The sequence below is a fragment of the Lipophrys pholis genome (genome assembly GCF_963383615.2).
Source record: "Lipophrys pholis genome assembly, chromosome: 18".
NCBI classification, from domain to species: Eukaryota; Metazoa; Chordata; class Actinopteri; order Blenniiformes; family Blenniidae; genus Lipophrys; species Lipophrys pholis.
In genome coordinates, this window is record NC_137646.1 from 9,363,011 (window position 1) to 9,507,189 (window position 144,179).

A 144,179-nucleotide genomic window follows, 5' to 3' on the forward strand; every position below is an offset into this window, starting at 1 on the left:
GATAATCAATCAGTCTAATTGCTGGTTAAGCATATAAATATCGCGGTGACAGCCATGAAGCTGCGCTCTACACCGCCTGCTTCTGAAAACCATCTCAAGGCCCAAATCAAGACAGCATGGGGCTGATCTCAGGTAAAGGTCTCATGTAAAGGAGGAACAAGCTGAATGACACGGCTGGACTGTGGACCAACAACCAGGAACAAAAAGCAACCAGCTCTCCAAAACACAGACGTTCATTTTGGATCAGAAGCAGAATGACGGCAGCTTCCCCGTCACACAAGTCATTTCCAGTGTCACTTGATGTTTGTATCCTCTCAGCAGCTCCAGCCTCATTATTCCTGACCTCCTGCAGAGGCTCTATTGTATTTCATTAATTGGATTTGCTGCACATCACTGAGCTGCTGGAACGCCTCCTCCATCCACAGTCTGTTGCGTTAAACCTGGAGCAGGTTTGGGGGGGGGGGGGGGGGGGGGGGGGGGGGTCATGGTTCATGGTCAGCTGGTGCCTGCAGTTTCTCTCTAACACCTCCAGGATGGAACCATCCAGGAAGCAGTGAAACTGGAAACAACCTGCAGCACCTCCTGGTCCAGTCTGGAAGGATCCTGGTCCAGTCTGGAGGGATCCTGGTCCAGTCTGGAGGGATCCTGGTCCAGTCTGGAGAGCTGAGGGAGATCCTGGCTCCCAGCTGGACCCCGGTCCTCCCTCTTCCACCTCCTCCTCCTCCTTCTGCTACTGCTCCAGCCCAGGGCAACTCTCTCTCTCACACACACACACACACACACACACACACACACACACACACACACACACACACACACACACACACACCCTCCCGTCTGCCAATAAATCAGACCCCTCCTCCTCCTCCTCCCCCTCCTCCTCCTCCCACCACATGGCTCTTTGTATTTCCTCTCCTCTCCTCCACAGTCGCTCTAATGTGCCTGTTTCACATCATATCATGTTTATTTTCAGCTCTGAAATGAGACATTTTCTGCTGCTTATCAAACACTTTCTTCCAATACGTGCCACTTCAAGCTTGCATTGTGAGAGCTGAGTGAGTGGAGCTCAAACCAGCGACCCTCTCCTCTGCAGCCGAACCACTGCACACAACAAGAACCTGAAGAACCTGATGGGCTCTGATAGTGACAGAACTAAGAATCATGACACACACAAGAGGCCCAGTGACAAAAACATCTTAAATAGTTCAACACTGAGGCGGGCTGCAGACAAAACAACAACAAAGATAAAACAACAATAAATAAGAATTAAAAGCACAGAGAGAGTAGAGGAGGAACAGAGGAGGAGCAGATGAGGAGCAGAGGAGGAACAGAGGAGGAACAGAGGAGGAACAGAGGAGGAGCAGAGGAGGAGCAGAGGAGGAGCAGAGCATTGTGTGTGGAGCTTACCGCCGCTGCTTCTGTCCTCCATGCTGGTAGAGATGCTCCTGTCCAGTGACAATGGGAGGCAGGGTGGGCCTGAAGACCCCCAGCAGCTTGGAGTGACAGCAGGGCGGGCCAATCAGAGAGCTGCACTCCAGAGGGGGTGGGGCTTAGGGTGGCACACCTCAATGTGAGAGGAGAGGCTGAGTCTGTCTGTCTATCGATCGATCGATCGATCTATCTATCTATCTATCTATCTATCTATCTATCTATCTATCTATCTATCTATCTATCTATCTATCTATCTATCTATCTATCTATCTATCTATCTATCTATCTATCTATCTATCTATCTATCTATCTATCTATCTATCTATCTATCTATCTGTCTGTCTGTCTGTCTGTCTGTCTGTCTGTCTGTCTGTCTGTCTGTCTGTCTGTCTGTCTGTCTGTCTGTCTGTCTGTCTGTCTGTCTGTCTGTCTGTCTGTCTATCTATCTATCTATCTATCTATCTATCTTTTAGAGAACTATATTAATATTCGTGAAAGCTGGATCAGCCTCCAGTTTGTCCAAAACTGCTGCTGAACTGTTAAAAAGAACCAAATTTTGTTGATCAACTTATAAACTAAGATAAGACAGTTGTATAACCCAGAAAATAGAATGTTTGAAATATTATAATCTGCAGTTGGAATGAATAAATGGTGAAATTCCCTTTAACTATATTAATAGTTTCTCTGCCTAAAGCATTCTGAATTCTGAATAATCCCATTAGAAGGGTTTGGTGGATGTTCTTGTCTCGTTACTGCCATAAAGCAGAAAGTGGAACGATGCAGGAGACCTGAACCTAACGCCAAACCAAATTCACAATATTACTGAATATTACTAGACCAGACCAAGATTGCATCAAAAACACATCACAGATTTACAAGTAATTGCCAAAGAAAACTATCCATCCTTCCCTCCGTTTGTCTGTCCATCCGTCTGTCTGTCCATCCATCCATCCATCCATCCATCCACCCATCCACCCATCCATCCATCCATCCATCCATCCATCCATCCATCCATCCATCCATCCATCCATCCACTCTCCTGCTTACATCATATGGGTTCGTTGTGGCAGTAAAGGCAACTAATCGTTCAAAAATGTGAATTTTCTGTGTTCTTAGCAGTAAAAGAGGTTAAATGTTTCTTGAGGAGCACAAAGGTTAAATTAAAGTTAGTTTTCTTTGACTGAAGTCGTGGTACGTTCATGAACTCTGCTGGTTCTTGAAAGTGAACAACTTTGCTGAAAATGAAAGAAAAATCAAAGGATGTTGTTTTTCTCGGTGTGAGGCTCGATGCAGTGTCTTCACCCTCAGAAGTGTTTGTTCGTTCAGTCGGAGGCCTGTTTGTGCAGAGAGATGAAACGCCTCTTTATTTGTTCAGCCCATGTGGCTGAGTAGACTCTCCTCATCCTCGCAGCTCTGAAGCTCTCAGACCTTCACACGTTCACATCACAGATTCATCTTACAGTCATGCTCACAAGTGAAAACGAAAAACTTTCATATTGTTTTGGTGTCTGTTTCCAGGACAGCAGTGATTCGAGCCGCTGAAAACCCAACTTTTTGTAAACACTCCGGCTCCATATAAACAGCAGAAAGTTTTCTGAAGCGCTGCTAGTGTGCATGCGCTCCATTGTCATATTGACTAGTTCTTCTGTCCAAGCATGAGTAGATGGACCATCAGAACAAAGTTTCCTCCCTGGTGTCATGACTCCATGTTCTTCTGGGACTGGGTAGTTTTATTTTGACAGTCTGTGTAATAACAATCCAACTTGGTACTTTTATTTTGACGGTCAGTATAATAACAATCCAACTTGGTCTTTGTCTGTCCACTAGAATGCCTGTGTTCTCCCATTGTTAATGTTTATTGGTCTTTGCTGCGTGTGTGTGATTCCATCCATCCATGCATGCATGCATCCATCATCCATCCATCCATCCATCTTCTATACCGCCTATTCCTGTTCAGTTCTATGGTCGAGGACAGGATACACCCAGTCACCACTCACAGGACAAATAGACGCTCACATTCACATGTAGGGACATTTCAGAGTCACCAACTAAGCTCACATGCATGTTTTTGCACTGTTGGAGGAAACCTCCACACACTTCCAGGGAGAACATACAAACTCCACACAGAGCGTCCCGGCTGGTATTGGAACGAAGACGTTCTCGCTGTGAGGCGCCACCATGTGGCGCTGTGTGTCTGGTTTCATTACAACAACAAACAACAACACCAACTAAAGGCCTGGTATGCTAACTATAATGCTTTCTGCATTTCTGCTGTTTCCATGGAAATGGGCATCGTCTTCAAAAAGTGAACAATGAAGCTTCTCTGAAACTAAAAAGCAAAAACCATGCAGTGAGCTGAGATGGTGTGTGTCCACCTGATCCTTCTAGCAGATGACTGAAGTCAGCCTGAGAGGCAGACGAGGTGACATTAGCCAGAATTCGCCAACGCTATTGTCTTCATGGCTGCTGCATCACTAAACTCCTGTTTACTGAATACTGATGCCTCCGTCCTCCGAGCAACAAGGTGAAAGACGAAGCATTAGCATTAGCATCCAGCATCCAGGTATAGAACTAAGTTTATTATGAGTTGATTTCCTGCTTACATGTTTACATGTTCCTGTTTGGGATCAGTTGAATCCAGAGCATGTCATCATCCAACACTCAGTTCATGTTATCAAAACACTTTTTACATAAACTTTGAGGAGGATGTAGAGCATCTTCCTCCTTCTGCTGTAACGTTTGCTGAATTTATTGAGTAAATCAGAGTAACCAATCACGTGAGGGATGACAATATACAATTTAAAGTGGAAGTAAAAAATGCTCCAGTCTGTACATAAAGGTGTGAAGTAGTCAAAAGTAGATGGGACAGATGTGAATTACACGTGTGCATCTAAAGTGCATATACAGTACAGAAGTTGTGATACTTCAGTGTAAATGAGAGGTATGGGGGGGCATGAATAGTCCATTGTGCACAATTGGTTGTAGCTGTGGAGGTAAACATCCACTAAACTCAAGACTTTTTGACTTTGCAATGTTCAGTAGAGTCTGCCTGTCGTATGTTTAGCAGCGCTTGTGTACTGTGGTGGAAACAAAAAACACACAATAAAGAAGAAAAAGCCGGCATTCGAGAGCAGAGTGAGCAAACACGTCAACCACTGTGGGCGCAATCTTGCTCCCTCCACTAACGATATTCTTCTGGAGCTTTGAGGTAACTTGTACAACACTTTAGGACAGGACAGACTATGAAGCATCATCCTGATGTGTTGAGCTTTTAGCATGCAGTGCTCAACACTAAATTAGCACATTTCGCTATGTCTGCAGGACTTGGATAACTTCTTTCTTTGGAACTTAAATAATCTTTGAGGAAAGACTGACAGACAGACACTCACATGGCTCTGTCTGTCTGTGTTGATCCTGGATATTGGATGTGACTGTCTGCAGTGGTGGTCTGCCGGATCGGCTGCAGCCTCACCAGGAGAGAAGATGACCACCAGCTGGACAGTGGACAGAAAGCCTAATGCACCACGTTGAAAGCAGGGACTCTGGATTCAGTCTGTGTAGAAACAACTGCAAACATCAGGGAAAAACACACAATGACGCAAGTTTTTGTGTTTTTCTGACACAGGATTGAAACCATCTGATCAGTCCAGCCACATGGCGAGGAACCATCTGAATTACGACACTTTCAGCTGTCTCTTGTTATCACCTTAACATGCTGCTAATAAGACGAAACCTTTGTGTGGATGGTGATTAAACCACTGAGTCTGCTGTTGTTAGCAGCTCCATCATAGAAATACGTCTCCTCCAAACGTCTCACATGGTTTCACTGAGAGAACTCATCAAGGCCAAGAGACATCAAAATATTCATGATTTCACAAAACAGATGACAGATAAGATGCAAGATGTCGTCAAATCTAAACATTTAAATGACATAAACCTACTGGGGACTTGTATGTTGTTTGATGGTGATGTGATTAAAAACACACTTTGTGTTCATATTTGATTGTATTGAGTTTTAGTCCGACACTTAATGCTAGTTAGCCTAGCAAATCTTTTAAAATGTAATCTTTCTCATAATACCTTAAATTACAGAACATCTGCTAAACTCAATCTCATTTCACCAAAAGGAATAGTTAGAAAATTTAAATTACAGGCTCATTTCTACAACAATAAAAAAAAAAAGTATTTTAGTTAAACGTTCTTAAACGTACAAACAACCCAGCTAGCCAGCTAGCTTTAGCCAGTCCAGCCTTTATAATCTGGGTATTATTCAGTCCGTAAACCAGATTAGTCCCTTTTGCTTGACAACCAGAACGAGAGAGGTCAAAGAGAAATGAGAAATCAAATACATTTTCTTTTACTCTTCATAGTTTGAGACTGAAGGTTTAGAATTCATGATGTTGGAAGATCACAATATGAATGTTCATCATCAGGCAAAGTGTCGGAGCTCATCGCCCCCATGTCACATTCTAGTTTTTATAGATGTATTGATATTGAGCAGAATAGGGTAGAACTCAGTCCTACTTCAACATGTGGTCGTTTTGACATGATGAACTTTCCCCCTGATCTCAGCTGTACAGTACAGAGTCCAGAAATTTGGTTTAAATCCTGTAGGGCAAGGCTGGAACCGGATCCAAAGAACAGGCAAGGTCCAAAAACACGAGCAACAAGAGAACCGCTAGGAACAAACCCCAGGGCCTACTGGACAATCTGCTGGACAATCTGCCAGTGGAAGAGCAGGAGAAGGTAGAAACACACACACACACACACACACACACACACACACACACACACACACACAGTGATGGGACAGATGAGACCCAAACCCAACATTTCCCATGATGCAGCTGCTCCCTGATAGGAAGCCTGCTTCACACTTTTGAAACTCATGGTCACAAATAAAGCGTTGACACGCTTCCTCTGAAGCTTTCCAGAGACTAAAAACGTTAGTTCTACAAAGTGAAGCAGTCTGTGAGTGTGTAGTTTGGATAAAGCACTTTAATAGCAGATGGATATTAGAAAGAAGACATCATGACAACAGTTAGTTACTTACAGGAGCCACGTTGGTTTTGACACTCGGATTAAACTCATAACTTGATATGTTTCTCTTTAAAATAAAACTCTCCACTAGATGCAGTTGACACGACACCCTCAAGTTTAAAAAAAAAAATCCCTTCCTTAACAATCGCAATTAAATAAATACCTAACAAGCTAATGGAAGCAGCAGACCGAGCAGAAAGTATTCAGTCACTCCAAAAACACATGGATGATAATGTTTTCATACATTTGTAATCTGAGGTCAGTGAACAAAGCCCATCGTTCTCTCTCCTCATGCAGTTATACACCATGGCTTGTATACAGACAGATAAATCCGGTATATGTCCAGTATATGTTCACATACATCTTACAGCATGTTAGTTGGCGGTTTGATCAAATTACGGTCCAGATAGATCAAGCAAAGCCAAATGACTCCAGCTTATAAGTGAGTAGCTCTTTTCACTGTACATGACAATACTCTCAAACAACAAAGATAGAAAGAGTTAAATCTCTCTCTGAGAAGGTAGAACACAGTTAGAGCGTTGAGCTTTTAAATCAAGCAAGACCTCACTTGTTCTGCTGAAGTGCTGCTGCAGGTGGGTGAAGCGTATGAGTCTCCTGGTAACAAAATTCCTCTGGGCTGCGATTGGTGGAACAATCCTTTTCCCCAAGTCAAAAATAGCTTATAAAAATAATTTGTTCTTTTCTTGGCGCGCGTGCATGACACTCTGGCAAATGCAGTATGTTTGACACCTTTGCACACGCTGACACCTTCGGGACTCTTCCTGGATCTACGACACTCGACCATGCGGCGGCTGCTCTCCTCGTTCGGCCCATTTACAGAAAGCTTGTGTATGAGCGAGAACAAGACTTGAAACTGGAACCAAAAACACACGATAAGGTGCTTTCTGACAGGTCCCTCGGTTTTTTAAAGTCCCTGTCTTTGGCCTGCTTGAAGAGAACAAGTCTGCAGTCTCTTGAGTGTAGACGTGACCTGGACCAGGACGATGAGATAACGGCAGCAAATGATTGATAACTGGATTCAGACTGGACGGACAAACCCTTAGACGGACAAAAAGATGACGTTAACAGAAACCTGGAGAAAGGCCGGAGTTAAAAAAGCTGATTCTTCACAACGGGGCGGATGCAGAAACCACATGGGAGGCGAGGAGCATCAACACAGGCCATGCAAAACGCAGCTCCTCGTCCTCCACTGCAAGGTTCGTCAGTCAAAACATTCGGACTGCACTGCATACAAAAAAAAGAAGCTATGGAAGCTGCCTCGAGGTCCTGAAAGTGTCCCCGACACGGAGCGACTCTCCGTGGCTTCACAGGCAGGCGGCATGGCGCAGTACAGGTGGAGATTATCAGGGCTAATACGGCGGTGCATATATAGACATTTCAGATGGGTTCTTCTTTTGTTTGTTTATAGTTCCTTCCAGATGTTTGTTGAGATGTTGATTCTTTAAATACTCGTCTAGAAAAGGCGCGCCTTCTTCTTCATATCGTTCTTCTTCCAGAGAGCCAGGCGGTCGAACTGCTCCAGGGTCATACCGAACACCTGCTGGAAGTCCTCAGGAGACAGGTGTCTCTGCAAGAACGGCACAAAGCAGGAAAACAGGTCAATAAACGAGACACCTATGGTACTAACACTATCACATGACCGAATTACTACAAAACATTCACCATAAAATACAAGTACCAAGTACAAGGCTGCGTAGCAATCATGTAAATTTGTTTCAATTGTGAGTATGAGGAGCTTCTGACTTAGGCACTCGGTTGCCCTGCTTTTCCGTCCTCTACCAACAGGGGGCTGGACAGGCAACATTGCCAAACACTGGTTGGTCCTAAAAGTGCCTGAAATCCTTGATTCATTATCTGCAGAGCACAATCCCAAGAGGAGAAATTCATCAAAAGGCAATGGGTGCAATGTTATTCTGGTAGACATCTTGTACAGGAAGATATCCCATCTAAATATCAATAACATATTGATAATATCAATTCACTGGCTCAACCAATCAGTGAGTGTCTCTGTTTTACATGAGTACTGTGAGTGTCATCAAGTCTTAACCTCGACCGTGTACATTTTAGTTCAAAGTTCTGCACTGTCCACACTCCAGCTCTGACTTGTTTAAACTTTAATCAAAGTCAATCAAGCAGGGAAATAAAAGACATCCCTGTTTTCATGGCAGTCGTCGAAACCTAACCGCTTTACCTAAATTGTTTTGGTGCCTAAATGTGACTGAACACTGAATCCTGCTGTTTTCTATGGGGCGGTGTCACTGTGGGACATCAGGATGTAGGGACCAACTTTCTGTGAGAGCATTCACTGTTTTCTCTGTTCTGACATGACTGCACCTCATTCATTGAAATCTACTGTTCCAGCACCCTCCTTCAAGATTTTTGGAAAGAGGTTATCACAATTGTATCCATATTTATTAAGGAACAGCTTCCAATCTGTCCCAAGCTTTGTATTTTTGGATGTTTCCCAGCAAGCTGTACACTTAGTAGTAGCCGTAAGAAGTTGGTCATATTATGTCATCTTGAAGCTAAACATAAAATTGCACTATCATGGAAGTCTGTTCATAGGCCAAGCAAACCAATTTGGATTGAGGGGCTACTGCAATGCCTTGCATTAGAAAAGCTTACATATGCTATTAAAGGAAAATATAACACATTTGTAAAGATTTGGGGCTCATTTATGGAGTTTCTTGAGGGGGATGATTTCATGACAGCTTTGTAGTCGTTATTCTTGTTTTATTTTGTCACTTTTTGTTTTGTTAACTAATTACAATAAGGGGATACTTGCATGCGGGATACAACTGATGTCCATATGAACACGTGGATGCTTGTAAAATGTGTTATTCTTTACTTTTCTTAGGAAAACATTATGTAACAGTTATCAAACCAGCAATATGCCACTATTATGTGTATTTTTTACTCCTTCAAGTGCCTTTTTATACTTATTGATGTGCCTACTGATGTGTTTTGTTTTGTGATTTTGTATTGTAACTCAAAAAGACAATAAAAACATTTGTCAAAAAAAGAAATCTACTGTTCCAGAAAACTGCAATCTGGTCTTTGAGCAGGTTTCTTTGCTCAATGTCAGCATAATGAAACATATGAGAGTAGCTGTCTCCTCTCAGGTTCTTCAGTTTTGACTAAACTTGGCATCTAATGAAGCCCATGTTCTCCTCACTGCTATAATGCTTCTTTAGTGCAATCATTAAGCATGATTTCTGCCTCAAGGCCAAATCCCCTCCTCCCTTCTACTTGTTGTATAGTGAATCTAAAGCAGCTTTGAACTCAGATATAAGACATCCTGCCTTGTGCTGGTTGTGTTGAACATAGGCAGGTGATACATTGCCTTCTGGATTGAAGTTTAACACACCAAACTCAAGTGTGCTCCTCTGAAGTTGTTCCAAACCAAGCTGCTGTAAAGGAAACCCAGCTCGGCCCACGCTGCCAACACTCACTGACTCGTCAGGAAGAAACCTGAACTATAGCATGCAATAAAAACATTCAGAGTGTTACTTTCAGCCCTGAACAAAAGCACCAGCTGCTTTATTGTAAAATGCTTTCTACAACATGGACAGCAGTTCTTCATTTCTGTGATGCTAAAATTGAAAGAAGACTGTATTCTGTGTGACAGCCAATCACCTGGTTTCTATAGCAACCAACCAGAGGAGGAATGTGGAGCAATCGGCTTTTACCTGAAGAGAAAAGCATCCAGATGGCTTTCATTTTTAACCTGTCACCTTGACAGGACAATAAAATGGTGATCTAATGAGAGCTCAGCTTTTTCTCTGTTTTGAAGACATTTGGTGATTTAATACAATCAGATTTTTATGAGTAGAAGCTGGAAAAGATCAGCGCACACCCTGATGAGTCACGTCAGAAAAGATAGAGAGGAAATAAACATCTTTCAAACTTGTTCATAGCTCGTCCAAACAGAAGGTTATCATATGACAAGAAATGCATATTTTCCCAAGGACTACAGTACTCACACATTATTCTCTCATTTATCCAACAAAAACCAGGGTCAAAGACTGTGGACCTTCAGTTGAGTTATTCTCTGTTGAAGCAGGAAAATCAATATGATCCATTTTACACCTCAGTTATTCAAATGTTCTGAAGATTTCCACCATTGACCAAATAGTATTAAAGCTCAAGAGAGAAAACAAACAAGAGCTGAGTAGAAGTCTGAATGCTCATTGATGCCCAACATTAGATAAACACAAAGTCTTCTCACTCTCCCACTCTGTTCTCACTCTCTTATCACTCTTTCACTCTCGTCTCACTCTCTCACTCTGTTCTCTCTTCTCGCACTTCCCTTCTCACTCTCACTTTCTCACTCTGTTTTCACTCTCACAATTTTTTCACTCTCTCACTCAGTCTATGCGCACTCACCCTGTTCTCACTCTCTCACTTTCTTATCACTCTCACTCAGTCTCTCCTCACCCACTGTTCTCAGTTGAGTTATTGAGTCTCGTGTTCGGGTTACTGATTCTACTGTTCGGGTTATTGAATCTCCTGTTTGGGTTATTGAATCTCCTTTTTGGGTTATTGAATCTACTGTTCGGGTTATTGAATCTCCTTTTCGGGTTATTGAATCTCCTTTTCAGGTTATTGAATCAAATGTTCGGGTTATTGAATCTCCTGTTTGGGTTATTGAATCTCCTTTTCGGGTTATTGAATCTACTGTTTGGGTTATTGAATCTCCTTTTCGGGTTATTGAATCAAATGTTCGGGTTATTGAATCTCCTGTTTGGGTTATTGAATCTCCTTTTCGGGTTATTGAATCTACTGTTTGGGTTATTGAATCTCCTTTTCGGGTTATTGAATCTACTGTTCGGGTTATTGAATCTCGTGTTCGGGTTATTGAATCTACTGTTCGGGTTATTGAATCTCCTTTTCGGGTTATTGAATCTACTGTTCGGGTTATTGAATCTCGTGTTCGGGTTATTGAATCTACTGTTCGGGTTATTGAGTATCCTGGCTTATTGAATCTCCTGTTTGGGTTATTGAATCTCCTGTTTGGGTTATTGAATCTCCTTTTCGGGTTATTGAATCTACTGTTTGGGTTATTGAATCTCCTTTTCGGGTTATTGAATCTACTGTTTGGGTTATTGAATCTCCTTTTCGGGTTATTGAATCTACTGTTCGGGTTATTGAATCTCGTGTTCGGGTTATTGAATCTACTGTTCGGGTTATTGAGTATCCTGGCTTATTGAATCTCCTGTTCGGGTTATTGAATGTAGTGTTCAGGTTATTGAATCTACTGTTGGGGTGATTGAATCTCGTGTTCGGGTTACTGATTCTACTGTTCGGGTTATTGAGTCTCCTGTTCGGGTTATTGAATCCACTGTTCGGGTTATTGAGTCTCCTGTTCGGGTTATTGAATCTACGGTTCGGGTTACTGAAGGTTGAAATATTTCTGAGGGTGTTTCCGGAGAACCTTCAGCACAGCTTGGCAAGACTTAACCAGAAAGTGAAGTTTTCAAAGTGGTTTGTTTAGCGACTAAAACGTTTCCTGTTTTCAGCTGCACAATGCTAATAAAAGTTCTGAATCTGTAAAACGGGGATTGTAAGAATAACAGCTGTAGGAAATTAGTTATTACGGGACATTAAGTCCAATTAGGCCTAATTTATTTTATTGTAGGACGTGTGTGGGTTAAACTTGACACAACCAGAGCAAGAAACACTGCTGCCAATCAGACTCATTCTTCACTAAATAAATCCCACAGTTTATTGAATTTACGGTGCACTTCACTTGCTTTGACTCAAAGCTTCTTCAAGAAGAAAACCAAACCAAACAGCCCAAAGTGTGACGATAATCTGAAGTTACATGACTGAGTGTTGAACACGTCGCTCTGACATTGAGGCCTTTGATCAGCAGATTGTGGGAGGCTGGCTGGAGAAACAGGAGCAGGCTGAGAGCCAGGTTCTATCAGGTTTCATCGCGTTCCATCAGGTTCTATCAGGTCCCATCAAGTTCTATCGGGTTTCATCAGGTTCTATTGGGTTCCATCAGGTTCTATCAGGTTCCATTAGGTTCTACCGGGTTCCATCAGGTTCCAGGTGAGAGTGCTTTTTGAAGCCAAACTGGCAAAAACCTTTATGAAGCGGACTGAAGCTCAGGAGTTAAGTCATGTTCAAACCAAAGAACCACTGAAAAGTACCAGCGTATGCATTCAGAACCTAATTTAGAACCAAAGGCCTCTATATCTTTGTGCACCATTTATCTGAAGGTTTTAGATTGAAATGTGGCTTTTTTTGAAAATCAAAACATGTAACTGCGTGTTTGTGGTGACCTACGGTGGGTTCTGTGTTGTTGTCAATGTGAGAACGCACAGTGGGGATACAGAAGCAAACTGAAACCCAGTGTCCGGGCATTATGAACCGTGTTCTCACTGGAAGATGCCAGACCGTTATGGAAGAGCTGCCGGCAGAACAACTGCTTCTAAGGCTGAGTTGATTTTCTTACAATCTCAAGGCAATTTGCGAAATGATGACAGAAACACACCATTCTATGCTGACAACGTCTTAGTGTATGTGACTGATCTCGCTGATGATGTTTCTGCTGTTCTGATTGGCCGAGAAAAGATAATATTGATAGAATTGAAGTATTCTTCAAATAAATAAATACTACTACCTGTGAATGACTCTGCTTCTTAAAGTTTTAGGGAGTATTTAACTACTCTGTTACATCCTCAGCTTCTGACAAAAATTCTCAGAACAATGGTTGTTTGGAAGAAATGCTCAAACTTTGGTTGTAATTGACAGTAACTCGACAGAAAAAGAAAGAAAACGACCAGACCCTCCCCAGTTCACTCACTTCTGGCCTTACAGGTTTCACGCCCGCAGGTTTTTATTGTTTCTGTACCTATGAATGATTGAAGATGGCATTTCTCTGAGCACTGGCTGACACTTTGATCCTTGCTATTCGAGACAAACCACAAGCTCTTAATGTGAAATTACTCTGGAAGCCACGATTTCCCATTTTCTCAGGCCTGGTATTGACCGGTGTGTGTGTGTGTGTGTGTGTGTGGGGGGGGGCTCACCTCCAGTCTGGTGCGATCTACGTCTCTGGGAAGCTTCACTTTCACTCTATGCGTCACTGCCAGCGTTTCATAAGGGTAGATCTGGCACACACAAAGTAAACATTGTGGGAGATTTACAAGGGAATACTATTATAATCCAATGTCCAATCTAAGCTGCCAAGAATATTAAAGTAGAGACTCTTACCTTGTACTCTGAGGAGGAAAAGAGAGAAAAAGAGAATGAATCTGCTGAAACAATTATTGCAGACCTATTATGAAAAGTAGCATAATGGACCTTGAAAATAAATGAGACCTTATGGACCCAAATCTGCTCAGAACATGTGGGTTTGAGACACACGTGGTTCTGAGGTTGGAATCTCTTCACGCCACCAAGATAGAACCAGGACTGCTCACATGCACAGGAAAACACGAGGCAATAAGTGCAGCCGGAGAAAGGACTTCAGCTCCACACACTCCTACATCTGATCCACAATGAGAGCTTGTGCTTGTATAAAACTATGAGGGCCTCTCAACGCGCCTCACAGACCAGAGCATCTGGATTTCTGGAAACCTCACTGCTCACCATGCAGCCGATGCTGCAGGCTGATAGATAAACATCTGTTCTGGGGAACATGTGAGCTTTTACAAAACTGTAGAATTATCTAGATGGGGGCAAATGTTTATGCAAAAAATTATCATGCAGGTTGGTTGTGCAAGTAAAAATGTGTAAAAAAATTCAGGGAAAAAAATTTACATTTTGGGAGGTTCGAGGCAGTCAGAGGCTTTTAAATGATAATATCCTCACCTGACATCCAGTTTTAAAGCATCTAACTGACATGTTTGGTCAAATCGTTTATGCCCGTTCATCTCAACAGGTTGGATAAATGAAGAATAAGACGTGTGAAGAGAAATATAAAGATAGATGGACTGAGAACCTCCAGGGATCTACAGCACTTCTCAAAAAGCTCCTCATGAGCCGAATACAAACATCTGGGCTTCACACTCACCTCTCATGCCTCCCCAGCTCTGGGAGTCTGGATCCACTTCATCTTCAACCATCTCAGCAGCCTGCACACACACACACACACACACACACACACACACACACACACACACACACACACACACACACACACACACACACACACACACACACACACACACACACACACACACACACACACACACACACACACACACACACACACACACACACACACACACACACACACACACGTGAAAGTTTGATTCTAACTGACTCCGGGCTGAGAACCTGAAAACATGAGAACCTGGAAACATGAGAACCAGAGAACTTGGAAACATGAGAACCTGGAAACATGAGAACCTGAGAACATGAGAACCTGAAAACCACCCGTCTAGTTTACGTCAGGCTTGTTGGTTAATGTTAGCTTAGCTGCTTAGCTTGTTAGGGCTTATAGAATAAGTATATTTGCCATATATTGACAGTTTTTATTAATTATTCATGTTGCACAGCTGTATAGCTATTTAGCTACCTAGCTAACTAGCATTGTATTTAATATTAGTCTTCCTTCTTTTTTACACTGTACATTTAGTAAACTCTACATTTCATTGAGTTTTTGAGCGAACCAAAATGATACAACTCACCAACTAATCAACTGTTGGGCCCGTACTTAATATCAGATGAGCATTTTTAGCATACAAATTAAAAATGTTGGTATTCAGTGACTTTTAAGAAATCCACGTGTGACTAAACGAATTATCTGCCAAAGCTAATATTAGCTTAGCACTGAGAAGATCAAAATTAATCATTACAGCTACAGCTAATTAGCTAATAGAGGGCGCCAAGGCGCCGCCCCACATATATATATAATGTTAATAAAATAGCCTTAATCAGTGCTCTATATTCACTAGCTGTTTCAATCTAAAAAAGGCCAGATTGTTGTAATGTGGTTTATAAATGCACTGTATTTAAATTAAGTTAGCATTGTCTGAAATCAAATAATAATGAAGAGCCAACCTAAGAAATTTATCACCAGCCACCACAGTATCTCACCTCAAAGCTAATGTTGGCATTTTCCCGATCTTGGTGTTTATTCATAGATAATATTTGAGAGAACATTTGTACAAGACAGTATGTGTGCAAAGTTTTGCTTAATATAGAAATTTGAAATAATTTTCTTCAACTAACAACACACTTTTCAACACGACAGACCTGTAACTGTGGTTCAGGAGCTTCTTTTGCTCTTGACTGTGTTTGGTCATCCTGTCCTCCATCCATCACCAGAGGGAGGGAGGGCAGGACGACCAGGCGCCAACGGACAAAACGCCCAAGGAGGCCGGTTTGTGCAGCTAAATGTTTCAGAATGACCCATGGGGAATCTGATACCAAAACTGAGAGAACAGCTGAGGGTTTTGATTTATACGCTGGAGATGGTCAGAAAAAACCCACATTTAAATGGTAATAAATACCATTCTGAGCTTTTCTGAGTTGATTATTAGAGAGGAGAAGGTTATGTGGGACTATAAAGTATGAATTCCATAAATATCAAGGTCCAAATGACCAATGCAACACAAAAGAAAAGTGAGAAGAAAATCTCATGGAAGGTCTTTTACCATGTGGTTTCTGATCGGTGGTCTGTGGCCCCAGATAGCATGTGAAATGAGGGTTTGTCAAATTTGCTCATGTTTCATAAAAACACTTTCTACAATCTAGAGCAGAGGTGCTCATTACGTTGATCGTGATCTACCAGTAGATCGTAGGTCGTGTGGGTAGATTGGATAGCATTAAAAAAATAGACGTCACTGCCAAACACCAGCGAGTTCCCGCCAATGTTAAGCCCTTGGTATATTCTCTTAAACTAAAGAAAAGGTATAAAAACGAGTGGGGGAGCTGGACCAGGTAAGAAGACATAAACCTATCACTTTCATACGGAATGGGAGGAGGACTTTTTATTCACGATGACATTGTCAAAGTGCGTCTGCCTCATCTGCCAACCTTCAATCAAAAATGTACAGTTAATTGTGTTGTGTTGTGCAATATGGGCTCATGCAGTGATGCAAGGTACATCAACATACATTGTACGTATGAAGAATCCTCAATATATTTATAAATAAATATATGTTTTGCATTTTTGAAGTAGGTAGATCTTTTTGACTTGGTCATTTTATAAGTAGCTCGCATGCTGGAAGAGTGTGAGCACCCCTGGTATTTACAACATTCTTTTTGACATAATAAATGAATAATAAAATAAATCCTGGTCTCTGAGGCTTTGAAGGATGTTTTGTGATCACACCTGACTAACTGCTGCAGGGTTCCTCATGTGTTTGATTGGTCAGACGCTGCAAGCTCCGGCCGTGTCATGTGAACGTGCTCACGTAGGTCTGGGTTGAACCAGCAAGTTGAAAACTTACTTGATAGTAACGATGATCAGGATCACGCGTGATCACGCAAGTCAACCAGGAAACAGAGAGATCCTGGATATGTCTATGACAGATCGTAGTACAAGCCTCTGATATGCTAAATACTGTACATTGTTTTCAGCATTTTTGTCGTTTCCGTGTATCGTTTTCAGAATGTTGCAGCGTAAACATGAAACTTTTCTGAAACAAAAACGCTAAAATGATGAAAGTTCAGTAAAAGGTTGTTGTATGGGGCCTTAGTCTGTAGTTTGTCTGGTTGTCAAAGTAGAAGCAACATGGTTTTTGAAAACTTGTGTCACCAGATTGATGTCTGGAATGTTTAAGTTGTCTTAAAATGTCTTAGAAACAAGCTTTAATTTATTTATACATTTTTAATGGGTAAACAATCATCTACAGCAAATGCCCAGTGGTTAAATCTAACTGGTGTACCAACTTAGACAAAATCAGTTGTTCCAGCTGTTGTCAATTATTTCTCCAGTTTCTTCTTTTAGTGACTAACTACATCACCTTGTGGTGTGAACTTGTATTGCGAGCTGACTTTGGTAGTTATATCAACAACACATCACAAAATCTGAAATCACATCACGATTGATGTTTTCTCACATTTTGCTAAATATTTTAGTTTTTATTGATTCACATAGAAAAACACAATTTTACCTTTAACAACTGCTAAAAGTGTGGCAGCTCACCTTATAGATCCCATTTCTTCCATAGCCGGGTAAAGATGCAGACTTATTGTAGGGAAAATCTACAGAAATACAAAGACACTTATTGTGTTGTTATGTTTGCTTGTGGGTTGACTTGAGAGGCTGGTTTCTCACTGGGCTGAGACGTGTCGGTGGGCAGACTGCAGGTTGACTTGCGGGGGTCCAGGTCTTCTGGACCCATTGTCCCATCAATTTCACTCTTTAAGATCATCCAGCTGGTCCTCTGCAGTGAGACAGGGAGCGAGAGAGAGAAAACAAGAGGGACAGAAAGAAGGAAGAGACGGGAAGAAGTGATGGATGATGGCAAACTATGAGTTAGTGAATTAGTAAATGGATGTACAGTATTTGTAAAGTTTTCAGAAAATGACTTGAAGAGAGACGAATAAGGGCTCTCACACACACGCACGCACGCACGCACGCACGCACGCACGCACGCACGCACGCACGCACGCACACACACACACACACACACACACATACACACACACACACACACACACACACACACACACACACACACACACACACACACAGACCCACCTTGCTATCCTCACCATCCTGCCAGGATGTTCTAGAAGCTGTAAAACAGTCAGATGTTAGAGGAAGTCACAGTTAATGTGCTGGATCATCTTCATCTCATCTTCCTCTCAGCTCCACTCTACTGCACTAGGTACTCCCACCACCACCACCACCACCCCAGAGCAGAACCTGATCGGCTGTCAACGGCATCGACACGGAGCTTCACAAAGACACTTTTACCTTCAGAACACAGTAACTGGGGCTTCATGGTAAACCATGGATGTTTAACACATTGACAGTATCACGTGTCTTTTTCTAAGGGTTCCAGGGAATACTTAGAAAAAGATGTGTACCTTCTAACCACCACCAACCACTCACTCACTCTCATACAGATAGGCAGCTTGGGGTTCAGTGTCTTGCCCAAGGACACTTCAGCCTGTAGGGAGGCAGAGATGTGAAATGAACCTTCAACCTTTCGATTGGGAGACGACTGCTCTACCAACCGAGCCATGAGGGACACGATGTGGGTTAAAAGTGGATTTGCGCATGTCTGAAAGAATGCGTTAAGGACAATGTGGAAATAAGTTAATGTAACTAAGTTTTACAACCCCAAATTTCTTCTTAATTATCTAAAAGTAGTGTTCTCAACAGGTTGGTAAAAACTGTATTTCATTAAAATATCTTTTTCATTCATTTGTATGTTAACATTTACAGTATTGATGACAATAATATAAGTATTCATTGTCATGGTTTGAAGTGTTTGGCTGTTGAAATGATTACGATAAGAATAAATACAGAACTAAGTAAAGGTAATGTGGTGTTAGTGATCTCTTTCTGAGGTCCTACCACCAACACCACCTGCTGCAGTTCCTTCCTTCCTCACTAGAGGCATAATTGCCACACAAATGACCTAAAGTGACCTTCCTTTCATTGAAAATAGATTTAGATAAGTTAGTACAATGGTTAACAGGTGGATAAAAACTGTCTCCAGATCTACAGTTAAACTGTTCAGGTCCTGTCAACCTGAAGGCTTGAAGACAAATCCACACTGGAAAAGAAAAGAAAGCAGATCTCTCATTGATCAAGCTTCCTGTCGCATCTGTTGATTTACTAGCTGATCTGGTAAATCAATACTGGACGCCCCTGTAAACATTTCTTTCCTTTGCATCAGTATTTTCTATTTGTCAGGATCGATAGAAGTTATGAGAGAAACATCCAGATATTTCTTCCTCTGTCCATAGAACACCTAAAAAGATGCAAGTTTTCGTTGCATTCGTTGCTTTGGAAGATGTTTTACATTTGTTGATTCATGTGCCATTTGTCAGGTCAGTTTGTTCAGTATTTTGAGTCGAGCTCTGTTCTGTTGACCCAAAGTGCCTCACTGCTTGAATGTTGTCTTGGCTTATCAGCATTAGCATGTGAGGATGTGACTCATATTGCTTTGTTTTTCAGAAACACTGAACAAGATGATAAAATCCTGACCGACATTAAACATTGTGTGAGTTTCAATGCATGAATGTAGAATCTAAAGAAGTTGGATCTGAAACCTTCACCAAATTCCCATCAAGTCGATGTAGCCCATTCAAAAAGGGTTTGAAAGGTTCAGAAAACAATTTTCTTCGAGGAAGAACATGACTTTTATTTGGCAGACATCACACTGTTGATGAGCTAAAGTCTGGTTTAATGTTCATAATGAAGCTCCAGTTATCTGTAGGCCATACGCACAGATCCCCCCCACACTCCCCCCTCCCCGGTGGCGGTGGCAGCAGCTCCTTGTACTCCAGCACTCATGTGAGGTTACATGACCGTACCTCTGCAGGGACTCTAAACTTCAGTGACACGCTACAGGAAACACTCATGGCACGATGAAGGGACAGACAGTGATTTAAACAGTGATCAACACAACACTAATGCCACCAGACAGTGAGTCTCGTTCCCCGACCACACAGCAACACCACAAACCCACCGACTGAGCTGGTAGATGAGAGCAGACGTGCATGAACAGGGTGAGGACAGTGACACCAAACGACAACAATCCCAATCACCTTCGTACCAAGCGCTGCTGTGACAACATTCAGCGTCGCAAAACCCCAATTAATAGGAAGTTTCCTCTGGACCCACATCAGCAGACCTGCTCTCCCTTTCATAGTTTTCATTGTCTTCGGTCATTGTGTCCATGTGGCAAATCAGCCAACCTGCAATATCCCAGGTTCTGATGTGACACAGGCAGCCTGCTTTAGCATTACAGCTGACAGTGAGCATGAGAGCAGCCATTTTACTCCAAGTGATGAGGAGCTGCAACCCTAACCCCACCCTCAAGATGTGAAATGGAACAAATGAAAAGCTGAAAAACACTGATGGAAAGTGTTGTTCTTTTCTTCTGGTGGAATGATAAATAACACAGACGGGTTTTCTTCAAGGTGTCATTTACCTTAATGGTTTTTAAAAAGCTGCTCAGGTGGTTTTCATCACTATCATCTGATTTAGGTTTTATTAAAAGCTGTAACAGACCCACTCAATTATAAAAGCTCCAACCTTCGTTCTGCTCATAATGAATCCAAAGAAGGTGTGAGATGTTTTGTAAGCTTGTTGGACTCTATTATTGTTTCTTAAAGCTGGACCACCGGCGGTGGGCTCAGGGGAATGCTTCTAACCAGCACATTTTCCTTAGCATATTTATGTTTTTGAGGAGAAATCATGATAAAAGGAATATTAAGACTGTAAAACTATTAGTTTGTACAAGAGAGACAAATTATTATTATGAGATTAGGTCACGTGTCGCCGGGTGGTGTGAAACTCTTCAATACCAAAAATGTGTCCAACAAAACACATTTTAAACTCTTCTATGTTTAGTAACCGTTAAGTTTGGAATTCTAAACAAATTGAAAATGCTGAAGCACTGTTCACTGACAGCCTCAATCTCCTCAGCCTTGCTGGGTACTCTGAAGACATGTACTGTACATACTGCTTGCTGAAAATCATCATTCAACGCTGGCCTGATAGTGACAAACACAAGCATGTATCCTTCAATCTAAACTTTTAGGAATGTTCTTCATCATCAAATTGGAGAAAAATAACCACAGACTGTAGCAAAGAGACAATCTGGACTGAATTGGAGAACATGTAGTTTCAGAGGAAAGAAAAGTCCCACAGGTCTCTTCACACAATCAAACCTTCAAGACACTAACTTTAGTTTTGAGTCAAATTGTGGACTCTTCATGTCGTGCTTCAGAGTGAGGTCCAGAATAAATGCAGAACATTATTCATATCCAGGATATGGTGGCAGTCGAGAGGCTACGGGACAGTTGCAGGTGTTGGAATTCAACAGGTGTGAACTGGATAAACAAGGTGACTGACAGGCGACATGCGACACATCGTGCAGAGACCAGACCAGAGACCGAAGGGTTAAAGAGGAAGTGGACTGTACCATGCTGTCTGTAGATGGGGGGTTTTCTATAGATATTATCTTTGACCATAGTCTCTGAAGATGGGAACAATGCAGAGGAAAGAAAATGGAAGAAGCCATCATGGAGGGGGAGAAAAGAAAAGAAAGAGAGAATGGAGAAAAAGAAGCATGAGTTAGCAAGTTATTGAGGGATGAGATTTATTTGAAGAGGCAAACAGGGACGCAGAAAAGCTTGATTCAAAACAAAACATTTGTCATTTTTATCATTGCAGATTAGAAACATTGTCAAGTTTAATAGATTCCATGCAACATATTCAAAATGGATCATTTTATTGATCTTTGTTGGAGGGTGAACGGAGGTTATTTGGTGCAAAAGAAAAATATCACAAAACACATGGCTGGAAACCTCTACAAAGACTCAATAAAGGATTTCCAAATAAAAGGCTCCTAATGAGCAGTGAATTTAATAATACAAACATCAGAACAGATGCCATTCAAGAGGAGTTCCTGGGGGATTTAACCGGGCCAGCCTGGAGACTGGTCTGATCCGGTTTAGTGTCCGGGGACCCGGACAGACCTTTGAGGGGGGTGCTTGGGGACAAATGTCACACATTAAGTCTCAGCTTGTTTCAGTGCTTGCCAGCATCTGAAACAACATCCATAAAAGCGCAATAAGGACGAGGACTTTGAAAGCCATTAAGTGGATAATCGCTGGCTTGTTTTTTCCACTTAACTTGCTTCCAACATGCGAGGGGTTTTCCCCATCTGCATGTCATCGTCAATGGGAACAACATGTTGGATCAAACAGATTTTCTTTGAGAAAATGAAAGTAGTGAAGGATACACTGTTTAGTGTCAACTCCTGTCTAATTTCATTGTGCATTTACTGCTAAGCGGTGGATTCTCACGTCAGATCGTTGTTGTGTCAATCCTAGATTGTTTTGAGTCCAAGAAATGTAGACAATTCAATCTGAATGCTGTAAACAAAACGACCAAACCAAGAGTCTGTACTTTATTGTTACATTAGTTCTCACTCAGTCTCTCTCAGGTAGGCATTGCCAAAAAGCATTTGGAGCATTGATTGAAGGGGTTTGCATGGTGGAGGAGTACCCAGTGCCACCAACTTGACACTCACTTCATCAACCACCTCTTCCTAAGCTGAGGAAAACCTCTGTGACCATGAAAAACACCAAACCCTCTGAATAGAAGCACTATTGAGTCTGGTAATGGGGCTTCTTCTAAGATATTATTGTTTCATTCTGAGGTCAAATCACCAGCTGACTCGGGGAACCTTGGTTTCCTCCAGGGAAGACATGGCCAAATGTGTCGAGACATTCAACTCAATCAAGGACAGAATAGAAACTTTACGTCTGCTGGTTAGTCTAAAACGAACCATACTTTATTACTCTCCTGACGGAAATCCCTTTTTCCGCAATCATGCACATGTGAGGGCGCTCCGGGGAGCTGATGGGGGGTAAAAGGTCATGGTCGACCTTCAGGCCACCACTGCCCCCTAGTGGGCCCCCTGTAGAACCAGTTGGTGAACGTGGTCGGGGATGGAAACGACCAGGCTCCTCTGTCTCTGTATTTCCACCCTCACACTAACCGGATGTAGGAATGGTCAATGAAAGGCCCTCGTCTTTGGAGATACGCAATCCTACACAATATGACTCATGTAACACGTAACATATGACATAACAGATGAGAGTATTTACAATTGGCCATTTTTGTCCATGATCTTACAGATTGCCTTGTCATTCATCTCCACATCAGACATGAAAGCCTCGTTTATAGGAAGTGTGAAGCTGCGAGAAAATAACATGAGCTGAGCTGCGAGCCAAGCGCTGCCGAGGTCTTACCTGGTATGTGGAAATGCCGAGGAGCAGCCACATATGTGGCAGCAGACGAGGGGGATTTCCCGTCGGAGTAGGTGGATAAGCTGGGGGTACTCCGACCACTTTCACTACCTCCAGGTGGGGGCGCAGTGGGAGAACGGTGCATGTGAGAGGCAGAAGGGAAGGGTTTGGAGAAAACAGGGCATTGGGATGGGGGCAGAAAAGCAGCGTTATTGTAGGCAGACTTCCAAAGCTTCAACACAAAGCGCTTGTTTTAGTAGTTGATGACCTGATGACCCAGCCATTTACTGTGTCTGTACAGAGATACAGAATATCCTGGATACTCCGGTCAAGCTTTTGAGAAAATGATTTTAAGTGACAAAATGCGCCTGTATTTTCTCATGTAAGACACTGGAAGTATTTAGGATCCCAAAACAGTAATGAGGTCTAATCACCAGGAACAGCACAAACACACTAACATTCCCACAATCGTCCACTACAACAGGAGTCCACACAATTGTGAAGCCTTCTTTTATTTCAACTAAAAACTGAGGGCAAACAGTTACTTGCTCCTTTGAATGGGTTGCCTTTCCACAGATGAATAAAAGTGTTAAAAAGATCAGTGGTTCTCAAGCTTCTTGTCCAGAAGGTTGCTGGATTGCCTCTGAAAAAGGTTGCAGATTCTCCCACAGCCTCTGATTTGCCTCAACATCACAATGAAGCCCAACAATTCTTGACACATCCTCCGTCACCAACTTACTAAAGCAGTGAAACCTTCCCAATAAAAGCATCTGGGACGGGTCAAGGTCTTTCTAAAAGAGGCTTATTACAGATTCTTCAACCTTGGACCTGTTCTGTAGCGTCTGGTGATCTCACAAGAACCAACTATGTTTATTTAATCAAACCAACCACTGACAGCTCAATTCAAAAGGTTTTAAAAAGTCTATCAACCAAAGACTGTTGTCTTTGTGAAGAACCGTTCTGCTGGAGCTTGCTTCCAGTCATTGAATATCATGTTATTGAGTCAAGCTTTTTCTAATGTGGATCTTTGTGATGAAAACTCTGAAAGGTTCCCTCTTGTTGACCGTGTGACTCTTTAAGCTGTTTATGATGTCCACTGGACTGGAAAATGGTTCAGGCCCTAACAAAGTCTTCAGCGTCTGTTTTACTTTATGTTTAATGTTAAATTGAGACTCAACATATTGATAAAAAAACCTCTGGAGGCCTGGAAGCAAATCCAGGCTTCAGTCTTTGAATAGCAGTCGACAGGATTTCTAGTTTTGAAAAGACATCAGACAGTTTGTGAAGTAAGGTTTTACAAACGGCCCTGTGGCGTCCTGCTGGTCCAGACACTGAACTGCAGCCCAGTAGGAGACTAACCGACACATGGTACCAAACTAGAAAAGCTTATAGCTCACTTCCTCTCCCTTCCAGAGTATCCAGGAAGCACAATACATGTAAAAAGATCTGGGCTCCTGAGGAATCTCCAGCAGGGTTCATCACTGGAGACACTGAGAGTCTGGAGATGACTGACCACTGCAATCTAATGTATTAGATGTATTAGTATGGTTATGAGTAACTGGGAAGTGGGAAATGTCTCACTTTCCAGTGGGAAATGTACATCTGATATACGTCGGTCAAACTGGGAACATTTTAATGGGCTTCACCGGCTTCATGTAATGCGATTCAACGTAAAGGCATTGGAGCCTCTAAATGAAGGTTGGTGTTTTCTGATGAGGAACACGATATTGACCAAACCTCAAGCTCCCAAACTCAGAATAACAATAACAACTAGCGAAAGAAATAAGTATTTCCATCACCGTGAAAGAGACATAAATCCAAATTCTTTCAAGTGGAAGAAAATATTCACAGTGGGTAACGTTCCCAGTTCCCAGTTCCCAGTTCCTAGGTGCATGAACACACCATTCTATACCTATTGGTCTTGCTAACGTCGCCTGGAATTAGAACTTTTTTAAAAACAAATCCTGTTTTGTAAGAGTGTGACATTGCAGCAACGCTTGCTGTGTGTGTGTGTGTGCGTGTGTGTGTGTGTGTGTGTGTGTGTGTGTGTGTGTGTGTGTGTGTGTGTGTGTGTGTGTGTGTGTGTGTGTGTGTGTGTGTGTGTGTGTGTGTGTGTGTGTGTGTGTGTTGGCTGATTGAACACACTCTTCTTCTCTCAGACGATGAGGAATCACCGGCAGTGATCTGGATGTAAGTGGATGAGATCACTAACACAGAGTGATCTCTTACACACGCACACACACTCTCACACACACACACACACACACACACACACACACACACACACACACACACACACACACACACACACACACACACACACACACACACACACACACACACACACACACACACACACACACACACACACACACACACACACACACACACACACACACACACACACACACACAGGGCAGATATAAACATCTGGGAGTGAAGGGAGGGCGTCGGGGAGGAGGTGCATTAAGATTTATCAGAACAGATTACACAGTGCTGAGGCCATTCATTCATCAAAGCATAAGAACAGAATGTAAAAGGTGGTTTGGGGATCATCAACAAGGGAACAGAGGGATCTAAACAAAAACATGCTTTTTCATTTTATCCAAAGTTCAGCCTCAACTCTGCTTCTTTCCACACAAATAGACAAAACTGAGTGTTGCTTGAAGTAAAGATTGCAATCCCACAATAACCTGGTAACATATTAAAACATGTGCTGGTTGCAAACAAAAACCACAACGGCCACAATGTGCAACACGCTGCTGCAACTGACAACCAGACCCCAAATTACAGCTGTGGACGTCGGCTTGGCTTCTCTCCTCTCTTTCATCTTCCTCATCAGTGAAGTCTCAGCTTCTCCGCCCTGCCATGGAAACGCTGCCAGACGACTGGATGGCCGCGTGTTCCTGATCTTCCGGCCTCAATGTCTCTACTGTCTTTCAATCACACTATTTCAAGGCTCCAGAAGGCAGAGGAGAAGAACGTACAGTACTGAAATAAGACTATTCTACAACAGCAACAACAAAAAAAGGTTTGTGAGCTCTGCTACCAATCAAGGAAAAGGAAACCATCAGCTAAACGAAACTATTGAGCCTGTTAGAAGAGATTGTGCCTTTCTTCACATGTAATGCTGCAATATTGGGTGTTCAGACAAGAAAGGAGCAAAATAAAGAATATTCCTTTTCAGGTTACTCCTGTGGTGTAGAGTCCAGATCTAATTACTTTAAATTGTCACATTGGAGCCAATTTGCACAAAACAACATCATCAGTGACTTTGTACGGTCACAAATTTCACCATCGCACCTTCAAAGCAAAGGAGCACGGTGAAGCTGGTGTCAAATTACAAGCTTTTGATACTGCGGAGAAACAATATGTAGACAGAGGCTTCCTGTAAGCATGCCAATGAGGGGATATACTGCATACTTCTGCTAAACGTACATAAACCTGTTTTGTAGGAGCAGTTGACCTGAATTCGCTTCATTTGGTCGCGGAGCAACAGCCAAAAATTTCACAAAACGATTTTTTACAGATCAAGTTGTCTAAATGTCAGTTTGATCAAAGTTGGGACTGTGTTTTAATTCATGAACACAGTGTTGTGACTGTAATGGCACCATGAGGACTGATGTCACAACCTCTGCTGAACTGACTTTTCCTTCAAACGGTGTCATGGTATGTTTTTAAATGGCTCTTTTGTTGTAACACACACTGATGATAACTTTTGCAGATGGCTAAAATACCAGATGTGTGTGGCATGAGTAACTTTTCAGGGTCTCAAAAGACTTATCTGCTTGCTCCCATAAAAAAAACTTCAATATTCAGCAATATCGCAGTGTGGGGAGCCATTCCTGAAAAAGGCTTTTGCTGATAAGCTGGACTTCGACATTATTTACTCACTTGGCTTCAATCTCTGCCAACAACTTGTGATGTACCTTTGTCTAAGCAATCCAAACACAAATATACCACTTTCTATCAGTCTATGATGAAAGCAGAAAACCCTCAACGTCTAACGCATAACAATGAAAGAAAAGATCATTGAGGAAAAGCAATGAGCTTGTTGGAGGTCAAAGGCAGGAACTGGGTCAACAGTCCCAACAAACAGGCACAAAAAAGAAATCAGCTGTAACCTTGCTCAAAGAGGTAAATACATGTTCAGGGAACACTCAGGTCTAAAACAAGCAAAACCATGCACCACAACCACAACAACACAAGTGAACAGGGCAGGCAGCATGAAACAACTGGGGGGTCCTAGGAAGACGCCATGATGCACCCCATGAAACCCAACGGCACCACGATACCAGACAACAACATCACAATACCAGCTGACCATTCCACTAGGAAGGGGAACACAGAGAAGAGAAGGACTACTGTCTTTACCGTTAGGAGGAGGTAAACTGAGATGCAGGGATGTCCTAGGGTTAGAGTCGGGCGGGGGGTCCTGTTTGAACCCTGAGGGGTGAGGAAGATCAGGGAACCACTCAGTGCTACAGCGTGCAGGGGCTTCCTACAGTTCTGGCTTGTGATGTTGTGTTCAAAGACGTGAGATATCGTGAAAAGTGTTTCAGAATTTCAGATCAAGAACTAATGAAAATAAACGTTGATGAGTGACCAAGCAGTGCACACCAGGACAGACGCTCTGTTTCCCATTAAGGCTCAGGAGTCTACGGTGAACCCAGAGACCCAGAGGGAGCGTTTCCAGCACATGATTAATTTGGTGTTCAACCACAGCCCATGCCAAGTCAGTTCAGTGGTTGTATCACAGCACTCCATTCTGCAGGAGCCTTGATCTCAGTCGAACACAGAGTGGACCGGCTGAGCTGGAACCTGGCTGACCAGAGCTTTTCAAATGATTCAATAACACTCAAGGTTTATGAGCCTCCATTCTGCCAGGGGAGCTCAGGAGTTTTACATTTTGGCGTGTCCTATTTCAAACATTCAAATTGTGGTGGTTCTTAAAGAGCTATCTTTGCCTGAAGTCTGACAGCAACAGTCCATCGTCTGCATTGGACCGAGTCTCGGTCTTCAGCGTGCCTTGATACCTCTGAAGTAAGGGATGTAGTTGTGCTGCTGCAGCATGGCCAGGGTGGTGGGGTTCAGATGTAAAGAGAGGCCTGCACTGCCTCCTCCTGGTGTGGGCGAGTACTTCCCGTTCCCACCACTTTCAGCCCCACCAGAATCGTAGAGAGGGAGGGGGGATGAGTCCCTGGCCCAGGTTGATGGGGACTTAATGGCACCCATGAGGTTTGGGACCAATGGGAGAGAACTGGAATCACGGGTCTGGTTGCTGTATCTACCTCCAGGGTTTACCTCGGGTCCTGGTTGTCCAATCACATCACAGGCATGTGAAGTTACTGCATGAAATTAAAGGACCAGGTTCAGTTTCTCTAGAGCCTTCAGATCTGTGGTGCGACTCACGTGTCTGTCTATAAGATCAATCAATCTATCTATTTCAAATAGATCTCTGAAAACAGCTGTCTCTACTGCAGCTCCATCGTTTCCTCCCAGTGGCTGAATGTGAAACCGCAGAGTCATGCTATTTTCCCAGGAGTTTGCTGACAGTGCAGTAAATGTGTTACAAAATATGATGTAGAGGGGAGAAGCGTGTAATTCAAGTTCTGTTTTTTGGTAAAGCTGCCTGTGGGACCTCTCTCCAGCGTACAGGAGAGTGGAGAATGGTGTGTGATGTTTGCAGCAGATGTCTCCACTTCCTCACTGCCCTCTGGTTTCCTATCAGCCAGTGAGATGCCGTGCAGAAGCTCCGAGTCATGGAGCGTCACTTCGGAGTGTTTTAACCCTTCGTGGATTTAAATGTCGCCTGCGTTGCTTCTGCGGTGTGTGTGCTGGTACCTGGTCGGCTGTAGTTTTGGGGGGAACGAGACGGCGTGTATCGTCCGTAGCCCCCCAGCGAGCTGTTGGAGCTGGGGCTGGAGGGTCTTCGCTGGCGGGGCGACTTCTCCCCGTCACCCTGGAGAGGAAACATAATGACCAGAGCAGAGTCACCACTCCGACGCCATCAGACAGGAAAGTGTTACTAATCCCCTTCACTAACATTTAAAACACACACAAGATTATTTCTACTTGGAAGGCAAGTCATGGAACATTACCTTAAATTAAACCTTAACTTTGATGGGTCACAAGGCCAAGTTAAACTAATATGAAACAACTGTTTTGAGGTGGAGTGTTTCTTTTAAAAAATGCTTTCAGAAAGAGAAACTTCAGAGGCATCAACATGGACTGTTTACCAGGACGTCAACAGTGCTGTGACTGACGCCGCTCTCTGAGGGAAATGACTCCGAGCTTTGGACTCCACAGAGGATTAAGATGCAGGAAAACCATTGTTTTTTTCCTGAACACTGTGACACTAAAAGATTACAGTGTCTGAGTTATCTGAAGAGTCCTGTCCAACATTCTGATTTACTTGGATTACACTGAGCAGTTTTACCTCACGTCATTATTTGAGGTGAGATGGATGTTTATCATTCATTGTTGTATAATAATAATAACAACAACAACTATTATTATTATTATTATTATTATTATTATTATTATTATTATTATTATTATTATTATTATTATTATTATTATTATTATTATTATTATTATTATTATTGTTGTTGTTGTTGTTATTATTAATTCAGCTCCTGAATCTGATTGTGTGCTTACGTGACTAAACTGTGAGCTTGTGGTAAATGAAGACTCAGAGTTTCATCAGGATAAGGACATTAATCAGTTTGTGGAGGAAAGCTCCCAGTGTGTAGATGTTTAACAGAATACTGCAGGGTGACAGGCTTCACACACACTGCAGCCAAAACTGCTTCAAATGGGAATTTTTACCAACATCAGACAGTCTGACAGAACAAATGAGATTCTTTCAAACCAGATCAGGACTCGTTCATATGTGGTCCTCACTCTGATACGTACTTTTTTAACGGGACCCCGCTTTCTTTCACTCAATGAGTCTGTTGCTTTTAAGATATAAAATGAACAAACACAAAAACAATAGACCTAAGCAAAAGAAACACACTTGAACATGAGGATGTGAACGGAAGCTTAATTTCCTAAGATGATCAGAAACGTGTCCAGGATGTGTCCCAGCTGGGATCTAGTTCAGCGGGAAAAGCCTGCAGTCCTCTGAACTTTGAGTGGAGTGGGTAAAGAATACGTCACTGCTGTCAGTAATGTCATAATTAGTGCTGTCGAAAATAATGCGTTAATTTAGTTGATTTGAAACATTTAACTCATTAAAATATTTTACATAATTAACAGTTTTATTTACTTCCGTTTTTTGTTTTTTTCCTTCCTGCCTCATGTTCAGCATCTCTGGATGCAGCACTGTGACTACAGAGCAGTATAATACCTAGTGGAGTAACATTAAGGTAGAAAGTTTCACTTTAAAAAGTTCTGGCTGATTGAGAAAGTAAAAGTCATTAGTTTTACTTAAAACTACTACTTACTTTAAACTGCCATGTTGGCTGACCAGGAGCCACCAAACTGCTAAAGCTCGAGGAAATACTGGTAAAATATTAATTTCTCCTCTTTCTCTGGCTCTCCTGTGTACTGTGTCTCTCGTGTGTGTGTGTGTGTGTGTGTGTGTGTGTGTGTGTGTGTGCGTGTGTGTGTGTGTGTGTGTGTGTGTGTGTGTGTGTGTGTGTGTGTGTGTGTGTGTGTGGGTGTTACAGTATATGATTGCCTCTTTGTTCATGGAATAACTTTACAACTTTGTTTCTAGAAATATTCAAATTCTTAAAGTGGTGGACCTGCACTCTAACAGAACCCAGATTTATGCTAGATGTTTATTAAATAATTTATTTATGTTTTTATTATTTTGCTGATCTTCGAGGGAAACAGTTTCATGCAAACCTAAAAGGACGTTACAAAATCTATCTTTGATTTTAAATATAGTCTCTGTGTGTTGAGTCGACATTATTTCTGTGGTTTTCCCTGAATAAATATCCATTACAAGCTTCAGTCTTCAGTAGAAAAACAATGTGATTAATCACAATTAATTACAGAAAATTGTGCAATTAATTAGTTAATTGTTTTAATTGATTGACAGCACTAGTCATAATGTTCCATGAAACTGTTAAAAGTAGAGTTGGTGGGATGTCTAAAAGTTTTTATTGAAACTTTAATGTCGTTTGAATAAAAACTAAAACACACGCACACACACACACACACACACACACACACACACACACACACACACACACACACACACACACACACACACACACACACACACACACACACACACACACACACACACACACACACACACACACACACACACACACACACAGGGTCATATTACCTCAGTGGGAGTAGGAGAAAGCAGCTGAGGCGACTGCAAATGAAGACGGGAGAAGCCAATGAGAAGGCCGAACTCATATGAGAAACATATCAGGCCATGAGAGCGACCAGACACAGGCGGTGAGTAATGATGGCCGGCATGACGGCATTCCTGAGCTGAACGAAGGGCTCTGTGGTGTTCGTTCACAGACAGTGACCATGCCGCACAGGAATGGATGGATGGATGAATGCATTAATGAAGGTATTACTTCACTGTGACCGTGAGGTGGGATGATGGAGGCATGGCGGCGGGAAAAGTGGAAAAAAAGGTGCTTGAAAAAGAAGCCAGACTGTGTTCTGTCACTGATGTGACGCATCGGCCAGAAAACCTGAGACACAACTTTCTACTGGAACATTAATGAGATAAAACGGTTTGATAAACGAGCCAGAAAAGAAACATTTATTTATTCATGGAAAGAGTGAAAAATGGGCATTATTTATTATTTCAATGCTCCTTTGCTCACTTTATGGAGCGATACTGTAGTTGAGGTACTTCTGATGCAGGACTGAAAAGAAATTCACTTTACATCTGAATAAAATATAGCGTCTGAGTTTAGCCAGGCCTTCAGTCTCATGTTGGTGTATTTGAAGTGGATTATAAGTATTAATCACAACACTTCTGCTTGAGATGAAAGATGAGCAAACATCACATCTTGAGTTATTGGACGAGGGTGAGTTCCAGAGAAGCCTCACTCACCTCTCCGTAGTGCCTCTCCTCAGACGGGTAGCTGACGTAGGGTGAGTAGGAGAGCATGTCCGGCCGGTCGATGTTGTAGATGGCCTTAGTCTTTGGCAGAGCCGCCAGGTCCTTGTAGTCCAGCATCTCCTCTCCTAGTTTGGCCTGTTGGAAGACGTGTGAAGTCAAGACAAGGGGACAGGCGCAGAGGCTGAAGCAGCTGCTGCCCCCTGCTGGGGAGCAGAGGAGGTGCATCCTTACGTAGATGACTCTGCTGGGAGAACCCGAGGCGCTGGACGCTGGGACTGAAGTGATGCTCTCAGAGGAAGTGCGGGTCACCTGGAAAACACAAACCCAGCGATGAGCTGTGTTAGAGACACATTCACAGGACCTTTTTCACTCAGCGGTTTCCTCTTCCTCAATTATGAGGTTTTAATATTAATAGAAAACCTCGCCCACAGTTTAACAGAGCCACAAATCAACCCTAATGAAAATCATAAAATAAATGTTGTCCCTTTTTAAATCTAAAACAAAGAAGTTAAAGAACTTCCACAGTTACCATTGACCTTTAAGCATGAAGTCTCACTAAGTCTTCAGCACATTTTAATTCACTGGCTCCACCTGGAAAAACTTCACCTCCACAAATTAACACAAAGCTTTCAGCTCACAGTCAATGGCAATTTAATGCCACATTTTGTAATTTCTATCAATATATTTGGAGAAATGAAGTCAGAGGACCAGAAAAACCTTCTGATTGTCGTTGGATTGTGCAAGTTCAATTTTAATGAAGGTTTTAAATGAGGTTGAATCAACTTAATTGTTCTGTTTAGTTTCTGAACTTAAACTTTTACAGACACTAGTCAAGGACTTACAGTAACATTGTGGTAGAAGATACCTCCTGTACATCTCTTTGAATTATATCCTGGAACACAGGCTTGTCCAGCTTCATCACGGTCCAGAGGAGGTCTTCTGACAAAGACCGCAGACTGAACATCTTAACTTTAATCCTCGTGATAAAACAAACTAATAGCTGAAGATTCATGTGGGTTCATGATCTGAACACAGATGATGAGTTTCACACAGAAACTCTTCATTTACTGCAGACCTTTCTCTCACTGTCACTTTCACTAATACTTATAAAGCTTATTATTTCTTCCTCCAAAGACAACTGAATAGAATACAACATCTGATTCACAGCAGGTGTTTGAGGCGTTTCCTCCGCTGACTCCCCACCACTTCTCTCTGCAGGATACAGGCCACGTCTTCACTCCTCAGGTCCTCTAATTGTCTCTGAATCCTTTGTGTTGCTCCTCTTTTCCCCACAGCTTTGACTTTGTGATTTATTCAGATTTATTTTCTGTAACGCTCCAATAAGTCTAGAAAGCCTCATTGGGATACTATTGCCATGCAATACAGCCCACAACTCAGCAAATGAGTAGATCAGACCAGATTGTGTCTAATTCACTGACTTGCTCAAACACAGAAATATCAACGTTTTATGGATTCACCACAATGAGACCACAAAGCAAACAGTCCTTGTATTAGTGAAGCTGCTGGTTGTTGGCATCAGCACCAAGCAGTTACTGTTAAAACACACAAGTTTAGCGAAAGAGAGAGCGAGAGCAAGAGAGAGAGAGCTTCACCTTCCAGGTAAAATCCCTTTAGTGTGAAGCTCGCTCTGCTCACTCAGTTGTGTGGGTTTTACTCTGAGGATTCAGTGTCCACCTCCGTTCTCCGACTGATCCTCCACACCCAAACCCCACACCCGGCGTGAGACCGGGAAACTGCCAAACCGTTAGCCTCAACCATGCGGGGGTGGGGGGGGGGGGGGGGTCACAGGGTCACCCACCTGCTGCTCAGGGACGTCACTGAGCTGTATCCGAACCTGCTTCTGGAAACGGAGGTGAGGAAGAAGGATGAGGATGGAGATGAAGGAAGGGGATAAGTGATGCTATGCTAACGCTAACGCTAACGGTTTGACCTGTTGGTAGATCGTTGTGGTACAGGAGATATATATAGGTATAAAAGACTGCAAAACCAAACAAGTACTATTGAAAGGACTACATCCTCAACATGAAGTAAATTTTAATGAAACCTTCTGGTGCAGAATCCAGTGACATTTCTCAGAAACGTCTCCTGTACCTACTGCATTCTGGGTGTTTTTAAAACCTCCCCCTGACAGCACGGCTTTGAGGCCAGTTTGACAGCAGTGAGGTCACGAGCTTTCATGAGCAAACCCCCCAACCTCAGCCTGCTTCTCTAACCTCTAGGCCCCAAACTGTTTGAAATCCTTCAGTATTACTGAAACAACTTTTAAGATTGAAATTTTACTGAGAAGACTTCTAAAGTCAAAACTGAACCAAAACTGGTTCCCAACAATTGTTTGTGGTCTGCGGCCCCCCGTTCTGACCTCTGACCTGCTGAAACACCAGAGTGAAGCTAAACACTGATGGACACGCCCACTCTGATGAAGCAAATCAAACCCATGAGTTTTACAGTAATGGACTCCTAAAATCACCCAGAGCAAAGTTCCTGAGACTCACAAAATACGACTCACTACAGAGAAAACCGAACACAAATATGTGTGCAGCTTGAGAGGAGGATCAGCAACACAAACACCTGCAGTATCTTCTCCACCCACCTTACTCTTCTCCTCCTGCTTGGCTGCTTGTCTGCATGGAGGATGCCAGATAGAAGAACCTGAAGACACAGAGATAAAGATATGTGGAACTGAGCTTAGGAAGTCCAATCACACTTTATCAATCTCTTTGTGGATTGATGAGGCAGCAAGTTGAAAACATATGAAACCTCAGGATGTGAGCGCAATAAGAACCAACATGAGCTGGATAGACTTGGTCAAGCAGCTCCTGAAAGGCGTTCCAGGTCTGTAGTGGTCAGTAGTTGAAGGAAAGTGGACCACAGACTCATACCTCACAGGGATCTGCTGCCAACATCTCGGTGGAGGCGGGTGGTTTTAATCTTATGGCTGATTGGTACATTTTCTATGGAATCCCACCTGCTGAAGGAGAAGGCTGGAAGGCTGCTCTCACCTTGAAGGTACATTTCCTCTCCCTCTGCAAACATCTGCTCACAGCGGGCACAGCGGGCGCATGAGGGGTGGTAATGCTTCTCTCCGGCCTGGCAAACAGGAAATCAACACAGAGCATCTCTTTACTTTACTTCTTGTTGTCTGCAGACACTTCCTCTGATCAAACTATCATTCAGGAGGTTTGCAGTCCAGTGGGCCTCTGGATTACATGAGAGCCTTGAAGTAAGCTTCACAAAGGTTCATGACCCCTGACTTGTCAAGGTCAGGCTCTACTCAGAAGTCCTCTTTGGGCCATTATTCACAATACAAAACCTTACATTTAGTATAGGGAAATCAGGCGGCGGTTGGTCCAGGAGCCGCAGTCTGGACCCCTGGGCTAATCTGGGTAATCCAATTCAATTCAATTCAATTCAATTCAATTCAACTTTATTTATATAGCACCAAATACAACACAGGGTAATCCAGGTTCGGCCTTCTCTTTAACTGAGTAGAGAAACTACAGGGTGTTGAAGGTTGAAGAATTTCTAAAACACAGTGGTCAGGCTCAGTGGTGGTGTAGATGAATCAGAGGTTGGTGGGTGCCTGACCATGACCTTTGACCCCCACCAGCTCCCCGGAGCGCCTCAACATGGCTGCCCAACGCTCCTTCCTAATAGGACGGGTCAATGCAAAGGAATTTCCTCAAGGGGATAATAAAGTATGAATAGATCAGTTAATTATGGAAAAATCAGGAAAAACAGGAACAATATCATAGATTTGAGTGACTGCATGTTTACAAACTGCACTGCGACATCATTAAACGCTGTTTGTTCAATGTTCATGGAAAGAAACATCAAAACAAGTGAATTCGTCAATGTTAGCCTGGCAATGCTTGTTTGCAATTATAAGAAGCGTGTTGACTTGAAATCCTGTTTTTCCTCCTGAAGCCCTTTGAACTGAGTTTTATGTATGAAACGCCCAAAATAATGTGTCCATCATCAGTATAATCAAACAGTTTGACCAGGATACCAATTCTACCGGTAACCAGAACTCAACACGGATCCGTGAGCCTTCCAGAAAGACTTTAGAAGAAAATGTATCTCCATCACTCCATCAGGACGAGCTACACCTTCCAACTGGAGCACCAGCTCACACTTTAGTTATAACCAGTGAGAGAGTGAGAGAGTGAGAGAGGGAGAGAGGGGGGATATAGAGAGAGAGGGAGAGAGGGGGGTGAGGAGGGAGAGGGGGAGAGAGAGAGAGAGAGAGAGAGAGAGAGAGAGAGAGAGAGAGAGAGAGAGAGAGAGAGAGAGGAGAGCGAGAGAGCTGTGCTTCACCACTGAGCCACTAGGTGGAGCTGCTGTAACGTGGAAGCTCAGCTGAAGAGTCTCAGTTCCACCAGTTTATTATCACCAGATTTCTGACACAATAGAAATGAAGGCAGATCCAGACTCTACATTTTTATGCCTGAAACTTGGCAGTGACAAATTAAAAACGAGTTTATCATTAAATGATATCTCTGTGTTGTCATAGACGATTGCTTTCTGTGGATGCTACAGCTTTGACTGTAAACAAAGGACCTTTAAAACCTTCTTTTTAGTGATTAGAAATCACTGGATGATATAATAGCAGATTCTTTATGTAAAGACACAGCGGTTGGTGATTATAGTCTTATAAAGTTATGAATTGAGTAGAAATTAAAGAAATAAAAGAAAAACGCTCAAGGCCTGATTTTAACTCTGTTCTGCTTTCAGATTTTTACACTGGGTTTGGGCTATTTCTTAACAATTTTACATCCTTTTTAAAACCTCGCCCCAGTTTATCTAATCATAACACATTCTTAGACCTTTTATATAAAAAGTCTTTTATTCAGACATTTAAAAACCTTCTATAGAGTCACAGGGACCTTGTAAATACTTTCTCCAAGCAATAATCTCTTTCAGTGCTTGAAAATGATCTTTAACTCTTTACATCCTCTTTACATTTTTACAAGCTGTATTTTACATGATATCTTGAAATTTTCTGTACATACAATATATTCTGATCATATATACAGATTTATGACTAAAACAACCCAGAAAATTAAAATTACTTTCTTTTTGTTGGTTTTGTGACCCATAGTCTTTTATTAAAGCAAACAGCATCAACCAAGACTGTAAAGGTCAAAATGTGATTGTGTTTGTTTCTGTTTGAGATGCTTTCATTTTTATAAACTGCAACAACAATTCAAATAAAATGTACAGTTTTGGAAAGAGGCAGCATGTACATCAAAATAACCTTTTTAAAATAGATGTACTTGTAGGCAAACCGATGATTGTGTGATGGACGAGTGTTGCTGGAAGAAGAAATGAAATAGGAGTTGATGCTCAGAATGCTGTGAAGCCTGGAGGCTAATAACTTGTCAGTAAAAGGAGCAGCACTTTGCAATGTGTGGGATTCTTCTGGATTCATGCACAAGAAGAATTGTTTGGTTGAAATTCTTGTGACATTCAAAAACGTGCAGCACTCCCTCCAGTGGAAAATCAAGACCTTTGTTCTACTGTTGTTTTGCTGGACTCACTTGGTCCAGAAGGTATATAAAGTCCAGAGTTCACTAAAACATGGACGTTGTTTTGCAATGAACTTCCTTTTTTCTCGTTGCATAAGAAACTCATGAAGGTCTGATTAAGAACAATCTTCATTTCAAAAGAGAAGAATACGAAATAAACAAGATGTCATCGCCCTCAGGGAGAAAAGCTGAATCCATACGACAGCAGATGTAGAGAAAACAAGCAGGAAATGACCTGCAAGAGAGAAAACACCAGCAAGAAGACTGAAGGCTGATGTGAGGCAGAAGGAGCTGAGAGATAAAAGGCTGGAACCGGATTGAAATTCAAACATGGGAAGTATGAATAGAGCCGGAAAGCAGATAGTACTGCAATCAAATCCTTCCTTTGTCCGTCTGAGGCTGCATGAAGGAGGATTATCATCCCCAACGTCCGGCTGGAAGGAGTCTGAACCTGAAAGCTTTGCTCAGGAATGTGACTCCAGCCCAGGTTCAACTTTATTGCTAATGCTCATAATTTAGGCTGAAATAATCCAGGAGGTGAAAGACAAACAAGAGCTGAGGAGCTTGTTCCTTCATTCTAGTCCAGCTGATCACATCCAGACTGTTTGTTCTCTCTGAACCATCCGACACACACACACACACACACACACACACACACACACACACACACACACACACACACACACACACACACACACACACACACACACACACACACACACACACACACACACACACACACACACACACACACACACACACGGAGTATTTATACTGTGTGGTTCCATCGTGTTTTAAACCAAAAGAAGTTTATTTCTGTCAACAGGCTGAAAATCAAAGGCACAGTCAGAGTCTTTATTTTGATGACTTCCCAATGCGCAGATATCGAGCAAAAGAAAGTGCAAAATTGATTAAAAACAATTTAAAAAAGAAAGAAAATCCATGGATAATGAGGCTCAGACGTTTTCTTCAACAGTTTTTCAAAGAAAAGAAACACTTAAAGTTTGGACTCCATTGAGGATGTTTGTGTACATTGATCACTCTAAAGACGGAGGTTTTCTAAAGCATGTGATGTGTGACAGTGGAAAACAGTGTTGTTATTGATTTGTGAGAGGATTCTGTTGAGTGGTTTAATGAGGAAGCACATGATGGAGAGAACAATGGTTGGCCTTAACGCTGACAGAGGAACACCGAGTCTTAGTCATCAAATGAAAAATGAGGAAATTAATCAAACTATCATAGAGTTGGTTTTCCAATTAGGAGTCTAAATATCAAGAAGAGACACAAGATGTCCTCCAAGTTCAACTTCTGCCAATCGCTTTGGCCTCTCACTCAAAATCCTCCAGCTCGGATGTTTATCTTGTTCATTGGTTCACATGATGGTTTGTTTGTTTTAGTTAGGGTTTGCTACCTTTGTCAGTGAACTCTCGGAATAATAAAGAGTGATCGGCTGGTTCTGAAGTCCCGTCCAGTTGGGGATTCACTTAAGCTGATGAGCACCTTCAGTTTTGCTGTGACATGTGGGATGATCAATACAAGAAATAAAGCGGAGTTACCAACAAATAGTCCACAGTAGAATCTTTTAACCCTTTACCTGGATACTGAAAATGAATCCCATGGTCCTGCTACCTTCAGTGTTACATCTTTCTAGTTTTTCGCGCTTGCTGCAGATCAATGACAATATGTATCTGAGTAATCCTTTAGCATGCAAACAAAGACTTAACGTTATGTCACCAAAGTGAGCATTTGCACTTCTGGCAAGGTCACCGAGCACTGCAGGTGTTTGGGGGTTCATTTAAAAATTTAAACTGGGTTCCTAAACATGCCAATAATAAAACACCTGGTCAGTGTCACTGAAATCATGTGAGAAAATGATCCCTTCAACTAAACTCGTCTTCTGCACTCAAAATCATGGCGCGCAGCTCTTCCAGCTATAAAAAATTGTCTTATGAAACAGAGTCCGGGTTTTCTTAATTCCTTCTCAAATGCATCAGTCAGCGCACCGCACCGTGATCTACCTCAGCATCCGTCACTCTCATTGTCACACAGCTTAACACAAAACCTGCCTGAACAAGAGGATAAGGATGGACAACAATAGAGGAATGATAACAGGGGATGATAAATTAACAGAATTACAGACGTATTAGGTAGAACTATGCTCAATGTAGAAATAAAGTCATGGGAAGTGATGTTGATAATCCTCTGGACAGTATTAACACACTTCACAGCCGCTGCTCCGCTCCATCTGGCAGGTGGGGCTAGTTGAAGCTCCAGTGGCCAGTAAACCAAGGCTCCGGGCCAGAGACTCTTCAGATCCGCCACACGGATCAGGTGTGTTCTTTGGTGGATTAGACCCAGACAGTTGAGAAACAGCTGCCGAGAGCAGCTCAGTAAACTTCCTGCATCAGTAACTCTTTAATGAAACGCCATCAACACACAAACCACGCCTCTTTCTCATCGGTGTGAGGTAGACGACCCGCTACAACATCGTTTCTATCAAAACTAGTTGTCTTTGGAGCAGCAGAAACAACATTGTTCAGCAGGCTGGGACCAGACTGCAGGGACCGTCTACAAAGTACAAAACCAAGACAAATACCAGAGAAATACCTGATAACATGACGGGTATTCACTGTGTCACCAGAATCACTGCAGCTTCACTTCATCACTGCAACACTTGGTTTGGAAGTGATATATGGTTTGTAATATCTGTCTTCACTGTTGTCGTGTTTGGCAATTTGCAGACGGTCCCTGAACATTAGAGTGGCTGGAGGCTGAAATTATTCCTGTTAATATAAATCCACGCCTTGTGACTTGTCTAACTTCAGTAATTCCACATGGAGATGTATCATACATTGTGTATGTATTTCACTTTATGTCATCTCATGACTGAGAGACGGAGTTTATTTATCAGCACAATTAATATGATGTGTTTCTTTGTAGCACCTCCGTCATTTTTCTGGCTCTTCGTCTCTGACTGGTTTCCTCCCCTGGTTTAGTCAGATACAACATGTTACAGCTGAGTACATGAGTGGATGATCACTTGGTTGATCTTCCAGTAAAGACAGTGAGGTCGGTGACAGAAAAACACATTTTGGTTCCATGTCTGGTTTTGTAATATTCTCCTATAAGACTGATATTTAAAGATATTCCTGCTAACAGTGTTTGGGATCTATAGGCAAGACGTGCAGTCATTCTCTGAGTATTTAATAGTTTGAATTGGTCTTCATTCTCAGACTTAGACTGTTGAGCAGTCCTGGATCTGCAGGGCTCCAGTGGCTGACTAATACCATGAAAGAAGAGAAGAAGAAGTGGAATAATGTCAACAAGGTAAAATCCTCCGTTACTACGTTGTTGGGAAAAGAAACTAGAACACACGAGCTCCTGCAGTTCTGCTCATTGACTTGATGTGTCCCGACCATCTTCTCCCTCTGATCTCAATGTTTGGAGGAGGAGATGAGCACAGGTAGAAGCTGGAAATATCCTCCAAATCTAACACACTGAGAAAACTCTCTTCTTGTGATTTCAAGATAAGAAAGCATAGCAAAGAGCTGGTTCGGTCTTTATTAATCATGTCAGAAGCTCTCAGAGGGTCACGCAGAAGAATGTCGGTTTTTATTGATCTGGTCCAATACAATCTTAATATCATGAGTTCTGCAGCTGAGAATAAAGCAGTGACAGACTTGTTATGATCAGCTGTTGTAGGTCTTTTCTTAGTGGAATGCAGCTTTATTAGTTGGTTCATTTTGTTTGTCTTATATTAAAAGAAGTGGTGAACCTGCTTTCACTCATCGTTAGCTGGAACAGATGCCAGTGACACCAAACCCCGAATGGAATCAAACAAGATAGAATTTGGTTTATGGATTAAAAGAGATTATTTTTAAAGGAAACATCACTTGAAATTATGATTTTCTTTAACCCCTTCATGGATTTTGGCCTTGCCAGTGCAGGCAGGTTGGGAATGAAGACCAAGACTGAATAAATGTCATGAATTTGATGCACAGGACCATGTTGACCCTGCTCAGTACAGGTTTAATGGGACCAACACTGGAACCAGTTCTGGGTGTTGCTCCTAAAGGACCACCTGGAGGCTGGCTGCCCGGGTATTCAGCTCCAACATGGAGAACTGGTAAGGTAGAGCGCCCGGGGGCATTGCTGTGGCCTGCAGGTAAAGAGGTGCCCTCAATGTAAAGACAAAGGTCTGTCTGTACCGGTTGTAGGGTCAATGCAGCCTCACATTGATTTTTAATAATTAATACTTGCTTATTTTCAAGTTGTTGCTAAAGCTGCTCCATAATGGTTTAACCTTCATTTCAAAGCTGGTTGACCGAAGTCCTTCTGCGAGTCTTGGACTAAGATCAGGACTAGGTTTTATTGAAACCACCAGCGCAGGTCATGTTTCCTCTATTTTCTTCTTATCAATACCAAGCTGAAGCCGATAGTATTCATGAGGGTGAGCTACACATCGAAACAACCATGCAATACTTCCCCATGTATGTCTGCCGACAAACCTCAGTCAACCGGTAAATGAGCTATTACACAAAGGCTGGGTGTGTCAGCACCGTGTCCAGGAGGAACTGTTGGTCTGGATTCATCCTGGACATGGCTGCAGTACGTCAGACTGCCACCACATGATATGACTATAACCTTGTTCCCACTGCACAGTACGGCACTACAAAGGGCACCAGACCCCAATCTGTCTATGGTATGTGATGTCATTATGCCACCTTAAACACGTGACCAGCGGAACATCATTTGTTGTGTCGCTGCTCCGTAAAGCCGTGAGCCTCGGTTCTCTGTGACACAGCTTGGACATGTAAACGCGTATGTAAACAACAATGGGAAAGTTGATACGGCTGCTGACCTGATGAAATATTGCTGCTTGTCCAGAGTGACGATCGTCACCAACCAATCAGCAGACGGCTGTGTTGTAGCTCCTCCTGATGGAACTGTACCGATGTGCTAGGTACCTCAGAGGAGGGATTACAAAAAATGCTAACGGATGGGTACGGTACTTTCAGTACCATCCACAACGTTTGGCGGTGGAAACACACGAAAACCTGTCCGGTACCGTATCCACATGAGGCTGAACAGAGAGAACCTTAGTGATGTCATAACAATGAAAGTACTCAAAATAGATGGCTGGATGGATTGGTGGATGGATGGGTGGATGGGTTTATGGGTGGATGGGTGGATGGATGGCCAATGAAAGAAATACAGATTATAATCCTGGCCCTTCATTGGACAGTCAATAGCATATCAAGTACATTTATAGCACAAGAAGCGACTTTCTTTATACTTAATCCACCCATTATGCAGAACAAACTCAAACAAATTCTGACTTTGCCTCTGTTTGAAATAATAAGCACAATGGTAACGAAGGCCCTGAGCACAAGTAGCTGTAGATATTTCTGAAACAGGAAGAGGCCGTACGTCGGTTCAATGCTGGTTTTTTTCCGGGAGACTGGGCGACATCCACAATGAGCGCTGGTTCATGAACAGGACCGTTGTTTTGGGGCAGCTGCCCAAAATTATATTAAGGAAGTCTATAAAGAGCGCTTCATTTCATTTCTACCTTAATAAAAGATTCTTTGTTAAGTGACGCACCACACTCATGAAGACAACAAGTCCTTATTGGTCACGACTTTTACAGTAAAAGGAAGCTCCACACATGTTCCAACACTCCTCCCATGTAACTTTACAAATACAATGAACAAGTACACCAAAGGTTTTAGTCCAGCTGATTCTGGCTCAGTCGAGCTGATGTACACACCTGATAGTCCAGCATAATTACAAATGAATGTGGATGATGCCATTTGCTCACAGACAGAAGCACATTGTCATTGTGATGATTCTGCTGCCGTGGTTGGGAACCCGATCGCTGTTTATGAAAGAAGACAACATGAGAGCCGGCCATGCGACGAAAGAAAGGGGAGAAAGTCTTTCCTGTGTGGCGCTGAGGTCTGAACCCTAACCCCATTACCCGAGGAGAGTATCCCATGTCCTCTCTGCCCAGTGCAACACAAAGCCTCACTGTACACACTCCACTGCACCAATTTCTACCTGCCTCCACACTCCACTCATATAAATCTGGTAGAAGTGGGACTCGACTGAACACCAGACGAGGCCATGATAGATCATTTACAGTCACAAGTGAGTTTGTTAATTCCGTTTGATTCAATTGTGTGTCATTCTTCATTTATCTGGCCTGTAGTCAGCTGGTTGAAGTTGGTTTCCCATTGGAAGGTGTGTCTCCCTCTGACTTTAAACTACAGCTTTCTCTGAGTGTGAAGCAGACTTTGACACCACAATGATTTTGTTAAAAGACAGGTGAGTTCATATTTCATACAAATTATTGCCATGAGTTCATTTTCATATTGAATTATTCTGTTTCTGAAATATCGTTTTCAGGGAAATTAATTTAGTCTTGTATCATGTTTGAGGTTTTACAGTTGAGTTTTAGGACTTTGGGAATAGTTGAATTAGGAGCTGTGTATATAATTACAGTAACTGAATTTAATTGTATTCCAATTCAAACTGGATAAGACACAACAAGCAGCACTTTTCCATTCAAACTGATTTTGGTGGATGAATGAACACGTAAATATGTTCACACAAGATCGTGTTCATTTGTTTCTTTGAAAACTTCTAGATCACCTGATATCAGCTTCTTTAACATCGATGTAAATCAAAGCTCATGAATCATAGGGCAGACATAGTTCGGTCGGTTGAGCAGTCGTCTCCCAATCAGAGGGTTGCAGGTTTGATCCCCATATCTACTTGTCCTTGAGCAAGACACTAATCCCCAAATTGCCCTCAATGGATTGACCGCCAATGTATGGCAGCAGGCTCCATTGGTGTGTGAATGTATGTGAGAATGTGATTAACGATGTAAAGCGCTTTGGGTCTCCTCACGCGTGTCGTTACATACATCAGAGCTCCTCACTCCATCGTCCATTTTAGCCAATTTTTTGTTCAAATTTCAGAGTCTTCCCTGTTTAACTTTGGTTGTATTGTTACTTCTTAGGACCCACGTCCTTAAAGCCTGCAGATAATCTCAGTAGTTCAGAACCTAATTCTGGATTAAGACTCATTTTTCACTTTCCAGTTTGAGCATGATGGGTGTAATTTCTTACAGCTTGCTACGATCACCGACACTGATATCTGCATGAAGTTGTACAGACGGTTCAGAGCTCTGAAATGCCAGAACCTTACGCCGAATTTGATGTATCTTCCTTCTGTCGTTTTGCTGATTGGTAAGTAGGTGTAGATGGTAGCAGAAGTTTCTCAAATCTCTCTGACAGGCGAAGGTAAGACCAACCAACTGATTGACCAACCAACCAACCAACCAGCCAACCAATCAACCGACTAACCAACCAACCAACCAACCAACCAACCAATCGACCGACCAACCACCCAACCGACCGACCGACCAATCAATCCACCAACCAAACGAGCTTTGAATTCCCAAGTTTGTTTTCAAATCAACAACAAATCCAGCGCTGCGTGAGAAATCACTGAAGAACGTGTCATAATCTCACCCCTGTGTCAGACTTGAGCCTTCATCTGGTTGGATTTCTTCCTTGCAGTTGAACTTGGTTGTCGACCATCAGCATGACTTTCTATCAGACTCTCTGTTTCTCAGTTCAGAAAGAAGCTAACTGGATCAGGTCACACACACTTACAGTACGATGGGAAACCCATGACTTAATACCAGCGAAGACCTCTGGCATGAAGTGTCTGTTCCAGACAACAACTGCGTATCTTATGACACGTCTGAAACACCGATGATGTTTCTGGGGAGGTGAGGGTGGAGGAATGAAGATGGGGGAGCTGAGGGTGGAGGACTGGGCTGTTTGGTTTTAGGCAGTGGAGGTGGACTGGTATCTGAGGACGGACGGCAGTGACAGAGTGAGCTGAGGAGCACAAGGAGGAAGGCAGAGGAAACAGGACAGAGTGAGGTCAGTGCGGTCAGAGTGAGGTCAGCGTGAGTTCAGACTGAGGTCAGACTAGGGTCAGAGAGGTCAGAGTGGCAGACTGAGCTTATTCTATTAAACATTGAAAGATGTGATGCAGTAAAGCTGAGCAAAGTTTTAAACATCCATGTGTTCGCAGAACTTTAACAACGTTTCTCATTTCAATGTGTGGAGTGAGACAGTGGAACAGACTGTGGGGAGCTCAAGCAGAGTCCAAACATGAAGCAGCTCAAACAGCCAGACAAACAAATGGTGTTCACAAGATGTGGGAAGAAGAAGAATGGAATATGCACTCAGTGTTTTCACTGTGACATGGTTCATTTTGTCTTCCTTACTCGCTGGTTTTCTTTGCTTTCTATTGTATTTGTGAATATGTGATGGGTTAAAAAAATACAAATACACACAGGGTGAAAACAGGTTGACTGGAGAGGAGGTAGGATTTAAGAAGCTTATGCTTCCTCCTCCTCCTTTTCCAACACGTTAGCTTTCCTACTGCAATGTATGTTTGTTTGTTTTTTCCTTTTACTTATTTTCAAAATAAAATAAAAATTAAATGAATTGAAATGAAACAAAAATACTGCAATGTAACTAATTACTTTCAAATGACAGTATAATATATTAAACGTAGGAAGTAACGTGTCCACATATAGAAAGAAATGGGTTTTCTTCAAGGAGGTGTGTGACACCTCAACTGTCTTGTTAGGATCTGGCTAGTTTTCAGGAGAATGTATGTAAAATAAGTCCAAATGTTAAAAATAAGCAGGAATTATCACAGAAACATTAAGATATAATGACTGAATCCACATGAAGGGTAATACTGCATCATTTCTAGGTCCTGACCTTAATATAAAGCAACGCAGTAGGAACTTTCTCTATAACCTCTGTGCAGACACAGAAAAAACTAAGACTCTTAACTTTGAATGCCCTGGTTGTGGTCAATATGTTTTAATAGTATTCTTTGTTCGCAGAAGCCTTTGAAACACTTATTAAACCAGCGGTTTGGAAGCCTGGAGCCTCTGGCCCTTCTCAGGAAGGCTGCCGACCCGCTCCCTTCTCTGATTTACACAGACAATGGAGGACATGTTTCACACCAAGCTGGAGCCTTCAGAATAAGAGCAGGAAACTATTTCCCAGATCTGCTTGAGGCTCCTGTTTTCTTTGATATACACAGAGCTTATAAAAGCACTGCCTTTGTCCTCAACTCTGATTTCACCATCATATTAATGAATGAGACTTCAGTTCATGACGGTTGTGTTTGTACTTCAGCAGCAGAAAAGTGTTTCTCTGATCTATTGCACACATGACTGCCCTGCTGGGCCAGAGCATGAATAATAATAACACTGAAATCATCTGACAGGCAGTGTGTGGACCAGTTTTACTTTTCACATCATAGACTGAACAAACGAGTCAAACACCACGGAATCCAACAGCTGCAATGCAATCAAAACTTTCCACAGCAGTAAAAAGTAGATGACTGTACCATTTGTGACAGATGAGGCCTAATTGCAGACGTTGAGTCAAAAGAGGCATCAGTCAAAACATGGTTGATTTATCCCACCAAGTGAAAATGTAACATCAGTTGACAAACTATAATTTCTCAAAATAATAAAACAAGCACAACCATGAAAGCAACAACGATAACAAGTCCCAAAGAGCAGAGTCTAGTTCGAGAGCCCATAGATTAATACCAGTAAGATGATATAGTAACAGGTTAATCACAATGTGCTTCTTTTATTTGTGACTTTGATGCAGATCCAATCTCAATCCTTAACCAGGTTTTCATGCAGGAAACCAGCTTTTTGAAAAGATGAATAAACTTTCCTCATCACAAAGGTGAGTTTATGAACTCTTACCATCTGCTGTGGAAATAACTGTACAACTGAATTTAAAAGAAATCTGGTTTTCAAATGCATCCTGGATAAAGTAGACAGGAACAACTTGACACACTCATGAGATGAAGAGGGTTGATGTTCAATCAGCTAGACGGAATCACATGTTTCACTGTTGAACTTGTAACTGTACTTTTAGTCCCACAGTCATTTCATGAGAATGAAATATTTAATTTTCCAGTGCATCTATTCAAATGTGTGTCATTATTCTTTATTTCTCCCTTCATGCTTATTTATGTAGAGTCAAGTCAGACAGCGGAGCCACATGCTACATGCTACATGCTACCAGTTCCCCTCGGTATTCCTTGTACATGTCAGCCTTCAGCAGCTCACCTCCAGAACTTTCCCGGTGATGTACTTCTTGCAGCTCTCGCACTGGATGCCGAACATGGCGTGGTAGTCCATCTCGCAGTACGGGATCCCATCCCTGTGAAGACATGTCACAGCTGCACAAACTGACTTCACTGGTTTCATGTGTGGAAATCCTACGATAGTTAAACTCTGTGGAGAGAAACGAGTCTGAGAAGAGGCTTTGCGCCTTCGTCTGGCCTGAGATTCACTCGGTTGGCACAAGAGCGAGAGTGTCCAACTCCCAGAGCGCGAGACCAGGCAGGGCCACGAAAAAGATCCATAATGTCTCATAAAACAATGTCCTCAAGAGATTTGTACATTTTCATGAACTCCTGCAGCGTTCCTGTCGCATGGACAGCCCCACATCAGACGTGTCGGCGATACAACTGAATGTTCCATCTTTATAACAGACAGGTAGCGACAGACGTTTGACCTGCAGGGTTAACTGACCGTATTTATTTGGTGGGAGCAGGTTGGGAAGGCTCAGCCAGAGGGACTTACTTGCTGATGTACTCGGCATTGAGCACCTTGTTGCAGACTTTACACTTGAAGCAGCCCAGGTGCCAGTGCTTGTCCAGCGCTACCAGGGACTGTTCATTCTTAAACTCCTTCCCACAGCCGCAGCAGTCTGCTCACAACACAAACACACCGACACAGGTTCCCAAATCAACACAATAAAGAGACAAACAGTTCCAGAACGTCAACGAGCTTTATCAGACTGAGGTGTTTAAAGCAGCACTGACTGTGGACGGCTTGTATGGGTGCAGGGCTGTTGGCAGGGAGCGGCTGCGTGCACTTCTGACAGATGCACTCCTTCCCGTTAAAGGTCACCCGGTCGCCGGCTGGAAACGGCTGTCTGCAAACAGAGAGAGAGGAGGCAGAACATCAGACTCAAGACTGTCGTGATGCGTCAAAGCTGTGCTGAGCAGCCGCAGGATCCTGTGTGACGTAGATCAGCACGTTCAAGGTAGAGCCAGACACCCACACCTGACGGCAGGAAGCTTTCCTTAACAGGAGACTGTCAGCCGGCACCGAGCAGCACCAGCTCACTATGAGGACGCTTCACGACAGCCACTTCCAGCATCTGCTCCATCCTCACAGTGCTGACTGTTGGCTGTAAATAGTCACCAAGACCTTCAGCCAGAGCTGAGTTTCATCTTCATCAGATCCAAGGGTTGACTGAGGTTGTTGGGAATAGACTTGCCCATATCAAACAAAACACTTTTCGAGAATTGAAGCAACATCAATCCAAAATCCTCACTAAAAACCTCCACTATAAGCTTCCCACTCCAAATGGTTTATGTGGTAGAGGCTGCTTGAAACAAAAGAAAAGCTCACAGCCCTTCGACTCTCATGGTATCTTTTACTTATAGGTGGAAAAAAATCACACATATGTTCCTTATTCTTGGAAAATTCATGGAAAGACTGTCACAGAATATTTAAATGAGATGGCAAACTCTACAAATCTTGAGACTGTACAAGAGTAACAACAAGCTGTGTCATCTGCATAAAAGCTCACACTGGCAGTTTGAACTGGATCAGTGCTGTTGCATGTATATTAGGTTTAATATAGATTTCACTGTGAGCTTCTAAACAAGTTCAAAAGGAGCATCACCCTTTTTATTTGAGACCATTTTTTTCTGCTCCTTTACTGATTCAGCATCACATGCAAATAAATGGTTCTGTTGTTAATATAGAATCAGATTTTAACAACAATGCTGAATCTGAGACGAGGAAATGTAAATAAACATGATACTGTACTTATTATCAGAAACTCACTTAACACAGGTCTGTCCTACAGGAGCAGCCACTTTCTAAACTAATATCATAAATTAATATTGTTCACAACCAGTATCTGTTTTGGCACCACAAAAGAGATATTTGTTATCAGAGCAGTGCAGAAGTTCCATGATCACACTGTAAACCTCAAATCCCACACTGGAACATTCTGATCTCAGGTTCAGCAGAGGGATCTCACACACACATACACACACACACACACACACACACACACACACACACACACACACACACACACACACACACACACACACACACACACACACACACACACACACACACACAGAACACCAGCACTAGGTTCAAAAGACACTCAACACGAGCTGCTGTGGTTTAAGTAGCCACACTGACGGACACTTAAAATTCCTGCCTGCAAGCGGCTCAGATTACCTTTCTAGGTCTGACACAACACACACACACACACACACACACACACACACACACACACACACACACACACACACACACACACACACACACACACACGGCTTGTAACAGGTGAGGATGACTACGTTGCTCCGACATGCGTCGTCAGGTGCTTTTCTATATTTATACATGTGTGTGTTTTGCATGTTGAGGACGAGACGTGAACCACGGGAGCTGTGTTAATGACTGTGTGTGGTAAAGGACACCAACGTTGTGTTTCGAGCTGTTCAGAGCTGATGTAGCTTAAAAAACCATTGAGAAGGTCACGGTTATGCAAACTATGCATTTAAGCTCTGTACTGTTATGGAATACATACATACAGTATCTCTGCTGCTCTCGTCACTGAGGTTGTGATAGATTGAATTTTAGGAAGGAAATAAATTGAATTGAAAAATGAAATACTGTATTTTTTAAATTTGTTTTGGTTGCAAAGAAACTTGTTGACAAATACAGTGACAAGTAAATTCTCATGAGCGAATCACATGGCGGCAGCTCAGGGTATTTGAATGTGGGATGGTGAACCACTGGCAGAGGTAGTTTTGTACGTCGGTACTTCTTGGAGTTCTGGTGCTCTTCAGTCTTGACTGCACTGCATTATAAAACCCATTGATTTGAAACATGTGAAACTTCTCTGTCTAAAATCAAAAGGACTGCATTCCAGTGACATGAGTTACACCTGCAAACATCTGGAAGCAGGTCAGAGCACCGAGGCATGAAGTCCACACTGAACGTCAGTGACTCTACATACAGTAAGCAGTCATCCATGAACTGTGAAAGCCTCACAGTGAGAACATTAATGGTTTGAGTGTGTGGAGTTTGCATGTTCTTCCTGTTCAAGTACTTTGGTTTCCTCCCACACACCACAAATATACATGTCAAGGTTGATTGTTGCATCCAAATGAACTGGTGATCGGTCTTCTCCCTGACTTTAACATAGTTAGCTGGAATTCTCTCCACCATCCTCGAACCTGGACGGATCAGAGGAGACAAAGCAGGAAAGCCTGAAGATGGGCCACAGTGGGTCTCACTGCTGGATCCATCCTGCCGTCGGTCAGTGATTCAGATCAGCAGCAAACATTATTACAAAGAGTTCAACCATCTCAACACTCGCTGTGGACAAAAATTAACCCGATCAACTGGCACCATATAATCTGATCATATTTGCAAAATCCGATTAAAATTCTGATGGACTGGAGGAGGTGGTGTGGTCCGGGGCCGATCACGGTTCATGGGGTTATTTGCTCCAGTCGGAGCTTTGAGTGACATCAGTTCACCTCACGTCATGATGTGAGTGCGTACGCAGTGTGAGGTGGGACATGAAGCAGCAGCATACGAGCCACATCGCACACTAAAGCGTCTCTTCTTCATTCTACTTTGACCACGAGAAGGAAACTTTTATGTTACAGGTTCAAGAATAATGAAAAAGAAGCACCACAAGTGTGATAACTCTGCTTAATTCCAGTTTTGATATTGGTGGACTTCTGGGTAAAGTCGGTTGTGGGATTCTATGCGCATGTCACAGACTGCAAACGCCACGGTGCAAAGCATTATGGGATTGATCCACTGAAATGAAATGAAACATATACACTAGCAAAATAATCTGTTTATTTCATTCAGTGTTCATGTAAAGGGACCAATCCTTTAATCTGAAAGAATTGAATGGGCTTGATAAGAAGGTGACCATGTGAACGCAGCTGATGAGTCCAGACTCCAGCCGCCTCCTCCGTCACCAGATCTCAGTTCACCTGAGCTCCTTTGGGAGGTGGAGGACCTCAACTATCTTATCTGATTGACTTTTTTATCTACCATTGTGTGACGCCGTTATGTTGGGAGAGAAATCTTGCTTGTTAGTTTGCTGCTTGAGGGATTTTGTTTTGTTTTGCTAGTTCAGACATTTAGCTCAGTGTTACAAGTCGTCAGATGAGTCACTTTCTGTTTTGGTTTTGAATGTTTTTGAGCTCCGAGACTGATTCCTACGTCTTCTCACAAGTCATTCCTGTTGAAGGCAAAAGTCATGTCAGACTTGTATTATAGAAACTCTTTGGACTCCACCTCTCCGTCGTCTCTTGTTCTTACTTGCAGGAGGCGCAGACGAAGCAGCGGGGATGGTAGGTCTTTCCCAGGGCGGACACCACCTCCCCTTCGATGAAGTCCTGGCAACTGAAGCAGCGAGTCCCATAAAGTCGCTGGTAATCCAGAGTACAGATGTACTCGCCCTGCCGCACGAAGAAGCCTCCCTGGGCCAGCTCCGAACCGCACACTGAGAGGAGGATGAAGAAGAGAGGAACAAAATCATCCATCATTTAGAACATTTACAATTTCTCATCTTCACTGAGAGACTATTCTAGTTTCTAGTTTGTTATATCAAATCACACACCTCCATCTGTAACAGCAGCAAACTTAGGAGGCCAAAATGATTCTCCTCCACCTCTACAGAAAACTAATAAATGAAAGTAAACATACATTATTTATCTTCTTGGGGAAATTCCTTCTCTGCATTGACCAGTCCTACTTCTATAGTGTAGAGGTGTAGCCACATGACGGCGCTTCAAGGGGCTGATGGGGGCCGAGGGTGTGACCTGCCAGCGAAGGGGATCAAGCCGATCTCAAGTCCACCTCTCTAACCTCTCGGCCGCCACTACCCTTCCCTTCTTAATGTCTTGTTTTATTTCTATGATTTAATATAAGTTAATGTATTTCTTTGCCTTTGTGAAGCACTTTGAATGGCCTAGTGTATGAACGGTGCTCTATAAATACACTTTCCTTGCATTTGGAAGAATCTTAAGAACGGTGAAGCTCGTCCTCCTCATTAGAGTCATGTACTTTAGTTTGGAAAAACAGTACAAACATTTAAGAGACCAAACTGATAAAGCAGCTAAAAGAGTTCAAATTACTACAAAAGTAAAAACGAAGCAAAATCCATGGAAGGCCTTTAATTTAAAGAAAAGTCTTAAAAAATGATGAAGTGGAAAAAATGACCAAACAAAAATGCCTAAAAAGAAAATACTGCTAAAAATACTGAAACATCTTAAATAGATCAGAGGGCAAAAGGAATCAAAATAAAATATACAGATTAAAAAAAATCTTTAATAAAATCTAAAATTGTAGTAACAAAACCTTTTTGTTTTTGTATGTATAGCAACATTTAGAACATTTGGAAAATGGCAGAAACTATGTAGAGAAGCTGGAGGCAGAATGAAGATGGAGGCAGAGAGAAGATGGAGGCAGAGAGAAGAAAGAAGATGGAGGCAGAAAGAAGATGGAGGCAGAGAGAAGAAAGAAGATGGAGGCAGAAAGAAGCTGGAAGCAGAGAGAAGATGGAGGCAGAGAGAATAAAGAAGGTGGAGGCAGAGAGAAGAACAAAGATGGAGGCAGAGAAAAGAAAGAAGATGGAGGCAGAGAGAAGAAAGAAGCTGGAGGCAGAGAGAAGATGGAGGCAGAGAGAAGCTGGAGGCAGAAAGAAGCTGGAGGCAGAGAAAAGATGGGAGGCAGAGAGAAGAAAGAAGATGGAGGCAGAGAAAAGATGGAGGCAGAGAGAAGAAAGAAGCTGGAGGCAGAAAGAAGCTGGAGGCAGAGAGAAGAAAGAAGCTGGAGGCAGAGAGAAGATGGAGGCAGAGAGAAGCTGGAGGCAGAAAGAAGCTGGAGGCAGAGAAAAGATGGGAGGCAGAGAGAAGAAAGAAGATGGAGGCAGAGAAAAGATGGAGGCAGAGAGAAGAAAGAAGCTGGAGGCAGAAAGAAGCTGGAGGCAGAGAGAAGATGGAGGCAGAGAGAAGAAAGAAGATGGAGGCAGAGAGAAGAACGAAGATGGAGGCAGAGAGAAGATGGAGGCAGAGATAAGTTGGAGGTAGAGAGAAGAAAGAAGCTGGAAGCAGAAAGAAGCTGGAGGCAGAGAGAAGAAAGAAGTTGGAGGCAGAGAGAAGTTGGAGGCGGGGGGAGTTTGAGTTGGAGGCAGAGAGAAGCTGGAGGCAGAGAGAAGCTGGAGGCAGGGGGGGAGTTGGAGGCAGAGAGAAGCTGGAGGCAGAGAGAAGCTGGAGGCAGAGAGAAGAAAGAAGATGGAGGCAGAAAGAAGAAAGAAGCTGGAGGCAGAAAGAAGTTGGAGGCAGAGAGAAGAAAGAAGATGGAGGCAGAGAGAAGTTGGAGGCAGAGAGAAGCTGGAGGCAGAGAGAAGCTGGAGGCAGAGAGAAGTTGGTGGCAGAGAGAAGTTGGAGGCAGAGAGAAGCTGGGGGCAGGGGGGGAGTTGGAGGCAGAGAGAAGCTGGAGGCAGAGAGAAGTTGGTGGCAGAGAGAAGCTGGAGGCAGAGAGAAGCAGGGGGCAGGGGGGGAGTTGGAGGCAGAGAGAAGCTGGAGGCAGAGAGAAGCTGGAGGCAGAGAGAAGAAAGAAGATGGAGGCAGAAAGAAGAAAGAAGCTGGAGGCAGAAAGAAGTTGGAGGCAGAGAGAAGAAAGAAGATGGAGGCAGAGAGAAGTTGGAGGCAGAGAGAAGCTGGAGGCAGAGAGAAGCTGGAGGCAGAGAGAAGTTGGAGGCAGAGAGAAGCTGGAGGCAGAGAGAAGCTGGAGGCAGAGAGAAGCTGGAGGCAGAGAGAAGTTGGTGGCAGAGAGAAGTTGGAGGCAGAGAGAAGCTGGGGGCAGGGGGGGAGTTGGAGGCAGAGAGAAGCTGGAGGCAGAGAGAAGCTGGGGGCAGGGGGGGAGTTGGAGGCAGAGAGAAGCTGGAGGCAGAGAGAAGCTGGGGGCAGGGGGGGAGTTGGAGGCAGAGAGAAGCTGGAGGCAGAGAGAAGCTGGGGGCAGGGGGGGAGTTGGACCAGTTTCAGTATGAACCTGCGTTAAGAGCCAATAACATCACATGAGTCTGGGTGTGTTCCTCACATAAGAGCAAATACTGGGTCTGTTTACAGGCGTTTTACAGAACATGACAGAACCCAAAGCGTGGTTAACCAGTAACCATACATGACATCACAGAGTCGCCACACCCTGAAGGGAAACCTGCTTTTTTCCTTCTTTCCACTTCTTTAACAAAAACAAAAGCCCTCTGCCTGTCTCTTCCCCCCATTCTTTCTGGATGGAAAGAACAACAGGGGAGAGGAATGTTTGTGCTGGTTGGTGCCACGCTCCTCCAACTTCAGGCTCCAGGTATCACACGTGTACGTGCACACTGGCCGTGATGGCGTGACGCAGGCAGAGTGGGAGCATGAAACCAAGTCGCTGGGTTTCCCCAGCTCTCATTGAGGTCCCGGTGTGAGCTCATGTCCACTTTGCTGGCAGAGTGCTCAAACCAATAAACAAAAGTTTCCGACCAGCACAGCCCAGCCCGGCTCCTGTGCCTGGATGGAGCCTGTTCCTGCAGGAGTACCGGTGCTGGAAGGTGTGTGGCTGTGTCGATGGAGCAGACCACACTGGACACTCCAACAAACCTCTCACAGTTTTATACCTTTGTGAAAACCTTGACAGGCCACTGAACAACCTTTGTCCACAGTTTGCACAACATTCCTTTCTTTCAAAGCCAATCAGGGTTTACAGGATGGTAATGAAAAAAACACAACACGAGCAGGAGTATGTTCTCAGGAAGTGGACGACATAGTTTCCAGCGGCTGCTGCCGGCTCCTCACTTCCTGTTCACATGCTGGCAGTCTGGTCTGAGATAATGGTCAGAGCTGGAAAAACTCTGGATGGATGGATGGATGGATGGATGGATGGATGGATGGATGGATGGATGGATAAACTGTTCATAGACTTGTCATTCTCCAATAGAAAATCAAACTAAAGAAAGTTTAAAGTTATTTAGTTTTTTTTCTGTTCTAAATAAAGAATCAGTCCGTTTGTACTTTTCTGAACCTGCTGACTCACTGGACACTGACTCACTGGACATTGACTCACTGGAAACTGACTCACTGGACACTGACTCACTGGACATTGACTCACTGGAAACTGACTCACTGGACACTGACTCACTGGACACTAACTCACTGGACACTGACTCACTGGACACTGACCCACTCGACATTGATTCACTCGACACTGACTCACTGGACACTGTGAATGAAGTAGAAAAACTAAAGAGAAAAATCAAAATACATCTTTTTCATTAAATTCATAATTTTTCAAAATAAGAACTAAAGGGTCAGGCACTTCGATGAGATCTGACCTTTATTTGGACTTCAGAGATGGTTGACTTAACACAGCTGATATTTCAGGCTTATAAACAGCGACTATGTTGACTTAGTTATAATCTCTACAACATAATGATGACAAACTCCTCTCATGTATACGGAAGAGTTTTAGGGCCACTGAAGAAAAAAAAAATTTGGAGGCAAAAAAAACCCCCTTCATGCGCTTCATAAAAAGTCAAAAATCAAAGTCGGGATTTTCACGGTGGAAAAAAAAGTCCGTCCATCCACATGCCAGCGGGTGTGACTGCTTCCTCAAAATGTATATCAGGCAGTTTAATAAAGTCATGAAAAGATGCTTCAGGACAGAATGTAGCTCATAAACACGATGCAGTTATCATCAGTATCAGGACTAGAAGAGACAAGAGCAGCCTGCTGCCTTGTTCTGTCGTGGAAGTTCATCGAATACGAAGGACAAAGGCACGGGTCCCGGGCTGCTTATTTAAATGTCTTCTTATTAATCAAGGAAATCCTGTGTAAACGCACATGTCCATAAGCAGTAAGCAACCCGATATAGTCAGAATTACGTGATTTAATGTGATTTCACATCGACGGGCAAATGATGAGGGATGGATAGACGTCTCTCTGTGAAAGAAAATAAATCTTGACTTTGATTTTCGACTTCTTCTGAAGCACACGAAGGTTGTTTTTTTTTGAGTCGCTGAAAAAAAAATCTCAACTTTGATTTTCGACTTTTTCTGAAGCGCATGAAGGGCTTTTTTTTTTCAGCCTCCGATTTTTTTCTTTTCTTCAGTGGCCCTAAAACTCTTCCGTACATGTCGGAGGAAGCTCATGCTGCACAAAAGGTTCTCAGAATAACGCTGCTGAGCAAAAGCTGTGAAACGACAGCAAATTAATGCAAATACCAAAGTCTGTAGTCTGTGTGTGTGTGTGTGTGTGTGTGTGTGTGTGTGTGTGTGTGTGTGTGTGTGTGTGTGTGTGTGTGTGTGTGTGTGTGTGTGTGTGTGTGTGTGTGTGTGTGTGTGTGTGTGTGTGTGTGTGTGTGTGATCACGACTGGGCTAATCACCACTTTGTTCTGAAAGGAACCAGATGTGTGACTCCACTGAGATAAAGTCAAACTGATGACGAGGAGAAGCTTTGAGTTTGACCTTTGACCTCTGGGTGTGCGGCAGCCTGGAGGACACAGCCAGAGTTTTCGGGGTCTTGATGGTTGGTATTCTGTCTGCTTTCTGACGTGCAACAAGGCCGAAGCATAGGTGAGACTGTAAAGTTGGAGGATTTAGGAATCTTCCTGGTTGTTCCCGGGTTTCTGGGCTGAAGCAGTACAAAGTTCACACTGAAGCTGGAACATGATTACACCATTTTCCAAGGCCGAGAGGCAGATTACTTGACAGGAAACAGATTACTTCCATCTCCAAAGGCTTATCTCATGCACTGTGAAGCCACTTACATAACGTGAGTGTTCTCAGGAGGAATGCAGCGTGTTGTTGTCTCTGCTAGGATCTGAGCGCCGGGACGCCTCGCCTTCACTTCCTCCAGTTCAGCACGAGGAAAGACCGAGGCAGTGACTCGCGTGAACGAAGGGATATCTAACAAATTCATCCAGTTATGGGCCATTAATAATTCATGCTGTATCTGTTTGACTTATGTACAAACAACTCGCAGGGTTTCAGAGGATTTGAGGGAAAGAAACGAGAAATCACAAAACGTGATTCTCAAAAAGATAATCTGCAATTAGCTTTAGCATTTAGCTAGTTTTCTGCTACACAGTCCAAAACTTTCACTGCTGTTAGAAAATAAAATGATCATTATCAGTGATGTCAGTTAATAACTGTAATGTGGCTAAAATCCTCTCATCATTTTCAGCCAACAGATTACAACAGATTAGCCTCTGTTAGCTCGACATTTCTGTTCAAAGTTACAAACAGACTTTTCAATAATCAATGGAAATGTAACGAAACTGTAAATGGAACTTTTGGATGAATTCATTTTCAATATAATTTAACCGAAAAATCACTTTTCATAATCATTTACTTAAGGAATCAATTTGAGGTCCTACTTGTTACATTAATTTCTTTTATTCAGGTTTCTGGGCTGTTTGGCTTCTGAATAACAATGTAATGAACTTTAATAAAATGTTTGTAACCTAAACTGATATATGGGGAGCCTCAGGGCCGCAGGGACCATTGAGGTTTTTTAAAAAAGGTTAAAACCTCACCTTTTTAATCAGGCTTTTTAACTGATTTTTATATACTGTATGTGTATATGTACAGTATATGTATATATGAAGATATGTGTATTACCTATTTATTTATCTAATTCTATATACTTGATCTAATATCTATTTATCTACTTTTATCAGGTTGTTAACTGAATGTTTTATCTCCAGTGATTCCTCTCAGGGGTCGCTACACTGGTGGTGGCCACGTTCCCCACTGGTGGGGCGGTCCCGTGGGTTCCCCCGTCCCGGGCACCTGGTTGGCCCCCTACGTATGTTGTGGGACTCGCCGGTCTACCCGGGCTGGGGGGATCTGTGGGGCAGCTGTGTGTGTGTGTGTGTGTGTGTGTGTGTGTGTGTGTGTGTGTGTGTGTGTGTGTGTGTGTGTGTGTGTGTGTGTGTGTGTGTGTGTGTGTGTGTGTGTGTGTACCTTCACTTCTTAAATATCTATTGTATCTTTGCACTGTTTTTAAAGCATGTTAAGCACTTTGTATTACATTAATTGTATAAAAAAGTGCTATATAAATAAAGTTGACTGATTGCTATAAAAAAGGTTTTCACTCAGAGGACTCCATGTTAATACAGTACACTAATGCAGTAGATTATTGTTATGTACAACTGATAAAAAGTCTTCCTCTGGATCCCAACAACTGTTACCTTCTTAAATCTCCTCATCTTTTCTGAACTTCCTGTTTCTTCAGATCATCTCCTATGTTGAGGTTTTCCTTTCTTTGTTTTCTGCCAAATTCAGGTTTTATTTGCTGTAATTTTATGTTTGTAGAATTCACTCCAAGAGAAACGCAAAACATGGCAACGGTTCTGTTTCCTTCTCATGTAAGAAAGCCTGAACGCGCGTCGTCTTCTTCCTCATTGATCACTGAGCAGATTGGATCCACGCTGATGTAGTGGTTAGTCCCCCTGCCCCACAGCAGGAGGGTCCTGGTTCAAATCCACCCGGGGACCTTCTGTGTGGACCATGGTCTGACTTTTGGCACATGGTCGAGTTTCCAGAACAACTTCCGCGTCAACAAAGACACATGTAATTACTGTATTGTACACAATGCTTTAACCTTTTCCCAATAGACACTCAACCCGAGGAGACGTGTCCATAGGCAACTATACGGTATGTTTACTATAAGCTATGGCAGCATATGAAATATATGTGCTGTGTTGTGTAGATGCATGAGGGTGACCTTGATTCTACCTCATGTTTCCCCAGTGTGTGTGTGTGTGTGTGTGTGTGTGTGTGCGTGTGTGTGTGTGTGTGTGTGCTGTGTTAAATATACATGTGCTATGCACTTTCTGCCGCAAATACATGACCTTGACTGCCACTCATGTTTTACGATGATTTGCAGCTCATGCGTATGTGTGTGTGTGTGTGTGTGTGTGTGTGTGTGTGTGTGTGTGTGTGTGTGTGTGTGTGTGTGTGTGTGTGTCTGAGTGGGGGTGGGGGCAGTACAGGCGGTTTGGGGCTTGTGTGGGGCGTTACCGTTCACTCGACCATTTCGTAACCTTGATTCAGCCTGCTGCGATGGATTCCGCTGGCTAATGGGACAAAAACAGCCTTTGGACAAGTTGAATGAATCATATCTGCACTGCAAGGAAGCATCTGCTCTAATGAGGTCTGCTTATTGTCAAATCTCCAAAGACTGGGAGGAAACTGGGGGCCAGGGCAGTCAAAATGGCTGGTTTAATAACACCCTGTATAAAGTGTACTAAATGTCAGTTTGCAGACTGGAGTATTGAAATTCCGGTTTTGGGAAGATTCGGCCTCGTTTACAGAGACCGGTCAGCTGGGAGAAGTTTGTTTTGTTTTTGTGAAAGATGAAAATGAAGCAGCAGCTTTATCAAACTCAAGAATTACAATATGAAATGTCTTCACACAAAGTACAGTGACAGACAGAGAAATCTGGGAAATGTGATCGTTATTATAGGTTCTCCTTCAGCTGGACTTCTTGTGTCGGGTCGGACCAACTGAAAACAGGAAGTGGAGCGAAATTAGAAACAGGAAACTTAAATATCAAGCAGGAAGTAGCTCTTCATTTCTGAGTTGTAATTAATTAATAGATTGTTTCCATCCATAGTTTCACCATGAAGTCAGTGAACCAGAGGGCTCGGCTGCTCAGGAGGGGCTCTTTCACCAGGACCGGTCTGCCGGAGAAGGGGGCCAAAAGGGCCTGGGCCGGACCACCAGGAGCACCTGGAGGGTCTGCAGCCGGTGACAGGCCGCTAATGCCTCCCCGTTCCACAAAGTGACCCAGCCTGTTTTCCCCGGCACCACCTTGACCAAGACCAAGAGCTCCTGGAGGAGGACCAGGCTCAAGAGGAGCTCCAGCGCCTCCTCCATCAGCGGCAGAACCAGCGCTGGTCAGGGCTGCAAGGAAGCCGCTAACAGCTAGCAAAGCACTGAGGGGCTTACCACTAACAAGCGGGGCGGCTGGAGCTCAGTCGGAAGGTTGCAGGTTCAATTCCACATGTCAAAGCGTCCTTGAGAAAGACATTGAACCCCAGCTTCCTCCCAATGGATGGACTGAGCACCTTCCATTAGATTTTGGTTTGGAGAATTTCCCCCTGGGATTAATTAACTATTTCTATTCTATTCTATTCTATTCTATTCTATTCTATTCTAAACTTGGATTAAATCACTTCCACAACAAATGTTGGCTAACATCCAAGACATCAGCAGCACATCTTGACATCATGTCCACTCAGCCTATATACTGCTAACTCGTTACAAACTGGATTTAAGGAAATGTCTTTTCTAAAATAAGATTATAGCTTTTATCTCATCACAACTCCAGCGGATCATCTTCTGCAAGGTAGAAAAATGTTTATCTGACAAACCTTACCAGCCTTTGAAGTGTGACTACGCCCATCACACACACACACACACACACACACACACACACACACACACACACACACACACACACACACACACACACACACACACACACACACACACACACACACACACACACACACACACACACACACACACACACACACACACACACACACACACTCCCCAGGCTCAGCCGTCTTCCAAGAAGTGGATGATACAATAGTCCACACCCTGCTGAGAACATCACAACCATCTGTTATTATCACTCAACTGGACGACGTTCAGTCCTGCTCATGTGCTCAGCAGCGTTTGTTTACCTCCAGAAAGAAGACGGTGTGACTGAACCTCAAAAACAAACGCAATGCAGAAATCTGACAGCAGAATTGTGGAGTTTAAGCTGTAATTTCCCTCAGGAAGCATCCTCCCCTCTACAAACTGTTTATGGCTGGCTGCACACGGTGTGTACGTCTAAATATCTCAAGACACACAGTGGGGATTTTCTGTCCTTTCATTCAGGAAAACAGTTTACTGTTGTTTTAGTTTGTCCATGGAGAGAATTCTCCCAGGTTGTCGCAGACATACAATGTGAATATAACAGTCACAGTGTACATCCCCGCCCCGTAACACTTATTAAGATGACTCTTTTATTAACATACTTGTAAACAGATTTCTGGTTGGAGACTGCTGGTCATTAGAAAAACAAAACATTTCAAGCAGAGTGTCTTTTTTTAATGGATGTTTGACATTTGTTCATCTGTTTCTTGCATTTTTAAAAGCAGAACAGCTTTTACATACAATAATTGGCATTATGGGGATGAAGTGTGTTTGCCTAAAACAACAATGTGAAAAGTTCAGACATTCACTCATCAGTATCAGCAGAGAGCCCAACAAGAAGCTTCAGTGTATGAAAGTCCATCAGGCCGGATGTGAAACATGAGGAAGAGTTTCTGGACATCCTTCCTGCTTTCTGAGCTCAGTAAACATCATGCAGGCTTGCTGACATGAGGTGTGTCTGTTTGTTTTCTGAGTGCTGTCTGGATGACCGGGCGGCCTCTCATGAGCGCGTGAAGCAGATGAGAGGATGATGGTGTGTTTGGTCTGTCCAGCCTCTGTTCCAAGACGTCCGAGGAGCAGACATAACAGGACCATCCCAGACAGCCACCGACGGCCTCTGAAGAAAACACACTTCCTCCCCCACAGAGCTGCCGCTACAAAAACAGTGATTAGCTTGTTTCAACTCAATTTTGCAGAAAACTCCAACGATTTAAGTGGCCAGTTCAGTGTAACTCCTGAACACCTAAAGTTTCCCGGCATATTGTCAGAGGAACATGAAGAAAACACGGAGCCTCCTGCTGGCCGAGGAGTTTCCACAGGGAGTTCAAGGTGGCAGCTTGAAGAGACGGCTGATGATGTTATCGACAATAAGATGGAGCCTCTTCGCTTCAACACTGTCGGCCACAATCAAAACACTTTGGAAAGTCTCTGTCAACACGTGTGAAAGAGTGTCTCCGGAGTGTCTCCAGAGTGTCTCCAGAGTGTCTCCAGAGACATCTGGTCCATCAATGAACCTTCGACTGCAACAGGATTTTGCTTAAAATAAAGTGCTTACTTCAGCACTAACTATTTTTACTTAGAAGGATTCATCCGTCCACCAATCCTCCTCATCTAACGACGTCCATGTGTCTTAGACCTAAAGTGCTACAGCACATCATGTTTCTGTCTCTCTGCTATGACCACATCCGCTAGACGCCACATCACGTATAAACATTGCTCACTTATTCACTTTGTACAATCCAGCCATATGGTCACTTTTCACTTTTCACCAGGGTTGAACAAAAAGGGCCTGCTTACTTAATAAACTTAGAACAGTCAATAAAGAAATGAAATTTAAGTAAAAATGTAATTCATGAAAGTTATTATTTCAATATGAACAACTGTGACTGGCATCTGGTTTTAGAGAATCGTTAGATCATCTGTAATTATGTTCAGGCCTTAAAGTCACTGAAGTCTACATAAAGAACTCCACTGAACAATCCACTGAAGGACTCCGGTGTTGTCCCAATGAAACCTCAGGATCACATTCCTGTTGGTTCATCACAAGCTGGTGAAATCCAGCGAGGCCTGAACTCCACACAGCCTGTGTCGGTGCCCTGTGGCATCTCGCACTGAGACGTGAGCAGGAGATCAATATACTCAGGACTGACCACAGTTCAGCTCATAGTAAAGGAGTGACTTCATCGTCTTCATCAAAGAGTTAGAATATACAGAAAAGCTTGTAAAGTTAAAACAATTAAGAACCAAGTAACTTGATAAAAGAGAAGAGAGACACCAAAACGGTTGACACATTCCTGCTGTGCTGCTAGTCTTATATCCAATAGGGTATCTTTGGTAGATAAATCAAACAATATTACACTTATGCAGCAACATGTATGTTAATCAGATTCACCCTGCTGCTGCAATCCCACCAAAGAACTGCTGATTTAGACGAGGGGAAAACCTTTTCTCATTAGAGTTCAAATTCAGGAGACGTCCACCACACTGCTCAACGCTCCACCAAGTCTATCTACATTTCATGTTTAACGTCCAGTCTGCGTGTTAATGTCTATTCATCTAATCCCACAATGTTATTTATTAGGCTGCTGTAGTGATGAGTGGGTGCATTTATCAGGAAGGGGACATTCTTTGGTCTGATTGGTGGGCGGCTGTAGTACATGCAGTACATTGACGGATCATTAGTTGGTGTAATCCTCAGGTTGGTGTTGATGCTGGTGAGACGGTGCAGATCGGTGACACCGTGTGTGTTTATGACTTGTAAATTGAAAGCCAGCAGGGAGATCTTCCACCTGATATTAATGTTTAGACAGGGCGCGCTAAGAGGAAAACACGAAGCGTTGAACTTGGCTGCCTGCTTGTCTTTGATGTTGGGTTGGAACTGAAGCGATCTGATCCCACTCAGCCTGCTACGTTTGTTTGATTTCTTTTGACGAGTCTCAGACTAAAGGCAGCACACATCTGGAAGTTTTCGAAGCAAACAAGCCAACTAAGGTTTCCACCTGAAATAAAGCCGACATGGGAATATTATGTGCATTTTCCAATCAACTGTAAAACCAATTAATGGGCTCATGATTTGGGTTTGAATATATGAAGAGAAAGGCCAGGAATGTCTGGCTTCATAACTCGGGTGGGGCAAACTTCACACAGCTCCTCTGACTATGGCGCCTCCATGACATTAATAACCTCTTCTGAATGCCAGGCAATACATTAGCGAGTCCTCTTCATTACGCTGCATTGAACCTGAGCCAGATAACTTCACCAGGTTGAGTAAAGACGCTGCCCGTGCCTCCAGTCACTGCCAAAGCATGAAACACAACTATTAACATCTGATTAATGTGTGCGAGGAATTTCATTTGGGAACAATTTTGAAAAGGGAGACCTTAAATGGTGCATTCTAATGTATTCTGGGCTATAAAATACTACATTGTGACATGTGTTGGTATGATCCACATGTTATGGAATAAATATAAAAGCACATAACTGAAGAAATATAAAGTTGTATGAAATATAAATGCACATGTGTATAATATCTAGGTAAGATCTACTGTAGTTCTGTTGCCATGCAGGATGTCTACACACAAACAAGTTGTCAGGATGAAAACTTTAAAATAAATTATATGCTACTACCTTTCAGTAGTCTGGGCTGGACCAGTAAAATACATCCTAAAATATACGTCAGCCGTTCACAAAATCAAGAACTTCTATTGCATTATATAGTATTGTTTTTGAGTAAAATCTGTAATCTGCCTTCATGTGCACTTTTTCTGTTTTCACTTTCTTTCATGACCTTGTGGGCGACATCATCTGATTCTGCAGGCTGCATTTGATCTGTGAGCAGGCTTGACCCTTTGACCCCACAGTCAAAGGGTCTATCTACAGGTCCTGGACCAGGTTCTCACAGTCTATCTCCAGGTCTTGGACCAGGTTTTCACAGTCTATCTCCAGGTCCTGGACCAGGTTCTCAGTCTATCTCCAGGTCCTGGAACAGGTTCTCGCAGTCTATCTCCAGGTCCTGGACCAGGTTCTCAGTCTATCCCCAGGTCCTGGACCAGGCTTTCAATCTATCTCCAGGTCCTGGACCAGGTTCTCACAGTCTATCTCCAGGTCTTGGACCAGGTTTTCACAGTCTATCTCCAGGTCCTGGACCAGGTTCTCAGTCTATCTCCAGGTCCTGGAACAGGTTCTCGCAGTCTATCTCCAGGTCCTGGACCAGGTTCTCAGTCTATCCCCAGGTCCTGGACCAGGCTCTCAATCTATCTCCAGGTCCTGGACCAGGTTCTCACAGTCTATCTCCATGTCCTAAACCAAGTTCTCTCAATATATCTCCAGGTCCTGGAACAGGTTCTCAATCTATCCCCAGGTCCTGGAAAAGGTTCTCAGTCTATCGCCTGGTCCAGGACCAGGTTCTCACAGTCTATCTCCAGGTCCTGGACCAGATTCTCAGTCTATCTCCAGGTCCTGGACCAGTTTCTCACAGTCTATCTCCAGGTCTTGGACCAGGTTCTCACATGCTATCTCCAGGTCCTGGAACAGGTTCTCAGTCTATCTCCCGGTCCTGGACAAGGATTTCACAGTCTATCTCCAGGCCCTGGACCAGGTTCTCAGTCTCTCCCCAGGTCCTGGAACAGGTTCTCAGTCCATACACTCTAATTCGTTGCCGTATAAACGGAGGCTTAGTAAAAAGGAGTTAAATGTAATAGTAATAGTCGGCTCAATGAGGCAGATGGAGTGAGACAGCAGCTGGAAAACCGTTCACAACAAGATAACCAGTAAAGTGCTGATTAAAACCAGAGTAACTGTCGGTAGGCTAAGTTACTACTTTCACAACAGTGATCAGTACTCGGCACATTGCTGCCAAAAGTTGAGGTGCTACTCCAGTGGTATTATGCATCACTGTCCACAGTGCTCATGAGCAAGGCTCGTCTCATTGTCGGTGGGTGAACAGCACTCGAATATTATGAAGCTGAAATTGATTAATGATCAAATACAGGAGGATGAGGAGGAGGTGGAGGAGGAGGAGGAGGAGGAGGAGGAGGAGGAGGAGGAGGAGGAGGAAGAGGAGGTGTGTAACTGCACAGACAGCCAGTCTGCTGGTCAGTGTGAGATTAAAGATGATAAACTCCAGGAAGCTGCTGAAACCGTAGCGACCCGGCGGGTTGCCTGGCAACCAGAGCGCATGTTGACAACAACAGCAAGCGAACATGAGGCTCGTGCTGAGAGTCTGGCCAGGGAGCGGCTACACACACACACACACACACACACACACACACACACACACACACACACACACACACACACACACACACACACACACATTTCGAACCTCTGACACACGCAGCTACCCGCCCTGAAATAAATACACAGATGAAACTCCTTGAATCCGACCACACATGCTTCTCCTGTTGCTCAAACATTGATAACATTACGACAACAAACCAGATAGAAATAATGACAAACAGCCTCTTTCTTCACGCATTCTGCTCGATTGTCACTCGTCTTAACAGGCCGAAGCAGATATAGTTAATAAAAAACCGCTGCTCTCTTAAGCTTCTCTTCGTGGTTCCACTGAGATCTGACTCTCTCTTTCTGTCTCCTAGTATTGAATGGACATAATTATTAATCACTTTAGATTCATCATCCAGTGTTTTAGAAGCCTGGTTGCTGAGTCATGCTTCGGTTCATCCTGAGACTTTCTGACATCATAAAACTAAATATTCCAGTTACTGACAACTTGCTGAATGTTTTCTCTTTGGACTTAAGATTTACATTTCGACATTGTACAAATCCTGGTCTTCTCCAAACAAGGAAAACAGAATTAAGTTTTATATATAGTTGCCTCAGAGAAGCTTCCTGGTTACCAATATCTCTGCCAACTAAATATAGATTTTATTCCAGACTTAAAATAAAAATGAGACAAACACTCAGAAAACGGGCAAAATGTCATTTGGTTACAAGTAGAATTGATGAAACATTTTTTATGAGAGGAACTGTCCAAGAGTTAACCTGAGTGTGGTTAGCTAGCAACTAGCAACTAGCAGCTAGCAACTGGCAACAAGCAAATAATAGCTAGCCACTGGCAACTGGCAACTTGCAGCTAGCAACCAGCAACTAGCAAATAACAGCTAGCAACTGGCAACAAACAAATAATAGCTAGCCACTGGCAACTGGCAACTAGCAGCTAGCAACCAGCGACTAGCAAATAACAGCTAGCAACTGGCAACAAGCAAATAATAGCTAGCCACTGACAACTGGCAACTAGCAGCTAGCAACTAGCAGCTAGCAACAAGGAACTAGCAGCTAGCAACTGGCAACAAGCAAATAATAGCTAGCCACTGGCAACTGGCAACTAGCAGCTAGCAACCAGCGACTAGCAAATAACAGCTAGCAACTGGCAACAAGCAAATAATAGCTAGCCACTGGCAACTGGCAACTAGCAGCTAGCAACCAGCGACTAGCAAATAACAGCTAGCAACTGGCAACAAGCAAATAATAGCTAGCCACTGGCAACTGGCAACTTGCAGCTAGCAACCAGCAACTAGCAAATAACAGCTAGCAACTGGCAACAAGCAAATAATAGCTAGCCACTGGCAAATGGCAACTTGCAGCTAGCAACCCGCAAATAACAACTAGCAACTGGCAACAAACAAATAATAGCTAGCCACTGGCAACTGGCAACTAGCAGCTAGCAACCAGCGACTAGCAAATAACAGCTAGCAACTGGCAACAAGCAAATAATAGCTAGCCACTGGCAACTGGCAAATAATAGCTATCCACTGACAACTGGCAACTAGCAGCTAGCAACTAGCAAATAACAGCTAGCAACTGGCAACAAGCAAATAACAGCTAGCAACTGGCAACAAACAAATAATAGCTAGCCACTGGCAACTGGCAACTAGCAGCTAGCAACCAGCGACTAGCAAATAACAGCAAGCAACTGGCAACAAGCAAATAATAGCTAGCCACTGGCAACTGGCAACTTGCAGCTAGCAACCAGCGACTAGCAAATAACAGCTAGCAACTGGCAACAAGCAAATAATAGCTAGCCACTGGCAACTGGCAACTTGCAGCTAGCAACCCACAAATAACAGCTAGCAACTGGCAACTAGCAAATAATAGCTATCCACTGACAACTGGCAACTAGCAGCTAGCAACTAGCAAATAACAGCTAGCAACTGGCAACAAGCAAATAACAGCTAGCAACTGGCAACAAACAAATAATAGCTAGCCACTGGCAACTGGCAACTAGCAGTTAGCAACCAGCGACTAGCAAATAACAGCAAGCAACTGGCAACAAGCAAATAATAGCTAGCCACTGGCAACTGGCAACTTGCAGCTAGCAACCCGCAAATAACAGCTAGCAACTGGCAACAAGCAAATAATAGCTAGCAACCAGCAACTAGCAGCTAGCAACAGGCAAATAACAGCTCGCCACTGGCAAATAACAGCTCAACACTGGCAACTGGCAACTAGCAGCTAGCAACCAGCACCTAGCAAATAACAGCTAGCAACCAGCAATTAGCAGCTAGCAACTGGCAACTAGCAAATAATAGCTAGCCACTGACAACTGGCAACTAGCAGCTAGCAACTAGCAAATAACAGCTAGCAACTGGCAACAAGCAAATAACAGCTAGCAACTGGCAACAAACAAATAATAGCTAGCCACTGGCAACTGGCAACTAGCAGCTAGCAACCAGCGACTAGCAAATAACAGCAAGCAACTGGCAACAAGCAAATAATAGCTAGCCACTGGCAACTGGCAACTTGCAGCTAGCAACCCACAAATAACAGCTAGCAACTGGCAACAAGCAAATAATAGCTAGCCACTGACAACTGGCAACTAGCAGCTAGCAACTAGCAAATAACAGCTAGCAACTGGCAACTAGCAGCTAGCAACCAGCGACTAGCAAATAACAGCTAGCAACAAGCAAATAATAGCTAGCCACTGGCAACTGGCAACTTGCAGCTAGCAACCCGCAAATAACAGCTAGCAACTGGCAACAAGCAAATAATAGCTAGCCACTGACAACTGGCAACTAGCAGCTAGCAACTAGCAAATAACAGCTAGCAACTGGCAACTAGCAGCTAGCAACCAGCGACTAGCAAATAACAGCTAGCAACTGGCAACAAGCAAATAATAGCTAGCCACTGGCAACTGGCAACTTGCAGCTAGCAACCCGCAAATAACAGCTAGCAACTGGCAACAAGCAAATAATAGCTAGCCACTGACAACTGGCAACTAGCAGCTAGCAACTGGCAACAAGCAAATAATAGCTAGCCACTGGCAACTGGCAACTTGCAGCTAGCAACCAGCAACTAGCAAATAACAGCTAGCAACTGGCAACAAGCAAATAACAGCTAGCCACTGGCAACTGGCAACTAGCAGCTAGCAACTAGCAAATAACAGATAGCAACTGGCAACAAGCAAATAACAGCTAGCAACCAGCAACTAGCAGCTAGCAACAGGCAAATAACAGCTCGCCACTGGCAAATAACAGCTCAACACTGGCAACTGGCAACTAGCAGCTAGCAACCAGCACCTAGCAAATAACAGCTAGCAACCAGCAATTAGCAGCTAGTAACTGGCAACAAGCAAATAACAGCTAGCCACTGGCAACTGGCAACTAGCAGCTAGCAACCAGCACCTAGCAAATAACAGCTAGCAACTGGCAACTAGCAAATAACAGCTCGTAACCAGCAACTAGCAAATAACAGCTAGCAACTGGCAACTAGCAAATAACAGCTCGCCACTGGCAACTGGCAACTAGCAGCTAGCAACCAGCACCTAGCAAATAACAGCTAGCAACTGGCAACTAGCAAATAACAGCTCGAAACTAGCAAATAACAGCTAGCAACTGCCAACTAGCAGCTAGCAACCAGCAACTAGCAAATAACAGCTAGCAACTGGCAACTCGCAAATAACAACTAACAACTGGCAACTAGCAGCTAGCAACCAGCAACTAGCAGCTCACAACCAGCAACTAGCAAATAACAGCTAGAAAAACTGGCAACTAGCAACTAGCAGCTAGCAACTGGCAACTAGCAGCTAGCTGCATGGCACATGGTGGATGGAAAGGGTTGGATGGATAGAAGAGCGACATAACCAACCAACCATCAGACGGATGGATGGATGGATGGATGGATGGCTCTAACTAGCAGGGTGTACATAAAGGTTGTTGGTTGAATAACTGGTACACACCCTTGCAGACGAAGCACTTGAGGTGGAAGTGTTTGTTCTGGACTCGCAGCGCCTCTCCTTTACAGGCCTTCCCACAGTTCTGACAGGGAATCGGTCCTCCGCCCTGCTTCTGCTTCTGCTTCTGCTTCGGCTGCTCCAGGGGGCTGTGGACAGCCTGCTGATGAAACACTGCACACACACACACACACACACAAACACACACACACACACACACACACACACACACACACACACACACACACACACACACACACACACACACACACACACACACACACACACACACACACACACACATCATCATCATCATCATCATCAAGTCATGAAGACGAAGACGAAGACTGTGATGAAATATAACTAACACTTTAGTCAACAAATAAAAACGAGCCAAACCCGTCAGGGCGGGACAAATGGACAAGAGACCATGGTATTTTATTTATTATGAATATTTTATTTATTAAGAATAAATGAAATACATGTTTTGTATTATAACTGTTGAATCTGTGTCTGTACTGCATACTGAAACCTGAATACCTTCTATAGACTGACGGATGTTTCCAATGACTGGATATTCTGGAGAAACATCAGTCGATTAAGTCCACCGTGGATTTAGTCGACTAAAACTAGACCAGGACTAAAAAAGTTTCGGATGACTAAAATAAGACTAAACTAAATGGCGTGTTACTCAAACGACTAAATCAGAAGTTGTTAGAAATTAACATTGCATGTGACAGGACGTGGTTGTTGTTTGGAAATTCATTCCACACTTAAATCCTTGCAACTTATGAATGTTTTTATAAGAGACTAAAATCCCAAAATATGTGCTTAAAGTTAAAATTGTGAACCTCAGTGTTATGTACTGTACTGTTTAGTTCTTCAAAGTCACTTCAGTGGAGCACAGGGATATTTTTGTAAAGTCAGCTTTCATCATCAGTTCACTTTTACTTGAGCTATAAATATCTGACATGTCGCTTAGATTTCTACATCACAAAACACTTTAAAAATAACTTATTTTTCATTTGCTTCTATACTTGGACTCACATGCACATTGCTTTCAGCATTTCCTGAGATGTGGTGTTGTCTTGCTGTTCGTTCCAAATGACACTGATACTCTATTCAGACAATGCAAAGCACTCCGAGGCCCAACTGCCAAGTCCAACCCTCATCCAGGGTTTCCTCATGAGCAATATGTCATATCTTTTTAAAGTTACTGCTGCTGGGTCTGCGTCAGATTGATTAACTATCTGCTGAGGTACAACTACAACAAAACAAAACCTATGAATGAGTGAACCATGACTGGGGCCACTATTCATTCATCTTTCCATCTCAGCCTGAAGAAAGCTGATCTGTTTTCAGAATATCAGCGTCTTACAGTCTAACACGGCCTCCAACATACATTCCACTGTTTCCTCCAGCTCACCTTTGATTCGTCGTACTCCTTCAATGAACGAGTCGACGAACCTGCTGCCAGAACGGCTCAATTAGCTTTTCATCATGTGGAAAACTCACAGGTCTGCTCTGAATTCCTCCCAGGTGGTCAAAGCTCTCACCCTGTCACACTGAGGCCCACCACAGAAAACTCTCTCTACGAGCTGTGACGCTTCTCTTGATCAGACAACCCAGAGTTCCAGAGCAGAAGTGAGGGCAGAGTTTCCTCTTCACCCCAAACACCCCAAAAGATAAAAGACCTCCTGCAGCCAATTTCACAATCTTACAATCTTCTTCTGAAACACTGGAAGGATCTCTGCCCATCGTCAATTGTTGAGGCAGCGAGCGACGAGATCTCAGTCCTCACCGGAACCTTTAAGTGAGATATTTATCTAAATTCAGTGTTTTTCACTCTCAATTGACATTGTGTCTTTTCTGTCCCTTTACTACGGTTGAGTCCACACAGTGTGATCATTCATGATCATAAAACAGACACACAGACGTTTACAAGCAGATGCTTCCACACAGGGAAGCCAAAGAAATCCAGAAGATTTCTAAAGGCGTCTGTGACAATACAAACACAATAAACACAGAATAAGGGAAGAGCTTCATCTTAACAGCGTTATCAGTGCACTTCACCGTTTGGCCTTCCATCGTAATCCTGCCAGAACGCTCACACACTGATCTGCCTTCCAGTCCCAACTGAGGCTTCAGCTGAATAAAAGACTCTTTGTCCTTCGCAGGAAACTTTTGTGTCGTCAGACCGGTTCCATCAGGCCTCCATGGTTACCAATTATTGGGCTTTGGAAGGGGGAACTTCATCAAATGAATTGATTTGAAGACACAAAGAGAAGGAACGAGGGGATAATAGAATGATGCTGCTGCTGCTTTTCTCCAACAAGACCACGAACATGACCATGAACCTGCTCCTGATAATTACTCATCTTTAGGGTTTGCTGAGTTTATTGTGGTTTTATTGGGATTTTATTGGCAAAATGTTTCGACCTGAAAAATAGTTTTAGCCTTGAATTATTCAGTTTTTCTGTTCTACTGAAAACAATCTTTCTGCTCAGTTTTTTAAAGGCAAGATGTATTGTGAACCTGTAAGAAGGAAATATTAAGCCTTTGGCTCACTACGTTTAAATTTTGACTGGGATGACACTTGATACTAGTCTAATGTTTGTGAGCTGGAATCAGAGCTCTGTTAATGGAGCTGAGCATCAAGACTACTGGCTTGGTGCCAACCATTCATGTAATGAACCAAACACTCTGACTGACATGAAAACAAAAAGATCTTTAATGTGTCAGCAGATTCAGTTCCAGGCCTGTTTCTGGGTGAACAATTTGATCTAATTGAACTTCCTCCATATCTTGGAGTTGTGAGTAATAACTGTACAGCAGGATTACTATAAACATCTTTACTGGTAGAACAAGACTGTAAGAAACGTCATACAGAGTCTGGTGCTGCTTGTTTTGGAAAAATGGTCCCAGCAACTGCAAAAGCTCCCATTAAACCAACTTCTTCTGCCCTGGATCGTGTATTGTTCTGAACACTCAGGTTCAGGTCACATGATTGGTGGAGAGACAGTCACGTCTCTGTTTTCTGACCAAGAGTCCAGCAATTGTTGTTCCCTTCTGTTCATATACGAGTTTACTAATTATGATCAAAGATATTTAAAAAGGTGCTAATTGGTCTACAATCAGCAGAACCACGATGGCCCATTAGTCCACTGCTTTTATTTCCTCTCAGGTTGTTCAATGGACTCATTAACTCAAGGGATCGATTTGCTTTGGGTGGTTTCTGTTTAAAATGGAAATTGCCACATGTCAACAAATGTTGTCCGAAAGATCAAAAGTCAGTTGTATTGGTTGATGGATGGAATGGACACCTGTCCTCTGAACCCTGGCCTCACTCAGCAGGAATGGATGGATGGATGGATGGATGGATGGATGGATGGATGGATGGATGGATGGATGGATGGATGGATGGATGGATGGATGGATGGATGGATGGGTTTTGAATGACGTAGTGTAGGTCATAGATGATAATGTGGTTGACATTGTGTCTGTTCTCATGTGGATCAGTTCGGTGTCGTCTTGATTTCATTATCTTTGTTCAATAAATAAATAATTAGGATCCATATGTTTACCATGTACCATGCATTGCCACACAGATTGGGAGCTGGAGCTCAATAAATGCTGCTTCTATTTGGTTTACTGCTCTGCCTGCTCTTTGTGCTTTTCAACTGATCTTCTGAAGATTACAGATTACTCTCACTGCTCATGAAGACAGAAGGTGCCAGAAGCCAAGGCACACATCGACAAATGTAAAATCAAAATAGCCAGCATCATTTAATAGTATATGAAATATTTTTTGGGGAGTGATTGAAAAAACAAAAAAAAATATTGCCGTTCTATATAAAACTGGGAGTCTGTTAAGGAGGAAAACCTCTGTATAGTATTTATTTTTCACTTACAGTGCAATAGTGTATACATCCTCTAGTGCTGAGTTTTGAAAGAATGAATAAGTAAAACTAATATCATTTCAATAGTCAAACTACAGAAAATGACAGAAAAGCTATTAGATTATTTTTTAGATTATCACTGTTTTATTTCATAACTCATGCTGGCACTGACAAACACCAATTTAGTTTTAGTTTCATTTTGTGACATTGTATTAATGCTAAATGCTATTTAAAATTTAAATTAAGTATAAATAAATTGAGTCCCAAAACGTAACCTTGTGGAACACCATTACTCCGCTGCAGCCTGATTTGGTGATGGATTAAACGGGTTGATGCTTCTAACAGTGGGCTCACTGAAGGAGCCTGGCATTGCAGGTTATTAGACAGCCTTGCCAGTGAAGTTGAGAAGTTGAATTGTCTTTAGTTGTTTGTACCTTGGAAAGGTTCCTTCACAACCTGCTTCCCCAAGAGATCCTTGACACGAGAGTGAAAACAGGCACCACATAGAGCAACAGATTCACATTCTTCAGCAACTTCTGCAAGAACCCAGGAGAGGAAACAACACTAGTGGTCAGATTTGTCAGATTGTTCAGGCCAGATATCTAAACATTCTTGATGATTTTAGAATGATATCGTCTGATGAGTCAGGCGCATGCCAAGAGTGTCAGGCATAAAGAATTAAATACATTTTTCTCCGACATGGAACTATTTTGGCTTCCAGGAAATTCATCCACCCCACACGTGTAGATTACGATCTGCTCTTTAAATTGAAAATGTGCTGACTCCCAAATTGGATCAAGATACGAACAAAGATTTCTGCTATTGTGGGCAGGAATCCACGTGGACACGCAAACCAATAAAGACCAGAATTTAGAAGAGGAAAGTCTTGACTTCTCATAAAAGAAGCCTGGACTGATTGCAACCATCTGGAAAAGACAATGGTCCAAAAGAAGGAAATTGGTTGTAGCAGGAAAAGGACTCCTGCCTCCTGATCCGACCTGGCGTGTGTTGCTGAACCTCTGCACCTGTTTGGATGGTGGGCTGAGGTTAAAGGATCCGGTGTCACTACTTCCTCTACTGACAGCAGAAAGAAGAAGAGGGGAGGGACTTTTCAGCCAGATGGAGAGGTTTGTCCAGACTTCAAGGTCGGCAGTAGCTCAGACCTTCATACTGCTCTGTGGTGATCTGTCAGTGGGGGGTTATCAAGCTGTCTGCTTGTTAGTATGTACTCATGAAATCAACTATGTGTGTGGTGCAATGCAAGTGAAATCTGACCAGTGTATTAGAGACAAGAGTTATCCTCCCCATGTTTCAGAAAATCAATTAATTAGTTATTTAGTGTTTCTGCCGATCTGCAATGTTTCACCTGCTGCGTAACACATTTATCTCTTGGAATTGACTTGATTTGGCTTGTAAGGCAGTTTGCCAAGCCCAAAGTACTTACTGAGAAAGAAATCAATTTAAAAGTCGTGTGTCCACTTTACTCTTAATTATCGAAATAATTTTTTTGCTCCACTGACTTTTGCTCCTAAAATTAAAATGATAAATAAAAAAGAGTTGAACTGAGGGTCAGATTCATTCATTGGGACGTGTGTGATACAAGAAAGCAGTGAGTGTCCTTTCTCCAGGCAACACAGAGAGTGACTGTGCTGAATGTAGCAGCATATCACGTCCTCCTGCCCCCCCTACCCCTACACCCCCCCACCCCTCTACCCCTCCACCCCTCTACTCCTCGTCTCTGGGGGGCCAGTTGTCCACATCATCAATCAGCCTCAGTGGTGTCTGGTCTGGCTGACGGCCACTATACTGATGCCGTCGTCCCAAAGGTTGCAGGCAGACAGGCAGACAGACAGGCAGACAGGCAGGCACGCAGGCAGGCAGACAGACAGGCAGCTATCCGAGCAATGCAACACTACATGTCTGCGCTGCGTACAGTCACACCACTGGAAGCCTCTGGGAACACTCTGACAGAGGTCTGTAGCTCATCACCTGTGCATGTATTCTTCACCTGCCCAAACATAGACATGCAGCTACGCAACGTGACCAGAGGAAACGTCTTGGTGCCAAGTTGTGAAGAAGCACATTCATCCCGTCATTTCTCACATCCAATAATTACTGAGTTGAAGATGATAGGCCAAGACTGAAACTGAGAGCGCAAAGAAACAGATATGACAAGATGTCTTGTTGCAACGTTGGTAACGAAACAACAGAAAAAGCTTTTAAGATCCCTCTAGTATGTATGATATGGAGCGGCATGCCACTGCACAGCCAAACACACAAGCAGCTCGATCACTAATGCCTTTTCAAGACGCTATGCTCCAGTGCCTCCTAAAAATAGAGTGTTCCCTCAGCTCAGGGGATCCCATGGTGCTCTGCAGCATTCCTGCTGTGAACCATGGGCAGTGGCAGAGGGCTGGGCCTGCCCTGCCAAATGCTCACATTACCACAGCAGCAGTAGCTTGTGGTGTCCGACCTGTTAACCTTGGAGAGCTCTACTTATGAGTAAACAATTATGGGAAAATTAAGATCAAGTGTTATTTTTTGTAGGAATTCCACTGAGCAACTCAAACGGTTCCAAAGGGTTCTATGTGACATGTCATCTTAGAAATCTTTTGGTCTTTGTTGAAAACATTTGTAATCCTACGATGGGCCAATCCTGCATGATCTGATTTCTTGGGGCACAAAGTTTTGGCATTTCTTACTTTTACAACTGGCACATCTTATGGAGGATTAAAAACAAGATCATATAAAGTTGGACCTGTCAGAACGAATCTCTCAAACTATGATATAGATTTTCAACCCAAATCTCCCTCTCAGGACCAAACGCTAGAAACTTCCATCAGAGCAAACTATTACCATACTGGATGTTAACCTCCAACACTGGAGTGTAAACGGGGCCTGAGAAACACAAACTGTATATTCACACATGAAAATTCTACATTTGCTTGATGTTTGGAAACACTGACTTCCTTCCAGTGTGTTGAGCCTTTCTGGCCAGAGAGCTTCTTTAAAACACCAACATTTAGTTCAGATTCATTTGTTTGAATAATCAAAATAAACAGAGACTTTTCATGTTAATTTGCGGTCATTTCACATGTTTTGCTCTCAACTGAAAGGCCAGAATTTAGTTTTGTCTTTCCTCTATTTGTTTCTCTAATTTTCAATAGGGTAATGTTAATGAAACAATTAAACTTTAAATGAAAATAGAATTCTGCCAGGTTCCTGCATCCCTTCAATTAAGAACAATCAGACTGGCACTAGGATAACAGCCGTAATAGATATAAGTCACTTATCCTCATATTGTAAGGTTCTACATGTAAACACTGTATCTGCAGCAGGAATGCAGCGCATGCACAACTACTTTAACTCAATTTCATCTGAGATACATGATCAAAGTGGCATCTGAAGTAAAGAGGAACATCTGCTGTATATCTGTATGATTCCAGGTCTGAAAGGTAACACAGTGAGAATGTGGAATTTTTTTAAAGGTCTAATAAACTCTATTTAAGAGTCGAGTCTCTTTTACTGCTCGTCTTTAGATCCTATTAAAGTTGCAAACAGGTTATTAACATGTGAGGAACTGTAAAAAGCTGAAACCTGGACTTTCCTTGGTGTGAAACCATGACTTCACTGATGGGAGTTTCCTGTAAAACTCACTTTGCTGTCGGATCCCACAGGAAGGCATGATGGGAGTTTACAGCTGAGGTTCCCTGAATACAGTCCCAATGGTGTATAAAGGACTGACAATTGTGAGTTCTATCAGCTCCGGACACCTGTAGATACCGACGGTGGATGAAGGTACTTCAGAAGACGGTAGATGGTAGATAACTCACTTTTTTATCTTACGTTATACAATAAGACGGAGGAACTCGAGCATAAACTCACTAGTCACAATATTCATTCTAGACGTTAAACTGCTTATCAATGCAGACTTGTAATGAACCGTATGTCAAGTTCCCTGTGTAACTGTGAATCTTCAAGACCTCCTGTAAAGAAAACTGATATGAATGCACAATATTCATTGTAGGTCCAGCTTCCAGTCTGTTCTCTGTACCAACGCTCAGTTTCTCTTCATTCGTAACTTTCAAAAGTTTCAACATTTATCGTGGCATTTCCCAGCTGGCTCCTCATCACTTTTATTTTAACATATATATCGTGTTCAGTTTTGTCGTCTTTTCTAAGTCTCCGAGGCTTTACATTCTTGTGCTTATGATGACTTGGTACCCGATCCAATTAAATCCCTCCGTGAAGTCAAGCCAACGGAGAAGAAATAATACAGTTTCCAGCAGTTGGTAATCAAGCCTAATAAAAAAAAAAAACACTCATCGCCGGTTGTGTTATTCTTAGTTGATCATTACAAACCCAAAGCGTCATCTATTTGCATGAACCTGCAATGATACACACTTTATATTGGACCTGAGTGAATCATATGAATTTCTTTTCTTCTCTCTTCTACTTTGACATCCAGCCTTGCTGTCACGCCTGAAACCTGACCTGAGCGGCACTTGACCTCTGACCCTGAGCTCTAACCCCACAGAGAGCTGACCTTTGACCTCTCTGCTAGATAACAGCAGTGTGCCCTTGCCGGGTCGATCGTTATAGAGAGAAGGGCAATCCTGACAAACAGAGAGGTGGAGCTCCACCTATAGTGGTGATATAGTATCCTCTGAAGCACCGATATGAGAGCCTCATAAATCTCAATGGCGCAGCAGAGACAAACACGAAAAGGAAAGTAGTCTGCTTCATGATAAATGTGGCCCTTGTGTGAAAACATATGATTCCTTCCATTCCTGTGGATGACTCGGTGAATATTTGGTCCACGTGGGTGACAAACAGCCCACAGAGAGGATCCCACGTGTTCCTGCAGCTGGCTCCGCTGGCACATGGCCACTCGCCTCCAGACAGAACGCTACGAGAACCAATCAGCTCTTCAGTACCGTCCTCCTCGTACCAGCGAGCTGAAATACTGAATCAGCAGAGAAAAGTGACTCAGCTCAGGACGTATGCTCACATAGTCCAGCGGAGGGATACTACCCATGGTCTGTTTCAAAATGACAGCTCACTGCCATACATGGAAATTAAAATAACATTGTTGGTCCTCGATACAGCTGACAGAAAGAGGACTGACCTCCAATAACTCAGGAACAGACACAAAGATTCAAATGGTAGAAACTCCCTGAGGAAACACATCCCAACAAATCGCTGGCCCATGTGCGTCGTGGTGGACTGGAGGACAGGGAAGCAGATCTGACATTCACTGGTTCAATTCCCACAGCAGTCAGGTCACCACTGTGACTCCCTGAGCATGACCTTTGACCCCCATCAGCTCCCCAGAGCACCGTCATGTCGCTGCCCAATGCATCCTAGAAATAGGATTGTCAATGTGGAAAAATGAGATTTATGAAGGATGTTTTCAGCATCAGTAGCCTTCATGTCGCAGTCAGCCTCAGAGACCCTCATTGTGAAAAGACACAGATTGGATTGAAGGCCAGTTTGCATGTTCTGCCTGGACGACAATCAAATACATGTTAGCTTAACTGGTGGTTCTGTGGTGGGACGCTCTGCCGACTCGACCGCCTCCACCCAACTGGAATAAAGAAGGTAGAAAACTGGACTGACGGATGGATTCATGGTTACAGACTTCACCACAGACTGAGCAAGACTCAGTCTGTCATCACATTTGAACCCCGGTAATTAAAATTATTTTGACCATCAGGGAACCGTCAGAACCTCCAGTGGGAAAGCCCCACAGGTTCACCTCACAACAACCTGCAGATAAACATGATCACCAATATGAGCCAAGCACACGACATGATGCCTGTAATGTTGATATCAGAGTAAATGCATCTACACAGACGGAATAGTGCCGATTCAACAGCTCTCTTTACGCTTACAAGATACAAAATTCTAACCAGGAAACAACTTTCAGCACAAAGTGACATTAAACAGACTCAGTTAGTTTGCTCTTTGAAATATCAGGCTGCCAGTGAAAGTGCTGGTAATGGAGAGGCTGGTGTAACAGAAGCAGGCAGGCCGTGATTCAGCAGAAAATCAGCGAGGTGCCTTTGCTGTGAAGGCTCACTGAGCTTTCGCTTCTACATTAATAACTGTACCAGCTGACGGGGGGAACACGCACGCTGAAAGAGTCGAGGTAAAAAGATGGGGAGGGGTCGTACACCGGCCTTTCATTTCAACTGTGAAAGAAACGTGACTGAATAGAGGCTCTCTGGAAAGCTCCGTGTCAGCGCTTCCAGCAAAAACACTGCCATGTGCCAAGCAGGTTTAGCACCTAAAGGAGAGAAGGCAGTACAGTAGCAGCTGGACGCTAACGCACATTTTCAGCATCCGCAGCACTCTACTCCTCCTCCTCCAGAGCTACATTATACAGGCATCAAGAGAGAACACAGTGACGCCAACTGCAGGCCAGCATGTGAACTGTCTCGGATGTTTCACTGGAGAGAAAACGGCCAAGAACCTTAACAAACTGACATTTCCAGGATCTTTTATCCACCACTGGGAAAACGGCAGGGTTCATCTGAACTGGACAATCAGAACAGTGTCCTCTGTGGTGTTGTGACTCCCAGTCCAAATTATCCTGGACTTGGAACTTTTATTTTGACAGTCGCCGTGATAACTATCCAACTTGGCGGTCTCTGTCCACTAGAATGTCTCCCGTGTGAGGTTTCATTCATGCGTTGTTCCTTGAAAGGTGTAAACAAGTCAAGGATTAGACTAATGAGCTCTAGATAGAGGAGGAAGCCACACCTCTTACAGAAAATCCCCACAAGTCCAACAAAACCTGAAGCCTTCTTGCTGTGAGGTGACAGTGCTAACCACTGCACACCCTACAGTCATGTACATCACTTCTCTGCATCATCCTGAATTAGATTCCAATGAAGCTTCAGCCATTTGCACAACGAACCATTAAAGCTGTTAGCATTCCTCTTTAAAGGACAATGTGTTTCATATCAAAGGTTTGTTTATCACTGTTTAACCCAACAAGTATCCAGATTACTGGGCAGTCCTGCTAGGAGGTGACAACACTAAACACTGCTCCACCTCAGACTAATCCCCTCTTTCTTCATTTCCATTGAAGAAAAATTCACCTATAACTACACTTTTTAACACTTCAAATTGGCATTTATGTTTGTTTCAAAAGTTTAGAAAGCCAGAAGAGAAAACTGTTAAAACATGCAAACTCCCCACAGAAGTCCCCGGCTGACACGGCAGAGCAAACTGCTGCGCTGCAGTGCTGATGTTTTCAATGAGTAAAATCCTTTCAAACTAATGTGTGTGTGTCTCCGGTCTGGTGTGTTGCTGGACTCCACTGTGGGCTCAGCATGGGCCTGAAGGCCCTGCATGAAACATGCTCATGTGCATGCTCACGGAAACACACTGTTTGTGTGTTTTTCCATGATCGATCAAAGTACTGAAATGAGAGTTTCTCATGAATTAGGTTGATTTTCACAAGAACGATCTGCTGGAGGGTTTGGAAGAGTAGCGAGCAGCAGCTGAGGTTCAGAAGAGATTAAAAGACCTAAGAATTTGTACGACACAGACAATATCTCACCATAAAGCCTCGAGGGGACAAAATCTATGTTTCTACAAAAACAGCTGAGCTGATTTACGCCTGCTTTTCAAAGGTTTTTCAGAATATCTGAGCCACGTGCAGGTTTATGTCCTCTGAAGAGTCTGAGTTCGGTTCGGTTGTTCTTGTTCATGGGATGGAGCAACTCTGGCTTTAAAAAACCTTTGTGGAAGACACTTTTACTTGCTCATATAAAAGTTAAGACTTGCTGGTAAACAGACACGAGGCCGGTTTGTTTACTGGCAGGTCTGGAATAGTGACAGGCGTCTTCAGTCCTGCTGACACGCAGCCAGCCGTTACATCACACACCCGGGATACACTGTCCTTGGATGTTACAAACAGAAAACACTGATGAAGTACCCATTTAAACTTTCATTTACCTCCATCTTACCCACGGCTCCAAATACATACTGTATATACTTTGTAGTTCTGAGATACTTCAATCCTGTTCTGAACCATTTCTGGGACGGATAATGTGAAATATTGTTCCTGTATTGTACTATTACATAATGAAACAACTCCAAAGCTTTGTTGGAAAATACTGAAACTGTACTTTTAATACTCATTTGTTTCTAAAGTATTCAATACAAAACTTTCACCAACAATTGTGTACTTGAAGGTTGTCAGGCCTCCATAACTCAAAACGACAATATAGGAAGAATGTACATGCCATAAAAATAACACATGACTACTTTTGAGTGTAACCAAGAAAAAGACAACAAATAACAATAATACGCAAGTTTATAAAATGGTGTTTTATATTAAATATATATATATTATATATATTTAATATATTATTATATATTTACTATATATATATATATATAGTAAAAACTTTGAGTGTGACGCCAGTGGCAGATTGTATTACAATATTATTCCATCAAAGTGATTGTATCTACAAACAGGCCCTTATAATGCAGTGAAAAAGACCTGATATGCTGATTGTTAACGCTGTAAAGACAACCCACAAAGGCATTTATTGCAAAGTCTTCAGCCTTAAACTTAACACACAAAGGTCATATTGATGTGAAGCCTGACCGGATTAGTTGACTGGTTGAGTTGCAGAGAAACATGTCTATTGGTAAATTATTTACAAAAAGGTTGGTTGAATATTCCCTGTGGACTAAAAATAGTTTGTGGATTATATCTAGGATTTGAAACCCAGAGATGATTGAGTTCAATACTAACGCAACATGACAAATAGAGGTGATTTATATGGCCACACACTCTTATTTGGATAAGTTGAAATCTCATGTAAAAAGGTTTTCGTCAACGTTTTTCCAATGTTTTGGCTGTTGTAACCATTTTAAATGGGTTTTACATTTATAGTTATTTGGGGGGCTTTAGCCATTTTAGTTATTTTGGTTGTTTTAACAGTTTTAGCTGGTCTAGTAATTTAATATATTTTCTTTATACATTTTTGATGGTTTAAGCTATTTTAGCTTAATAAATATTCAAGCAATTTCAGCTACTTAAGCCATTATATCTAATTTGCATCTTCTTTATTTAGTACTATTACATTGTTGTTGTTATTTTTCACATTTTAGACACATTATGTTTCCTTTTTACCTTTTCATTAGATTTGACCCATTTGATCTTTTTTGTATTCAAGCTATTTAACCCATCGCAAGCTTAGCAATTTTTAGTAATCTGACCTTTTCTTGCTCTTGTAAGACTTTTCCCTTGACACATGGAAATGTTTATTGACATGTGATGTAGAGAAAGCTTCATCGCGGCTTTCTGAGCCACATGTGGCTCCAGGCTAACGTCCAGGACCCGTCGTATTTAGAGCAAACATGAGGAAGGAAAAGTAACGCCATGAAGCATTTGGGCAAATAGGAGGGAAAAGCCTGAATCTGGATGGATTAACAACAGATTTTCAAACGAGTTAAAAGAGTTTTGAACAACAAACCTCAACCTGGTCAACCACTTTTATCGCTATCACCTAGCTAAACAGGCCAACGCTACAACCAAGTTAAGACACATGTTGATTACTGTCACCTGAACACCAACATTCTAGCTGAGAAGTTTCTTAACAGAGTTTGTGTTACGAAACATATACGTACGGAAATATACATAATTTCATGAGTCAGCATTAATCTACCCATGCCGTCATTTTGGTTTCAGGATTTCTTGCACTAACACCTAGCTAAACCGCTAAACTCTACAACTAAGTTGAAAAACATTTCGATTCCTGTGACGTTAATAACAAAAGTCTTGTTGGGTACAAATATACACCACACTTTGAGAGCAAGTTCAAATCTAGCTATACAGTCACTTGTAGCATGTGCTAGCTTCGTCTGTCCATCTTTATTTTAAATCTGCACTGAGAAACATAAAATACAATAAAGCCACATAAGTTGAGCTTGTCCCACAATATCAGGAGTAGTGTAGGAGTATATATCAGGAGTAGTGTAGGAGTATGATGGAGGCTCCTGCTCCGCCTGGAGCAGGAGCCTGGCCCACGTGGCTGGGCTCCTGCTGTTTGGGATGCAGGCAGCAGACCAGGGATGATGCAGCAGAGGTATTCAGCCTGCTGCCGGGACTCTGTTGTCATTCACATTCAGAGAGAAAGTGCTCAGAGCTTCTGACAGGCGTTACATAACAGAGGGGGAGTCTGTTCAGCTGCAGGCAACAACCTGGACACCTTTACACATGAACGACAGGAAAACACTAAATCTGATCTCATCTGGTCTCAGGTGAGCCTCTACAGGATTCCTCTCATTATCAAAGGTTATTAAAGGTCATTATTACCTTTCTCCTCCGGCATTGTCGCTCAGGTGTCGCTTTCAAACGGGAAACACACTTGTGTCCTTTGCTGAGGATGATTACAGACGATATTCCAGAAACCTGTTCAGACAGCGCTGCGACTCATCCTCCGTCGCTCTGGTGCAATGACAGATGGGAGCTCAGAGTGGGCGCTCTGTCCGACACTATCTCTGGAATGAACTGGAGGTCATATGACACACTATCTCTCCCTCTCTCTCTCTCCCTCTCTCTCTCTCTCCCTCCCTCCCTCTCTCTCTCTCCCTCGCTCTCTCTCCCTCTGAGTTATTGCTGTTATAAATAGAAGCATGTGGAGTTGAAAGAGAACAACACCTCTTCCACTGGGTGTGTCTCGTCCTCCCAGTCCGCTCACAAATCTACTTTTCACAGCTCTGTCGAAACATACTCAAGCAGAATTCCACATATATTATGTCTTTGCTATAGGAAAAAAGTCTGCAAAGGGAGAAACAACATCTTTAAAAGTTTCTCCTACATTTGATAGACCACAGTGCTTTTGTGTGGCCCCCGGGGGGCGCCACAGAGCAGCAGCAGGAAGGTGGGGTACCTTTTTCTAAAAGTCTTCAGACAAAAATCCTGCTAAAAAGAAATAAATGACAACTTAAACTCCTAATTTCCATTCACGTAATTTATAGAAAACAAGTCACACCTGTCGAACAAGTATATACAGTAAAACCTGTGATGTAGGGATGCCCTACAATCCAAGGGTAAGTGTCCCCTGAAGACCGGTGTCCTCTCTTCAGAGGGACAGGTCACCAGGACAAATTGTAGGACCAGTTGATATAGAAGGAACCAAACACCAAATATGTTAGGGTTATTTAAAAGCACATAACTGAACCAATACAAATACATATATACACATGTATATAAGATGTATAGAAATCTTTTTTAAATAACATTTAATTTACTTCAGGGTCCACATACAGTTTCATCCTGAGTGGACCAGACTGGTCAAATATTGCTATAATAACCTTTAAATTTACACTTGAAAGTTTTTCTTTGCTGTAGTCACAGTGTGTGTAATGAGATTGTCTATATTTTTGCAGGATCAAACAGTTAGTACATTCTGGTGCAAAATACAATGAACATGTCAAAATAAAACTTGTATAAATCCTTTATAACCTCCCTGCTTGGTGGGACCAGATTGGAGTCTCCTGGTGGGTTTTGGCCTATGGGCCTTATGTTCTCTGCTGGAAAGGGAAAGTCAAACTTAAAATCGTCATCCACCCTGTGCGCTAGGCACCGACCCTCTGAGGTCGACAGCGCCATCTGTGGCCGCCAACTGCTCATGCTCCAGAGCTACTGGATGCTTGGGTGAGGAGATCCTTGGATCAGTATGGACCGTTATGGAACGTTATGGAACGTTATGGAACGTTATGGATCGTTATGGAACGTTATGGATCGTTATGGACCATTATGGAACGTTATGAATCGTTATGGACCGTTATGGACCGTTAAGGACCGTTATGGAACGTTATAGATCGTTATGGAACGTTATGAACCGTTATGGAACATTATGGATCATTATGGAACGCACATGGAAGTGAACCCAGTGTAGTATGGATGCAATTGTGTATCCCCTGCGGCCTGAATATTCCAATGCTTAAGTATTTTGGCCAATTTAATGTCGCTCAGTTTGAAATTTACCAGGAAAACCTGTCTGTTGTCCGTGTTCAGCAGATTGTCCGCTCATTAAGGTGTGGTGGAGGTTCCTCCTGTCGGCTCGCCTCCATGCTTCTCATTCACTATCGATGAGATGAAATAACTTTAATGGTCACAGATTTGATGAGGTTAGAGATGCAATGTTAAGAAAATCCAATCAGTCTGGTGACACTGCGGTGGCGTTGGCCCATATCTGATACATATCTGATTTAGTTCCACATATGAATGAGGCCGATCTCAAATTAGTGGAATAAATGCATCTTTTTCCTGCTTACGTTTTCCCAAAGCAGATCGGATCTGAGCCACATAAAATCAAAAAATCGGAATTGGGTCACGTTACACTGACAATTTAAATGAGGCCTTGGATACGAGACAAAACGTCTGAAAAGACACAAAAACCAGTCCAGGTGACCTGATTCAATGAGAAATGGCTGTAAACACGATTCAGTCTTCAGACATTTCCTCAGTCATTGTCTGTCCTTCTGGATTCTCTTAGCGTAGCTGCTCCCAGTAACAGCATCACCTTGGTGGACGGTCACTTGGCATGCTGGTGTAGAAATCTGATGTATGTTGAATATCGTGTTGAGTCACTATTTGGAGACTGGCTTTTGCTCCACCTATTGATCAAAGCTGATATCTAATCAATATCCTGCATTAAGGAATTCAGCCCTGTTGTAATCAAACAGTATAAACTTTGGTAAAGAGACAGACGAGACTGTCCAGAGCGGAGAAGCAATGTTGTTGATGACAATGAAATAAAGTTAAATGATAGGGGAAGTGATCCGGAGCTTCATACACAACATGATGTGTGATTGAGTCTCAAATGTTCACGACTCGAGGGCCAAACCATACAGTCCCTGGATCGGTGACGTGACTGAACACCGTGAGTCCAGGAACAATGACTTCACTCTTCATCCTGCTGCTCCAGGGTCACCTCGGGGTAATGGTGGAACGTCTCCATGTTCTGCGCCCCAGTAAAACAATGGCCACTTCCATAACTCTGAGGCAAGACGGCAGACTCATTAGGCAGCGAGCCAGGTATTCACAACGCGTCTGAACCTGATGATCCTCCAGGGAATATTCTGCTACCATGTTCTTCACTTCGTACTTTAAGGAACCTGAAAGAACCAAGGCTCCATTATTGGCGACATCAGGTGGTCTGGACCAGAACTGAACTCTTCTTTGTGTAAAATGTGAAACGTTTACATTGATGGTTTTACAATAGATGTTGTAAGAAAACTTAATGTCAATGTGTGATTTGTTCGCTCTGGTTCTTACCTAACAAATATTCTGAAGCACAATTCTCCATTGGAGAATCTTCCTCCTCTAACATCCATATTATAGAGCATCTTCGTCCTCTAATATCCAGATTATTGAGCATCTTCCTCCTCTGACATCAGTTTATAGAGCATCTCCCTCCTCTGACATCAGATTATAGAGCATCTTCCTCATCTAATATCCAGATTATAGAGCGTCCCCCTCCTCTAACATCAGATTATAGATCATCTTCCTCTAACATGTGGATTATAGAGCATTTCCTCCTCTAATATATAGATTATAGAGCATCTTCCTCCCCTGACAACAAATTAGAGCATCTTCCTCATCGAAAATCCAGATTATAGAGCATCCTCCTCCTCTAACATCAGATTATTGAGCATCTTCCTCTAACATGTGGATTATAGAGCATTTCCTCCTCTAAAATATAGATTATAGAGCATCTCCCTCCTCTGAGATCAGATTATAGAGCTTCCTCCTCCTCGAATATCCAGATTATAGAGCACCTTCCTCCTCTAACATGCAGATTATAGAGCATCTTCCCCTAACATCCAGATTATAGAGCATCTTCTTCCTCTAACATCCTAGAGGAGATGGAGACTTTTAATATCAATCTAGTAGGTGCTTATATATAATCTGTAATTGCTGTTACCTTTGGTGGTTTTGCAATAAAGTTTCCATTACAATCCATAGTATCTACAAATAACACAAATGGGAGCTGTAACAAAACTATACTATACTATACTATACTATACTACACTATACTATACTATACTATACTATACCTATTAGTTTATCACTCCATTTATTTTTTTACCGTCAGGGAGAGAATCCTTTAGGTATCAAGGTGACGGAGCCTCAGACTTCTTCTGCCTCCACTCTAAGAACCACTGAGTTCCATCGTCAGAGTGCCTGTTGGACTGCGAATGCAGATTAGTAAATCCACCACTATCACCTTCTATCACCTTCCATCACCTTCCATCACCTTCCATCACCTTCCATCACCTTCCATCACCTTCCATCACCTTCTATCACCTTCCATCACCTTCTATCACCTTCCATCACCTTCCATCACCTTCCATCACCTTCCATCACCTTCCATCACCTTCTATCACCTTCTATCACCTTCCATCACCTTCCATCACCTTCCATCACCTTCTATCACCTTCCATCACCTTCCATCACCTTCTATCACCTTCCATCACCTTCTATCACCTTCCATCACCTTCTATCACCTTCCATCACCTTCTATCACCTTCCATCACCTTCCATCACCTTCTATCACCTTCCATCACCTTCTATCACCTTCCATCACCTTCTATCACCTTCTATCACCTTCCATCACCTTCCATCACCTTCTATCACCTTCCATCACCTTCCATCACCTTCCATCACCTTCTATCACCTTCTATCACCTTCTATCACCTTCCATCACCTTCCATCACCTTCTATCACCCTCTATCACCTTCTATCACCTTCTATCACCTTCCATCACCTTCCATCACCTTCTATCACCTTCTATCACCCTCTATCACCTTCCATCACCTTCCATCACCTTCCATCAGCTTCCGAAGCTTTCTGGCTTCTCCTACAAGCGACAGATGTCCCTCCAGCCCTGGTCAGTGTGGGAGCAGCTCAGCAGGAGCCGTGTTGAGGTGATGAATCGGGGCGAAGGCGTCCAGCAGGAGCCTGCAGAGAACCAGAGGACTGAGCTTCATTTCTGCTCTGCTCCTTCCTGTCCCAAGCTGTGGCTCATGACCAACTGCAGGAAGGGCTCAGTATATTGCAGGAAGAAGCTTAAGGGGAAAGAGAGCGTGTGGTGGTCTGCGTCACGTGACTCAGCCGTTTGTGTGTCTGTGAGAGGAGAGTCACACTATCTGCATCACAAATCCTCCAGCATCAGAGCTAAGAGACAAGAATACTGTCGCTGCTTTCCCAGGGGAACCACAACAATGAAAGCAACAGGAGGTCAACACATACAAGCAACAAATGACCAAATCTAATGGTGAAATGTTACTTTGGGCTCGTCGTCGTGGGATTTTAGGGAGATTTTCCAAAGTGAAGGACAGTCAAAGAAAATCAACGACTCAGCTGTTTTTCCTTTCAAACTGTGATCAATAACAAACGTTCTACTCTTCAAGTGTCGGCTGGTGCAGCGGCCAGAGAATACAAAGAGTAGAAAAAGAAACATTACAGCTGCTTTTACAGATAGCTTTCATTCGTTCATTCGTTCATTTGCATTGATGACTGCATGGAAATGAATTTAGGATGAAATATCTTCACAGCTCAACCTGCATCATTCTGCTGTCTGTCATCCAGGACAAGTCAACTAAAGAAGAGAATGAGAGTGAAAGAAAAAAGATAGAATGTTCATTTCCTCCTGGTCTGAATCATCTGACTGGATCTTTAATATTACTGAACACAGCAGAGCTTGACAGAGCAGAGCTTGACAGAGCAGAGCTTGACAGAGCACAGCTTCACAGAGCAGAGCTCCCCACATGTCTGTGTGTCTGAGTTTCCTTTTACTCCTGGGTCTTTCTGGTGAAATCTGCCGTCCCTCCACACTGACCTGTGGCCACAATTCAAAGTTTATTCAGTGTTTGACATAGGAAACATTCAAAATGAGTCAAATACACAAAGTTTTCCTCCTTTCATGCAGCGTCCTCCATGTCTGTAGAGCTTTATCTTTTACTCCAGAGCTGTAGGTTCTGATGAGCTTTTGAAAGTTGTCTTATCTTCTTACAGAACAACATAAATGTGCATGAAACAAAGAATAACTACATTAATTCCTAATCTGTGTTAAACTCTTCAAGAAAAGATGCTTGTAGCTTTTTTCTGCCAGCCCATGTTTGTCTTCCTCGTCTGAGCTCAGTGAGTGTTGAAGTTTTACTGTAAGACCAGTAACTCTCCTACTACTGGAGTGAACCTGTGGAAATAGTTGAGATGGATCCTCTGGGACTCTGAGGAAGGACATGATCCTCCGACATACTGTTTGGACTAGATTCAGGATGTGGAACGTTAAATATTCACACTACTTTTTATTTTTGTTGCCTTTTTAATAGTTTTACGGAAACTAAGTCCCAAACAAAATGAATCCAAAAAGCTTTTCCATCCCTGCAGCCGGTTGGTGAGCTGAAGAGGCTGCAGGTCAGAGTGGTGGGTCTTGGTGGGTCTGGAGCAGGAAGCATGACGGAACTTTCTCCTGATGAAATATTTAACTGAAGAGAGAGAACCCAGTCTGTGAGCCTCACCTCTAATGGATGGATGGATGGCTGATGGATGGATGGATGATGGATGGAGGCCATAAAAGGAGGAGTTTCCCAGTGAAAGCAGCTCACTGAGGCGAATGTGTGACCTGGAAAGACTCGCAGCTCTTCACTTCTCCTTCCTCTCTTTTCTTCTTTTGACACTTTTAACTCCATTATGTCTTTTTTTTCTTCTGCTTCTCACAAATACACCAGGACATTAACCAAACCAATGTATCTTATTCCAAAATAAGAAAAGGTCAATTTCTTCTAAAATGACGCTGAACGCCCCCTGCAGGATCACAACATAACTGCACTCCTAAACCAGGTGAGAGATGATGCAGTGTCTTAAAGGAGACATATCATGCTTTTAAATCCTTCCTTTTTACATATAAATCATACAGTTGTGGTCTATACAACGCGAAACTGCAATGCTTGGGTCTGAATTCCTCATTATTATAGCTCCACAGGCCCCTTTTCAACCCCTTTTCTGATGTGCTTCTGAGAGCAACTCGTTTTGGGGCTGTCTCTTCAAATGCAAATGAGACACTTCATACCCCGCCTCCTCTCCAGGTTGCAGAGGTGACACTCGGTTCAACGTCACCCTGTTCGGCCATCTTTGTAGTTTGATAGAACAGATACAATTATCTAGCGGCGCAGAAACTTTATATTCACACATTATTTACAAAATGTCAACAACGGAAGATTTGTCCATCCAGCCATACATGTTGGAGCCAGAGTCGGACCCGGCGGAGCGAGATGAAAATGACGATGATGCACCTACAGAACAACGTCTTCATATGGATGTAACGCAATGGTGTGTTACTATATTTACACTAACTTCTCCATCCATGCCCACTACTACAATACTGCCTGTATTACAACGACTATTTAACACAGAAGTTACATTATAATCTAAAACGAGCACACAGCGCTAACATATGAAGACGGTGCAACTGCTAATGCTAACAAAACAATGACAGGGACGTCTTATCATCACACTTTTTAGCGTTATATACAGCTTACCGAAGTGCTCTGTTCGTCGTCTCCATAGATAGAAGGAACTGACCGCTCAATCAGACCAAGTCTTTCGGCAAATCCTTCTTTATACTGGCGGAGGTTGCTGAAGCAGTCATCCTTAAAGTGATTCGCGCACACAAAAATGACCTTACCCACAGATGTGGGTACATTTCTGTGAAAAATAAAACTCAACCAGGCACTTCGAAAAGGTTCTGATGCTGGGAGACGGTGTAACGAAGCTTGTGGGTTACTACATCCAACAACCGAACATTTCGACTTATCCTCTCGTAACTTCGGTTGGACTACAAAATCGCAGCGAGAAACAAAAATGGCGGATTGCTCGAAATGTCGATGTCCTAATTTGGCAGTTCCGCTGAGAATACTGTGACGTCATTGTTCAAAAAACGTAATAGAGAATAGAAAAATCGAAACCGATCGCAAAATATGACCAAAACAGAATATAAAGATATCAACGGAGCACCTGAAGAGACTACTTTGAACTTTTCTGTACTTCTAAACACTCTAAATATACAACAAAATGCATTTAAGGGCTAAAAAAGTGGATTTAGCATGATATGTCCCCTTTAAACAACCATGAAGCGACGGAGTGTAAAGAGATGAGCCACGTTCAGCGGCTGATCATCAGCTCTTCAGTCACTAAATCAATCCTCGCTGTTCAGTGCTCGTTTTGTGGCAGGAAGCCACAACAACCAAGAGGCTGCAGGTTTGGTTTAATTATCAGTAACTGATCGGTTGGTTCTGGTTCTGATGGATTTCACACCGGACGGTCCAGCAAAGATATTTTCACCTTCATTGTATGAATTCATTCATTGCATGTTTTTCACAAATCATCACGTCGTGTTTTAGTAAATGCAATTTAAGTAACGGTAAAATAACCGAGACATACAGTAGATACCTCCTGAACTTGGAGCTGAACAGAAAAACTCTCTAACATAATCTCTTCTCTCTCTCATCCTCTTCTCTCTCTCTCTATCTCATCCTCCTGCCTCATCCTCTTCTCTCTCTCTCTCTCTCTCATCCTCCTGCCTCATCCTCTTCTCTCTCTCTCTCTCTCTCAACCTCCTGCCTCATCATCTCTTCTCTCTCTCTCTCTCATCCTCCTGCCTCATACTCTTCTCTCTCTCTCTCGCTCATCCTCCTGCCTCATCTCTTCTCTCTCTCTATCATGCTCCTGCCTCATCATCTCTTCTCTCTCATCCTCCTGCCTCATCCTCTTCTCTCTCTCATCCTCCTGCCTCATCATCTCTTATCTCTCTCATCCTCCTGCCTCATCATCTCTTCTCTCTCTCATCCTCCTGCCTCATCATCTCTTCTCTCTCTCTCTCATGCTCCTGCCTCATCATCTCCTCTCTCTCTCATCCTGCTGCCTCATCCTCTTCTCTCTCTCTCATTCCCCTGCCTCATCCTCTTCTCTCTCTCATCCTCCTGCCTCATCATCTCTTCTCTCTCTCATCCTCCTGCCTCATCATCTCTTCTCTCTCTCTCATCCTGCCTCATCATCTCTTCTCTCTCTCTCTCATGCTCCTGCCTCATCATCTCTTCTCTCTCTCATCCTGCTGTCTCATCCTCTTCTCTCTCTCTCATTCCCCTGCCTCATCCTCTTCTCTCTCTCTCATCCTCCTGCCTCGTCCTCTTCTCTCTCTCTCTCATCCTCCTGCCTCATCCTCTTCTCTCTCTCTCATCCTTCTGCCTCATCTTCTTCTCACTCTCATCCTCCTGCCTCATCATATTCTCTCTCTCTCATTCTCCTGCCTCATCCTCTTCTCTCTCTCCCTCATCCTCCTCCTCTTCTCTCTCTCCCTCTCTCCCTCTCATCCTCCTGCCTCATCCTCTTCTCTCTCTCTCATTCCCCTGCCTCATCCTCTTCTCTCTCTCTCATCCTCTTCTCTCTCTCTCTCATCCACCTTTCTCATCATCTCTTCTCTCTCTCTCATCCTCTTTTCTCATCTCTCTCTCTCTCTCTCTCTCTCTCTCTCTCTCTCTCTCTCCATCCCCTGCCTCATCCTCTTCTCTCTCTCTCATCCTCCTACCTCATCCTCTTCTCTCTCTCTCATCCTCCTGCCTCATCATCTCTTCTCTCTCTCGCTCTCTCCCCCATCCCTCTGCTTCATCCTCTCCTCTCTCCATCCCTCCTTCTCTCAGCTCCTCCACTCCTTGGCTCGTCCTCGTCTCCCCTGCGAGTGAAACAATTAAGCCGAGTCAGAATGTGGGTCAACGCTTCCTTCTCCTCCTCCTCCTCCCCCTCCTCTTCCTCCTCTTCCTCTCCTCCTCCTCTTCCTCCTCTTAATGTCTTCTGCTTCACACTGCAGCAGAAGTGTGTCAGAGAAGGAGATTTGCTTCATGTTGAGCCTCCCTGGGATTTCTAATCCTGCACATCAGCTTTAACGGCTGTGGCTCAGTTGGCAGAGCAGTTGTCGCCCTATTGGATAGTTGCAGGTTTGATTCCCCATCTCCACCTGTTCACGTGCTGAAGTGTCCTTGAGCAAGACACCGAAGCCCACACTGTGCTGACTGAACCGCAGGTCGTTCCTCTGCTGGTACGCATGTTTGATCACCACCGGGTGAGCAGTCGGTCACAACAAGGCCCAAGCAGTTGGTAAAACTCATGAAACAGACAAAAGGAAATTCATTTTACTTAAAAGAAGCAAAGCCTCAGGAAAAGAAGGTCTTTCATGGACGAAGGTCAGTAACGGTGACGAGTCATTTTAAATGTATCCAATTTCTTGAACTCGAGTTTGAAATGTTAAAAATGCTAAATGTAACCACAGAAATGATAAATGAGAAAATATATCATTGTTAAGAAGCTGGAGTGTGTGTCAGTGATTCTTTCGAATGAGGCTTCACAGTGGAGTAGTGGATCACACTCCTGCTCTGGTTCGAGTCCTTCCTGTGTGGAGTTTGCATGTTCTCGTTGTGTTGCTTTTGTCCAGTATGAGTGTGACTGTGAGTGTTTGCACTGCGTTGGACTTCCAGTCACCTGATGTTGTATGAAGCCATGGAGAAAACGGATGAATGGATTTCAAATGTTCCCGTGGGCTCAGCATGAACCAGAACCAGACCTCAACAGCACAGCAGAAGTTCACCAACCAAGTTGGAGAAGACTGAACCACCAGACTTATTATGGCTGATTCCAACCACGACATAATAACTAATCCAAACCAACAACCCTCCACCAAAGACCCTCAGTGTTGATGGATCTCTGCACTATCGCACTTCAACTATTGTATTATGTTCATTCAGTTTTATTTGTTGTAAATCTACTGACACATTGTGAGCTGCGGACCTCTGGGCCAGATCACCCTTGTAAAAGAGATCTGGATCTCAATGGGTTTTTACTTTTCCTGGTTAAATAAAGGTTAATGAATGAATGAAAAAGGTGTTCCAGGCTATGAGAGAAGATTCTGGAAAGTCCATCCATAGGAGGAGCACTGGTCTCCAGGTCTTAAAACCCAGGTCACTCCTTCAACAACATATTGAATTCATCTTTCCCTCTAGATAATCCAATAAAAATCTAAAACTCTTATAAAAAGGCCATGATTCCTACGTAAGCTCCGTCCTCTTGACTCTTAAAGCAACAACCTCTGCTAGAGTTGATCATATTCATGAATCCAGAAAACATGAATCCACGCCTTAACAGCCTCCAACTCCTGCTTCACAGAAATCAACTCTGTTCAAATGTCAGTATTGTTGAAATGATCCACTGTGGCCAGTGAAGCCAACCTGGGATTATTTAAAAGTTTTTGACATGAAACCTCTTTTTGCTTTATTTAATTTACCTTAATCTCACTCAATAACAGGAAGATGCTGTTCAGGCTCAGAGGGGTGCTCGGCCCACCACTGATCTACGGTGAAGACCAGAGTTAAATTCTCCACCATCTCTGTCTGGTCCTGATGAGAGCCCAGGGAATTCTTACTGTGAAGACTGAAACCCAAAATAGTTCCTGGTCGGCCTACAAACAGCAGCACGACATTAAACCCTGATCCATCTGGTCCACGTAGTCCCAAGGAGTCTTCACCGCTCCAGTCAGAGATAAACCTCAATCAATGACCTGACCATGAAGAGAAAACCAAAAGAAACAGAAGAAATCCAAAGACAGAAACTAAAACTAAAGACAGTTTAAACTCAAAAGCTTCCGAGCATCAGAACCAAAGTGCTTTAAAGAAAAGATGAGAGAAGAATGAAGGAAGAATGGCTGAAGAACAGAATAATAAACAGAACAAAAGAAAAGAGAAAAGACTAAAAGAGGAGAAAATGAAAGATAAAAGACAAAATTGCTTGTATTTTGCTCTTTAAATGAGAATACAGCAGAGTGAATATCAAGCACAGACAACAAGCCACTTTATACACATCATCAATCACAGCAGAGGACCACACACACACACACACACACACACACACACACACACACACACACACACACACACACACACACACATTAACACACTGAATTGATGAATAATTCAACGTGCCTCATTGATCGCAGCCCCCTCCCCCACCCTCCAGGTTTACAGTGCCGCGTTAGCTCACAAGCTACACCTTGCTTCTTTGGATGCTTGTGACGAACATACACAAACACACACAAGACACAAAGACACACAAAAACACACAAGACACAAATACACACAAACACACGCAAAGACACAAAGACACACAAACAAACACAAAGACACAAACACAAACACACAAAGACACACAAAGATAAAAACATACAAAGACACACACAAACACACAAACAAACAAACACAAACACACAAAGACACAAACATACAAAGGCACACACAAAGACACACAAAGACACACAAACACACACACACAAACATACACAAAGACACACACAAAGGCAAAGACACACACACACAAACACACACACAAAGACACAAAGACAAAAAGACACACACACAAACACACACACAAAGACAAAAAGACACACACAAAGACACAAACAAACACAAACACACAAAGACACAAACATACAAAGGCACACAAACACAAACAAACACACAGAAAGACACACAAACACACAAAGACACACAAACATACACAAAGACACACACAAAGACACAAAAACACACACACAAAGACACAAAGACAAAAAGACACACACAAAGATACAGAGATACACACAAAGACAAAAAGACACACACAAAGACACACAAAGGAGAGCCCTCCTGTTTCCTCTCCAGCAGTGGAGCAGCAACATGTCCACTGCAGGCCAGGTGAGGCCAAAACACTGGCAGCTGGAAGGAGTGTGATCCATGACCAAACGTCCAGAGATCGATAACAACCAATACCAGCAGTGTTACACTGGTGAACCCGGCGTGGCTCTCGGCTTTCTCGGGTTGGGAAAGGTCACTTTGAGCTGAGGTTGTTTAAACTAGCTCATGCAGCAGGTTCACTATCATCAGTTATAAGATCATTCATCACCTTCTCAGTGTTTGATTGATAGAAACGTCCTGCTGGTGACTGGCAGACTCAATGAACTTCACTGCTGAGTCACTGCTGAAGCCACGACGGTGATCCGGTGTGCTGGAGCACACTGGTCTGGGTGGTTGGATGAAGGAGGGACAGAAGAGCTTGGCTCTCCTCTGCTGGACATAACTGATGCTCTCCCAAAGTCATCAGTTTGTCAAAGACATTTGAACTCATTTTCTTCTCCCTCTTCCTGAAGGGCGGATTAACTTTCCTGTTTTAATAGTACATTGAAAGATCTTAAAGATTATCAGTCACTGTTTTTTTAAAAAGAGGGAAATTGATTGTGGTTATATCAGGAAATGTGTTAAAATATAATAAAAAGATTAAAAAAGGCCCAGTTTAGGTATGTTAGATGCCTCTTAAAGCTGTTCCACAGGTGATCAGCCATCAGCCCTTATTATCTGCTCCATTCACTTCATGTCTGCTACACATTCCGAACAGTCGGTTTTAACAAACAGAACGACTTCACACAATCGACTTTTTTTAATAGTATCTCTAAACTCTTAAATTCTGGAATCAGTCAGAATCTAGTGAATACTACAATTACACATGACGACGAATCTCAATTCACATCGCAGATCACGATTTTGACCTAAGTCACATGATTCAGGAATGAGGCGTCGCTCCGCCACTGTTATCGTACGTTACAGTAAATGGAACGAAACGTGACAAATCATCAGGAGTCATTACGCCTTTCAGGAATATTGTTCCCCGCCGTTGCACACTTCTGTGCACCATTGCACATCATCACTTTCTCTCATTAATCAGTCAGCAGTGTTGCGAATCGGGAGGATTTGGTTTATATATAAATATATATATGGCTCCACTCTCTGATTCTACCATCAGCTGCTGTACAGTTCACACGCTCCACATCGCTCCACATCCAGAGAAAGGTTCTGTTGGCAGGCAAAGTTGGGCTCAATGCCATGATAGAGTTGTGCAGAGAGGAAGAGAGGGGAGCCAAACTGAGGGAAGCTGGTGCTGCCATGACACCCTGTCACAAACCTGAACCATCAAGAAGACATTACGAATGCTGCCAATCCAGGCCCTTCTTCATGTTCGTGGAAGATTTTTAGAAGCCTAAATAATGCTCCAAGAATAGCAAGAATGTTAGGCACCGACACGCCCGTATTCAGATGTGTTACGTCACATGAAGAATGGCAGGAATGATGGGAAAATGACACGTCGGGCCGATATGTAAACCCTGCATAATATCAAATCAAATAAAAACATCTCACCAAAAAGTGCTGATGGTCTTGTTAGACCAGCTGTACCAATGTCCTTCAGTGTTTCCTTCCATATGTGATCCATAGAAATTTGAATTGTTAGAATTAGTTCTCTCTAAAGGTAGCACTTAAAGCTGAAGAATCAAGGATGAAGGAAACAAATTACTGTGTTGAAGGACTTCAGAGGAAACTGCTTCAGTAACACTGACGATAAGAAGAAAACATTGGAAAATTATTATAGATTGGGTTTACCTCTGTCCTGCAGCGCAAATCTAACGTCAGCAAATTTGGTAACTTCATCAACTTTTCATTGTTTCTTCAGAACGAAGAAGGACTGGATGACGATGTTGCTTGTGGAGGAGTTGTTGTGGAAATAAAATATTCTAAGCTATAAATGATGATATATGTACAATTCTACCGCCCCCACCCCCAACCCCACCCCCCCACCGCCAGAAGCTTCCTGTGTTGAGTCTGCATGTTCTCCTCATGAATGATTCTTTTTTCCAAATGTACCAACTTTTTTCTCCCATAATCCAAACATGGATCCGTCAATCTTCTACGCTTCCACATGAAAACACAAGCCATGGTGGACAGACCTCAAATCCCAGCACATACTGGTGCATCTCTGAGTAAATCAGCTCAAACATTTTGCCGACTAAGTACTTTAAACCTTCTTTAAACAATGACACAGACACTCTCATACTAATGTCAAGGGCTGCCGAGCGTTGGGAGAAACACTTCAACACATTAACAGAGCAGATGAAACATCAGCGAAGCGTCAACCATCAGACTGGAAGGCGAGCTGCTCAGCAGCTGATCCCACGATGAGGGGAAAAGAGATGATTTCATCAGCTTCAGCCTGTTTGCGTACAGTAAACTGGAAATGTTTGTCTCACAGCCTCAGTCCCAGAAATAAGCTGCTGTTGTCTGTAAAGATCTCTCAGATGACATCTGCAGCCACACTTCAAATCTCCAGCAGCTCGTAGATCAATCACGTAGTTCAGATTTGTGTGCGACAGAGCAGCGCGAGGCGAGTGGGAATAGAATGTGTTTGAAGGGAACATCTTAAGTTATTTATGAAGGCCCCATTCTGCTGAGCTCTGCCGACTGAACCAGGCATCTCCTCTGTGTTTGTGCATAGATAAGGCTTTATCAATCTGCATTATTAAATCGGTACAAACAGACTTTTGAGATTTCCAGGTCATGGTTGTTTCAATGTGCAGCTTCTGTTTGGAGACATTTGGAGTTTTTACTCCAGGAGCCACAGATCCTACAGGAAGACGAGCATGAAACATGCATGAAACATGCTCTTCAAGTAATGAATTAATATCCAATTTTTATTGCAGAAAAAACTACAAGAACATAAAGCATCATTAACAAACATGATCATACTGAAACAACAAAGTATAATACACAACAGTACAAAGTATAGACAATATCCACTAATTATCTATATCCTTATATATCCTTATATATCCTTATATATCCGTATATATCCTTATATATCCTCTGTGGCCGTTTCCAAGAAAGGAAGTGGATCACTTCTGCAGACTCTGATGTCATAAAATATTACAGTGAAGCCATATACTTGTGGACACGCCCAAACCCACCAACACATAGAAGAAGGAGTTTTCACAGAGAAGAACAGTTTCCAGCAGGTTTTCCCCACTGGACTGTTTCCCTCCATCCAACCACTGAATGGTGAAAGCAAGCAAACAAACAAACAAACACAGAATTGATCGTTTCCTGGTATAAACAGGATCCAATACACACGTCTGTAAAACACACTCAAGCTGAAAGTCGAATTAATCTGTGTGAGCGTGAGATTACAGTGTTTCAGGCAGGATCTCAGTAAATCAACCCACAGTTATTCTGATGACTTGCTCTGTGACATGAACAAGCTCCTAATAAAACAAATCCCAGTAGTTTACCAGGTTAACTGTAACTAACAAGACCACCACTCCTCAATTTATGTTGCTGTATTTTAGTCTCGTCTCACTTCTGCAGTTTGTCTTTCAGCCAGAAGTAAACACTCTGATTTTCAGGCTGATTCGGTTGGTTAACCAACGCCCCTCCTCCTTTACCTGACATCCTATGAAGCACAACCCCACCCTGTTTCTTCCAGCTCATTGAGCAGCACTGCTGCAGTAACACACTGAACATGTGGCACGGCGCTCGGTGAAAAGCTTGGCTGTCCTGAATGTCTGCCGCCACACCTAAATGTCACACATTCAGCATGTCCGACACCGAGCGCTGAATAAGAGCGGGAGGTCTGAAAGAAGGATGCAGATTACAGCTCCTTGCAGAGAAGCAGGGAAAGGCCTGAGGCGGCAGGTCTCCTTTTCAAGGAAATGTCCCAGTGCTGTTGCAGTTGTTGCTGCAGCAGCAGCCTCCGTTCTGCTTGGTGATGCTACGATGAAGCATAATGACATCTTTGTTTGTACTGAACACAGAGAGGCATTATGCTCTCTGCTGAGTCAATTAACATCTTGTTAACCTTTGACTTAACCCTCACAAACTGCAGACTTGATGACAATGTTGCTGTTTTTGATAAGAACTTAAAATAACAGGCTGAACAACGTCACCATTAGCTGGAAGAATGTTTTTGTTGCGATGAAACCAAACTGGAGGTTTTTGAACATTCAGCCAGATGCTGCGTTTGGTGGAACGCTCCCACTGCCCATCACCACTGTGAAGCATGGTGGAGGCAGCATCACACCATCGGGCTGCATCAACGTGGAATGCCCTCGGAGGTTTCTAAAGGAAGATCCCCCAAAGCGCAATCTAACAAAACCCCACACAATAACAATCTATGAACAAGTAAAAACCTCAAAATAAAATGAACTGAAACCTCCAACGGTCATCAATTCCTCCACCGACCAATCACAGTCAGGTTATGTTTTGGCTTTGCTGCGCTGCACCTTTGTGTGGGGTAGTAATATGAACGGATGCTGGGATGTATAGATACATAAAAGTATTTGTTGATGCACATTGGTTTCAAGTCTCTTGAAGAATGAAAGTACCGTGTCTGTCGCACCGGTTAGACTTCAGCTTTTCTGGCTTCACTTTTATGTAAAGTCATTACTTTGACACACCAGCCGCTTCTTTAAACATGTTAAAAAAATTTAAATCATTAGTTTTACTGGCAAAATATTCCCCTTTATATTAATTCTTGTAAAGAACAAAAACAAAAGAAAGAGGCAGGTTGCTGTTTATGGAACCCTACTAAATGAATCCTGAAAAGTGGATTTCATTCCCTTGCTCTCAGACTCCTTGTATTCCACACGCTGCCATCTTGTTCCTCTCAGTGTTTATGAAGGCAACGTTAATGTGATTACAAACTCCCTAAAAGCTGAAGGCTGGCCGCTCTCATCGTGGTCTTCAGCCCCGAGACTCATGAAAACCTCCTGTTAGCTGAAATACACACAGTGCTGCCGCCTCATGGTCAGGAGATCCTCAGCATGCGCTCCAGGATGGAAACGAGATGAGGCATGATGGTGAATCAGGTATGAAGTGAGTTCTCTCACGGTTCTGTCATCTGCTATTGTTTTGTTGTTGTTTGGGGCTTTAAGGTTACGAGGGGGTATGACGTTGTCCACGTGAAAACGCTTTCAGATTGATCTAATCTGGGCTCCTGTTTCGAAAAACCAGCCAAAAACACCGGCTTTGTGTGGATGGAAAACCCTTCCAATAAAATCATGTTCAGATACACCTGAACCCACCTCCATGTGGGCGGGGCCTAACTGTAACGACAACGTGACATTTTGAACTTAAAACATGATTCCACCATTAGGAAATTAATTTTTGTGATGAAAAGTATGACGAGTGATACACACACATACATCCTGGTCCCCGGCACTCTGGTGATCGACTGGATCTATTGGATCTATTGGATCTCCTTCCAGATTAGGATCTAATCACATGTTGTCATGAGACGGTCTATAATCATGCAGTGGATGAAAACTGTTTGACTATTTCAACAAGAAAAGGCCAAACTTTGATGCGAAACTTTAATAAAAGAATTGTTTCCTGACTTCATTCATTCCAATGTTTGTCTGCTGAATTCCTGAGTTTTACTGGAGTCTATTTTCCTTCATTTTATGTGCATAATTACAGTCAGTGTGCAAAAGGCCTTCGACCACTTCAATTACATGGTCAACAGTGGAAGTTAACAACTACTGTGCAAACACAGAACTCTACGCTGCTGCAGCTTCTCCAGCGCTTCTCCACCTCCTGTCTGTCAACAACTCCATTAGTTCTTCTCACTAAGTGCTTCAAAGAAACCCTGGAAGACCCACAAACAAACAGGAGCTTTCAAAGTAAAAGCAACAGGCACATTCCCAGGTCTGCTCCAGGTTCTAGAAAGTGTCAAATTCTGCTTTCATATGACGAGTAGATCTAATTTAGACAACAATAGTTGTCATTTCAAAGTACTTATAGATTACAGAGCATCTTCCTCCACTAACATCCAGGTTATAGAGCATCTTCCACCTCTAACACCCAGATTAAAGAGCATCTTCCTCCACTAACATCCAGATAATAGAGCATCCTCCTCTACTAACATCCAGATTATAGAGCATCTTCCACCTCTAACACCCAGATTATAGAGCATCTTCCTCCACTAACATCCAAATAATAGAGCATCTTCCTCCACAAACATCCAGATTACAGAGCATCTTCCTCCTCTAACATCCACATTATAGAGCATCTCCCACCTCTAACACCCAGATTATAGAACATCTTCCTCCACTAACATCCACATTATATAGCATCTTCATCCTTTAACATCCAGATTATAGAGCATCTTCCTCCACTAACATCCAGATTATAAAGCATCTTCCTCCACTAACATCCAGATTATAGAGCATATTCCACCTCTAACATCCAGATTATAGAGCATCTTCCTCATCTAACTGCTTCAGCTGAAGGTAGGGAGTAAATGTGTGACCACCACACTGCAGTAATACAGGGATGAGTACGCCTAACTCAGACAGGAAGGTTGTCAAATCAATTTACATTTTATCTGCATTATGGAATAAACTAATCCCACATTTCCACTACTTTTAACGGAACTACTAATTGTACTGTAAGCATTTGAAAATTAATTTATAAAATGTGCATCCAAATCAAAACCCATAGTTATTTTCGTCTTTATGAGGTTTCAAATGTTGTAAAACTGTGTTATCATGGTTTATCTCAGCTTTATTGCTGATGTACAGTAATGGCACGTGGCTACAAAGAGGTTTTACAGCACCATCACTAACAGATAAGACATAAATCCCATTTATGTGTATCGAACAGCTTTTATCGTCTCTCTTCAGGCCCTTCCTGAAGTCACAGAACTGTATGAAGAGGACTGAATGAAGACGTTCCCTCATCAGCAGCAGATCAGCTGCTGCACACATTTCCACTGATGGGACGAAAACAGGCGTATTGATCACACTTCTCCTCATGCGACCTGCAGAAGTAATCTGAGCTGGGATTAACGGACGATCTCTTCGATCATTGGTCACAGTCACTGTTCCCTGTAGAGAGGAGGCTCAGAACTCAATTTGCCTCAGCTACTGGGAACATGGGAAGTAGCTCACAAACCATCAATCTCATCGCAAACAACTCCTCACTTTGTGCTGCTGGACCATACATGATGTCCAAAACACTGGAGTCTTCTGGAAGTGACAGAATGCAGCAGGATGTGTTCGTCCCACCAAGCCCGTCCTCAGAGGTTCATTCAAGCTTCAGCGTCTCACTCCTGTGGACTGACCAGGTGAACAATCAAGTAAAGAAACTGTAGATCCAGGCTCACTTGTCCTGCTTGTTTTCTTTCTCTGTGGTGAACAAAGTTTCAAACTGGGAGCACGTTGGGCCAGAAGAGATAGAGAAGGCCAGTCTGTGTTCAGGGCAGGGTAGGGACAAAACAAAGACCTCGTCCAACAAGTTTGAAAAGCAGAGGATGTTTACAGGAGAGAATAGAAACACACCAAAAAGTCTGGATGAAATCAGGAAGAGATGGGATTCTATCAAAACTGGGCAAACCTGAACATGGAGATGAGGACAGAACCAGGCAACAGAAGCATCAAAACATTAGGGTGACATTGATACACTGGCCCTGTCCTACTCTGTGCAACACTAAGTACGTCACATCAAACTGGGCAACAATAGGGAAAGTCACTGAGAACATGTGAAACACTTGGGATCCAATCAGCCAACGTTTGGAATATTGGGAAGAGATGACGAGAGGGAAAGTTGAGGCCAGAATGAGGAAATGAAACGGTGTTGGGGACTGATGGCGCCGCTGGCTGCAGACAGGAATGTGACTTCAGAGTCCAAAGTGATGCTCGTCACTCAGCAGATTCCCCCAGGCTGTGGAGCAAACACACACCCAGCCAACCAACACTGCATGAAGTGATGTGCTAGTTTTCAACCGCTGCCTCTGCAGACACTGATACTGTCAGTCTGCATCCATTTCCTGAAGGTCCAGTCCACTGCAGGGCAGCAGGAGCAAGATGGAGAGTGGAGAGGGAGTCAGTGGCCCTGAATACTCCTACAGACATCGATTTGATCAGTCCTACGACAACCTAATAAACTTTGAGCCGCGACTTGATGTCTGTTGTTTGCAGACTGAAAGATAATAATCGTGTGAGAATTGTGGCAAGTATTTGGTCTTGGCTCTAAATCGGTGGTCCTTCATCGCACTGTGAGACAAAGGACACGGTTCAAGGACAGCCGATGTCATGGTCTGCAACCAAAGACGACCTGCGATCAAGATCAGTGTCAGATATTTGGGGCGATGGGAGCTGCTGCTGCGACCTGCTCGTTTACATAGTGTTCTCTTGGAAAATGAAGGACCATTACAGTAAATGTTAATGGAAATGTTAGACTCTAGTAGAAGCTATCAAGTACTCAGTTCAAGCTCCCTTTGCAAAGTTAGAATCCCAAGTTGGCCTCTCTCTCCAAGCCACGACTGCGTCTCGATCCTCCTGGGCTCCTGTTTGGGGATTTCTCTCCAAACACATAAAAGCCACAACAGAGAGGCTCCTTCATGTTTAGGACCTGGTATTGCTGCTCACGTGGTCGTAGGCTGCGATTCAGCTTGTTTTCATGGTTCAGCATTCACTCAGCAAACCTTGTGTGGCGAGCCAAACTCTACTAGCTCTGTGTCGTACAGTGTGGCGAGATGGGAACTACGATTGTTAAGATCCGTGAGACAGTCTGAGACTTCCCCGTCTTCTGCAGCTTCCTTCACCTCATCATGGTGAACCTTGAACCAGAACAGCTGAGCAGCGTGACCTTTGCCCCAAGATCCTGCTCTGGTTGGCTGAAGACCACTAAAGGAAGGTGATTATCGTGAACAGGTGAGGAATCACCTCAACACGGAGAATCTCTGGACCTTCTCACTTCCACTGACACACAGGTTGTGACTGTGTTCAAGAAGGACAGGATCCTCAAAGACACAATTCATGGTCTCATCTACAAACATTTTACAAACATGTTCACAACCTTGATATTCCACGCACACACATGTTGAAACTCAAACGATACACACTCCTTTAGTGCTTTTCACTGCGTCAATGAATATTGATCCAGATTGTGCAAAAATCCTGAGAGGATGTTGAAACGCTTCTGTGACTTCAAGCCTCTGGAAACGTTTGTGTCTGATTTGAAAAGTGTGAGTCAGTTGCTGTTATTGTGGTATTTGTCGAGGTACTTACTCACAACTTTGATTGACAGTCTCATCTTAGTTCAGGGGCCACATTCAGAGACCAGAGAGATACAGCCATGATAACCTTTAAATTTCATCTTCTCTGTGCCGTGGCGCTGAGTATACACGATTCAGAATTTCTATATTCACAAAACCAAACAATTACTATTGAAATGACTCCAGTCTCAACATGAGGCCCATTTTAATGAAGCCGACACAGCGGGACGGCTTCACTGAGAAAAGTTGTGGATTGGTACGGAAGAAACCGTAACCACCTAACCGGTCGAGGTACCTAGCAGTGAGGAAGGGTCTGTGAGGAGGAGCGACAATGCAGCCGTCTCCTGATTGGTCAGTGACCATCGTCACTCTCGACTTGCCCACAATATTTAAATATTTCATCTGCCGGAAACCCTCCGTTGTTGTTTACATTCGCCACTTTGCTCACCGGTTGTTTTGTTGACTGGTTTATTGAAACTCCACAGCGCCGCGGTCTAAAACGAGGTGCAGACGTTCCTCTGGTAGGGCTTTTCCACCAAACAGAACCAGGTTCTAGTTCCGGACCAGTTCTTAATTGAGCACCGCCAAAGAACTGCTTGTTTTTCCATTGTCAAGGAGCCAGTGAGAGCCACGTCATTGCGTCACTCCAAAACGTGATACGTCACTGATTTCATGCTGACAGTGGTCATACAGGAACCAGGAGACGGACTGTAACAGTGGTTTGGTCCGGGTCGCTCCATCTAGTCTGATCTGAACCTCGGATGAAAACATTGAGTCTCCTTGTCGCTCTATTGCAGTTTTTTCACGTCCGTCTTGTTTTAGTCCAGAGCCCTGGAGTGGCCATAGAGAAAATAATAACAATAATCATCATCATCATCATCATCATCATCATCATCATCATCATCATCATCATCATCATCATCATCATCATCATAATAATAATAATAATAGTTGAGTCAGTCCTGGTTGTGTCAGTCCTTGTTGTGTCAGTCCTGATACTGGTTGTGTCAGTCCTGGTCCTGGTTGTGTCAGTCCTGATACTGGTTGTGTCAGTCCTTGTTGTGTCAGTCCTGATACTGGTTGTGTCAGTCTTGGTCCTGGTTGTGTCAGTCCTGATACTGGTTGTGTCAGTCCTGGTTGGAGTGAATCAGGCCCGTAGTGCTTCAGGAGCATGTCGAGGAGACAGGAGGAGGCCGGGCCAGCATCACACACCCGGAGACACCTGAAAGGAATTCCTCCTGAACGCTCACACATCCGGCTGTGGTTTTTTAAAAGGTAAAAGGTCAGACTCATAAAAAGGTTCCAGACAAACACCAGCCTGTGTCTGTTGCTCTCCTGAGCAGTTGGCAGCAGTGTGCTAATGAATTCCTCCCGTCTGGGTGTCCAGACGCTCTGCAGCTCCGCGCTCTCTACCACCACCCAAAAAACGTTCCTCTATTCAACGATCCCACAATCCTTCCTGATAATGCTGAGCATGTTTGTAGACCAAACATCTGACACGTGACACTCAGTAAAACACATTAATGTTTATCGAGCAGCAAAATGAAAGTTCTGAATTATTTACTGATAGTTGCTATTCCGCATATGCTAAAGTAGCATGTTTAGCATTAGCATGATAGCCACAGTAGATAAAACCTTCCTTCAATCATGACATTTGAAAGCTATTTCCTTCTACACTGAGGATATACAAAATTAGCACATTGGCATTCTGGTGGTGTTTTTAACTGAAGGAGCGCTCTGCCAGCTATTTCAGCAATGACCTTCGTCCAGGACACCAGTTCTCAAAACCCTTCAGAAATCCTTCAAACTGAAATGTATTTCAGTGGATTAGCAATGTTACTTACTATTTCCCAGCTATGTTTTGGTAACAAATAACATCACAGCCTTTCTTATTAGAGTGAAAGTAAAGATCACCTAAACATTCAGGAGTCATGTCCTCCAGTTCACCTCCTCCTCCTGGTCTGATTGCTCCAGAAACCTTGTATTCAAAGTTTCTCCTTGATTTTCCTCCATTTGAATATTGGATCATAGGAGCTACATTCAGAATCTGCTGTGTTTGTGTGAGCTGGACTGGCTCCGCCCACACATGCCCATCTTGGGAAGAGGAGGAAGTACTTCCTCTCGTGGTGCCATGTGCCAGAGCAGAGCGCCTAATTGTGGGAAGGTCAAAGGGAGGGCCTACCTTGATTGGGATTGGCTAAACCCCTGATGACACTACATAGGGTTGGATTTCTGATTGGCTGGTTGGAGCAACACACTTTTTAAAACCTGAAACCAGCCAGGGAGAGAGAGAGGACAGACTGTCTTCACTTCTGGGGCGTCAGTCCAGGTATGGGGACGGTTATTAATGCTGGAGAACCTTTAGGAAGTCAGTTTGTCAGAACATCAGCCCTTTAAGAATTAAAAAGTATTTCTGGATGAGAAACTTTGAACAAATAAATTCAAGGTTTGCAGAGGCTGCTAACGTCTTTCTGAATGATTTAGACATTAATGTGTTAATGAACGCTGGTGTGTTCAGTCGGGTGATGAAGAGCACTGAAGCAAAACAACTTTAGCTAAATGATCCTCAGACAACGAGCATCAAGAGGGAAGAAACAGGACGAGATGTTTAAACCCAAATAACTTGTTTCTAACACATCAGGAGTTTTTGAACAAACAAGCTCGGAGATCAGATTGTATGAAGTCACATCTTCTGACTTTTTAAAATGTTTCTTCTGTTATTGAATCCAGCTGTTAACTGTCCACAGCAACGTCTCGCCGACTCTCAGTGAAGCAAGAACTGAACAAACAAAACTGTAAATCTGAAGCAACACCACAGGGACTCACTACTGCCCCCTAATGCACAGAGGCGGCATCAGTGAACTGTCACACGCTGCACCTTTAAAGACCTTTTGTGTCCCGCCACACCCGGAGCTGGAACGTCTGGATCAGGACTCCGGCCTGCTGGAGACCCTCAGACCGGGGAGACCAAACAGCCTCTCGGGGCGTTTCTGCACCGCCTGGATTCTCCCACATGACATCAGCTGTCTGGACTGACGGTCAACATGAACCCACTGATAGTAACGGAGTGAGGATAGTAACGGAGTGAGGAGAGAGGGGCGCGCGCAGTGTAACGGTGTTCAGGTGATGACAGGTTCTCCAGAGACCGAGCAGGAACAGACGCAGTGGATCAGTAAACAGGAGATCGCAGGTTTCCTACCGGTGCTGCTCATGGTGCCGCTACACGTCCTCCCTCCCGGTGGATGATGCTCAGCAGACCAGCCGCGATCCACACTGACGGAACATGGAGGAGGAGGAGGAGGAGGAGGAGGAGGGGGAGGAGGAGGAGGAGGAGATGTTTTCTGCAGCTCGTGCAGACGCTCAGACCAGCACAGCACACACACACACACACACACGCACACACACACTCACGCACACACTCAATATCCTGCGCGCACTGCAGCGCTGCGCTGCAGGGTGGGTGTGGGCGCACGGGCTGGGGGAGGGGGGGGGGGGGGCGCTTCCGGTGAATCCTTTCAAAGTAAAAGTTGTCATAAAAGTGGACTGTTGTGCAGCAAGAGCCCAGTGGAGCCCAATGGAGGGTATTAGAGCCCAGTGGAGGGTATTAGAGCCCAGTGGCGGGTATTAGAACCCAGTGGAGCCTAGTGGGGGTATTAGAACCCAGTGGAGGGTATTAGAACCCAGTGGAGCCTAGTGGGGGTATTAGAACCCAGTGGAGGGTATTAGAGCCCAGTGGAGCCTAGTGGGGGTATTAGAACCCAGTGGAGGGTATTAGAGCCCAGTGGAGGGTATTAGAGCCCAGTGGAGCCTAGTGGGGGTATTAGAACCCAGTGGAGGGTATTAGAGCCCAGTGGAGGGTATTAGAGCCTAGTGGGGGTAATAGAGCACAATGGAGGGTATTCGAGCCCAGTGGAGGGCCTTAAAGTCTAGTGGAGGGTATTAGAGCCCAGTGAAGGGCATTAGAGCCAAGAGGAGGGCATTAAAGTCTAGTGGAGGGTATTACAGCCCAGTGAAGTGCGCTGAAGTCTTGTGGGGGGCATTAAAGTCTAGTGGAGGGTATTACAGCCCAGTGGAGGGTATAAGAGCCCAGTGGAAGGTATTAGAGTCTAGTGGAGGATATAAGAGCCGGGTGGAGGTTATTAGAGCCCCGTAGAGGGCATTAAAGTCATGTGGAAGGTATTAGAGCTCTTTGGAGTGTATTAGAGTCTAGTGGGGGTATTAGAGTCTAAAGGAGGGTGTTAGAGTATAGTGGGAGTATTAGAGTCTAGTGGAGGGTATTAGAGTCTCGTGGGGGTATTAGAGTCTAGTGGGGGTATTAGAGTCTCGTGGAGGGTTTTCTGATTCCTTAGTAAGAACCTTATTTGTCATCTGAGTGAATTTCTTCTTCAGTCATTTCTTCTCTTTCAGGGGACCTTCTTCTGCTCACACAGTTGATGACTGAAGCACTTTAAAAATGTCTTCATAACATTTGTATAATAAATAAATAGGATTGTATGAAACTAAATTCCTGGGGGTAATCTTAGATCATAAATTCATTTGGAAGCCACATATAGATATTATAAAAAAGAAATTATCCAACTATTGGTATTATTTACAAAACAAGTGACTTTTAAAACAAGAAATATGTAGACTATATTTCTCACTTATTATGCCATATATTGTGTTGAGGTTTGGGTAAATACATACAGAACATATATAGATCCTCATTAAACTACAGAAAAGAATTATTAGACTAATATATAAAGCTTCCTATCAGGAAAACCACTAATAAATCATTTATAGAATCTTACATTTTTAAATTTGTAGATATTGCATACTTAAAAAAGGTTTGAAATAGTAGTTCAAGATAAAAATAAAAGTCTTCCTACCGTTATTCACTCTTTTTTTTAAATTAAGAGATCATTTAAGAGGATTGAGTGTCTTTGAAAGAGGTAGCATGAGAACTGATGTTGAATATAAATATGTTTCATTTCTGGGAGTCATATTATGGAATGGACTTAGGGACAACTTAAAATTGTGTAAATCTTTGTTGTGCTTCAAAAAACATTGACATTTTAAATAAATAATGATTATAATGAAAAGTAACCGAAATCAGAAATGATCAAGAAGAATAGCAATAAGTTTAGGTTTTCTCTTCTTTTGTATTACTTCTCTTTTTTTTTTTTTTTCTTTTTTCTTGTATCACTGGTGTTATGGGTAACTTTGTGGTTAGGGAATGGAAAAAATAAGCCTTGGCTTCAGCTAATACCCATTTCAACTACAGAAATTGTAAAAGAATAAATCAAAATGTGTGTGTGAACTATATATATAGATAGATAGATAGATAGATAGATAGATAGATAGATAGATAGATAGATAGATACTATTTACTGAATGCACAGAATTCAATTTTTGGACTTTAACTTTAATCGAAATAAACCATTCATTCATAATATTTGGAAGAAAACTACAGGCCTTAAAAGTATATATATTGTTATTTTTTGGTAATTGATCAAATGTACTCTCAACTGAACCTGAATCAATATTCTCACATTTCCATGATTACTACACATTAATTATATTAATCATTATTATTTTCAAACTCGTTTTGAAACACAGTTTGTATTTGTGCCTCGTTATCAACTTAAAGTACCGTTTGGGAACATCCTTAACTGGGGTAATTTTATATTTTTTCTATTATTTATGATTGTCAAACCGGTTTGGACTGATTTTGTCCCGCAGACCTGATATTTGGTTGGTTCTGGCCCTTGGGCCGGATATTTTACACCGTAGACATATGATTTTACGCGTGCTGTATCGACCTTTAGATTATTGCGTGACGTATATGTCCTCCGACCAACGTCACAATTCTGCGACCTGAATACAGCATGGCTCCTACGGTTGCTCGTGCTTCCAGGTTTTAGTCAGAACTGAATTAAGAGTTGTTTGGAGTCGACATGGAAGAAGCTGAGGCTCCCGGAGACAGTTTAGGACTGGAGGTGATTCTTCCAGAGGAAGGGAAGAAGACGCCCTCCTGTCCGCACGGTGAGAATTCACATAGCGCTGCTACACCGAGCTGCGTTTAGAAACCGGCTGTTTTAAGATTGTTTCGCTTTTTTGGTTATGTTGCAACCTTCAAATCGGTTATGAAGTAATTGAAACGACTAAGGATCATGTTAAAATGGATGCGACATGGATGCATAACAACATAACTCACTGCGTTGTGTGAATAAGTTGGAAAAAGGATAACATTACTAACAAAGATGGCCCTTTTGTACATGCATAGTTTGTTGTCTGAATTGTGTGTGTGTGTGTGTGTGTGTGTGTGTGTGTGTGTGTGTGTGTGTGTGTGTGTGTGTGTGTGTGTGTGTGTGTGTGTGTGTGTGTGTGTGTGTGTGTGTGTGTGTGTGTGTGTGTGTGTGTGTGTGTGTGTGTGTGTGTGTGTGTGTGTGTTCTCTCTCTCTCTCTCTCTCTCCAGGTCCCACCTTGCTCTTTGAGAAGGTGTGTAAAGGAGAAGAGAAGTCCAGGAGGTTCTTCGCGTGCTCGGCCTGTCGAGACAGAAAAGACTGCAGCTTCTTCCAGTGGGAAGATGACAAGGTCAGCTCTGCGGAGAACCACAACCCACACAGCTCGATTCAAACCAGCATTAAACACACCATTTGCAGAAACTCGGATTAAAACCATAAAATGATCACATGCATGGTAAAAGACACGAGAAGAACCACCATTTCTAGACAAGGCCCAACTCGTGTACAGTTTGTATTAATTTAGAATGATCTGCGAGAATCAATCGCTTTTACACATGATGTACCTTCATCATACATTCATAATTTGTGGTTGTAATATTGTCAATACACGTGTCACAAAAGTCGTGTGACAAATTGTTTCCAAGCACTGCAAATTCAAAGACAGTTTCAAGTATGAATGATAACTTCACTCAATTGCAATTCATTCACAAGAATTACATGTTTCACTAGTTAAAGGGCTCATATTACACAAAATCCACTTTCTACTGGTTTTCCAACAGTACTAATCGTCCCCATACCTGGACTGACGCCCCAGAAGTGAAGACAGTCTGTCTCCTATGATCAAACCACAAACGCATCATTTACTTTAATGTGTCTATTCATTTTTAAATGGTGAGCAGCACAAATACTTTGAAACCTCCATCATTATGCAGAAAAACTATTGAAAGATGTGAAAGTTGATCCCCCCCACCCCCAGTTATTCGGCATTTTTTACATTCTGTTCAGCCAATCCCTGTGGGTTTCCGCTGTTGCTGTTGCACTTTTGTTTAAACCTGGGTTAAAGCTTGAATCTTTTTTTTTTTGATTATTAGTTTTAATTGACTCAAATCTTCCACCACCACAAGTCTCCACCAGCTCCTCAAATATTCTATCACAGAGGTTTTAACTGTTAACACCTTAATGAGGGACAGCCTCCAGCAGGGGGCGCTGCTGTGAAGTTGACTTCAGTCAAACATGAGGCCCGTGGACCAAAACCAGCCGCAAAAAGCTTCAATCAGCTGCAGAAACCACCAAGCAAGTGGTTATATAGGATATTTTTTACATTTCACTGTATTTTGCAGCAGAATGTTTCATTAGAATTGACTTTATGTTGAGGTTGTTGTCATTTTTAGTACTAATTGTGTGATCTGGCAAAATTCATCCCGTACACTGTGACCACGACAAAGAAACACTTTCAAGTGTAAATTCAAAGTTTACTATAGCGTTATTTTACCAGTCCAGCAACTCAAGATGAAACTGGACTGTATGTGGCTTCTGAAGTAAAATTTGATTAAGTATTTATTTTGTATATATTATATTCATGTATATATCTTTATATTGGTTCAGTTATGTGCTTTTAAATAAGTATGTCTCATTCAATATCAACATTATCAAAATATCAATGTATCACGTCACAATGTAGTATTTAGTAGTACACAGTGTAGTATTTAGTAGTACACAATGCGTTAGAATTCCCCCCAAAAGCTCAGGAGAGCCTGAACCCGCTCTAGAAAAAAATCCTAGAGGAAACACTGGATTGTTTATATACATTTTAACTCTGAGGACAATATAACTGATGTCTGCAGTCATTTTACAGTGCATTGAGAAGAAAATCGACTCGAAACTCGATTTAAAGAAGAAGAAAAAATCATAGGGTTTTTTTTCCAAGCCAAATCGCCCAGCCTGAGTTTGAACACATTAGAAATGAACTTAAAATATGCTAATTCCTTGAGAATATGTTTCCATGTAATGATGCATTGTGGGTAAAATGTTTCCAGATGGACTTCAGATTTATTTCTGAATTAATGGAGCGTTTTTGAATAACAGTTGAGAACTGTTTGTGAGAATGTTTGATAAGATGCTTAAGACACGAGTTAAAGACGAGTGTTTCTATAGTAACTGGGTGCAGATGACACATTGACACTGATTCCTCTGTGTGGCAGGTGTCGGAGGTCCGGCTGCTGGCCAGAGAAGCAGAGAACCGGGCCAAGAAGCCCGGGTTCACACCTCAGGAGTCCTGGACCAGGTGGGTGGTCTGCTGCGGCCCCCTGGCGGCCTCTGCTGGCATCCTGATAAACTGCAGCCACATAGATTTAATACCAGCACTGTAGGAAAGTGGTGTTAGAGGATTTTCTTTCTCGTTCTAACAGTGCGTCTCACAAAGCTGGAGTACAATAGAAAAGTTAAATCAATTCACACTGTGAAGTTTAAATTTATTTTACATTAAATACACACCAACTAGAATATTTCCAGCATTTCTTTAGTTTTATTTTTTATTATTTTGTCATGGAAATTTCTTTTTCTTTTATAAAAAAACATGGATTTCAGTACAATGGGACATAAATGGATTTTAATCAGAATAAAACTGAAATATAATTAGAATAAAAGGGTTAAAAATGTATTCAAGTATTCTACAATAAAAAGAAAAGTTGTCAAAATGAAATAGAAGCGGATGTGACAAATTGGAATAGAATTAAAATAGAAAAATGAAGAATAGAAACGAATTACAAGAGGATTTCATTCTAATGCAGTCCTGAGAATAATAGCAAAGGTAAGAACACAAATAAAAATCATTTCTATGACACAATGATGTTAATAAGAATTAGAGTAAGACAGAGTACAAATAAAAGAGAAATAGAACATAATTTAGGATAGAGGGCTAACAATACATTTTTAAAACAGATTACATTTTTAGAGCAAACTCACAAAATATTAGAAAACAATAACATTTTATGATAGAATCTGAATGAAAGATAAGAATAGAATTCGACAATACAATATTTTCAAAATAGAAGAGATAATTTCAGAACCAGTTTGAGGATTCGATTCTCTGAATAAAGTTTTATTGTAGGACCTTGAAATAGAATATCAATTTATGATAGAATTTTATTTCTGATCATTACAATTGAATTCAAAATACATTTTTCGAATGGTAGTTCTATTTTCAGAACACAACTGGATGGAGTTGAGTGTAAGTTGAAATACTGGGCTCAGAATAGATGAAGAGCTGGACTCTGTCCGGTGTTGTCGAGCTGCAGGACTCAGACTTGCAGATTTTACAGACGCAGGTGGAGAACCATGAAGTCCATGTGTGTCCTCCAGGTTCCTGCAGTTCTGCCGCCTCCCTCTCCATGAGAAGCGGTTCTGTGCGGACTGCCAGCTGCTGCTGCTGCCGGCCGAGCTGGCCACTCACTCCACCCACTCCACCTCGCTGGTGACGCCCGCCCAGCTGCGGAGGCCCAGCCTGCTGCTGCGCCCGCTGGACAACAAGAAGAGCCAGGCCCAGTACCTGTTCACCGAGCGCAGCGCCCGCTTCCTGCTGGACTCGCTGGCTGCCCGCGGCTACAGGAAGCTCCTGTGTGTGGGAACGCCGAGGTAGCGTCTCTAAAACTTCTGCTCACATTCATGGAAAGAAGCTTGAAAGTGTCACTGAAGGATGGAGCTCTGTGATGTATCCTCTCCATCACAGATGTTTGTTCATCACATTCAACCTGTTATCACTTCATTTACATTTCTATCAGCAGACACTGTGATTTTACTTGGAAATGACATCATCATGATGATTTCTTGGTCAGACTGCAGGAACTGATCAAGCTGAGAAACCTGGAGCAGAAGCACGAGCCCATGAAGAGTCTGCTGCTGGACATCGACTTCAGGTGAGTTTCTTCCACTGCTGATGAAACATCCTGGTCCTGACAGGTTTGACCACAGGCTCTAAGAAGCATCATCTCTATCTGTCCTCATCTCTTTATGAAATCTGGTTCTGCTCTCACGTAGGTATGGCAACAAATTCGGTACTTTTAAGCCCCGTTTCCGCCGCGCAAAATGTGCTGGGATGGAGCGGGACCGAGTGGTACGGTGAACGTACCCAGACCCAAACCTGTTGTGTGTTTCCACTGCAGAGAGCACCGTTAAAATGATTGTGAGCACCACAGATATGTGACGTCTCAGCTGGGGGCGGGCCCGGACACAGACCGCCCGCCATCGAACTGCTGAGTTTGCCCGCCATGTCGCGTCTTGAGCCGCTGGACCGGGCCAAACCTATCCCTGCCAAGCGGAGTATGTCAACAACAGAGGATTCATACAACCGACATATTTAAATATTGCGAGCGTGTCGTAAATCACTGACCAATCAGCAGATGGATCCTCAAAGTTGGACACGTTCAGTAGTGCTGGGTACCGCAGCGGAAGGGTGATGAAAGAGCGTAACCTTTTGGTACCATCTACAACTTTTGTGGTGGAAACATGAAAAGCCGGACCGTCCCGTTCCATCCCGGCACATTTTGTGCAGTGGGAACGGGGCTTTACAGGTACCGACTGAATTCCATCGGTACTACCGAGTACCGATTCCCGTAAAATCAAACGGTACCAGTTTTCCATACCTAAACGCATCCTAGTGACTGTGAGGGAGAAGAAGAGTAGCCGATTTTCCAAACTGGACTTGAACACAACGTTGAACAAACTTGAGCGTGATGACGTCTGGCTGCAGCAGTGAATGGAGCAACATGGCATATGGTGCTCAAACGTACGGCTCCATGTTAAAATGGGATGCAGATTACACTCGCTGCAATATTTGTGAGGTGAAGTGAGAGACTAGCAGAATATTTCTAATCTGAGGAAGCTCCAGGATTAAGTACAAGATTTTTCTGAAGGCTGAAGAGATTGCTCTATTGCTTTAAACTTGTTTGCCTCCATCACACAATGTTTCCAGAGAGGAAAGGAAAGGAACAGTTTTAATTAGTGCATTATTAAGAATAAACACTGTGGTGGTGAAGGGATTTCATGATGAAGAAATATTTTAAACAACTGCCATGTTCCAATACAAACAGTTGGATGTTTTGATTTATTTGTTAAAGCTACATATTGACGGTGTTGTGCCTGAACGAGTTCAGTGAACGCTCGTTCATGAACTCCTTCATATTTTGGGCGAACATGAACTGAACGTTCTGTATTTCTGCCTGATGAACGTCACTGTGAGCAGCGCTCATTCTGGTGTTGGTGAACGGCGCTCCCACAATTCAACGTTGTTTTAGAGAGTTGCCAGATTTCCAAGCCTTCCAGTGGAAAACCCGGTAAGGCACACTGTAAACGGGCCTTATCATGTAGGGGGAAAACAGCCAATCTGGCAACAGCAGTCACCAGAGTTGTACCGCCGCATGAGTCATCAAAATGTGAAGCATCGCAGCAAAAACAAGTAGAAGACAGCAGCACGACCTCAGACTCTGTCTCCACCATTAATACTTCATCTTCATATGGTTACCGTACTTTCTGGACGATAAGCCGCTACTTTTTTTTTTTCTTCCTTTTTTTACATGCTTTGACATGCTGCGGAGGACGACTCGGCTTTTTAAGGGTTAATGAGCTTCATGGGTGATGCGTGTTCAGGTGAATCGCGTAACTTTTTTTTTTTCCCCATTTTAAATTTGGTGGGTGCAGCTTATATTCCAGTGCCTCAATAGTCCGGAAATCCTGGTACTTGGAAGAATTTTACGAAACGGTAGATGTGGGCGGGAGGATGCTGGATCTGGACGCAGGATGTTGGATGTAGGCCGCTGGACGCAGGATGTTGGATGTAGGCCGCTGGACGCAGGATGTTGGATGTAGGCCGCTGGACGCAGGATGTTGGATGTCGACCGCTGGATGCAGGATGGTGGATGTGTGCTGCTGGACGCAGAATGTTGGATGTGGACCGCTGGATGCAGGATGGTGGATGTGGGCTGCTGGACGCAGAATGTGGGCCGCAGGAAGCTGGATCTGGACGCAGGATGTAGAAGTTGAGTCGAGACTTGTCAAAGTTGGGCAGATTAGGTCAACAGGAGCTACCAGACCAATGACAACACGCAGTTTTGGACCTTTTAATTCACATCGCAGCCTTCAGACAGGGGTCAAACTCCGTTTTGGGATTGGAAGACCACCCGCTGTCCTGGACTGTCATGGAGACCCGAAGTGACTGAAGTGAAGGTGGTTTGGCCAGACCTGGTTCTCTGGTGGTCTGAGGAAGCACACGGCCGGGTACAGCGGCTCTGTGAACTGGTGGTGAGCCCGGTCGAACACCGGCGTCACGGCTGCAGAGAACGTCTGCAGGACGGCCATGGTGTCTGCGTCGTAAAACATCAGCTGGCCCTTGTCGTAGTTCACTCGCACGCCCACTCGCCCTGGCGGAGTCTGGCCGACCCCTCGACACGCCACGTGCCGGTCGTTGTGCCACGCAGATAGGTTCCCGCTGCGCAGCTCCACGCACCACGAGTTCCTGTTGCGGCCCAGCTTGGCACCCTTGTCGCGGCCCTTCCTGTCCAAGCGGGCGTAGGCCACGCCCACAGCCCAGGCAGCGCAGCAGCGGACGTCCACCTCCCAGTAACTCTGAGTGGCGGTGAGAGGGGCGGAGCCTAGAGCGCAGCACACCTTATCGAACTGCAGCGGACGCTCTGCGGCTGAGAGAGCGGCGTCGGAGAACCAGACGCTTCGACCATCGGGGGTCACCAAGACCTGCGAGTGGCAAGTCTGTCTGTCGATCAGAACCCGGGACCAATCTGGAAGCAGAGTGAAGTTCACCATTAGCTTTTACATTGAGGTTCTGATTGGTTCTGCTGACTCATCTCATCGTGATCGTAATGCAGGTGTGCTGGTTGTTTCGGGGTTTGTATGCAGAGTCCGGCACTTGGTTCAGACTGGTTCTTCATTACCATCATCAGATTTCTATCAATTCTTAAAATGTTAACCTTTCAATGTGAATCTAAAACTAAACAGCACAATAAACTGTTACATGAACAAAATGTGAAAAAGGCAATGAATTCTTCATGCCGAGGAAGAGGAGGGCTCTCAGTAACCAACACCCCTCCTCATGCCGGGGAAGAGGAGAGCTGTATGTAACCAACACCCCTCCTCATGCTGAGGAAGAGGAGGGCTGTCGGTACCCAGCACCCCTCCTCATGCCGAGGAAGAGGAGGGCTGTCGGTACCTAACAGGAGGGTCTTCCTCTGCAGCTGAGCCGTCAGGGTTTTGGAGATGGACCACAGTGTCTTCAGAAGCCTCTCAAATCTCTCCTCGTTCAGTCTGATGTCCTCTTCTGAGGCTTCAGGCTTTTTGGGACTGGGGGAGTGGTCACACTGATCGAAATGAGACAGAAGAAGAAGCTGGTGAGACAGCAGAGGATCGCCTCCACATGCGGATGGTCATCGGGCAGCGTGTTGTCCAGACCTCGCCGTCCTCCCTGGCTTCAGGGCTCCTGCTCAGGACTTCCCCGGTGCTGCTGATGCTCTTGCTGACCTGGTCCTGGTGCTGCTCCCAGTCCTTCAGAACCTGGTCCAACTTGGCCCTTGTGCGTCCCAGGTCCAGCCCCAGAGAGTCCAGGACGGCCTGCTCATCCTGTTGAAGGACGCGGTGCAGGTTTTGGAAGCGCTCCCGAACCTGCTGCTTCATCACCTCTGTGGTTTTCTGTGGGAGAAGAAACATGGCACCGTGAGGAAGGACGCAGAAGCATCTCCTTAGGACAGGTTGTGTAGCTGTGAACCTACAGACAGATCAGCTCGGCGCTTCTTCAAAGACTGGATGTGGGCCTCAGTCCTGGAGCTCTCGGCCTGCAGCTCCTCCATTCGTCTCATCAGCTGCTCCTGGTGACATTTTACATCATGAATCACCAAAATGTCCTTCTAATCTTCTAATTGTCAATTTGTGATTCCCCAACGTGTGTCTGTCTCTTTTCAAGTTAGAGTTTAAGAAATGGAGGTTAAAACAGAAGACCCAGAACCACCCTCATGCACCAACATCTTCAGCAAATCTGGAACAGCAGGAGGCTGTAACATCTGGAGAAAAAGCAAGAGTCTAAATACAAAGCCGACTTCGTAGGACAGATGTTCTTTACTTTGTTAAGATGGAGAAGATCAGGTGCACGTTAAATGGTTCTTTGGTCAAGTCCAACCAAAGCTGGAGGCCTTTCTTCCAACATGTTTGCTGCTGTTCCAGACTGACTGATTTGGGTGAAGGTCCCAACTCTGTCGTGGTGCTCGTGTGTGCATGAGGTGCTCTGGAATGTTTTTAGCTTCTACATTTTTCTTTTTTCTTTTTTCTATACTGTGTGCATTTTACATTTGTCTTGATCAATCTATGGTGACCAGGAGGGGAGTGTATTTGGTGTCTCCCTTTCTTTCTTTCTTTCTTTCTTTTTCTCCTTTGGTTTTTCTCTTTGTGGGAGGGGGGGGGGGTGTTGTTTGATTGTTTTGGCATATGCTGTTACATTTGATACAAATGCCATTATTTGTAATAATTGTCTCTGTAAAAAATAAAATAAACAAACTTGAGCAAAAAAAGAAAAAACATGAACCGAGATAAATATCCAAATTCCACAAACCCGAAGGTGACCGACCAACCAACATCTTCTTTCCCTGAATGAATTTGTGCCAGTGGCAGAGCCAGACCCCTGCAGGCTCCAGACCCCTGCAGGCTCCGGGGCCCGGCTCCAGGCCCAGGCTGCAGCCACCGTCTGAGCTTCTCACCTGAGAAGGTGGTGCTGCTTTGGCCGCCTTCCTCTGGAGTTTTGGAGAGCGCGGGAAAGGCTGAACAGCCCTGCTTTCGCTGTAGTCCAGTGGCGCGAGGCCCAGCCCTTCCTGCAGCAGACTGTGGATGCCTGCAGAGGGCGCTACAGCGCCGACTGATGAATTTCCAGTGGACTCTTCTGACATTTCTGAGGACCGATCAGAACAACAGGCATCAGACTTTTACGCAACAGATTCTATTTGCATCGCCTGAAGCTGCTTCAGTCTTTGTACTTTCTCTGTAAAAGTAGAGCAAATCTGCTTCTTCAGCTTCTAGAAACATGCAAACATTACTTTGTCTTACTTCTGTAAAAAGTCAACTGTCAGTTTTCCATATATAGATATTTATTTTGTTTTTAAGGTACTAGAAGTCAAATTTGAGGCTTCTGTGTTTTAAATCCTTCAAGTTTGACATACAATGCATGCAAACAATCCAGCCACATGTTTCTCGGTTCTTTCCCTGTTGCTTAAAGCCTGATCATTTAATGAAAAGCAGACCCAACATGGTCTTACTCCAGACTGGGTTCTTACCTTCTCCTCTCCGCTGCATCTCTGCTGTGTTGCTGTGAGGAATGTGCAGACTGCAGCTGCAGGGAGGGTGTGTTTGTAGTCTGCAGGCTTCAGCCTGCCTCTTCCTCCACCCCCTCTACCTGGAAACCACCTCGGTCTGCTCTGTGTGTTTACTCCCCTGGCCTGTTCACGCAGCTGATCAGTTTGAACTTGCTCTTCACCTCTAAACCCACTTATGAGGAAACAGAGTCTGAGTAGATGTTTTGTTTGTCTTTCAGATACGCCCAGTTCTACAGCCGGGATGAGTTCTGCCATTACAACATGTTCAATCATCACTTCTTTGGGGGAGAGGTGAGAGTGAGTGAAGTGGAATTTCCAGCTCTGTGGAATGAAGCTTTGTCCCTGTCGGCCTCTGTGTGACTGAGATGTGTTTGTTGTCAGACGTCCAGCAGCGTCCTGAGGGCCTTCCTCGCCCAGTCTGGAGATGAGAAGGTGGTGATGGTGGCAGACCCTCCGTTCGGGGGCCTGGTGAAGCCTCTGGCCAACACTTTCTCTCTAATATCACAGACGTGGAGGAAGCTGCAACCCTCCGGTCAGTGTCACTATAGACAATCCTCATTTAATTGAGCCGAGAATGTTTGTACTTGAATGCTATCAAAATCAACATTAGAGTTTCTGGAACCCAAACCATCTGATTATTACTCCAAAGTTAACTTTAGGTCTCTTTCAGGACTCCCACTGAAAAGAAACATTCTCGTAACATTCATTTGTAAGACACGATAGGACAGTCCGTTAACGGATGGTGCTGATCAGTGGTTATTGTACAAATTGGTCCACCAATGGTGGTGACATCATGAGTCCTGTGCTGATCTATGGCATCTTTAAAAGTGAGGTGAGTGAGATGAATGTGGTCAGAAGTTCTGGGACTCCATCGCTCACTTTTGGTCGGTCAGTTGGGGAGCATTTGAAAGTTGAGTCCCACTCTTCCAAACTATGGCGACCTCTAAAGTGAATGGCGTTACAATTCCAGTACCTGTAGCATCTTTTAAGACGGTGTGGTCTCACTCAGCTGACCATTGAGGACTTAAGTCAAAGACCAAGTGACGTTTGTCAGCAACTCTTCTCTCATCCAGACAGTCAGACCACTGCATTCAGCTGACCAATGGTGACCCCATGTCCTGAATTATCAGTGAGTCAGATGGAACCCGTCAACCAGCAGTGTACAACAGTGAGTTGCAGTGTTTTTGGCTGACCAATGGAATAGGTGCAATGGCAGCTGCTTCACATTCACATCTTGGCTGAGCAGTGGTTTACCAGTGGTAGAGTGATATTTAAATGCCCTGGGTAACATTTGACTTAGCAATGGTTGGATAATGAGTCTCGTGAAGTTTAGCTGACTGATTAAAGTACTGAATTGGGCAATATTTGACCTACCAACAATAACTTCATCAGTGGGATGATTGAAATTTGGCCAAACAATCAGCAAGTCCCACTGTTCTGCTGATAGCTGGTAACTTGTGCTGAGAGTCACGGCGTTTAACTGACCAATGGTGACAACATGGTCCTTCTGAGTGGAAATGATTAAATCCATTTGAATCTGTAAATACATCAGTGTACTTTTTGACTCTGGAATGTGTGTGTGTGTGTGTTCCAGACAGCAGTGCCACTGTCATGCCCACGATGTGGATTTTCCCGTACTTCTTTGAGCCTCGGATCCTGGAATGTCTCCCCTCGTTGGTCATGTTGGACTACCAGGTATCGGATTCCTCTTCTCGCTCTGAGTTCAAATTCACCTGCTTTACAAACAAACCACAAATGGGTAAGAATGCCAGACATGCTTCTTTTGTTGTGAACCAGGTGGACTATGACAACCATCCACTGTATAAACATGGCAAGACGGGCCGGAAGCAGTCTCCTGTCAGAATCTTCACTAATATTCCTGCCAGGGACGTGGTTCTGCCCAAAGAGGAGGGCTACAGGTACCAAACCTTGCACTCACACTCACTTCAAAATCCACATTTATGGAATATTTCATGTGAAAGTTTTTGTGTTTTGCCGTTAGATTCTGCTCCGTGTGTGAGAGATATGTGTTGTCCCTGAACAAACACTGCACCAAGTGCAACCTCTGCCCTTCCAAGGTATCAAATCGCTGCACAAACATCCCAGTTTGAACCGTCCGTGCTGGTGCTGAACGCCCCGTCCTCTCTCTCTGTCTGCAGGACGGCCGTGAATGGAAGCACTGCTCAGCATGTGAGAAATGTGTGAAGCCCTGTACGTACAACTCCGCCTGTCATTCTCATGTTGTGTGAGGGTACTTACAGTAACGCTCATGTATTTAATTTGTCCCGGTCAGCCTGGAAGCACTGCCAGTCCTGCGGGCGCTGCGCGCTGCCCGGTCACCCGTGTGGGTCTGGTCACGCAGACCAGGGCTGCTTCAACTGTGGCAGCCGTGAACACAAACGCAAAGCCTGCCCGGAGAAAGACACGCACCGCAAGAACAGGTGAGGCCGTGAACCCTGACAGCACCGGAGTCCTTCTGCCGTACTATCCTTCAGCCGTACCATCCTTCAGCCGCACCATCCAGTCAGACACATTCTGTCGTCCAGCTGCTCCACAAGTAATGGAGCCAGTTTCTTTACAAAAACAACAAAACCCCATAAAGATGGTCGCTGGTGAACGAGACACCTCAGCTCTCTCCGTCCTGTCAGATCTGCTGTCATATGAAACTAAACCGTCACGTTCTGTCAAGCGTTTCTGTCTCAGTAATCCAGGTACTGTGAAACTTGTCCTCATTTCGAGCCTGTCTGAACACCATTGTTTGTCTTCATCTGCTGGCTGCTGAGTGGAACTGCAGCTTCCAGTAATCTAGGATTTTTCTATGTGGCGTCATGGACAGAAAGTAAAGCTGTGGCTTCTCCTTGATTCGTCTCGGTTCACTCAGGAACAGTGTTACCGGCACTGAGAGCTCGTTTCACTACAAGATATAAACAAAGAGCTGCTCATTGTAGAGTTACTCATTTGTTTTGAGTATTTCTAAGCAGAAATGACCCGTTCCTCCTCTTCACTGTTTGCTCCCTTCAGGTTTCAGACTAAAGGAAAGAAGATGTCCAGGCAGAACCCGCTGAAGACGAAGAGGAAGTCTGGAGCCGCTCGCAGAGCCAGGAAGTCTCTGGCCTCAGCTGTGCAGTGAAAGTCCTTCAAGATCCAATAAAAGTCAATCCAGAATGATGAATTTCACAGCGTCTTTGTTCAATTTAACTGCAGCAGGTCTCGTTCCCACAGAACTTCAACATTTGGCTTCAGCCTCTTCGACCGAGTTTCAGCTTCATCAAGTGGTTCTTTTTGTTCCAAGGCCAAACCTCTGGATATCTTTCACTTTATAAAATGTTCTAGAAACGACTCGGGATCAATCAAGTCTTTGATCATTGTGTTGAGTGCAGATAGTGATGTACACTGTATTGCCAAAAGTATTTGTTCAGCTCTCCAAATCATTGATCTGAGGTGTTCCAGTCGCTCCCGTGGCCACAGGTGTATAACATCAATCCCCTCATCATGCAGACTGCTCCTACAAACATCAGTGAAAGAATGAGTCGCTCTCAGGAGCTCAGTGAATTCCAGTGTGGAGAAGTGATCAGATGCCAGCTGATCAATAAGTCCCTCACAATCAACTGTCAGAAACAAAGAAAGTAGAAGCGACTCAGCCACCAAGTGGGAGGAAAAGAAAAAAACTGCAGGGTCAGCAGATGCTGAGAGGTCAGAGGTCAACTTTGTCCTGAGTCAAAGGCTGCAGACCTCCAGGCTTCATGTGACCTTCAGATGAGCTCCAGAACAGAGCGCAGAGCCTCATGGAGGGTTTCCAGGGCCCAGCAGCTGCATCCAAGCCTCACATCACCAAGAGTGTCCGATGCAGTGGCGTAAAGCTCACCGACTCTGGACTCTAGAACAGTGGAGACAAGTTCTCTGGAGGAACCAATCACGCTTCTCCGTCTGCAGTGTGACGGGCAGTCTGGGAGTCTGGGTTTGGTGCTTGTCAGGAGAACGGCTGACTGAGTGCACAAAGTGTTTGGGAAGTTGGACATGTTGGACTGCAGGAGGAAAGCTCCATGAGAGGCCGGGGACGTTCTCACTGAGGCCGGAGTGCTCATCACCGCTGACTTCACACTACGTTGTTGGAAAACTTACATTTAATCTCTCGTCTGCCGCGGATTCAAACCTAGAACCGTCTGATTTGGAGGCGAGAGCTAACCACTGCACCGCGATGTGGCCGACCAGAGACCAGCAGCTCCCACAGGGTGTCAGTGTTGTTTAAGCTGGCAGGTTGGCTCGTTGGGCCTCTTGTGACACGCTGAGTTTGTTGGAGTGAGTTGGTGTGAGACGTTCCAGTGCCGCGGTGGCTGTCGAATAAAGCAGATGGATGGATCCACAGCACATCCTGCCAGGACCGAGGACTGACCCTGTGTTTATGGTGGTGATGGGGAGGAGACGCATCCTTCACCAGTCAGGGATGTTTACCCCGTCTGAACAGTGAGAGCAACCAGACACAGGAACACACACACACACACACACACACACACACACACACACACACACACACACACACTAGCTTTACAACTGTTAGAAAATACAAGTGAAGAAACATTGTAATCTTATTTTCATTTGATCTATTTGTTATTACATGTGTTATTTATTTGATTTAAAATGACTTGTCTGAAAAAGAAACGGGTGACGTGTGTAAGAGGGATAAACGCCACTATGAAACAGTCAATACTGATATAAAAGTTACAAATGCAGCTCAGATGGCTAAAACTGAAAAAAAGTTTTCTGTAAAAATAGATTTTTCAGGAATTATGAAGTGATAAAATTGCTAAAAAATAAAACAATAAAAATCTAAACTATGGGAAGAGAAAAAAAAGCAAAACTGCTTAAATAGTTAAAAAGAACTAAAGCTGACTGAAAAAAGTGAAACCATCCAGGCCTCCTTTCAAGTGAAAAACATCTTTCTTGTGTTTTTGTTAAAGAAAGGTTTAGCAGTTGATCTGCAACATTATGAAAACATTGTCCGTTTCCACGGAAACAGCAGGAATACTGAAAACTATGTAGTTTGCAAGTTGGGCCACTAGTTGGTGCTGTTGTTAGTTTTAGTAATGAAAACACAGACATGCAGCAGAAAACAATGAGCTCTAAACATTAACAATGGGAGAACACCAGGTTAGATTGTTTTTACGGTGACTGTCAAAATAAAATCACCAAGTTAGATTGTTATTACGATGACTGTCAAAATAAAACTACCAAGTTTGACTTTAGTTTAAAACCCTAAACTAACACCAGCGGTAGAGCGGACGCTCTCACTCCAAGCAGGGACTCTGGTTCTGTGGTTTGTTCCTGTTTAAAGGAGGTTTCTTCTCTCCAGAGCTGCGGAGCTGCTTCTCCTGTTCTGGGGGTTTTCTCTCAGAAAGCCTTTAGATATTGTAATTACATGAATCAAACTGGAGGAAGTTGTTATAAAGCATCAAAGGTGACCATACATGATGTCAAAGAACCCAGCTGCGGGTGCTCATTCTGTTGTTTCAGAAAAAAGGAGCAGCGCTGAAAGAGCTGGTTGTCGGTTCTATTCCCGTCCTGTTTGAACACACTTCCTGTCTGAACCCTCTGTGACCTTTTTGAAGCAAAGCAAAGGCTTTTTCAGCTTTAATCCACCGAGAACAAAGATACAGTCCATCCACCCGACTGTGCAGGTGGCACACACACACACACACACACACACACACACACACACACACACACACACACACACACACACACACACACACACACACACCACACACACACACACACACACACACACACACACACACACACACACACATACACACACACACACAGGTAAATTTCCATTCAAATGAATCCTTGATCCCAGCCGATACACCGTCTCCTCGAACCTCGAACCAGATGAGTGACAGAAAAGTGCCAGGATGAAAACCATCCTGGACAAAATATCATTTCAACGGAGAAACACAGATGAAGAAGAGATATTATCTAACAAGCATATACTTGGGTTATTATGGAGCTGTAGCACTGAAGCAAGCACCTGATCAACATATTGAAAGAGGCTTCATTTCCACGTCTAAATATCTTTGTATTCAATATATTGAAGGAAGAACCGACTTTGTTTATGTTTCACTTCGTTCTTTTCTGCTGGCAACAAAACTGATGGAAACTGGAAAAGTACTTTTTTCCCAGCATCCACACACAAATGGGTGTGTGTGTGTGTGTGTGTGTGTGTGTGTGTGTGTGTGTGTGTGTGTGTGTGTGTGTGTGTGTGTGTGTGTGTGTGTGTGTGTGTGTGTGTGTGTGTGTGTGTGTGTGTGTGTGTGTGTGTGTGTGTGTGTGAGTGCAAACAACTAGTAAAATAGTTTTCATCACATTTGTCAAACTAAAGTCCTGCAGGCTCGATCCGGCCCATCGCACAATCTTCTGTCACACGATCACATAGACGCTCCAGTGCATCAGTGCTCCGGCACACCGGCGCACCGGCGCTCCAGCAACCATTGAAAAAGGTTGAGTTTGCACTGGGGGGAGGCCGATCCAAAAGAAATATGAATAAATAAAACTTAAAATGAAGTAAAGACGTTTGAATGAATTCTTCAATAAATTAAGATCTGGACCTTTGGCCAGGAATCAAACCCCTGCCTCCCGCATGGCAGACAAGAATTCTACCACCGGACCAATGACTGCATGAATGACAGGGATTTAGATTACATGAATGACAGGGATTCAGATTACATGAATGACAGAGATTCAGATTACATGAATGACAGGGATTCAGATTACATGAATGACAGGGATTCAGATTACATGAATGACAGGGATTTAGATTACATGAATGACAGGGATTCTTACAAGGTTCTTTTCACAAGGTTCAGGCTCGACCCAGGACCTCCTCTCTCCCTCTGACCCGGCCGGTAGACCAGCACCCTCATTCCCAGTTCTTCAACAGTCTATACGTAACTATAGATTAAAGATGAATATAAAATATAGAAATCCTTTGTAAAATCAGATGTTCAGAAGCTCATTTCATCTCATTTTCAGAATGATGTGGTTTTCATTTGATGGTGTTATCCATATTATTTGGGCACCAAGGGCAAAAACATAAAACAACGCCTGGATATCAATATGAAAATAGTTAAAATAAATGTCTATGATATTATAAAGTTTAAATTAACATCACACTTCATTTCCCACAATGCATGTTGATTTGTTGACCCCCGAAGTGACGACATCCTGGAGATCAGAAGTTTCACCAAATAATCCCCAAATGTCCAAGAAAAGGAAAAATGACAGCGAAGGGAGAGCGGTGGGATGTGTGTTTGTGTGTTTGTGTGTTTGTGTGTTTGTGTGTTTGTGTTCTGAGGCCAGAGTCCGATCAACCAAACAGATTGAAGGATGCAAAACTAGAACAAGAACAGAAGAAACTGTTCAAGAACTTCAATGTTCATGAAACCGACATCCAAAGTGAAGCAGCAGTTAAAGTCAGCTTTATTATGGCTGAAGAAATCCCTCCAGTAGTAGTAGTAGTACTACTGGTAGTAGTACTGGTAGTAGTAGTAGTAGTAGTAGTAGTGGTAGTAGTACTGGTAGTAGTAGTACTGGTAGTAGTGGTAGTAGTGGTAGTAGTAGTAGTAGTAGTACTGGTAGTAGTAGTAGTAGTACTGGTACTAATAGAAGTAGTAGTACTAGTAGAAGTAGTAGTAGTAGTAGTAGTAGTAGTAGTAGTAGTAGTAGTAGTAGTAAAGCTGCACAGTCTAAGTTGAATCATGTCTTTCTCATAGAGTATCATCAGTCCTGCTCCCAGGATGAGGAAGTAGAATGAGTCCAGAATCAGCAGCTTGACTGGATCGAACCTGGTGGAGGAGGTGAGACAAGAACTTTATTATGATTCCAGAGAGACTCTGGCAGCTTGTTCGCAGTGTGACGGAGGTCAAATATTCCCACTGTGTTTTCAACCTGCTGCGCCTGAACTGATCTTCTCTCTACAGTGACATCACTGTTCAGCTTCATGTGCTGTTGGGGGTGGGGTGTGGTGGGGGTGGGGGGGTGGGTGGCGGCGGCGAGTCTCCGGAGGCTGCTGAGGTCCCTCATGTGGTTTCATCCTGAATCCTCGCCTCGTTCATCTCTTCCATAAAAGGACGCAGCGGCAGCAGCGCAGAAGAGCGAGTGCTTCCAACACGCCCGTCCACCTTGTACCCTCCAGCGCCGGAGTGCAGCCTGACGGGGGCGTCTGACCGCCACCATGGGGTGAGTACAGCTGTGTGTGAGTGGGACTTTGAGTGGTCGCTGTGATTGAGGGAAAGTGAAGACGAGAGTATTGTGGAGTGTGGTCTGGCTGAGCGTGTCGCTGTGACGGAGCCTCCTCTCAGGACCAACGTCTGCTAACGTAAATAAACACTTTGAACGGGGAAACCACGCGCTGCCAGCGGATCCCACAGTCCTGCCTCCAGCGCCGTCCCAGCCGGGTCGTGGGACTCCTGGGCTGAAGCCGAGCTGCATTCAAGAGGCCGAAGCCAGGAAACCCTCACCTTTGACCTGGTGTCTCCGTTGGACTGCTGTGATTGGTTGATCTGCTCAGAGGGAAGAGGAGAATCTGGCTCGCAGGCTGGTCAGTTTTTCTTTTTCTCTTCTTGATCCTCTCGTCTTTTGCTTTCCCAAGATCTGAGCCTCAGCCTCTTGAGCAGCTTCGCTCATGTAAACATCGGGGTTCCTCACCCTGTCGTCTCCCCGGAGACGTCTGGATTCCTCACATTTTTCCTTCCTCTCAACCTCCGAGTCGCCTCGCCAGTTCTGAGCAGAGCTGGTTGGCTACCTGAACCCTGAGACGTCTTTCTTCTGACTATATAAGGCCTCGGTTCTGTCCGTCCTGGTTCTGCTGCTTGGCCCGCTCCACACATCCCAGGAGTTTATCCAGCCACTTCCTGTGAAGTGATGAGGCCAGTGGACGGCTGCTCCTGCTGCCGGTCTCACAGTGTGCTGGAGAGATGATGCTTGCTGGGATTTCTTCTTCTTCATAGCTTCAAAGCTCTTACTGCGCTGAAGGAGGAACCGTTCTCAGGGTTCCGTGTTTTTATATTCAGCCAGAAACTCTCTGGATTTATAGCGAAACTCCTCACTCTTATAATGTAAAGATGAAAGGAGAAGTGATGTAGCTTGTCGGTTTAGAAGAACAGGCGGAGCATTTGGAGGATGTGCTGCTGGGAGGGTTGTTGACCAGACGCTGGGTTCCTGGTTCACCTGCAGGTCGTCCCGCTGCAGCTTCAAATTCTGTTTTAATTCTTCTACAAGTCACAAAAATATTCAGTTCTCACTATTCTAGATCAAATCAATCAGACTGTTTCTGCCTCGATGACATTGATTCAAACCTTCAACAATATTTCACAGTGTCATCAACATAAAAACACAATCAGCTTTACTGTTTGTAATATTTATGTCACCACCACCATCATTAAGTCAACACTAATATTCGTTGTTCGGTTTGTTGTATTTCTTGACTATTTAGATGGTTTTGTCGATTTGTGTTCAATCATGACGGTGTTCTCTGTTGATGGATGTTTTCCAGTGGGCTGCTGGTTATTTAGTTTGGTTTCCATGGTTACTTCAAGGACATGTGAGTTTGCTGTTTATGAGCCAAACATTAGAGGCTGAAGGCAAAGTGACGGCGAAATAAATCATTTCCACATTTAAAGGAAGAAAACGGCCTGACTTCTGTTTTCCTGATGAATCCTCTGACGTGTCCTCCAAACCTTCTCTACAGCTACTTTCACTGTTTCAAATTGACGATTGACATGATCGCTCCAAAAACACTCAATGTCTCTGTTGTTTTTCCTGCTGATGAAGAAGAGTTAGATCGTTGAACCGTCATATGTCTTCAGTCTCATGTTGGACGTTGTTTATTTGTCTTCCGTCTCATGTTGGACATCGTTTCAGTTCTTCACTGAGTTTCCTCCAGATCCTCCCTCCACTGACCGAGGGGCTCCTCCTCCTCCTCCTCTTTGTTGTTCCAACTCTCTTGGTTCTGAAGTCCATGTTCCCCCTGCAGTTAGAACCTCTCTCTCTCTATCAGTGAAAACTTTCGGGATGTTGTCTGGTCGTTGTTTGTTTCAGAAACAATCAAAAACGATGTTCCCATACGAACTGCTTTAACTTCAACCTCCTGACGCCTGTTCACCTCATGCTGCTCACACGTCTCTCGATAGAGCCTTTCTTATCTATCCTGAACTTTATTTTGAACATGTGAAAATGAAAAGAAAGAAAGAAATAATAAAGTGAAACATCCACATAAGTAAACAAGCAGTAGAAGAGCAGGATCCGTCTTCAAGAGAAGTGTAAACATCGATCCATCTCCTATCAATTCAGTTCATGTCCAGTCTGTTGATGTGTCGCTTCTTATTAATTCTATTTTAATAACAGGCCGGAGACTGTAGAGGACACCAGGTGCTTCAGTCCATTTCTGTCTGTCTCTCCTGTATTTCTGTTCTCTGTTCATTCATTTCAGCCACTTCAACTTAAATAAAGTTCCACCATATTCAGTTTTTCCAGAGCTGCAAAACAAGTTTAAACTCTAAATTCAGAAAAAAACTCATAAAATGTTTGATGTAGTTTTGCTGTCCAGACAAAACCTGTATATTGAGTGGATTTTATGACATTTCACCATGAAGTCAGATCTTATATGGTTCGGCCATTAAGTATTTTTCACTTTTCCTCGTAATTTAAGATGCTTTTGCCGTTTAAGCGATCGTGGCTCAGTGGTAGAGTCGGTCGTCCAATAACTGGTGGTTTGAATCCCACTCCATCCAAGTCATTGTAATTGTGTCCTTGGACAAGGCACTTTACCCACACTGCCTTGTATGAATGTTGGTGGTGGTTGGAGCCACGCCTCTGTCAGGAGCCCTAGAGCAGCTGTAGCTACAGCGTAGCTTAGCACCACCGCTGTGAATGAACCATGGTTTCTGTACGTGCTGAGTCAGCTTGAAGGAAGTGCTATATGAATCAAAGTCATCATTATTACTTCTTATTGACATATCCATTGATTTAAATTGTTTTTAGCCATATTATCAAACTTAGCTCTTTTAACTATTATCTTTTTAGGCTGTTTTTAGCCATTTGTAGTGGTTTTTAGCTATTTGAGCAGCTTTACCTTTTCATTTTTTTCAATAATTTCCTGGATGTCCTTGACCTCTTGTTGAACTGTGAGTTTGGCTGCTGATGTGTAAACATTTCAAGAAAAATGACATTTAACACGTTACTATGTAAGACGATTTTAAAAGCAGCGTTGCTGTTTCAGGCTGCTTGACTGTCCCCTGGTGGTGAGGAGAGGTTTGTATAAGACTCTTGGTGCTGGTTTCTGCCTGCTGATTGGAGGTAAACATGTTCGACGGTCTGTGTGTTTCCACAGGGAGAGACTTTGATTGATCGTACTGCTGCTCCATCTCGCTTGGAAGTTATTACTTTATAATGGGAACATGTAAGCAAAGGCCATGTGCTTTCCATCGCTCTGGAAACGGACTCACGTCATGAAAACAACTGATTTGCTCGCAGTGTGTGGTGTTTGGATTGGGAGGAGCTGGCCTGAGTGTGTTTGTGTGTTGTTGGGATCACGTTTCCTCTGGTTTCTTCTGGTTTGGAGGTTACATGAGTCACTTCTTCCCTCTGGGGGTGACGGCCGCTGCCGAGCCAAGTTCCCATTGTGTTTGTCCCAAATTTCCTTTTCAGGATGTGAGCTATTCCAAGCCTTACTTGGTTAAAAATAAAAATAAATACTGTGAACATGTGGAAGAGCTGTTCTACGCCTCGTTTAACTCAACATCAACTGACTGTGGCAGAAACTCAGTCCAACAGTAAAACGTATTATCAGCTCATTTTGCTGGTTTAACCTTGGTTTGGCACACGGTGACCTGTTACTGCAGATATGCATGTTTTATTGATGTATTCATCAAAGATCTGCAACATTTATGACCATTTTGATTTGCAGTATTTATTGATTTTCAATTAGACTGGCTTTTGTTTTGAAGAGTAGAGGCAGTTTTTTTGTATAGTTTAATTTCACATCACTTTGAGGCTTTATTAACCTCATACAACAGTAACAACCTCATACAACAGGAACAACCTCATACAACAGTAATAACCTCATACAACAGTAACAACCTCATACAACAGGAACAACCTCATACAACAGTAACAACCTCATACAACAGTAACAACCTCATACAACAGTAATAACCTCATACAACAGTAACAACCTCATACAACAGGAACAACCTCATACAACAGTAATAACCTCATACAACAGTAACAACCTCATACAACAGGAACAACCTCATACAACAGTAATAACCTCATACAACAGTAACAACCTCATACAACAGGAACAACCTCATACAACAGTAATAACCTCATACAACAGTAACAACCTCATACAACAGGAACAACCTCATACAACAGTAATAACCTCATACAACAGTAACAACCTCATACAACAGGAACAACCTCATACAACAGTAACAACCTCATACAACAGTAACAACCTCATACAACAGTAATAACCTCATACAACAGTAACAACCTCATACAACAGTAATACCTCATACAACAGTAACAACCTCATACAACAGTAATAACCTCATACAACAGTAACAACCTCATACAACAGTAATAACCTCATACAACAGTAACAACCTCATACAACAGTAACAACCTCATACAACAGTAATAACCTCATACAACAGTAACAACCTCATACAACATTAACAATCTCATACAACAGTAATAACCTCATACAACAGTAACACAAATGGATTTATGTTTTGAAGTTCCCTGACCTCCAAGTATTACAGGATGAATTACTAATAATTACTAATGACTAACCGGACTAATTACTATTAATTACTAATTGCTAACAGGACTAATTACTAATATGTACTAATTACTAACAGGACTAAATTACTGATAATTACTAACATGACTAGTTACTAACAGGACTAATTACTAATACTTAATAATTACTAACAGGACTAATTACTAATATTTACCAATTACTAGCAGTACTAATTACTAATATTTACTCATTAATAACAGGACTAATTACTAATGATTCCTACTAACTAACATTACTAATTACTAATACTTAATAATTACTAATAGGACTAATTACTAATGATTACTAATAACTAACAGCACTAATTACTAATATTTACTCATTAATAACAGGACTAATTACTAATGATTCCTACTAACTAACATTACTAATTACTAATACTTAATAATTACTAATAGGACTAATTACTAATGATTACTAATAACTAACAGGACTAATTACTAATATTTACTCATTAATAACAGGACTAATTACTAATGATTCCTACTAACTAACATTACTAATTACTAATACTTAATAATTACTAATAGGACTAATTACTAATGATTACTAATACCTAACAGGACTAATTACTAATACTTACTAATTACTAACAGGACTCATTACTATCATCAGCAGATCAGTGATTTTCTGTCTAACTTCCTCTGTCTCCTAAACATTAATGCTCATCTAGTCAGATCAGTTCAGACTAATTATTATTTCATTTAATAATAATACATCACACTAGTATAGTACTTTTTTTGGGCACTCAAAGACGCTTTATGAAAGAAATACAAATAAAGAAAAATATATCAAAGAGCCCCCCGGCTAGCTCAGTTGGTAGAGACTCTCAATCTCAAGGTAGAGGGTTCATGTCCCATGCCGGGCGCCACCTTCCTGTGGGCTCACCACCTGCAGGAAGGTTCTTAATGGGTGCAATGTGATCTGGGTGACGGTGCTCAGCCTGCCACCCCCACCACCCGGGAACGGATAAGAGGGAGAAGATGGATGGATGGAAAACGAAGAGATTATGGAAAAGCCAGTTTATTTATTTTGCCAACGATATGACAATAACTTCAATATGCTTCAATTTAAAACCCTAAAATGAATCAATGTTATCATGGGTACGTAGAGGAATCTTTACTGATTATTTTTCATGTACTTACACATCAAATATGAGGGCTGAACCTTTGAACAGCGATGTGTTCAGCTTCACTTCTTGTCCTGCTCCATAATGTTGCCAGAGCTCATTGACGCCTCAAACAGTCTCTAGTTTATTCACGGCTAGGTGTTAGCTGGTAGCATTCTTCTCTCCACCAGCGGCTTCTAAAAGACGCTAAACATTTGTGGGATTTCTTAACCGAGCCGCTTGGCTGACGCACATTTTCAAGGCAGCAGCACAACTTCCGCCCCCCAACTGAACAAAGTGACGGTGCTGAAGGGTGCTGGACCTGTTGGCTGCAGCAGAGCGGACACTACCTGCTCTCTGTGGTTCTTATCTGGAGTGTAACAGCAGGACCGAGCCTCAAGCGTCCATTCTGGGACACGTTACCGCTGCAGAGGTGAAGCGTCAGCCAGGCGGCGCCTCGCCGTTTATGTGAGCTGGTAGATTGATTCAATAAATGTCCGAATAGGAGAGAATAAAGAGAATGAAGGTGAATGATGTGATCGCTGGTTCTGGCTGTGGTTCAGACTAAGATCCATTTCCACACCGTCCTCCGCTAGATCACACATAATGAGGCAGCTAAAAGATCATTTATCAAAAGGTTATCTCATCTCCATCCAAAGTTAGAGCCAATCTGGACACACAGAGAGTTTAAGGTCCTCCAGGACACTCAGGCTGAATGCTCTAGCAGCATCATGGAAAGAAGAGCAGCCAGTTATTGAAGTAACTCGCAGAAAAAGTTGAGCAAAATAGCAAAGATCAGTCAAATACAATCTATTAAAGTCATTAAACTGGCTTTTAGTCGGTTCATTGCTCTACACTTATACATCCTCATTCATGAATATAAGCTTAACGGTTTGGCAGCGTCTGGAGGCTAACGGCTAACTAGCATTTCATCAGAAGGCCATACGAAGTTCTCACTGGATAATGGATGAACATCACTGTTACTTTTGCCTTTACTACAACTGTAATGATCACAGTTTTCTGGCTATTGGCCATTATTACTGACGCCAAGGAGGTTATAAAATCCCCCGCATTTATTTGTCTGTTAACAAGAAATCTCAAAAAATAACGAGCTGATCTTCATGAAAATTGGTCCAAAGATTCATTTTGATGAAAGGAAAAATCCATTAACTTCTGGTGTTGATCCACATCAAATAAAATACTTACTAATGTTCATTTCGCTGTATATCGTGACAAGCTTAGCCTGTCACTTTAAATGACAAGTGCATTGTGGGAAATGCAGTCGTGGCATGAGTTGGTTTAGGGAAGTGTAGTTTGTGTGTTTGGCTGGTTGAGGCGGCAGACATGAGCCAGTCAGTGAGTGAAGCTCCATCACCAGCCAGGCTTCTCAACGACACTTCAGATTATAACCTGGAAGAAGGTCAGAATAAAGTCTTATCTTGGGTTCTTTCAAATTCTGAAATCAAATCATGGATCACCAAAACTAGAAAACGTGTCACTTCCTGTGTCCATGTCGACGCTTGGCGGAGGTCAGAAATCTCTGATTGCTCGTGTTACTTCACTGGTTGTGTTTCTCACCTCACGTTGGTGTTTCACCGTTAAAAGCAGAATATGGTTCTGATCCATGGACTGAACCTGAACACCAAACCAAACCACGACACCAGACTAAGAGAAACAGTGAGGCAGAGCAACAGTCGCTCAGAAAACTCAGAAAAACGGCTTTTTAATAAGCGATCATTGTGAGTTGTGAGTTGATCATCATGGCAGACTGCCGGTGGCCACGCCACCCTGTCATCGGTCATCCTTTAAGGTTCTTGAACACAATCTCACATTTGAAGCCACAATGACAATTCCTAGTTGGAGTGGCCTCAGTTTAATATGTTCTGCACATTAACTCAACACACCTCGAAGCCCATTAGGACCCAAACATCGGCGCTTCATAAGTCTGTTTCACTGCGTCAGTGAGGGTGAATAGTCGTTTGATGGAACTCAGAAACCTTCTCAATAAGAAGAATCACATACCAGGTGAAGCTCATAAAGCGAAGAAGAGTGTGACATAATGCTGAGCATGTCTTCATGACTTCTCTTTCTTGCTTTAGATCTCGTGAACCCATCAAACAAAGCACCTGAAGCATCATTGTGTTGTTTCCACCACGAGAAGCTGCTGCCCCGTTCTTTACAGCTCAGGGAACCAGCTGTGCTTCAACAATGGAAATGAAATGATAACTTTTGAAATGTCTCTATTTCAATGGGATCATTGGTCCTTTGTGTAGAAACCCAGTAGATGTCAGTCAGGAGCAAACGGAGCACAGACTCCAGCCGCACAGATTAAAACTAATGCTAAAAGAAAACGCTGCATATCCAGTCACACAGCGGAGGTACCACAGGGGGGCAGTAGTGAGCTTTCACCTGAGAGGCAGACGAGTAACGGTACATCTGTGGAAAACAGTCAGCAAGACATTTTGTTTTGCCAAACATTTAGGAGTTTATACAGGAAGTCTTTAGCCTCTCAGTCACTGTGATCATGCGAGAGCGTAAGTTTTTTACTACCGTCTCCCTGTGTTCTCTCTGTTGTTCATGTTTATCCATGGAGATGAATAGAATACATTCCTTTTCATACGACGCTTCCTTCAACTGCTGTGACTCGCCTTAAACTAACTAATCGACTCGTCTCGCCTCTCAGGTGAAAGCTCACTACTGCCCCCGGAGGCCTGTGGCTCTTCCATCGTGTGACTGGATATGCAGCGTTTCCTTTTGTTTTCATTTATGAAGCGATTCTATATATGCAGCATCAGCTTCACTTTATTGATCCCGAGTCACTGTGAACTGCTAATGCATTTAAAGCCAGAGCTGCGTCAGCTTCAGCTAAACATGCTCAGTGCAAAATGAAATATTGAGTAATAAATAGTTCAGTGAGTAAATCTTAAAGCTTTAATGAGTAAATGGCTGAAACTTCTGAACTGTTTCAGGGACTCATCCAACCTAAACACCGAGAGGTCAATTCGGTCTCAAAGTGTTGAAAAAGATTTACACGGAAAAGGAAAGAAACACTGTAGTTTTTGGACTGGGCCACTAGTGGGTGCTGTTTGCTTTTGTAATGAAGCCACACACACACACACAGCAGAGAACAATGAGCTGTAAACATTAACACTGAGAGAACACAGACATTCTTGTAGAGAGACCACCAGTTTGGATTGTTATTATAGTGACTGTCAAAATAAAACTACCAAGTTGGATTGTTATTATGGTGACTGTCACAATAAAACCACCAAGTTGGATTGTTATTATGGTGACTGTCAAAATAAAACCACCAAGTTGGAATGTTATTATGGTGACTGTCAAAATAAAACCACCAAGTTGGATTGTTATTATAGTGACTGTCAAAATAAAACTACCAAGTTGATTGTTATTACGTGACTGTCAAAATGAAAAGAAAAAGTTGGACTGTTCTTATAGTGATTGTCAAAATAAAACCACCAAGTTGGATTGTTATTACAAAGACTGTCACAATAAAACCACCAAGTTGGATTGTTATTGTGGTGACTGTCAAAATAAAACACATAAAGTTGTTCAACTGACCTGTTTTGATGATTCCAATTTGTCCACATTACATTTCCATTCTATAAAAATGTTAAAGGTGTATTAGAACATAATGACTATTCCTTTTGAACTCCATTGAAACTCCATTCAAAGCGAATGATTTCCTTTTAAACAGCAATTAGAGCTTCATGCTGCCACTTTTTATAATAATATAAATATCTAACGGTTTGTGATGTGGCACCTCCCTGTGGCCCGGCCTCATCCATCCACCGGCTGAGCGACAGCTTCCAGGCCTCCTGGGTGGTGATGATGATGATGATGATGATGATGATGATGAAGCACGCCCCGAACCTGCTCTCATCCCACACGTTACCTAACACCTACCGCTGGCTATTCATCAGCGGTGGGCTAACCCGGTTAGCGAGCCGCTGAGGGAATAAACTGCACCCGTCGGTATTTTCATCTGATAAAATGCCACAGAAAGCTGTTGGCAGGTTTATCAGCTGTGGAACCACAAGTTTCTCCACAAAGCTCCACAACGTCAACATTTCTTATCTTAGAAAATACACTTTTCACTGGGTTGTGACAGCTAGAGTTTGTCACTGGAACAAATACAGACTTCTGAGCTCAGTTATCACATTTTTTAGGATGAAGTACTATTGGAAAATAAAAATAGACGCTAACCTTGTGTGTTTTCTGGCCACTGGATTCGACTGTGACATGTTAGTAAAATGGTCTTCGCTCTCGCTCACTGAGGCAAAGTGAAGAACAAACTACTCCAATCACAATCCCTCCATCCTATTTTCTTACTTGTGGCAGTTGGTTCACAAACAGTCAGAATTAATCCCAATTGTCATCAATTAAAACATAAAGTGATTCTGACTTAAAGATAGTGATTGTTAATGAGTCCAACTTCAGGAGGTTAAGCCTCAATACGTAAAACAGCATGAGTAGTTTTCTCGACTCTGTAAATTATAATCTTCCTCTTATGAAACGTATCAACTAACTTATTTAGCTTCTTCTTCCATTAGCTAGTCTGTTACTATATCCTCCCTGTGACGTCTATTACTCCCTACTCATTTCTCTGGTTTGGAGGCGTCTCACACTGAATGAATCAGCTGACCTGGACTTGGTCAGTGCTGTTGGACAACATTTCACCCTTTGTCCCAAACAAACATGAAGTCCAGTCCGCCTCATTCAACTGCTCTGAGAAATTCACTCGTTCATTCGGCTCCTCCCAAACCCTTTTCCTCCCGTATGAGCCTTGTCAGACCAGTACATGTTAATAATCAGCATTAAAGTGTGTTTCCTCACTGTGTTTCCTCGGTGGAACTCGTGTGTTTGTGTTGGACCGCGGTAGAAACTTCTGGAGTTTGAAAGTGAAAGAGTTTTTTCGTTTCATCTCTTTGTTCAATCCAGACGGGAGGTTTTGATTGTCGTCAACAGGAGGCTGATATTATAAACCAACCACCCCGGTTTAATTTAGCGGCTAGCTGCTAACTGCTAACGGGACTAGCATAAACGCTGAGCCATGTGATGAACAAACGACCCTGTTTTCATGAAATGTTTTGTAATTTGCTCTCAGCCAGCAGGTCGAGGCTGTGCGAGACGGTTTGGTTTGATTTTCACTGCCTGGTATCTTTTACCAGAGGGGAGGGGGGAGAACAGGTGGAGTCCAGGGTGGGCGGGGTCATTGGAGATGGAGGTGGCCTTCTTCTGGAGTCGGCTGTTCTGGAGTCGGCCTGCTGCAGGTTCCTCTGGTCCTCTGCAGTCCAGCAGGTGAACCACACTGCAGCAGGAGGTCAGGAGCCTCTCCACCTGCAGCAGGAGGTCAAGAGCCTCTCTACCTGTAGCAGAAGAGAAGCCTCACCACCTGCAGCAGGAAGTCAGGAGCCTCTCCACCTGCAGCAGGAGGTCAGGAGGCTCTCCACCTGCAGCAGGAGGTCAAGAGCCCCTCCACCTGCAGCAGGAGGTCAGGAGGCTCTCCACCTGCAGCAGGAGGTCAAGAGCCTCTCCACCTGTAGCAGAAGAGGAGCCTCTCCACCTGCAGCAGGAGGTCAGGAGTTCTGGTGGTATTTGTACTTGACCTGGTTGATGCCCCTCCTCAGGTTGCTCTTGGGTGTTCAGGTAGTATTTGCGCTTGGCCTGGTTGATGCCCCTCCTCAGGTTGCTCCTGGGTGTTCTGGTAGTATTTGCACTTGGCCTGGATGAGTTCAGTAATTGTTTTTCCATGTCGATCAATCAAAGTTTATGCAAAGAATGAGGCAGTAGAATTTTCACCTGTTCAGTTGTTGTTATTATCAGTAAATGGTAATGAGGCTGGTTGATGATCGGATCCAGTTTCCCTGCTGGAAATATGTGCAGTGACTTTAATCACAGTGGATTTTTATCTCATGGTAATGGTGGTGCAGTGGTTAGTGCTGTCGCCTCACAGTGAGATGTTTGGGGTTCATATACCAGCGATAGCTGGATAATAAGCAATATGTAAAACCTGTGGGTTTCTATTTACTGCACATCAGCAAAACATTTTAATTAAGAAATATTAGTAGGTCCAGCATTGAAATAAGGATAACGACTGCGCCTGAGGCAAAAACATGCTCATCTAAGATTCCACACCTCTAACACTGTCCAACCTGATCTACACTGAACCATCCATCCATCCATCCATCCATCCATCCATCCATCCATCCATCTTCTACAGGAGCTGGTACCGGCTGACCCAGAGCTACCAAAGCTACACGGGACAGAACATGCTAACTTTATAGAAAAAGACCCAAACATGAATACTGCCTATCAAATAACGGCGCCCGTCAATATTGTTTCATTTATTTTAATTATGCGACGCAAGCCTGATGCATTGAGCTTGATTCTGCTGTGGTGGCCTGGATGAGGAGCCACAAACGACCTTTGACCTCTCGATCCACCAACTGCTGCTGCTTGTGAAATATTGCCAGTGACATCAGTAACGTAGGCCATCAGCAGGGCGCGTATGGTTACAGCACGAACATTGTTTTCTCACTTTGCTGGCTTTGATACATGATGTGCTCAGGATGAGATTACTGACCTCAGGAGTATAAAGACGTAATGAAATGAAGGTCGTGCCGGCTCTCAATCCTGTCGATGAATGGAGAATGAACCCTGACCCTAACCCGACATGGTGGATTAGATTATTTAACATATGGCACGGCTACAGAAACAAGAAGTATCAGTTTGGCTAAAAAAAAACAAAAATGTGCACAACACAGAAAATGTATTCAAAGTTTCCCAAGAAAAGTCTCGGTGACTTGAGGCTCATAAAGAACATTTAGAGAATAGTTTTCACAACAAAACTCCAAAACGTGTTTCCATATTTGAGACTGTGGAGCAGAGACACGCACGCACGCACACACACACGCACGCACACACCCACACACACACACACACGTAGATAATTATTGTCCGTAACAGCAGGTGGATGAGCAGTTCACACTGATCAGGCCTATGTGGACACAGATGCATCATGGGACACACAGTATGTGACCCTAGGGCATCAAACAACACACACACCTTCACAAACAAGCTTTAATGAGTGTGTTTCCACAGGTGCTTTTTCCACTCAGGCACACAGGTGGAGGTGAGAGTCCTGCTGCTCTGCTGGCTTCATGTAGGGTGAAAGTTAAAATGTGGACATCGCAGCTCTGTTGGTGCCATTTTACTTCTTTCTTGGTTGTTTTAAAAATGCATAGTGATATCAACTGCTTTAAGACTTTTTATTAGCCATTTTGCTTTTAATTATTCTTTTTCCTTTTCTGGTGGTTTAAACACTTTTTGCTGTCTCGGGCCCTGTTTACATGCCTTTTTTAAGTAAAAACAGAAAAATCCGTAGTGTCAATGGTGCTTGAAGCCACTGAAAATACAACCGTCAGTGTGTCATTTATTTAAGATTCTATTTATAAAAAATATTATTTAGAGGTTTTTCACCCATGGTAGGCTGGTCGGATGGATGGATGGATGGATGGATGGATGGATGGATGGATGGATGGCTGGCTCATCATTCAAGTTGATGATGGTAAGAATTTGGGTTCCTCAAGAAAAGGGTTGGAACCACTGATTCAGTTCCAACCATGACGGCTGTCAAATGATTTGACTGTGTCTCTTTACTCTTGTCGTCTCTCAGACATCTACTTGTAAATACTGTGTGACATGTTGACACTCTGGAGTAAATGGACCCTGACTTGAGATTACCGTGCGTCCAGCAGGCTGTCATGGCTTCAGGGTCGACTGTGTGGTTGGATGCAGTAAACAGGTCGCGGCTGCAGCGCCAATAAACATGAAGAGAAGTTGGTGG

General features: G+C 43.3%; 3 protein-coding genes across 15 annotated transcripts; 1 reads left to right on the forward strand and 2 right to left on the reverse strand.

Annotated features, from left to right (window-relative positions):
- Positions 1-6,410: 6,410 nt before the first annotated feature.
- Positions 6,411-110,032, reverse strand: ablim2 (actin binding LIM protein family, member 2). 8 transcript variants are annotated; one of them, XM_080486197.1, is made up of 24 exons: positions 85,106-85,297; positions 70,871-71,038; positions 52,514-52,697; positions 48,955-49,067; positions 48,713-48,839; positions 48,194-48,287; positions 35,473-35,560; positions 35,064-35,122; positions 34,272-34,313; positions 32,684-32,761; positions 32,444-32,587; positions 31,709-31,741; positions 29,245-29,362; positions 28,437-28,748; positions 27,775-27,846; positions 23,404-23,511; positions 21,567-21,620; positions 18,161-18,198; positions 17,735-17,843; positions 17,603-17,661; positions 14,519-14,579; positions 13,717-13,724; positions 13,533-13,613; positions 6,411-8,059 (listed from the first exon to the last, which is right to left on the reverse strand). In XM_080486197.1, exons 1-24 carry the CDS (start codon positions 85,119-85,121, stop codon positions 7,946-7,948), a joined length of 2,280 nt encoding a protein of 759 aa, XP_080342323.1. In that variant the 5' UTR covers positions 85,122-85,297; the 3' UTR covers positions 6,411-7,945. The 8 variants fall into 8 exon arrangements, 1 of the variants encoding a protein (XP_080342323.1); XR_013936241.1 differs by lacking the exons at positions 13,717-13,724; positions 27,775-27,846 and having other exon boundaries at positions 14,513-14,579; XR_013936235.1 differs by lacking the exons at positions 13,717-13,724; positions 28,437-28,748; positions 34,272-34,313; positions 85,106-85,297 and adding an exon at positions 109,953-110,032 and having other exon boundaries at positions 14,513-14,579.
- A 2,561-nt stretch (positions 110,033-112,593) lies between these two features.
- zcchc4 (zinc finger, CCHC domain containing 4) lies at positions 112,594-125,515 on the forward strand. 3 transcript variants are annotated; one of them, XM_080486347.1, is made up of 13 exons: positions 112,594-112,777; positions 113,211-113,329; positions 115,182-115,264; positions 116,341-116,613; positions 116,814-116,894; positions 122,558-122,636; positions 122,721-122,871; positions 123,934-124,034; positions 124,137-124,258; positions 124,342-124,417; positions 124,499-124,550; positions 124,633-124,780; positions 125,361-125,515. In XM_080486347.1, the coding sequence occupies exons 1-13, from the start codon at positions 112,690-112,692 to the stop codon at positions 125,467-125,469; spliced, it is 1,482 nt and encodes a 493-aa protein (XP_080342473.1). In that variant the 5' UTR covers positions 112,594-112,689; the 3' UTR covers positions 125,470-125,515. The 3 variants fall into 3 exon arrangements, 2 of the variants coding, with proteins under 2 accessions (XP_080342473.1, XP_080342474.1); XM_080486348.1 differs by having other exon boundaries at positions 122,558-122,630; XR_013936249.1 differs by lacking the exon at positions 124,342-124,417 and having other exon boundaries at positions 122,558-122,630; positions 124,418-124,550; positions 125,361-125,502.
- LOC308123716 (E3 ubiquitin-protein ligase TRIM62) lies at positions 118,517-122,346 on the reverse strand. Of its 4 annotated transcripts, XR_013936250.1 has the most exons (7): positions 122,301-122,341; positions 121,731-121,918; positions 120,753-120,848; positions 120,436-120,672; positions 120,197-120,344; positions 119,091-119,768; positions 118,517-118,992 (listed from the first exon to the last, which is right to left on the reverse strand). XR_013936250.1 is itself a non-coding variant. In XM_080486350.1 (6 exons), the coding sequence occupies exons 1-6, from the start codon at positions 122,317-122,319 to the stop codon at positions 119,170-119,172; spliced, it is 1,281 nt and encodes a 426-aa protein (XP_080342476.1). In that variant the 5' UTR covers positions 122,320-122,346; the 3' UTR covers positions 118,517-119,169. The 4 variants fall into 4 exon arrangements, 3 of the variants coding, with proteins under 3 accessions (XP_080342476.1, XP_080342475.1, XP_080342477.1); XM_080486350.1 differs by having other exon boundaries at positions 118,517-119,768; positions 120,753-120,842; positions 122,301-122,346; XM_080486349.1 differs by having other exon boundaries at positions 118,517-119,768.
- Positions 125,516-144,179: the final 18,664 nt, after the last annotated feature.

Bases quoted from the DNA above. Each gene is read 5' to 3' on its own strand.
- ablim2 (XM_080486197.1), bottom strand. The intron at 32,588-32,683 runs GTAAGGATGCAC...GTCTTCCAACAG, and splicing joins CTCCCAGCAGAGTCATCTAC to GCCAAACTAGGAGAGGAGAT. The intron at 14,580-17,602 runs GTGAGCTGCCAC...GTGTGTGTGCAG, and splicing joins GAAGAAATGGGATCTATAAG to GCTGCTGAGATGGTTGAAGA.
- zcchc4 (XM_080486347.1), top strand. From the start codon at position 112,690: ATGGAAGAAGCTGAGGCTCCCGGAGACAGTTTAGGACTGGAGGTGATT. The intron at 122,872-123,933 runs GTCAGTGTCACT...TGTGTGTTCCAG, and splicing joins GAGGAAGCTGCAACCCTCCG to ACAGCAGTGCCACTGTCATG. The intron at 124,418-124,498 runs GTATCAAATCGC...CTCTGTCTGCAG, and splicing joins GCAACCTCTGCCCTTCCAAG to GACGGCCGTGAATGGAAGCA.
- LOC308123716 (XM_080486349.1), bottom strand. The intron at 120,673-120,752 runs GTAGGTTCACAG...CTTCTCCCACAG, and splicing joins AGCGCCGAGCTGATCTGTCT to AAAACCACAGAGGTGATGAA. The intron at 120,345-120,435 runs GTCTGGACAACA...CATTTCGATCAG, and splicing joins AAGCCAGGGAGGACGGCGAG to TGTGACCACTCCCCCAGTCC.